This window comes from Sinohyriopsis cumingii, chromosome 6 (genome assembly GCF_028554795.1).
Source record: "Sinohyriopsis cumingii isolate HCF-2022 chromosome 6, ASM2855479v2, whole genome shotgun sequence".
Lineage (NCBI taxonomy): Eukaryota > Metazoa > Mollusca > Bivalvia > Unionida > Unionidae > Sinohyriopsis > Sinohyriopsis cumingii.
Genome location: NC_142966.1, coordinates 77,334,324 through 77,478,502, shown reverse-complemented (window position 1 = coordinate 77,478,502; position 144,179 = coordinate 77,334,324). Strand labels below are relative to the sequence as shown.

The window sequence follows — 144,179 nt, the reverse complement described above, 5'->3', positions numbered from 1 at the left end:
CTGTTAGAAAAATTAAACATAGGCAATTATGCTTCGTGGGGTTCGTGGAGAATAAAAATGGAATATATGCTCGATTATTCCAAATCCGCTGATGTTGCGGTTAAAGATATTTACTGTAAAAAATATCAAACGTTGACAACTTCGTTGTTACCATCGATATACGATTCAATAACTAGACACAAAACGGTTTATCTAAATGGACCTGGCGGTTCTGGTAAAACCACTCGAGCTATCGAACTATCTCAGAATTTAGATATGATTGTGCTAACACCTACACATAGACTAGCGCGAGAAATGAAACAACGAGGAGTACAATCATGTACTTATCACAGCATTTTTCAATGGAAGGGTGATACAAGGACGTCTTTAAGAATGGGCGAGAAATACATTCCAAGGATTATAATATGAGATGAAATATGCACTGTACCGCTAGAAACACTAAAAACATTTCTTGATTGGTTATTAACAAGAAATACTGCTGTGATAATGTGCGGCGATCACGGTCAACCACCACCTGTAGCTGGACCATCTCCACATGGATGGGTGAAAAATATTGACGTTGATATACCAGGACACTTGACAGAGTCAAGGAAACAGAATCTTGTGTTGAATGATATTATCACAGTTGATGTTGTTGAAGATACTTTACGTGCTGATAAATCCCCGTGGACGCTTGGAAACGCAATAACAATTCATTCATCTCAGGGATTAACTATTACTGATACAGTTGTTTGGATCGTTGATGATCGTATCGAATGGTCGAACTTGGTTTATCTTGCAGTGTCTCGAGTTAGAAAAATATCTCAATTAAGACGAATCGTCATGGACTCGTCAGTGATTAGTGATGACCTCGATCGTCGAGGCCTTGACGAATGTCAAAGCGATATAATAAGAAAAAAATTATCTGGTTATAAACAGTATGATAAAAAAAACAAACGCGATTTTGATCTTGATGTTGATTTTATTAATGCGCTGAAAAAAAACAAAATAATCATTGTGCAAGTTGTAATTATATAATGTTATGGCGGTATCTAAAAAATGATCCAAGACAATTTACCGTAGATAGAAAAAATAACAATCTTGGTCATACACGAGAAAATATCATATTGACCTGTCTTGAATGTGATCGATGTCAGGGTGCCGGCACCCTTGGAGCTAGTTAAGTGATTTGGGTGGTAATTGTGTGTTATCGGGAATTATCTGTAATTGTTCACGTACAAATCCACGTTGAGGAGCAGTTGAATCCAGTCTGTACATTGCGGGTCTACCTGAAGATTTTGTCACGGTGGATATCTTATGTGTGGTAACACTCCTAATAGGATCAGTCGCTCTTTTTTACCGCCTTCAAGTTCACCTAACAATGATATTACCTACTAATGGTGTGCTGAAAGATCACGTTGTTGTATTGGTATATTTTTTTTTTGTAATTGCATTAATAGGTTTCATGTTGGTCGTTCGAGTAATCTCATTATTTAACGCTGCTATCACATTTGGTTATCTTGCCACCCATTCACGAGATCTTTTATCATGAATCAATTCCTTCGCGTACTGATATCCAAATAACCGCTCAGCAAGTGTTCCATTAAATCGTTCAACAATTGCCTGATCACGATGAATTGCAGTATGTCCTCGTCGTATTTTAGTATTATGTTGTTTCATCAACGATGATACTGGACCAAGAAATTCCTTGCCAGGATCAACTTGTAACAGCTGTGGCCATCGCAGACCATCTCGTTGATAAATTCGTTTAAACGCAGAAGCATCTTCAGCAGCTGTTTTAGTCGTTAACGGTTCTGCATCTTTGTATCTACTTGCAACATCAACAACAGTTAGCGCGTATTTGTACGTTTTTTTACGCACAGTATCATGTGGTAAAAACATAATATCAACTTGATGAACTTCGTTAGGAACACTGACACTGAAATGTGCAAATCGAATTTGCTTAGGACGCGGTAGATAAATTTGCCATATTGCCTGTTTGGATAACCACGCTTTAGCAGTAGAATGTTTAACCGCTGCTGCATCAGCGAGTTTACTAATTGCTGCTTTACCCTTCCAGTATCCAATTGGTGAATAATAAATCGATTCCATTATATATTACTAGCCCCTAGTGCTAATTTACCTTTCATCGCGGATCTTACTAACCAATTAGCTAATTTTTCTTTGATATTTTTTATTTTTTATAGCATTTAACGCATGAATTTAACATCTGCAATATAATTTTGTTAATTTTGCTGCAATATCACCTCCGCGTTGCTTTTTTTTTAACGCTGAATTTAAATTTTCTTGTACCACACCGCGTACACTTACCCGTAACCGCTGATCTGTTATTTTTTGTGGTAATAGTTGTTAGTGTATCCGTCGGGGTACGCATCCTGCACTTCACACAATATAAATCCATGGATATTTTATACAGCATGGATATAATTGATTTCTCAGCGACAAGAAAACGAGAACCTGTCAAGCACCATCCTGCGTTACCAAATTCAATTAGAATGATAATAATAGGACCATCTGGAAGTGGAAAGACACAGTTGTTACTCAGTCTTATAATGAGATGGTTAAAGTGGGATAAATTATATTTGGTAGCCCCGTCAGTTGATGATCAACGATGTTATAATGTACTTAAGGATTTTAATGAAAACGCGGAAAACGATGTTATCGAGTTTATAACCGATATTGATGAAGCACCATCAGTTGATTCCATAGACGGATTTATTAATAATTTAGTTGTATACGATGATGTGATGCTGGACAAACAATCAAATCCAGCTAGGATTTTTTCTCGAGATAGACATAAAAATACAGATGTTATTTATGTTACTCAACGATACACACAAATACCAAAAGTGATCAGAGATAACTGTAACATTTTAGTTGTGTTTAATGGAGTTGATACACACACGTTGCGAAATATTCATCAAACCTGGTGCAGCGGTGACATGGATATAATTAAATTCAGAAATTTCTTTTCACGAGCGCAAACTACTCCGCACGGGTTTATAACAATACATTTGCACGATCCTAGAAGAAGATATCGTATTGGACTTGATAAAATATTTGGATAAATTAATAGCAGCAGAGGGGGCGATTACCTCAAGTTGGTTCATTTTTTTTTTTTTGTAATCTCGCGAGTTTTATAATTAACCGAAGTTCTCAAGCAAATGTTCAGCTCGAAAGAAGCCTTATTTCGGATTTTGGACGCTTCCAAAGTCGGTCTGTTCGCCCCCTCTGCTGCTTATGTAGATAGAGTTAATATATCAGAACGTTGGCTATAGAATATATAGCACAGCCGCTTATAAGAGAACCGTATCAGCGCGGCTCTGTAATGGACATCTTCACTGTATGGTCAAAGATTAGGTTAGATAAGGTTTGACTTTTGGGGGTTTTCGGGGGTACAAATTATATTGCTATTATACACACGGATGAAATATCCGCAAAAAATAGTAAAATGTTTGCTTAGAATAACGGTTAATATAGCCATGTTTGTGGTTTCGCAACCCCATTTTTTTCCAGCTTAAGATACGCTATATATGGTGGCCTGTTTATTTGGAAGAACCAAGCGAAGACCTCGGGAAAAACCGCTGACCCACGCCAAGCTACTGACAAGCTTATTCATACACCCACAGTTGACCTCCACGCGGATAGAAATGATATGTGAATGACCTGTAAAGACAAGCACCGTAGACGAATAGGCCACTCGGCCACTAGTAGGGAAGTGGGCCAGTATAGGGTCTATGGGAATTAGCATTAAAAACACCCCTGGGCCACTATAGGGTCTATGTAAATTTAACATGGACAAAACCTCTGGGCCACTATAGGGTCTATGGGAATTAACATGGACAAAAATCTTGGGCTGGTATAGGGTCTATGTAAATTTAACATTAATCACCCTGGGCCTGTATAGGGTCTATGTAAATTTGACATGGACAAAAACCCCTGGGCCTGTATAGGGTCTATGTAAAAGTGAAACGGGGAAGGGTCTCTATTTTTTTTTTTAAAGAAAATAAAAAATGGGGTAGGCAATTGAAAGTCTATCTCTTTTCGAGAGATTGGAGTGGCCCTGAAAAGGACCTTTGGTTTTCCTCTTCTTCTATTTCCTCCACTTCTTCATCCATCCCCTTATCTTTCCTAATAATCCTTTCTTCTTCTTTATATCTGACTCTGGTAACCAGTCAGGATGGCCCAACTCTCTAAACTTGGTCTGTATCTTCATCCAATTCTGATTTTGCCTCTCAAACTCTGTCTGATCCTCTTTGTTTTCCTGATCTTTTCTTTCTTTGCTCCATGTCTCTTTAATCTTCTCTACTTCTTCCTCCATTACTTTTCTCATCAGATCTTCCCCTTTCTTCATCTTGTCCAAACCCCATTTTACATTTCTCCACTCTGTCCAATACAATATCTTTTCTAGGAAGCACCGGACTTGGATGACATGATCCAGTGCTTCCTTCAAACTTCCCACTCTGAAATAAGGTCGGTCAATGAAGCCTCTTGACTTATTGACTTTTTCTTCTATCATCCCTGCGATGATATCTCTGGCTGCCTTTAGTCCTTGAACTTGACTGGTTACCAAGTCTTTCATATCTCCATGCCTCCATTCCTTTTCTATTATTTCCACCACATATTCTACATCCATTATCCAAAAATAGATGTCTCTCAATAGATTAAATAAAGATGATACTTGAGTCATTTTGTCTCAGTTATTCCGTAGAATGGTGTGAACGACGAATACTGTGGGTTCTTATACGAAAAGCGCGGACGTGAAGGAAAACATCCCTTAAGACAAAAGTTATATTACCTAGATCACGACCAAACAACGCGCGGACGTGAAGGAAAACATCCCTACTTTTCTCATTTCATATGATCTACTATCCACATACATGAAGCAGCAATAAACAAACCCCAAATCTACTATCCACACACGCAAAGCATTAAAATGAAACCCAAATCTACTATCCACACAAACCAACTTAAGCGCTTACAAAACCCAATAATCTACTATTCACACAAACGTACGTGAGCGCTTACAAACACAAACACATACAATCACACCAGAAAAGAGTGAGTGTTTATATTCACACTACTCTACATACACACATTGTCAAATAGATTACTATATCTTTTCTAACGGTTTGGGTAGCCCTGAAAAGGGCTGTTTGTTTTGAACTCCAGGGCACCTGGTTAATGATGGCACCTTCCAGGCCTGCCACCACACACACATCTTCTACTCCAGTCTCTTTTTACTTTTTTTGTTGGGAGTGCAGAGGCGGGATAAGTGGCTTTAGAATCCCAATCTTCTGTCTGTGGGATTCTGAAATTTCCTCTCTCCTTTTCTTCCTCTTCTTTTTTTATTCTTTCCTCCTCCTCCTCTTTCATCCTTCCCTCTTCTACTATGGCCTCCGCGGCCAGTTCATTTAGTATGCGCCTGGCATATTCCAGGTGCATCTGGAGTTCAAGAAGTTTGCTTTTTCTGGTATTCATTGTATTGTTAACGAATGAACAGGGTAGCTAGACTGCCAAGCGAGTTTCAATTTATACTAAAAGAGCGGACGTGAAGGAAAACATCCCCTAAAACAAAATTTATCTTACCTAGATCATAACCAAACAACGCGCGGACCTAAAAGAAACACTCACTCACTTTTTTATACCACCCATCACTATTCTAAAAAAATTTATTAAACAAATAATATACTATCCACATACGCAAAGCAATCAAATCAAACCCCAAATCTACTCTCCATGCACATCAAACAGCAAAAAAACATGATCATTATCTACTATCCACACAAACACATACACTCACACCACAAAAGAGTCAGTGTTTATATTCACACTACATTACATACACACATTGGCAAATCGATTGTTATTTCTTTTCTAGAGATTTGGGGTAGCCCTGAAAAGAGCTGTTTTTTTTTTGTTTGCTATGGCAATCTTTTAGTTTCTAAGAATGCGACGTACTCTGACGATAGGTCTGCTTCTTCGGAAAGAGAAGAAGAACTCTTTGTTGTCGATACGACAATCGACAAAGCCTCTGTCAGCTTCAGGTTGCTGCTGCTGTTGCTGTTGCTGTTGCTGCTCTCTCTGCTGTTTCTAAAGTCTGTACTTCTCTGTCCATTCTTCTTTGTCCCTGTTCATTTCTTCTCTGAAGAGCTCTTTTACAGGTCTTCAGTGACTTTTAACATTCTCACATTCTCTGTCTCTTCAGGCTTCGGTATCAGACTGTGTCTGACCCTATGCAAATTCACGTAGGCTTCGTTTAGCTTAGCTAGTTTGGAGCACATCTTCGTAGGAGGATGAGTCGACAATGGATGGTTAGACTGGAGGCTACCCCGGATTTTCAAAGTCAAAGCGCGGACGTGAAAGAAAACATCCCTACACGGTTTTCGAGTCGGAACGTTCAATGAGTGTCATGAGAGAGATATTAAGAAGTCAAAGAGCATGAATAAAAAATTTTTTCTTGACACAACATCAGACATTTGTCGTGTTGAATTTGACTGGGATGATCGTTGTGACATCTATAGCACTCTTCCTTGATCAATTCTTTCATTATATCTGCCAGGACTGTAGCAAAACAGGAGACTAAATGGGCTTCTTGTTCTGGCCATCTTGACTTCATCATGACAACTTCTTCGTCCTGGGATTCTTCTTCTTCTTCCACGGTTTCCTCACATTCCATCTTCAAAGTTTCTCCACTTTGTAAAGAGGGATATCAGTCTTCCATAGCTTCTAATAATCTAGAATGACTTCTCTCAAACTGTTGATTTCTATGGTATTATCGAATTCGGCATACAGGATGACGTTCACCGTGTTATTTACGGGTAAAGGTTCTACAAACTGAAGTTCCACACGAATCTGGCCGGATTTTATAGGGTGGAAATGTCCCTCGTCGCTGCCTTGGTCTGGAGTGAAATCGAAAGCCCAAAAAGAGTAGCCTCCTGCATAATCGTCGTATGTAATGCCATGACTGGTGTTGGTTCCTAACTGTCCGGAAGCTTCGTACAGCGACAAGTAGACAAGTACGATCTCAAGTAATTCTTCTCGGGCTCAAATTTAGGTTCGAAAAGTCAGGTACACAAGGTCTTGCCGTCGCGACTCACTTCGATTTTGGACACTTTGTAATGTTGAAACTCAAAAGGATTTTCATGGTAGACTCCGTTGAAGGCAGAATTCTTGACGATACCAACTATCAAACGCTTGGGTAACTGTCCTTGGAACAGATGATCTTCAATCATCGATCGCTGTCCAGCAGGAATGGTGAACGTTTTCACTTCTACGCGTCGTATCGGATACTTGGCGGTCGTTCTGCTCAACGTCAGACTGACGTCGTTTCCCACTTTAGGTAACACTTCCACACGACGCACGTAGAGTCTGGCTTCTTGAATGATGGTTTTGTAAGTGGCATCATGAGCAGCCATCAAATGGAAAGCGGCACTGCTACGATTCAGTCTCAAGCGGATATCCACCCCGTTCAGCAAATACTTTTCTTGCAACCACATGTCTAGATGCAAGCGATCCATCAGGTCTAAACTACGACTTAGATGAATTTTCGTTCGTCGTTCTACAAATCCCGTTGGATTTGAAGCATCCCCAGCAAGTGTAATGCCGTTGAACTTAGTCGCTTTGTCAGGTTTCCATACCACGCAAGCATCCAGATGAGTGTTCTTGGCTTCTTTTCCGTACGTCAAGAGATTTTCCAGGTACGCTCGGTAAGGGTAAGTATCCATGCTGCTGCTGACCAGTTTGTTATTCAAGTACAAGTCCACTTCGCTGAACAAGGAATGCATGAAATTATTGACGGGAGCTACTACATCATCATTGTTTAGGTTAGCGTTGGGTGGTTCGATCACTTTCAAGTACAAGTAACTGTTATTCAGATCGATGTAATCTTCAGGCTGTCCTTTGATTTCAAACTCGATGGGAGCGGAATCCGTAAAAGAGGAGACGGGATGAAATTCCACCCACTGGGATTCTTGCATAGTCATCATGGTGGGGGGCATGGCAAACAGATCCAGTTCCGACTAGGAACAAACGCAAGACTCTCGGTGCATCATTTTTTTCTCTTTCTCAATAATCGAAAACGTCTAACTCTCGGACGGTTCTTCTTTTCTTTGCCTTTCTAGCTTTAGAAGTGTGAAGTCTGGTGAAAGGGTGTTTTCTTCGTCGTCTCTTTCTGCCTTGTCCCTGCTGAATGCCTGACTCAGCAGCGTGCAGGGCATTTATAGCTGTGTCTCGTCAGCCCAAAATGTCTTTGCCCGTTTGCAGCAAGACATTTTTGCCTGCCCTCATGAAGGCTTCTTTAGGGCTTTGTTTGTCGATGATGACATTTTGGAGAAATTCTTTGCCTTGCGTCAGTGCCGCATCTTTCAAGGCGTGCAATCCGCGTGTCAACATCGGTTTCAACACCGGGGCCACCGAACGAAAGGCCGATTTCAACATATCTCCTAAACCGTGCCCTCGCTGTCGAGCAACCCCTCGATACACTGGATACATGACTTACAACTCGTGAGAGAACCGTTTTCGAAACTGGAGTTTCACCGTGACTTTTACTTTGGTGAATGGAATATTTTGTCCCAGATCTCCTTTTATAGCAATGTTGACCGTGTCCAAATAAGACTTACTGACAGGTAAATAGTGGGGATGTACAAATTCGCGGTGAACGTGGTAAGTGTTTCCACCTTCCTCGTCAGCGTTCGTGGCTGAATCCACTTTGAAAGGAATGACACGCAGTAACGGCACAGAGGTGTGTCCCACCACGTTGTACTAAACCACATCGGAGTACACAAACATCAAATTCAGTCCTTGGTTCAGTTCTACCGGGGCACGAAATAACTTGCTAAAAGACTCGTTGTCATAAATGACTGGTAATTCGTTTTTCTTGATCATGGTCATTCTCATGTCCATGTCTCCGCCCAACATGTCAAACAATTCAGGACAAAATAAAATGGACACGATTTTACTCCCGTCAAATTTCATCAAGAAGCGACGAGCTGCTTTGTGGTATTCCATGGTGACACTTTTTTTGACACTTTCCAAAGCTTTCATAAACACGACATTAAACCTGGAGGCTATGGTGCTCCCCAAATGTTGACCACTAAAATAATAGCCTGGGGGAATGAACAAGTGATAGGTGGTGTACTTTTGATTTTTTATGCTAGGGGTTTTCTTGTCATATTTTCCATGGGTATCCAAGTACAGTTGCATTTGCTCGTCATGAACTTCCACATCAAAAAAGCTTTGATTGGGAAGGACATTGAGGACTTGGGTCGGGTGAATGATTTCTACTAAAGCCACTTCCCAATGGGCTTCGTGATCTAATGGGATGGCCTGAGGTAATTTGGCCGTGTAACAGCACAACGTGTTGTGGGGAAACACCTCCATGGAACTGTCACTGGGTAAGGTTAAGTAAAATTAGTTTTGGTGACTCATAATTCCAGAGTTCTGTGGCTGTCCGAGGGGTTACTGGACGTCAGAGGCGTGTCTCCGCTCAAAATGGGGTTCTGGTTGTTGCTGTTATTGGAGTGGTGACTGACACTGGCACTGGACACAAGGTTCCCGTTGTTCCCGTTCGAAGAGAATTTCAGGGAGGGATTGGGAAGCAGGTAACCGATGCAGCTGCTTAATAAAATGGTCCACAAGTGTTTGTCTCCTTGTTGCAAACTCAGATTGGCGATGGCTGCCCCGATGACACAATACACCACAAAGATTTGGCAGAAAAAGACGATTTGCGTTTTAGGCACACGTTCTCCACACCACACCCACAAGGGTTGTTTTTGCAAATCTCGCAGAGAAGAACTGGGTGAAGGAGTGGTAGCAGTAGTAGCTGTGTCTGTGTGAAAGGGCATGATGGTCACTTCTTCTTTTTATAGTCGATGACTTGCGAAGCGTCGATCCAAGAATCAAAACTGGGTGGATATCCTTTCCAACGTACTTTGACTTCTTTGACAGGTCGTTTGCCCACTTTACGGGTTCTGCGTTCGAGAATGCTTTCGATGTCGTACACGTGGTCTTCTTTTTTGGTGACACGTTGTAACTCGGGCAAATAAAACGTTCCTTTGAGCACTTCTCCGTTCATGTCTTCCAATTTATAGACGGCAGGATGACGACCATGCACTCGTCCAGTGACACGAAACAATTCGGTAGTCCAGTTAGGTAAGTAACCTTTGTCGAAAGTGCGTTTGGTTTTGCCAATGCGTACCCAATCTCCTACGGTCAACACTCCACTTTTCTTGGGGACAGCCCTCGTCGGGGACGTACCAAACAGCCCCTTAAACACCAACACTTCGTTCTCGGGAGTCACCTCTTGCGGGGCACGTCCGATGCTTCGATGGTAAGATTGGTTGTACGCTTGCACCAGGTGCGGTAAGATGTCGATGTACTTCAGAGTCTGGTGATGCGTAAAATATTTCCACATGCGTTCTTTCAAAGTGCGTTGAAAACGTTCCACGATGCTGGCTTTGGTTTCGGGATTCTCGGTGGTAAAAAAATGAATGTCACGTTTCTTTAATTCTTTTTGGAAAGCTTGGTTCAGAAATTCGGTGCCTTTGTCCGTTTGCCATCGAAGAGGGTGACGACCGCTTTGTTTCAACACTCGTTGCAGGGCTCGCACTAACTCGCTGCTCGATTTGGAAGTCAAGGGTACGACCCAGGCAAATTTGGAAAAGACGTCGATGACACAAAACAAATATTTGTAGCCACGATTGTAGCTGGCCAAATGAGAGACATCGGCTAAATCGGCTTGCCATTGATGATCGATGCCTTCCTCTCGGGTGCGATTTCTGGAAAACTTGTGTCGAATGGGTTTGTGTAAAGTGTAGGTAGCTTGTTCTTGTAACCATCGTTGCGCTTGAGGTAAACGGAGACTTTTCAGTCGCGTTTTGGCAGCACGATACAATTTTTGAACTTCTGCATAACCTGCAGGATGGGAGGGATCGTAGTAAATGCTGGCTAACACTTTTTCCATTTTGTGTTTGTGTGTTAGTAAGACACTCACTCTTGGAGGATACTACTCTCTTTCTCTTGGGGTATTTTCTTGGATTGGAATGCTTTGCGTGTGCGACCGGCAATAGGTGTCGAAGAGGAGGAGGATGTCGGAACAGGGCATATCGGTTCTTGTTTCACTTCTGTCTTCACTTCTGTCTTCACTTTCTTTTCCTCTTGTGATGAAGAAGGGGTGGTCATCATCTTTTTAATCCATCCATTTCTGGAGGTAGGTGGTGTTGTTAACTTGCGTACTTTTTCTGGTGGAGTTTGAAACCCTTCTTCTTCTTCTCCTTTTTCTGTCTTGGTCACTGGTAGTGGTGGTGGTGGTACTGGTGATGGTGATGGACTTTTCATCAAGGTCTTAAAATCTTTCAGAGTGGGAAGAGCTGTTTCCTCTGAGGCTTTCTGGTGAAAGAGTTGCAGTCGTTGCAAGAGTTGGCCGTACTTTTGCGATATTTCTGTTTCGGACAAATCTTGGCTATCCATCAAGGACTGCAATTCGTGTTGTAACTGGGACATCTCGCTCAAATTGGGATTGGGAGGTAAATGCGGGGTGCGTTGTTCTTGCCAACGATGGTATTCCATCCATCGTTTGTAAGGCACTAAAGCTAGTTTTCGTCCTTCCATGGGGTTGTCAAGGGTCGATTCTGAGATCTTGGGACTTCAGAGGGCCTTTTTATCTTCCTCCCACCAGTCCTCCCAACATGGTTCCCAAGACTCCTTTCAACAATGGGCCTAACAAGAGGAGTAAAATTCCTCCATGTTGGACCAACATCTTCTTCTTTTGATGAAGGGGTATTTTCTTTTGAACCATTTGACGAAGAACATGACGATGTTTGCCTAAGCATTGTTTCTGGTGTTTGGACAAAGGGATCGTGCCTTTCAAGACGTTCAAACAACATTCGCACACGGTATCGATGACCTCTTTGGAAGCTGATTGAATGAGTTTTTTTCGTAGGGGTGGAGAAGCTTTGGACAGGACAGATAACATGTCCCCATGTTTGACTAAACGAGGAGGCAGTCCTTTCCTTTTCTTTCTTTGGGGTTGTTTAGAAGAGGGATGTTTTCTGGAGGGTGACATCTTTGAGTCTTCAGCACCAAAAAACACTGATACCCTACTTGATCACACACCTTTTTTATGCTGGAACGCGTCGCCACTGATTGTCTTTACGTCGTATCAACTTCAGGACAGGCATGACACGTCGTGCAGGGGTGCGTAACGGACTAAATCGAGCAAGTTCTTGCTTGGACAAGTCCAGTAAACTTTGTAACATGCCCAATCTTTCTTGGACTTTGATTTTGGGAGAAGGTACTTTGTGAGCAGCAGCCACTGCACTAAATTGGAGGGTCCTGCCACTGGGGAAGTTCTTGGGGTCATCAACGGAGAAGTTCTTGGTGTGATCAACGTCTCCAAGTACTCTTCAGTTCTTGGTGTCATCAACGGGGAAGTGGATGAACTTGAGGCTGCCGGAGACGCGGTCACCGCCGTGGCAGGTCGTGGTTTGCGAGTGTAAGGTTGCGTCCTGGCCGAAGTGCCTCTCTTGCGAATAGTTTTCTGTGGACTTTTCTTTTTCTGGGGACTTTTTCTCTGCTTCGTTTTTTTCTGGGGGCTTCTTTTCTTTTTCCGGGGTGGTGTCTGGTAAGAGGAGGGTCCCGCCACTGGAGAAGTTCTTGGAGACACGGGTCTCCTTGGGAACCTGGTCTTTTTCTTCTTCTTGGAGCTTGGTTTGACTTTTTTCTTGGGGAGAACTTTGGGGGCATTAGGATCCCATCTTAAGAGAGAGCGAATGATGACCCCTCCTAGAGTACCGCTCCCTCCAGGTTTCAAAATGATTTGTGTTTTGGTTTGAGTGTCGATGTGGGGATCGGCCAGTTGGGTCAAAGCGACTTTGTTTCGATCGAAAAAGCGTTTGGTTTGATGAGGAATCTGAATGATCCCTTGTAGTAACTGACGTGCTGTCACCGTGAACCATCGTAAGACTTCTTTGAGATTAGCTTCTAAGACACGAGCCCGTATTTGTGGATTTTTTTCTCGACTGATGCCATACAAGGCACGAATCAATTTGGCGGGAAGATGCGACTGAAGGGACGTCATGTTCAAACTGTGTGTGAGACAGACGAAAAGTGTCTGAGGCTTTTATAGATTTTTTTGTGGAGTGAAGTTAAGTCGAGGACGGAGACGTGTACAGGACAGGCCCTCCGTTTTGGCCCCAGTGGTGAAACAAGTGGGTACTAAATCGCAAATCCTCGGGGGTTGTAGGTTTCAAATCGACGAGTGAATAGGCGTGTGGTGTGTGAGTGGCATCGTCGTACGCCTGAGTCAGCCAAGGCGTCCCTAACTGTTTAGATAAGACTTGCACTTGCGATTTATCTCGAGGGCTTTTAAACAAGACCACGTAATACGCATTGAGACTGATGGTGCGATGGCTTTATTTTGTTGAAACAAATTTTGGGTGATGTAAACGACACTGGCATTACGATGATGCCCTTTGCGCGTGAACCACAGTTTAATTTCTTCTTCGTCTTCTCCTAACATGTCGTCGAAAATGACCAAATGGGTTTGACGGGAGTCAGAGACGATGCCGTCGTCTTCTTTAGGAATGCCTTCCACAAACACGATGATCGCCTTGACTTTCTCGCAAGAGGCTGTACGCCGATTGCCACTCTTTGTAACACCACATGATGCGTTGAGGTGGACGATCGATCAAATGATGTTTATGTTCGATCAAGCGTTTGACGAATTCGGTTTTGCCTGAACCGCTAGGTCCAGGAATCAGCATGTTAAAGTAACTTTTTTCCTTGAACAACTCTTGTGCATACTGGGCCACTTCTTGGGTCCAAGCCTCAAAACCCCCCTTTTTCCAGTCACGAACATCTGTCCAGTGGGGGTGTAAGTCACAAGCTACACACACATCGTCATACACGTCTTGGGTAGCTAAAAGTTGACGAATCTTTTTTTCACGTAGAGGTCGAGAATTATCCAGATGAAAACGTAAGGCTTTGAGCAAAAGGAGTCTCTCGTGAACATTTAAAGGCACCACTTTCATGTTGAATGGGGTGGTAAATACTGTTCGTAAAGAGTCCACAAGGAATCGGCTGGCAAGCGAAATCCCAGAAAACAAGTCACTAAGACACACAGTATGCGTCGTTCCAAATTGAACGGATACAGTTCTTGTAATAATTGATGGTAATGATCCACGGTTTGAATATGGTCATTGAGTTCCTTCCACGGAATCTGTTCAATCACATGTGATAAAAGTCGTGGCATGGATTCCTGTTTTTATACTCTTTTTGTTTCGGAAGCAATACACGTACTTTCAAGCCAGAGATCTTCGTTCTCCAGTGGGGAATCTAAATCTTCCATACTGTAACCTAAACTTCAGAGTTTGTTTAGAAGTTTCCTCTTCCTCTAAGTAGATTCCACGTAAAATATGTTGGTAATCCTTTAACTTGTCTTCCTCAATGCGTTGCACTAGGTGAATCTCGAAGTAACCAAAATGATCAACACGTGGATGGAAGTATTGAACAGGGTCTGACCACTGCAACAATTTCTGACGAATCAGTTCTTTAATACCATTCAGGTACCAGTGGTTAAAGATCTGGTGACGTAACGGATGCAACTGTTCTTTACGTTTGACTTGTATTTTGACCAGCTCTCGGTAAAGCACGAATGTTCTCTAGGCAAGCATCCATGAATAGGTCAGTCCGTACAATTCACAATCTTCTTCTAGAGCAAAAGTAATCCACATAGTGAGTAATTTCTGACCACAGCCACTCAGGGTAACGTCCAAGAATCTCATTGAACTCTTTTAATGTAAACGGTTTAGAGTAATATAATAGGATGAATGCACCCTTGACCCAGAGAAATCTAACACACTGGTTGACTTTTTTCACTTTCCTCTGGTGAATTTCTCGGCACGAAAGTTCTACAGTCACCCCTTGAGATTTCACTCAGGCAAACCCCTGCCAAACTTCTTTGTAAATCTTTTCTTGCAGTTCTTTAGGTAATGATTCAATATCGTTTTTGAAATGAAGTTTAAATACTGGTCTCGGTGATGTCCAACATTTGACTCCTAGCCAATCTGGTTTCTTCTTCAACGACATGGTAAGTTACTTCAATGTCTCGGTCCCACTAAGGGTAAGTAATGACAATTCGGTGACCATCGAGCATGTTCTACGTGGGCCGAATCTTGCGGTTCCCAGTGGTGAAGTGACACACCGCAACTGAAGCACTTGACTTTATCCCCTTCGCCCAAGTAGAACAATCCGGCTCTGGCTAATTCTTCGGGGGTTGGTCCTCCCAGATACTTAGGCCATTTTCCTTTGAACGATTGAAGAAGATTTTCAAAGTCGCAGTATTCCGACAAACGCACAGGAAACGAATATTCGTCTTTCACAGGTTCGTTTCGATGAGGGTTGGGTGACATGGACAGGAGTTTGCTCAGGGCTGGATGACATCAGTGGGGGGGGGTAGACGTGAAGGTGAACATCCACCTTTAAAATGAAACCCAGTAAAGTGCCCAAGAGAACGAGTGGCATCGCTTTCGCATCCCTCAGGTTTGGCACACACAGCATCACTTTCCATGATAGGGATTGTGAGAACAAAGTTCCCATGATGCTTTACGGCATCGCTAAGGTCACAACGCACAGCATCGTTCCCATCGCAAGGCTCACAATCGCATTCCACTTCAGAAGCCCCACACTTGAAGTGTACCTGTCTGAACTTGTTTTGTGTTTCTCTAAAAGTATTCATCTTGTTCGCTTGGTCTTGGTAGTCACAATGAACTATCGATCTTGATCATAGCCCCTTTCTATACTAGTCGCAATGCAGTCTCAAGCTTGTACAACGTTCCTTTTTTAGTTTTGGAAGGTACCGTATCTAAGGTGCCGTCATCATTGTACCGTAGTGTCATGGGTGGAAAGACTATAGAAAGGTAAGGGCAGTGCGGAGACCATCGAATATGTTCCAGAATAGCTGAATCTTTATAGATACATAGATCCATTCGTATCTTCAGTCCACAAGCGAAACACTGTACTTCGTATCCCAATCCTGACTCAGGTCCCAAGTAGACAAATCCTGTTCTTGCTAAAACATGCGAAGTAGTTAATCCTTTCCTATCCGTAGGCCATGCTTGAAACGTGTCCAATCGACGGGCAAAATCACAATAGTCAGGCAAGAAAACCGGAAAATGGTAGGGTTTGAACTTGGAGTTCTCATCGGGTTTCTCACTCGATTCTTGCTGTGGCGAAGTCATACTTCTGGTGGGTGGCTATCCTCTTACAGCCAATGTTTTAAACCGACATGTCCATACGGCAAAGTAAAGTGGTTGGGAAGTCGCACTCGCTCCTGGTACACGATTTGATAGACTTTTTCCAAGGGTCGACTGACGATGTGGTGAGTGGGTCAACGTACAATCTTGTTGGGTTGATAGGTGGTCACTTTAAAGTGTTCATCCTCTCCAGATTGCAAGGCTTCTTTCAATACCCCACAGTTCACCACTCGACTGGTACGATAATTCAGAGTCAATCCTTTCACTTTACACGTCGTGTGCACTTCTCCCTGTTTGTCCCGGTATTCGTAGCCGTAATTTTTGGGACCACCACTGACGAAACTTAGAATCTTGTCGTTGGGGTGCTCGTCTGTCCAGGCTCCTAAACGGTCTCTTTCGATGTCAGGGTGATGTTGACTCGGGTGATGGATGTAAATGCAACTGTCCGTGTCAAAGTACAGCACACGTTCCCCTAACAGTTCTAGAGCCTCGTACAATTTTAAGCGAGCATGAGTTGTCACGTAAGCCGCAGTGATGACATTTCCAAAAGGGTCATCTTGTACAAAGTCCAGATCTTCTTCGTAATTCACTAAGATCAAATTTTCGCGAACGACGTCCACGTGTTTCATGAATTTGGTTTTGTCGTGAATCATCTGGAAGTAGCGGGAAGGTTCTCTAAAATATTCCGTCTTGGGTAAACACGGTCGTTGTGCCATTTTACCCCACAAGCAATTTAACATCACTTTGGCAAACGATCGCCTGCCTTCGTTTTTCTCGATGTGATCTAAAGTGATGCCTTCTTGTGCCCAGTATTTCTCTTTGAATGTCTTTTGGTCTTAGGGAGTGTGACACCAGGAAGGATAGCCACTGGCTTCTTGCTTCAGTTTCAAAAAGGCATCCACGTAGTCTGCGAAAATGCCTTTCTGAGTGGGGTCACCCTTGTGGTATTGTTGTATCTTGGGAAAGTGGCAAATTTCGTACACTTCTAACAGTTGGTATCCCATGTCCAGAGCTTTGAACAATTCTACGCTGACCCACGTCCCCGTCAAGGCGCGTTCTTCCTGGGTGTGATGACAAGGCTGATCTTGGTTGCACGTTTCAGCACAAGTACGGCACAAAGGAAACATCATTTTGCCTTGGCAATGGTTCGGTAACACGGGATGGTACGAGTCCGTGGGAGGCAAAACTTTGCACTTGATCAAGCCTTCTTATTGTCGAATGTTTTTCAGGTCGATGTGTTCCGTGAACAATTGTGGGTGCCCTGCAGGAAAGCGACAATATTTGCACACGTAGGGATACAGCGAACACACGTCCAAGTATTTGATTTCTTCTCCTTTCTCTTCGTCGGCTTGGTACAGCAAACAGGTGGCATTGGTCCTTCCTCCGTACAAACTATCCCTCGGGTTCAGGGGGTCCATGAACTGGTAACTTTCCACGAGGCGTTTAAACTCGGGATCGGTTTTCAAACGGTGATCGTACTCGTGTTCCCACATTTCCACCACTTGGTATCCTTCCTGTTCTAATTTTAGGCGTCGCTCACAAGTGGCCTGGTACATGTCTTCCATGGTTCGTTGTAAAAACTGATTTTTAGTGCCGCGGTCAGGGTAACAGACGGGACATCCGTGAAATAAGCAACCATTAAACTCGTACACGATCTTGGGGTTTTCTAAGTCCCATCCATCGACCGAATACGTTCCGATGGTCTTTTCGCCCCTTCCGTTGCGGGCATGCTGAATCCACTTGTCTTCCTTGTCGCACAAGTAATGTAACCAGCGTAGGGCTTTGAACGAGTATTGACGTTTGACATAGTTGGTCGTTTGAGGACTGATGACAGCTACGGTGTTTTTAGGCATGAATCGTTGGCGGTACACTAAGGAACACGCTTTGGCAATGGTGCAAGCTTCTTTCAAAGGATCGACCCCTCCGTGTTGCATGAAGAGTTCTCGAAATTTTCCACAGCAACGCCGTAAAATGTCCACGTCGGAACGACAATACTTTAGCATTTCTTCCTGAAAGTCGAAAGGGTCCGAGGCGTGAGCCTGGTCCCAAGCGTAGAAAGCTTCTCGTTGTTCGGTATGCATGTTATCGGGGTCGTAATAGTGAGCCTCAAGCAAATGGGGTAGAACGACGTGTTGGTTGGCTTCCGCATTGAAAAAGTGAGAAAAGTACCATTTAGCCATTTCTGTCATTCCAAACGTTTTAGGCATTCGACTCAAAGGCATGGCCAAGTAACTCATCGAATCTTTAAACTGCACTTGTCCCACTTGCATGAAAATGATTTTGGCTCCGTTCAAAGTGACTTTAGGACGTTCGGTGCCTTGTTCCGTATAGTACCTCAAAAGAAACTGTCCATCGTATCCGGAGAAATTGTGAGCCATCACCGTGGCATAGCGATGACAATCTCCGTAACGTTCGATGTCCTCTTGGCTCCATGTCTTGTCGATGGGGTCTAAGACCCATCGGGCGAAATCGGCTAGCGTGTTCGGTCCTCGAAAGATTTTTTCACGTCCTCCAGGAATCTTACTGCAGTGAGGGCAATAACTCAAGATTCTTGAATGCACTTTTCGCACGCTCGATGAGCCACGCAGAAATTAGGAATGTGAATACCGGTGTCTTGCATGCATTCGAAATCGAAAAAGATGAAATTGCCTTTCTTCTTGTGTCCATCCTCTTTCTCTGGTTGGAATTGGTATTTTTGCACGTAGCATTGATGTTCCAAGTCCACGATGTGGTGACAAATGTGACATTTTTTCTTTCCTGAACATATGTGTTCCTTGGCATTATTGGTACATATGCCTTGGCCACACGTAGGGCACAATCTCAGCAGTTGACAAGCACATTTCTTCTGTGAACCTTGCGTCTTCAAATGTTGTTGGTAACAGGCAGGGCTGACAAACGTGCGCTGACAAGTTGAACAATGTACTGGTTCTTGCCCTTCGCTCAGACAAGGTGGAGAGGCCAAACATCCTGAGCATTTCGATCCACAATGCTTGTGTTGCTCTCGATTGTTATAGCCATAGTCACATTTCTCACAGTAATATCTGTATCCCAGGAATCCGGTGATAGTGGCAATGGCATCGAAATGGTCATCGTGATGATAGACATGAATGTATTTTCCATCCTTAAAGTCTTTCCCTGGAAACAACAGAGGCCCACGCATTTCTTGAGGGTGCACTTTCAAGGTGTAGCGTGGAGCTAAAATATCTTGCAATGTTTGCATCTCAGGAATGCCACAGGGGGTGTCTGTGGACAGGCCGGCTTGTTGTAACAGGAGTTCTGCTTCACTTCGTTGTTTGGCTCGGTCCGATTGTCGAATGTTCTCCCAGTCTTTTTTCCATTCTACCGTGTCGTTCTTGTTGGCATAGGTTCGTCCCACCACGATAGCCCTGGCTAAACACATCTGGTCTTGAGAATTGTGAATTTGGACGAGGCTACGCTTAATGCTGCGAAGGTCGTTCACCAATAAGACCTTTTTGCGTCCGGTCCCTTGAGGAGGAGAGACGTGGGTCATAAACAGTGTGGCTTTTTCATCGGTGATGTCAAACTGGTCATTGGATTGTTGTACGTGTTGAATTTTGTCCATGACTTTAGAAGGGGTCAATTCTGCAGGGCTGCTAAACTCGATCCAAACAGGGGATTTCAAGCCGTCGTGTTGTATGGAAAGTCTCAAACGATCGTCTTCTTTGGCTTGACATTGTCGCTTGAGTGCGGTGAGCAAAGAATCCCACATCTCGGTGATGAACCCTTTTGCTTTCTCTAATGGTACGTCGGACTTGAAATTTTTAAACTTCACACTGTACGTGTAAGCCGTGGTTCTAAATTTTCTAGAGGAGCGCTTTTCTGTCTCTCGAATGTGATAGTACTTTTCAGGGTTGACTAAGGGTGGTGAACTTTGTTTAGAGGAAGACTCTCTGGGTTTGAATTCTGGTTCACTCATGTCCTCTTCAAAATCACTGGCATGAATTAGTGCCAAGACTTCAGCCCTGGTACGAGGCGATAGATCACGTTTCTGCCTCTTACTTTCTTCTTCTTTCTTCTCAAATGAATTGGATCGTTTCATCTTGAGAGTAAAACGTCAAATGACTAAAGTTTAAACACCATGGGCTACTTTATAGTCATGGCAGACCAGTGTGTATAAAGGGTATGTGTCTTGTCCTTTCATTATTCATTTCACTCTCAAACCGAGCACAACGATGGAAGAGACTACCCAAATCGAACGTTTCATCAGAGCTTTGCGAGGGATCATTAGAAAATTTTCTTCAGACCAACCTTCGGACTACTCTCCTTCGAGATAAAAGTGAAGATACTTGCTATATCTGTCAGAAGAAAGGGCATTGGTCTTCAGAGTGCCCAGACCGTCAAAAAAGAAGAACAGGGGTTAGAAAAGACAAAAGTCAAGATACCTGTTATTATTGTCAAGAAAAAGGACATTGGTCTCCAGATTGCCCAAAAAAAGAAACAAGAAGAGTCAGAAGAAGAGAGGGATTCTTCAGAGGAAGAAAGCAGCCAGGTAAAGAAACAGGAGAAGAAAAGAAGAAGGGAAGAAAGTGAGGAGGAAGAGGAGGAAAAGACTGTGACGGTGAAGAAATTGAAAAAAACAGAGAGACTAAACAATGAGACAGAAGAAGTGTATGAACTTTTTAAAGTGTTATGTTGAGAATTGTGAATTGTGAATTGGATTTTAAATATTTATAAAAGAATAAATTAGGTATAAAAATGTAGGTGTCTTTGAGTTTTGATTTTAAAATAAGAACGTACACTCACACACTCATACACATACTATAGGGTAAAATGGGTTGATTTTTTTTTTTTTTGAGTTTGAATGGATGTTGGCAATTGAAAGTCTATCTCTTTTCGAGAGACGTGAGTGGCCCTGAAAAGGGTCTTTTTTTGGTGTAGGGGTGAGTTTAAGCAATCAACTTTAACTGCCTTAAGCCTTTGCCACGGCCAAGGCCTACTTCTGGACTGCGTACTGTTGATGATGATGATGATGATTTGGTTGAAATCACTAAGGGTGGCACGGTAGGCTTAGTCACAGGGTTGGAGTGTTTAGCTCGGGAAGGTCGTATTCTCTTCGGTCGTAATAAAAAAGTCTGATACATTTGTTTCAGACTTCTTAACTCCGCTAAAATGTCTAAAATACCGTGACCGTTTGATTTTCACACTCTTGTTTCTTCGCTGCTGCTGCTTCTTCTTCTTCTTCTTGTTTTTTTCTTACCTCTTCTTCTTGCTGTTGTTGCTGTAGGAGAAAAGCTTGTTCCGCTTCCTTTTGCTGTTGTATAAATTTCTCCATTTCTTCTTTCTGTCTCTGTCTAAAATTCTCCACGTGCGGTAATGAAGAAGGTGACGAAGGTTCCTGAATAAATTCTTGCGAGGTAAGAAAATCCACAAAATCCCAATTTACCTCTTCTGAAAGTAAGTCCGGATTCCCTTGGGTGGTCTCCACTGCTGGTGCACCCCAATTGATCATTTTCTGAGTTTCCGTCATGTTGAATAACTGTTGCATGAATTGACTGCGCACAGGCGCTAGCGAATCTATACAGACCACATGACGTCACAGACTGCTCTTTTCGGATTGGATGCGGGTTGACTGAATTATGTAACGCGTGTTTGGATTGGTCAATGAACTCAATCCGTTTCAATCCTTCCTCTACCTATAAATAAGCGCAGTTCACTGCATTCATTCACCTGTTCTCGGCGCCTCAAGATGTGGACCGACGTTGAATTTTCCACTCTTGTATCTTCGATGATGTTCAGGACGGACATACCGATGTATGTCCGATCCAAATGGACAGCTAGCCATAGGACCGACACCAGCCTATGGATACGAAGAGTCTATGTGGAGAGGCAAGGATGCCTCAAAAGAGTGTTAATGTATGGTCCTACAGTGAGGCGAAGCTTAAGAAGAAGAAGATGTCACAGATGCCCTTTATGTTAAAGGTGTATTAACATAAACCAAAGGCCCTTTTCAGGGCCACTCCAATCTCTCGAAAAGAGATAGACTTTCAATTGCCTACCCCATTTTTTATTTTTTTTAAAAAAAATAGAGACCCCTCCCTGTTTCACTTTTACATAGACCCTATACAGGCCCAGGGGTTTTTGTCCATGTTAAATTTACATAGACCCTATACAGGCCCAGGGTGATTAATGTTAAATTTACATAGACCCTATACCAGCCCAAGATTTTTGTCCATGTTAATTCCCATAGACCCTATAGTGGCCCAGAGGTTTTGTCCATGTTAAATTTACATAGACCCTATAGTGGCCCAGGGGTGTTTTTAATGCTAATTCCCATAGACCCTATACTGGCCCACTTCACTAATGCCACTCGGGGCCCCCTAGACGAATAGGCCACTCGGAGCAACGACTTTTAATATAAAGCAAAATTGTATTTTTCAATAGTAAGTGAAAATTTCACGTCATGTTTATGGTCTTTGCATCATATGGTCGTTTAAATACTATTTAATCGTTTATTGATATTTGGTGCTTAATTTTCAAAAGAATTAAATTCGATATTATTATGTTTAACTACTTTTTGATTCGCTGTTTTCATCATTCGTCACATTCGTGACTCGGGAGGAACTAACATTGTCTCGTTATTTTGCAACGTAACCTTTGAAATCCCAATGCATCTTGACCAAATACCGTTTAGCTTTCATAAATCTGGTGTAATTTGATAAAATGTTTAGTAATTAAAAGCTGGATCAGTAAACATCATCAATTAATAACAAAAAGCATCCTCGTCGTCCTCGTTTCCACCACGCTTTCACCACCATCATCATCATCTCCGTCATCGTCGTCATCATCAATTGATTTCATGGCTTTACAAATCAATCTTAGATATAGCCGTTAAAAGGTTCCTATTTAGTGCTAACCGAAGATTATCACAGAACGAGAAAAAATTAGTTAACTAATTATTAATTGTAATTAATGTAAGAATGAAATATTCTGGCACAAAATAACACAAATAAATTTTTTAGTTCCTTTTTGTTGTGAAATTTAAGAAATAAAAGGTACTCCCATTTAAAAAAAATGTATGTATTCCGAATCTGGCAAACCTGGTATGGATTCTAAAGCCTGCAAAATACTTGCCATATTTGGCGTAAACAGGCGAGTAGTAAGTAACAAGCATAAATAATTCTGAATAGCGTGTGGAAAAAGGGCAGAAAATTAATAAATTCATTTTCACAATGGTACTTTATTGAGTTTCGTCGATATTTTTAATGATAAAGAAGCTCAGTTGCGTAAATTTGTATTTTCGCATATATAAAGAATGGTTTTAGGGCGCAAAATAAGTCACCAAACCTTGTCCCAGCCGACCAGTACCTGTGTGGTGATACTAAGGTCTCCAGATAAAGCGACTCTCGACCAGTCTTTTACATATTTCTTGTCTTGCCGATTGCTATTTTACACGTCTGAACGAATCTTCTCTGTCGTATCTTTCACAACTGTTTCTGCATTTCATTTATCGCTATTTTGTAGTGTACATGCTGATACATACCCGTTAAAATTTTATTGTTTGAGGCACTGTAACCAAGATATCCGTGTCAAGTGAAAAGACGGGATGGAGGAAAGAACATTTAGATGACCCTCTTTCAAACTGAATTAGGTTTTAAAATTTCCTTTATCATTAACCTGTACATTGATTTGAATGTTTTTTTGCATATCTGTTTAGTTCGATAAGTAGATTATATCTAGCATTTGTTAGTAAGCAATGCAGTTAAGACCCTTTCATAAGTTTCGATATAAAATCAATACAAATCAGCTACCTATCACGTTCCAAAATATATCGAGCTTGGCATGTACACACGCGAAATTGCGTCATTTGTTAGTATGTGGATATATTTACGTACCAAAAACCATAGAAAAACCACAAACACTTTTGCCAACTCAGATAAAACCTCAGCTATTGCAGGAAAATAGCATTGTTTGAATCTTTGTGATGATCAGTTTTTAACTTTTTATATGAAAGCACTCAAAAATACATTTTAATTTCTATATTCGGACTGTTCTTTTTCGTTCAATACCTTTATTTCCTACAGTTTAAATTTTTTAATAGACTTTGACATCGAATCATTATGAACGTATCTGAAAAATGTTCTTCATTGTCATAATGTATGAACATGGTATAGCTTTCAAAAGAACGATAAGTATTACTGTTTTGTTAGAGATCTTCAGTGAAAATGAATAAGATGTGGTTAATAAATAAAAGTAAGATATATAATGCCGTGATAAAAGGGATTCCCCACAAAAAGTAGTTTTGCATCCACGCGTGTCCGAGCGCACACGTAAAAACACACGCAGCACGGTTTGTCGATTAACCCAGTCCCATACAGTAATCTTGTAAACAGAAATATGTCATTCGACTTCTTATTTAAGATGGCTTTGTAAATGACGTTTTATTAATCTGACTCTGTAATAGACTACTGTTATTCCGACTCTGTAATGGACAACCTATTACTCAGACTCTCTAACAGGCAACTTGGTATTCCGACTCTGTAAAATACATATATTGTTACTCCGACTATGCAATAGACATGTTATTATTCGATTTTGTAATAGACATCTCATTAATCCGACTCTGTATTAGACATTTTTTCATACTCCAACTCCATAATATACACTTTATTAATCACACTCTGTAAAAGATATCATGTTCCTCTGACTCTGTAAAAGAAATATTGATACTCCGACTCTACAAAAGACATCCGATTCTGTAGTAGATATCTTAATAACCCGAGTCTGTAACAGACATCATACTGCTCAGACTATGTCATGAAATGCTTTGAGTCGTCCAGCACGAGGAGGTGTATATCTTTATCCAGAATAACACGCGATCAAATAGTCATTGTCAAACATACGCTTTTTTGAAAAGTCAACAGGTGTCCAAAATAAATATATTAAGAAATAAATTTTTGGTACTGTGTTATTAAAATAAATTCGAGATAACCCCATAAAAGCAGTGAAGACTTTAGCTCACACTTGCTTACAATTGAAACCGTATTGTCACAATAATTTCATATCTAAGGTTGACAGAACAGATGTCTGTGCACAATGGTCGAATTTATTAGGTTGGGAATATTTCGCACTTATTATATCAAACAGATGAATGGAAAACATATTTCATTAAAGTGGCATGTATTCTTCTTCTTCTTCTCTCTCTCTCTCTCTCTCTCTCTCTCTCTCTCTCTCTCTCTGATTTGGATTTTTAATGTAGCTTTAACAATTTTTAGTCTTATCGGTACGACGTCTGCAGTGAAACGGTTTACAGTGACGTATTTCACTGTGGCATCATGCCGCAGACATGAAGCATCATGTTCCACCCAGCCATATTATCCTGACGCAAGACCAACCACTAACCTCTTAATTCAGATCGCCAAGCGAGTCAGCTGCTAGTACGATTTTTATGTCTTTGGTATGACTCGGCCGGGCATTGGACCCTTAACACCCGCACCCGAGGCAGAGACTCTAACCGCTTAGGCCATCGGAACGGTCTCTTCTTCTTTTTCTCAACAAGAAGAAAACACAATTAGTGTTCAGGTTTACTAAGTGTATGAAAATTAGTTTTAAACGAAATCCCAGGACATCTCTTTCTGTGAATTCATTTTCCCTGTTTCATCCAAAATTGGCAGCCATTGTATTATCAGGGAATATACCACATCTCACTGTTTGCCTGTTTCTTTTATATTTGTTCCTCAAAAAGTAGAATGGTTTGATGTATATCATACGTGACTGTAGAAGAAGCTAAAGTGTCTAAAAAGTTTAACGAAGTTTGTAACTTGTATGCTTATTTTATGGTATGATATGAAAGGGCTTCCGTACATTTTCTACAAAGGATTATTATAAATACGCTATTTACCGATACTGCATAACTAATTTAAATCATGGGTTTTGGTTTTCCATATGTACACATTAAATATTGCTTAGACTGAAGTTATTAGATATGTCTTAAATTTCATGACAAGTGAGGTTCAATGGTGTTTTGGTCAAATTAAAATTTGACGAGTTCTGACTTCAGATTTCTGATTTATATTTCTCGCTGTTAAAAGTTAACCCTGTAACAAACAGATACAGTTACTGGCAAGTAATTTCAACTTGCGAAGGCAAAAAGTGTTGTTTCGTCAGCGCTACTGGAAAACTTGGCAGCAAGAAAAAGAAAATAGAATGCATTGTGAGGCTCAGTAGGGGACAAAAGCTGGTCCAATAAGAAAGTTGCAGTTGAAATTTCATCTGTTGAATTACACAGCGCTGGTTGAAAATTCGATGCCCAATGATGAGTTTTTAGATTGTATCTTCTGAATTACACGGTGGTTGTTGAAATTTTAATGTCATATGTCGAGAGTTTCAATTTAACATGTCGAATCACATTCATTGTGCTGAAAGTTCCATTTCGTATGTTGAGTTTTTAGATTGTATCTGTTGGATTACACAGCTGTGTTTGGACATTTTATTGTGCTTGTCAGAATCATTATTTTTAGATGGTGAAATGATGTCTTGGTGTTAAAAGTAACATTACACAATGTCCACTTCAACAATTCAAAATAATATCGAGTATTACGATAAGTCATTCGTTTATTCAATTATGAAGTGCCATTACATTCCACGCATTTACAGTTTGAAACTTAATATTCACAGGTCGAGAATTACTACGAATTTCTTCGCTAGAGGTCGCTCTCGTGAACTGACCGCGTTATTTTTAAACAAGGAGCTGCTTCTCGTTGCTGTGAAATTCAACAGATGAAATCAAATACTCGTCATATAAAATGGAACTTTCATCACAAACAGTTATAAACAACGTGTGAATTCAAGATTCTCGAAATGTGACACTGAAATTTCATCCACCGCTGTGTAATTCAAAATATACACTATAAAACGTCGACATATGAAATAGAACTTTAAACCACCACTGTATAAAAACATCTAAATTCTCGATCTAGAAAATGGAACTTTAAGGACATGTAATTGGATCTAACACGTGATATTGGATTTCTCGGCGTTTCATAATAATGTAGTGCAAACTTCACAAGTTCCGGTGTTTTTCAAAACTGATCACTTCTCTTTGGGCATCATGGGAATGCGGACTGCAAGCAAGAAGTGCTCAAATGAGATTGTTCAATTTCATGTTTTGCAAAGCACTTGTTAAAAACATTTTATGACGAGTTTGACTTAGTTAAGTTAAGATCAAGGCATACGTTCGACTGACCTTATCAAGTCATGGAAACAAAGCCAAGGAACCAAGTGTTTTGGAACTATTTTGTTACTATTAACATAAACATGTGTGTGCTGAGCTGGTCAGCGTAGGGATAATATCCAAACTTGTATAGAGGATGGACACAAAGCAGAAACCCTTACTTAGCGGCGATAGTACATGTGTAACGTAATATACTATTAGTCCTGCTTCATTACAGGCGAAAGAGTAGCAAAGTCTGAACGCCCTCGTGGGGGAAATACAATATTTCCATTCATCTAACTAAAGATGTTCTATTTATTTCATTATCCAAGGACCCCGGATGGCCGAGTGATCTAAGGTGATCGCCGTTACGGATCAATTACACATCTCACATCTGTCCACGTGAGTTCGATTCTCAGCTCGACTAGCATTACTATCTGAGGAAGCTTGTCAGCAGCTATCCGTCGGTCGGTGGTTCTTCCCTGAGTGTCCCTGTTTCTATTTATTTTACTTATACCAAATATATTTGTATTAGCCGTAATGCATAGCATATCATGTGCTAAAAAATGGCGTTCAACCCAATAAAACCAAACCAAACCATTCATTCTCCAAACTGACAATACAAACAGAAAAGTTTCACTATGATATATTATAACAATTAAGAAAATCTCCAAAATTAAAAAATAGAAATCAGCTGTTTCCAAAAGTAAGCAAAACAATTTCAAATAGTTGTTATGCTCTTTCGAGCGTATCGCGATACAGGAGAATCGATATGATAGTTCGTACTGCCATAAGCATACATATATTACTATTAGGACATAATTTTTTAGTAAAAGTAATAAGATTGAAATTTTCACTAAATGTTATTAAAAGTAATTTTTATTAAATGATATTGGAAGTAACTTTCTACTAATATATTGAGATTAATTTCATTTACTTCTGTATTACAACTATACACTATTTTAAAAAGATTGCGCCCATATGAGCAAGTGCAAAACTCCCTTGCATTATACATTTCTCTTGTATCGAAAAGTCAGCAAAAATTACACTCGGTAAGTTGTGTAAGTTGCTGAACTAACGGATTCCTAACAAATTTTCATTTGGACTGAGTAATCTATAAACTTTACGCGTTTCCTGAAATGAACAAGCTAATGCGGCAGAATTCTTTTCCTGGTGACGTATTCCGACACGGTTGATTCAGTAGAGTAGAGATGGGAGCCTCGTTCTGATTCGAAATGAACGAACACTAGCAGCTTGACGAATGGCCATATTTGGCCGAGGGATACGTTCAAAACTGCGTATAAATCAAGAACAAGCTTGCGCAGAATTAGTTTGTACGTTCGGAATCAGAAAGGGTTTGTCTCTCCTTGCAGGCAAGAATCGTCTGTGTTCGTAAACTTCTTTAAAGAATATGCACTTTTTAATATTTGAGATTGCACCGGTAAAGTTCATAATTTTGCAAAACATTTCTGAGTTCCTTCTATTTTATATTATAATAATAACAATAATAATAATAATAATAATGAGGACTTTGTATAGCGCCTAATCTTTAGAACCTCTAAGCGCTTTACAACATTAGACAACACCTATAAGATAAGAAACATAATAATATTATTACAAACACAAACGATACGAAATTAGAAAAACATTAAAAAACAAAAAAACATGCTGAGAATATTTAAGAAAGGAATCATTATTAGGTCTTTAAGTTTGTTCTTGCTGTCGAAATAATTGAGTTTTGCGCAGAGGTATTTCTTGGATAGTTGACACAAAGGTTGACGAATTAATTGGGATTTGAATTAGGTTATCCAAATTAAAGGTCGAAAAAATTTTAAATTGTTGTGCCGAAATAAGGGAGATAACTGGAAGATAACTGGAATATTATAAATTTCCAGAAAATAATTTGACCTTGAATGTTCATTTGTAAACACTTAAAGCTGACCTAGTTCCCGACCTTAATTCAAAATTCGTAACAGCCACCTGAACAAGTTCTTTTTTATTATTTATTTTTATTGTGGGAATAATAAGGGTGAGATCGAAGCTGTATTGAATACTTAACCCGTAAACTTGTAAATAGTGTAAGTGAAGTAAACAACTTTTTGTAATTTTTATTCTTTGAGTAAAATTATTGGGGTTTTTCAGGGCCATGCTGAGAGTATGTGATGCAAACATGATCACGTGACCCTCATACGGGTACCTATTCTGCGTATCAAAATTACTGTATAACCATTGATTTAGCGAAATAATCTCAGTTGGGTTTCTAAACACTGGGACGTAAAGGAGTTTCTTTTGTTGTGTCATTTTGGGAATTACATTTTAATGTTTATTCGAATTATTTGAATTCAAATGGATTAAATCTTTTTCCTGGAAATATATGTGTGCTTGTACAGAATTCTTAGACAAAGACATTTATTTAAATTTTGTTGGGAAATTCAAACACCGGACTATTGCTTGAGAATAACACAGAACTGTAGATATTCCAAAACCACAACGGTTACAGTATACGTCATCGCTTTCCATCTTGGATTCTTCGTCGGGACTCAAACTTGAATTCCTTAGAACATTTCAGTACTAGAACTTCTAAAATTTAATTAATGGATTATTCTCTTTTTTTGGGGGGGGGGATTTGATTCTTAAAACCGCAAGTTTTTACTTTTTCATTTTTATAGTATTTTTCCAGGAAAATAAATGATTTGTTAAATATTACAAAGCTTGTTGTTTCACTCTTCCTTGTGTTACTGTTTATTCGAGCCTAAACACGTAACATAAGATTATATTCATTCGTATATATGGTAATTATTATTGGAAAAGACGAATTCGCTACCAACTTCATGCTTAGACTTAATGTGGAAACAAAAGATTCTTTCAGTACCCTATTTCAAATTTAGCAAAATACCTTTCTTCAAAATGATTGTTTCAGTAATCGCAACTATTGATTTTATACTCTTTGGCTATCATGAGATTTAACTATATGTATTACATTCTAAACATGCAGAAATTATACGAATGTATGAAGTTGGTAAGCGCGAAGGAAAAGTGTAATCTTATATGTATTTCGTGTATTTTAAATATAAAAGCTTTATAGATGTATCTCTAGAATGTAGATTACATATACATATATATATATATATATATATATATATATATATATATATATATATATATATAAGTTAAATAAAGTTAGTTCGTTCGGAATCAGAAAGAGGCTGTATGTCCTTGCAGTATCCCGTACCTCCGCTTGCCATATTCCCCAACATGTAGCTGTATCTGCACCGTTATATGTTGCACCCTTTATTAAGAGAGCCTGGACTCTTCTCTCTCTCTCTCTCTCTCTCTCTCTCTCTCTCTCCATGGGCAAAGACATTTCTTAACTTATGAGTAATTCCTTCTCATAGCAAGACATGAGAAGAAGGCTATGATACGAACATTGTATCATACATTATCGATAAGCATAACCGCTAAGGTGGCTTAGGAGATTAAAGCGTCCGCCTCTTATGATTGAACTCGCCGGTTTGAACCCCGGCCTTGTCATACCAAATATTTATAAATATGGTATTAGCAGCTGACTCGCTTGGCGCTCAGCATTAAGAGGTTAGTTTTAGGACTGGTCGGTTTGGTGTTAGGACAATGTGACCAGATGGGACATCATGCTACATGTCTGCGGCATGATGCCCCAGTGTTAGACATCACTATAAACTGCCACACTGCAGACATTGTAGCAATATGACTGAAGACTTTTCAAAGCTACATTAAAAATCTAAATCACACAATTACTCGATAAGCATCATTATATCTTTTCGAGCACATCAGTAAGGGAGATAAAGATGGAGAGGTAGTCTCATTTTCTATCACTTTGGTGGAGAAGGGGTATATACAAAATATACATTGAAGCGGTTTATAAAACTATTTCAGTTAAATTGCGCGTGAAATCTTTCGGTCTGATGCTGCTTGAAAAATACCAAATCAGAAAATCTATGTCAGGACTTTTCATCATGATTCATGCATGTATATATATATATATATATATATATATATATATATATATATATATATATATATATATATATATATATATATATATATATATATATATATATATATATATATATATATATATATTAGTTTCCAAGTGGATAAATCCTATCATTAGAAATCATTCAGATGTTTGTCTGAAAACTGTGATATGAGATAAAAGTCACGGACTGTTGTCCTGGTACCTGGTAAGGTGAATATTCCAAAATGATATCGAGTTTACTTGTAAATGTTCGGTACAATCTTTTGCACAGAACGTATAACAAATGTATGGAAAAAACAAAAGTGCGGACACAACTGCAGACAGAAAATTTCACGCAGTGGTTTTTGGTGACAATGCTAAACTATTTAGAATAATAAGAGAATTCAAATGAAGAAAGATTTAGGCAAATATTAAGACTTGATGTGTATCTCATTGCTCCTTCCAAAATTTGAATACAGTGTTCCAGATATTCAAAGTAATTTTTATTTTCAGCCTTAAGTAGCATCTGTAAACTTGCATTTATCTTATATTATTATGTCAATAAGATTGTAGGGTCATGTCCTTATGACGGATGAACCCTTAACGCGTTCAAATTTGTTTAGGCGATTACTTGTATATAACAACCACCTGTGTACATAAGGTCATATTGATTCATAAATCAATACATACTAATATATGACCTAAGTAAAAATACTTGTTCCTAGCGACAACTTTTTTAATTGGTGCCCTGACTTTCTTATTAACTGGTTTGACCGTGCTTGCTTTTAGAGGTGGGTGTTTGAGGAACGTTATTTCTTACTTCTCCTTTAACATGTTATTACTTTGGTGTGTTTTTTTTTTCTCTTCTTCATTCGATATCATTAAAAAAAAATGATACAATTCAAAGTTCGTTTTAGAAGCATTTACGACAAACAGATCAGGAAATATCGAGATTATTGAAAACTGTTCACCAGTTCATCAAATACTGGTAAATTGACATCACCACATCTTTCAGTCATATTTTATGTGTAGCGGTAGACCAGTTGTTTCCTTTAATGGTCTCAGAACCAATTCCTTCCATGGCCATAACATAGACCCTTTTCCACGACCACCGTCACCGACCCTGACTTGTGCTGGTTGATCTTACTCTCCCCTTCATATACGCGTCCAATTTAAATATCGTCTTTCACTACTAGAAAGTGCGCGGTTTGTCCGGTTAAACTGATAACAGTGACGGAGAAGAGGTAAAGACCGCGATGGGGTGCTGTGAATTTGCCAGTGTGCGGGTTGTAGGTTGACTTTGACATTGTCAAACTGTACGACTTGCCTTTCACCGTGCGTGTCATCGTTTGATAATGAACAGTAATATACATAACGATCCCATAATGAATCAAGGAAGATTAGAAAATACATGCATATAATTATGGCGGTGATCCCCCTCCATACTATACAAACTGTCTGACAGGGTTCTGACAAGATTACAAAACTCGCTTTAATTGCAATAGACGAGTCTAAATTATACATTTAAGCATAATTTCTTTTCTCAAGAGTGGATCTGACACGTGTCAACCAAGTAAGAGAAGTCAGTGGCAATTCAGAAATATCTTTTGGTGATCATGGGGCGGGGCCACTTGTTAACAATAGTTTGAATAGGTCAGAGTAGACCCCACCCATTTTTCCTTTTTTCTTCTTTCTCTCAGGAATGATCAAGTGGTTAGAAAAAAACTCTTCACGTGCTGTGAAAGGTCACTTATCTTATGAACATACAAAACAAATGCAGCAGTAGTACATGGTGCAAATATGGGCACATATGGTCGTCAATATGGATAAGGAGAATATCGATTTGTCCTGGTGTTGAAATTTAATGTTAAAAATCTCCCATATTTATTTCAATGTGGGTCACTCTAAGCACGATAGGATGTTCACATTGTCAGAAGGTGTGGGAAAATGGGAATTTATAATGGAGGACACTTTGTGACCCTATGGGAATTCAACTTTGAGGTCACTCATGACATCTATAGATATTTAACATTATGGGTCACTGTGGGATCTAAAATACTTAATAGTAATCCAGCTGAAAATATCACAGTTGTGGTCATGATGAAACCGAAGTTCAGGCATTGTCATGTAGCCATTAGTAAATCCAGAGACTTGGCATAAACTATATTTTATCAAGAGGGCACTTCCTTTACAGATTCAATACTGCATTGAGACAACATGTATGCATCATATATTTATGCGCACACCATTCACTGTAACTCAAATTATGTTTGCGATGTAAATAAATTTGCATTTAATGTAAACATGTTAAAAATTGCTGTAATCGAAGGAACCACCTTATAATAACACTAAATTTAATTTGGAGAAAAAAAAACCGCAACGAAATTTTGCAGAAGCTGAAAGAAGGACCGGAATATTTGTATTCAAGAGGTCGAAACTAAAAGTTATAAAATAAAATACGAAATTAAAAAAATTGCGGTTACTAAGTCACCCCCACCCCACCCCATTATTTATAATAATAATGGCCGTGTCTGAAAGAAAAAGAAAATGAAATTTCTAAACAGAAACGGAATTTATCGGAGATTCAAAGAACAAACAAAAGAAATATTACATATTCAGATTTGGAATGAACTAAAAGTAATATTAAATTTACGAAACTGGCAGAATAATAAGTGGAATGTTTTTTTTTTTTAAATTGTCAACTACTGAAAAGTTACAATTCTTAAAATGAAACGGAATTTAATGAAGACAAAAACAAACCGAAAGATTATATTAAAAGTATCGCCTAGACAAAGAGTAATGCTAAAATTACGAAACTGACGCGAATTTAGCAGAGATAAAATGAAACTGGAATATTTATTAAAATGTCAGTGACCAAAAATTATAATAATATTCTAAAACTGAAGCGAAATTTAGCGGACACTTTAAAAAAAGATCAGTAATAAAATAAAACTTTTTAAAAGCGATTTTAAAATGAAAAATATCCCAAATTGCAAAATTAAAATTTTGTAAACTGAAAACAAATTCTCACGAAAATAGCATAAAATAAAAAATACTTCCAAATTTGAAACAAAAAATACCACCCAAACATCACCCCAGAAAATTACTATATAAGAAAACCAAATGTAAAAAATAAAATACACAAAAGGAAAATGATATATTTAAAAATAATAAACTTAAAATACAAATATTGAAGCAAATTACAAGACAGAAGTTGAAACATAATTATAAAATAAAAAATAAATAAAAAAAAGAAAATATTACAATATTAAAATTTTTTTAAAACATTTATTTAATTTAGGAAAACAAGTATACAAACCGTTACGGACCAGCACTGACTAAAAGTCGTATTGACTAACATATATCTATACTATCCGATGCATATTCTTACTGCACAATATTCAGTCTTATTGACCAACGTGCACACACACACACACACACACACACACACACACACAAACATACACATACATACACTCACACGCACAATAAGTCATTTGCAAGGGGATCTATGGTATATTTAGAGTTAGAATGTCTGACATATATTCACAGTCTCAACGAATTGTTTAAATAAATAAAAATATATACACAAATAAGCGGACGAGGAGAAGAGGGTTATGCTATGGTCAATTAAACACACAATTACAATCCAGCACCCACCTTCAGCATCCAGTAACATCTTACAAACAAAACAGAAAAGGGAAAGCGGAGTTGTATGATGGTTACTAGCACACACAATATCAATTAAAAACTCATTTTCAGAAATAAAGCACCTAATTTTAATTTAACACCAACACATACAAATAAAACAGACTAGGGAAAGGGAGTTATGTGAAGGTTACTAATACACGTAATAACAATCCAACACCTAGCCTTGAAACGAAAATAGAGAAGAGAAAGAGTTTCACTGATACCTACTATGGACTAACACGGACGTAAAATAAAAATAAAAAAAAATAGAAAAATGGAAAATTATTACAAAACACTTTAAATAATTCGAAAATTTAAAAAAATAAAAACTGTTAAAATTGCATGAAAATTTAAACTTAGCAAAAAAGTAAAAATTAAAATATGCAAAAAGTTAATTTTTTTTAGCATATTTAAACAATTATGAGAAAAACCCATAAACTTAACACTTATACTTAAATTGGTGGCCAGTCTTTATTATGTATTGCATTCATTCAGTCTTGTCGTTCGTTGTCGATCCGGTAAAAGAAAAGAAAAAAATATATACATGTGGAAGACTTATCAAAGCTATGTTCTGACTATAGAGGGTGAAACACTTCCTGGTCACAATAGAAGATGTGGAGCTCTGTCACATGTCAAAAAGGCGATAGGTCATATACTGAAAGAGAAAAGATTAAATGGGCAGAGGAAATGACGGCAAAACGGCAAATGGAAGACCAAATACTAAAGTGACAGGATAACACAGGATCCGGAAGCGGAGGGAAATGAGCGTAATTTTAGACTTTCTTCAAAGCGTGCTGGAACACACAAAAATGCTCGAAGACGTGACCATGTTATCGAGCCTGGCGTAGGAGGTGTAGTTGTCATGGAAAGTCAATAATTTCCAAGATTCACGACAACAAACTAACAGCCCAATTCAGAGCAACTCGTATCTCTAGAAACAGAGTCTACTCAGTGACTGCTAAATCTACATGATATATGTTTATCAATGTTTATCTTCAACAATAAAAATTAACCCCACCCAACCTTAATCAGACTGATGCATTCTTCCGTCTTTGGATGTATGATTGTACAGATGTGAGTGATGGTATGTGCAAGTACGGGCACATAATATTCCTCTTGGGTATGCATGGTTGTGAGATGGTATAGTTGTATGAGTGAGGGAACGTACCCTTGATATGATAGGACTGTAAACTGGTCCGTGTGATAATAATCCATAGGCATCTGTCAATAACTATTACATATTCCGTATCTTCGCTTTATTTTTTCGGGTTGTGAAAGGATGAACTTTGCCAAGTGATACTAAATGGTTATCTGTCTGAAAATTCGATGTTAGTCCTCGTTATTTGACCTCTTTATTTTACATCCTACAGTTACACACATGTCAGTTGATGCGATAGTTTTTCAGTAGGTGTGAGTCTGGTCTCTAAGAAGATGTTAGTCAGTACATGGGCGTTGATCAGTAATTGTGGGTTACTGCACTTTGACAGAGCCAAATGTTAACTTCCATAACTGGCACGCCATTCCAACATGTTAACCATTTGGACATTTTTAGTGTTACCATTCCATTGGTCCCAGAGTGCCAACCTTAAAATAATCTTTTGGACCTTTATAACATTACATTTCCGATTGTACTCATAGTGCCACGCAATGTTAATCCTATGGATATTTTTAACATTAAATTCCCCTTCTGAGCAGGACGTCCCAAAATTGCTAATCCCATAGATGCTTTTAACATTACATCTACCCTTGTACCCACTAATGTTAATCCCATGGATTTTACCAACAGTAAATTCCCCATGTATTTTAAAATGGAGGCACTATGTTAAATTCCCCTTGGTCCCAGAGTGCCATACTAATTTTAATCCTTTTGGACATTTGTAACATTACATTTCCTTTTGTACCCATGTTACCCGGAATGTTAATCCCATGGACATTTTCAGCCTTAAATTCCCCTTGTGTTCCGAATGTCTTAGAATTGTTAAACCTATAGATGTTTTTAACATTACATTTACCCTTGTACCCACTAACCTTAATCCCATAGATGTTTTAACATTATATTACTCATGTATCCAGAGGGCCATGTTTTAAAATGGGGTTGTAATATTAAATTTCCCTTATACTAAGCGTGCCCTTTACTGAACCCAGAGCGGCCTCCATAACTACTTATGAATAACCCCAAAACAATTATTTATTAGTAGTTTTATCCGGACCATTACAATGTGATGAAATCTTGCTCTGACAAATCCATTTTCTACAAAAACAATATTATCTATGTTCATGAAGATTGTACCATTTTTGTGAAGAATTTGCATCAACATGTAAGAGTACTATTTATCTTCATTAAACCTTGATTAGAAACTTTTCTACATAAAGTTTAATCAAAACTAATGTAATTTTTGCGTGGAAAAGTGACATTCTTCCTGGTTACACATTTTAGAAATAAATATGAACTTTTGTCATGAAAGAAGTGCACTTTTCGTAAAGAATTATACTTTTATCATCGAAAATGTGCCTTTATATGTCCGTGTATGGCTTTCATGAAAAAAGGAACTATATTAACTTTTATTCATTAAACAATCGGATTTTCATGAAAATTGATAATCTTTACAAATGATTTAACTTTCTTCCTGAAAATATATACCATTAAAAGTCAATGCAAGCCGTTCACAACAATTAAAAGTTGTATTTTCTTAATGAAGAATGTGACTTTCGCCATCAGTGAATCGCTCTGGTGGCCAAAGTTATTTTGGCGCTCAGCATTAAGAGGTTAGTGCTAGGACTGGTCGGCCAGGTGTCAGGATAATGTGACTCGGTGAGACATGATGCCCTCCCCCTTCAGTGCAACACACACACACACACACACACAATTTCGAACAGCTGCGTGCAAGCTGACGCTATAACCACTAGACCACCGCGAAGGTCGATTCGAAACAGTATCATTTACTGGGGAGCAAGATGTAGAGCAAAAACAACCTCAGTTGCGTCTCACATATCAGAATTACGGACCGGTTACGTGGGCCATTATCTCATACCCTACCCCAAAATAAAAAAACTGCACAAAGTCATGCCAGTCATGTTCCTTCATGACGGGACTCGGCAATATAACTGAGACTGATCGCAAATGACTACAATCACAACTGATCATAAAGCATCAGCCACCAAAATAAAAAACAAAAAAAACGAACTTGTCCAGCTTCATGACTTGGCTTTGTGCCACTAGTGACTTCATGCAAATGATGTCCAGCTTTGTGCCTCGGTACCCAAGAACCCGTTCATACAACAGTCTAAGCCGCATAGTCCTACTAGGCACTTCCTACAGATAACGTCCAGTCTGTACAGCATTCTCATGGATCAGTGTAACCCGCACAGTACCTCTAGACACTTCCAGCATACAATGTCCACCTTGGTTCCTCGGTTTCTAAGAAATGTCTCTTCACTTGTCTTCAAGTCTTTGCCACCCAGAGAGAACCTCTACTTAGGAACACCATGGAAGTAACGGATCTAACTCATAACGTGTTGTAGGTGTAGTGAGTCGCTAACCTCAACATTCTTCAACCAGCTACTTTGCAGGTAGCACAAGGGACATCAGCTTCATTACCTTAATCCAAACATGACGAACAGTGATTCTTAAGTTCCCTTGTCATTATTAGATTTTACTATGATGAGTGGAACTCAGCCTTTCAAGGTTGGACCGAAGAAGTTTTCTACCCACTCCCATCAAAATGCTCTCATCATTCCTCTAGATTGTCTGCCTGGTCTACAATGCCGATATCAGGTGACCATTGACTAGGGAATAAATAAATACTTTCAACTGTTTCCAAAATCTGACAAAGTTACTGACGTTTTGGGCTGGTTACATCGTCTCCTAAGGTATTATGATTGGGTAACGTGTTTGAAGAAGAAAGGCATGTTCTGAACCTTTACCTGAAGACTTAATGATATGCAAATATGCCCCACCCCAACCACAAATAAAACCTTGCTCCATCACTGCTTGAGAATTTGAGATCATTTAAGGTGCAGAAAAGGAACAGAAAGGTAACTATTCCCTGAGGCTATTTACTTAATTTTCTATTACCCATAGAAGCAGTTTCAAAAGATGAAATTGAGTATTTTGACAAACGGGATATTTTCCCAATCTTATTTTAATAAAAAATAAATTAAGTGAAAAAGTAGAAAGTTAAATCCCTGCTGTAGATATTGCCTTATTTTTTTTTAACAACTTGTGCTTGAAAATAAATCTGCAACACGAAATCAAATGTTCTTAAAATGATCCCCAAATCTGAGTTGCTTCTTTTTAAAATGAAAAAAATTAATAAAGTGAACAACTATTCAAATAAAAGCTACATCATTTGATTTTTACTGCCTGTGTAATATACCAGTCTAAGTTTCATTCTTTTATTACAGATACAACAGAAGCCAACCAAATGCAAGATCATCTCATTAATATTAGTGTATTTCATTCATCATCTAAACTGTACGAGATCTTGATGTCTGCAAACCCTTATTTCACATTTGATCAAAAATAGATCAGAAAGGTGGTTTCCAGATTTGTAACAAGCTCAGCTATATCATACTGAAAATCATTCCATCATATATGCATGTTTCTCAATCACTATCAAACTTATTTAAGATTTTGATGGCATAAGCCCATATTCAAAATTAGATAAGACAGATAACCTCCTTAATGGTTACAAGCAATTGTACATCCATGTTGGATGACACTTGACCAGTGATGCATGAAGAGTGTAGGTCCATACCATAAGCTTCACTTGGTTTTCAGGCTTGGTGGGGAACAAAAAAAAAAACCACTGAACAAAAAGGTGTTTTACATAAACTTTGTGACCACATGCCCCTTAAAACAAGAACCCAGGATCAGGATTAGTACTGAGAACTGTATCATGTGACAATGTTATATTCCAAATATAAACTGTATTGGATAAAGAGATGTGGAAAAATAAGTCTTCAGTATCTGTCTTGATCTCATGGCCCTAAACAGGAACAGAACATATATGTAGGAGTGGTCAAGTACTTAGAGTAGGGCAGTATGTGAAGATTCTAAAGTAATTTGTCTACTTTTGGAATACTGAAATATAATGCTGAAAAAAGATTTAACAAAAGCTGTCCACAGATACATCAATGGAAATAAACTTACACATGAACTACAGAAAAAAGCCAGTCATTGTGCAAGAGTGAAAATATTGGCCCTTGGGGGAATTCAGTTTTATGTTCAACACAATATAATGAAGGATTTTTTCAATCTCACATTTATTTGCCAAGCAAACTTGACAAATTTCAAGATTAGATGGTGCTTGTACTTTGCTGCTGAATTTGCATGCCAACAGATATACTGAAATAATAATGATAATATAATAATAACTAAAATGATCGTAATATAAAGTTCTACTTCATGATGCTACAGCCTAAGGGACATAACCCTGGGGCAACAGTGGTATAGGGAGAATGGGAAGTATAGGATCATATTTTATCCCAACTATTCATTGAATGGAGTGAGGGGTGATTTGAGTATTAGATGAGAAAATTTATCCCAACTATTCAGTGAATAGAGTGAGGGGTGATTTGAGTATTAGATGAGAAAATAAACCAGAAGGTATCTTACATCACAACTCTGTTAACATAACCCAGGGAACAACTGACACACACACACACACACACACACATGCACGCACGCATGCGCACACACACACACACACACACACACACATTGTACACCTCTGTGGACAAAATTTAGTGAATGTATGAAAAGGAAAGTAGTTATTGGTTATAATAATAGTCTTCATTTTTCATTACGCCTTCCAAGATGGAACAGTCCCTCTACAATTTGTGTAAACTAAAATTTATTCAGTTTTGAAGAAATACTGAGAAAGTATATGTTCTCAATGATGACAAGAATATCTAATAGTAAGAACTGTATATTGAAATCTGTGGAACAATGACACTGGCCTAAATGTCTTACATAATTTCATTCTTAACAGTGCCAGACACAGTTCATTACTGTAGATGTGTCTGTATATTTGTACATACAATATCTATGATCTTTTATGTTTAAAATACTTTTATTATATATATATATATATATATATATATATATATATATATATATATATATATATATATATATATATATATATATATATATATAATAATTTAGATGTATAGAGTATGCAGTCTGAAATAAATAATTCTTTTCTTCTTATCTTATAGCATAAAAAAGGAACTTAGGATCGTACAATATTCCAAATATATAAAGAATTAGATCAAAAGTTCATTAAAACACAATGGTATTAAAACTGTAACAAAATGGAGTCCTAAATATTGACCTCATGGCCCCACCCAGGGACTTGACCCAAGGGTAGGGCTAGTAAAATCCATATAGTTAGTGTTTGATTATAACAACAATAATAATAATAATAATAATAATGAAAAACTAGAGCATTTATATAATAGTTCAGATATTAAAGGAGACCAGAAACCAATGGAAATATAGAATAATAATAAAAGTACTATAGCAGAAAACCTTATTCTGAAGTATCATTTGCGACCGTAATGCCAATATTTAAATATTGGCCTATCTTCTAGGAGCTGAATTTCCGTGACCTCGTATGCAAAATTTCCGCGCCTATTCGGTTACTTTCGGGATGTGACGTCATAGTAGCGACTCCAGCAGCCCAAGTGGGAGTTGCCAGAGTAAAAGACAATACCGTTTTGCATTGCTTACGGGTGTAATGGAACATTAAGAAAAACCTGTGGACATATTTTTTTTTTCTTTTCCGAAAGATAAAGGCATCATGAAAGAATAGGTGCATTATTACAAACGAGTCGATTTCAAAGCAACACCATACAGCACTATGTGCTCGTTACATTTCTCAAAGGAATGTTACGAGAGGGATCATGAAAAAATAGCAGCTCAAAGATACGTAAATGCTAGGCCTAGACTAAAAGTTGGTGCTGTTCCAGACATACCTTTGGACATTTTAAATCCTGGGAAAAGAGTTAAACGTGTGAGTTATGAAAATAGGCAGAAGGACGAGTAAGTGACCACAAAATGCAACAATCAATCCACATATCTTTTATCTAAAACAGCGGTGCTAAAAACAAATCTGATAGCCCGACACCCTGGGCCCCTTCTGGTTTTAGTTCTGGCCCATCCTGTATTCAAAGTGAGGTGCCCGTCAGGCTTGTCAAAACAAAAATTGTTTGCCTGAGGAAACTTTGATCGCGCTGGTGAAATGAGTAAATGTATTTTCAAGATGTTGACATACATGCCTTAACACGGCACAATCTAATTCAAATCACCACTGTCCTAGGTGATATTTAGATTTGATTTTAATCAAATGGAAGCTTTGCTAAAAATAAGATTCTAAACCTGTCGTGTTTCGAGAAAACACAATTTTCAGTAATCTTATAAAAAATAATTTTAAAAAAAAATGCATTGTATACATGTAGTTTGCATAAATGGTAATCTGTATTAATTGGAACTGATACAAAACTATTCCTTGGGCAGTTTAAAAAGCAGCGATTAAAAAAAAGGTCAAAGTTTCACATTAACTGTCTGACAATAGAACGGGGGGGGGGGAGCTATTGACCCCCCCCCGCCCCAATGTGTGACCGCCCATTTGACGTGCCTTTTCTCGCTGTGATATGCCTTATTATTCCCCCATGACAAGCCCCTTTTGCATATTCTGGTCAGTTCTGGCTAAATTGCAAAATAGCTAAAGTTTTGATTTAAGTACGCAAACAATACAGCCGGTGTGACTAATGAACATACTCCTTATCCTTGCATTGATCTTGTGATCGGACATACTTCAAAGAAACCATGTTCGACAGTGTGTGTATGTGTAAGCATCAGCAATCAGCAATACCAAATAAACGATGCCTATTTTGTTGTTACTTACAATGCCATGGACTTCATTTTAACAGTTCAAATTTGCAGTCACAAGTTACCGTACATGTGGCAACTGTTTTTCTCAGTTTTATGCCCCACCTTTTTTCCTTAGGTTTAAGTCTTAATGCATGTAACACTGTTTGCTGAATAAAATATTTAATCAGAATTAGTTCTTTAGGGCCACATATACTGCATGGTATATTTTGTTTTATTCCTTGTAATTTAATCATGGTAATTAAACTTTTCATATACGGTAGAGGAATGTCAGGTGTTAACTGGCCGAGTTTCTTTGGCGGAAATGGAGATGCGATTTTGTTTGCAGAGAAAATTTCAACGTGATCATTCATTTAAGCTAAATGGTGACAATTTTATTCTTTTAATTATTTTTTTTACTATAGTACTGTTGTAGTTGTTTAAAAAATCTGAAATTTACTTGAATAATGTTTAATCTTCACGTTCTATTTACTGAAGAAGAAAAAAAGAAGAAAAAACTGTTGTATGATATAAATTATTTCGTCCAGTGCCGGGTTTAGACGTGTGTGCATGTGATTTGAATTTTTAATGTAGCTTTAACAATTTTTCAGTCATATCGCTACGATGTCAGCAGTGTGGCAGTTTAGACTGTGGATTGCATACGTTATATTTAAAAATGGTTTGGGGTTGGGTTTTTTTCTTCTGACAAATGAAAATTGACAGACATAATGTAATAATCGGGACTTCGTTGCGCAAAATTGAGAGATATTACGAGATCGGGATGTAAATGAGGAAATACCCCCAAAATCGGGAGGTTTTTCTCCTGGCTTGAGAGTTGACAGGTATGAACTGTCCGGGCTTGTGGAATTTCATTCAGGACTTTAGTTTATTTAAATCACCAGCCCAGGCCTGTGCCTAACAAATTTCTTTTAGCACTTACCAGTACAGTACATAAACTATTATATCAGACTGCAGATTCAACTTTTGAATGTGCAACCCAAATGTGGTCTCCTGTCTGCCTCACTCACCAATGTTTATGTTTGTATTCGAGGACTGGCTAGTATAGCATCACGGTACCACGTGATCTGTCGTTTCATCAAAACTCGGAAAAACTCGGCAATTTACGGAATCGTGGTATCTTCCACGCAATATAATCACTACCCGCTTACGATATTTAATTTATAAACATTGCAGTCGAATTAAAATCTGTAGAGAATTACATACGTAAAAGGAAAATTTTGATTTCTAGTCTCCTTTAAGTTTATGAAATGAAGAATCAGGTCAAGGATTACTGAGATAAAAGTGCTGGGGAAAAAATTTCAATAAAGATACTCACTGACTCCCCCCCACCCACTCATAACATAGAGGCATACAAAATTAGATTAAAATGAAACTGTGTTAAAATCATATACATGTAAATATATACAACATATTGTCTTTAAAAAAATTTTTTAATATAGAATGTAGAACTGGCTGAAGCTGCATGGCCATTTTATTTACAAGCAATACAGTTTACAAGCTAACAGAATGGAATCAACCGGCCATCTTGTAGAATGCTAGGATCAGCTTTAAAAACAAAATTAAAGAAATTATTTGAAAGCAGCATTAATTTAGCTGAAATCTTGTAGCATGTATGGGATCTTAATCAAGCCTGAAGAAAAGTTACAGAGTGCATTGTAATTAGTCAATTAAAATTTTTTATTTAATTAGAATAAGATCTTACAAAAATTGTCTCTGTATGCTGTGCTGCAAATATGTAAATGAAGCAAGTTCAATTATCTGATTTTATCAGCTAGAAATGTTTGGTATAGCCTAGAATAAAAGTTACTAGTTTGGTATACCCTGGAACAAAAGTTAATAGTTTGGTATACCCTGGAACAAAAGTTACTAGTTTGGTATACCCTGGAACAAAAGTTAATAGTTTGGTATACCCTGGAACAAAAGTTACTAGTTTGGTATACCATGGAACAAAAGTTACTAATTTGGTATACCCTGGAACAAAAGTTACTAGCTTGGTATAGCCTAGAACAAAGTTACTAAGTAAAGTTGCTTTTATACTTTTATTTATTCTTGTTTACAATCAAAGAATTTTTATTTTTAAATTTGTCAATTGCTTCGTTTTATTTTAGCACCTTGTGTTCTTCCTTTGTTTAACCTGATAGGTATGTAATCCTTCAAGTTGAGAACCTGGTGTGGCCTTTATGGCAGAATTAAAAAATATGATTTTGGGCTGAATTATTGAACTAATAGGAAAGATAATGTACATTTTTATTAGATTATAACTACTGTATTCTATGTAATACACACACTGTGAACTATAACTACTGTATTCTATGTAATACACACACTGTGAACTATAGCTACTGTATTCTATGTAATACACATACTGTGAACTGTAGCTACTGTATTCCATGTAATACACACACTGTTAACAATAACTACTGTATTCCATGCAATATACACAGTGAACTATAACAAATATATTCCATGTAATACACACACTGTGAACTATAACTACTGTATTCCATGCAATATACACAGTGAACTATAACAAATATATTCCATGTAATACACACACTGTAAACTATAACTAATGTATCCCATGAATACATACATTGTGAACAATAACTACTGTATTTCATTTATTACACACACTGTGAACTATAACTACTGTAGTCCATGTAATACATACATTGGGAACAATAACTACTGTATTTCATGTATTACACCCACTGTGAACTATAACTACTGTATTCCATGTATTACACATGCTGTGAACTATAACTACTGTATTTCATGTATTACACCCACTGTGAACTATAACTACTGTATTCCATGCAATACACACAGTGAACTATAACAAATATATTCCATGTAATACACACACTGTGAACTATAACTACTGTATTCCATGTAATACATACATTGTGAACAATAACTACTGTATTTCATGTATTACACTCACTGAACTATAACTACTGTATTCCATGTACTACACACACTGTGAACAATAACTACTGTATTTCATGTATTACACTCACTGAACTATAACTACTGTATTCCATGTATTACACCCACTGTGAACTATAACTACTGTATTCCATGTACTACACACACTGTGAACTATAACTACTGTATTCCATGTAATACACACACTCTGAACTATAACCTCTGTAGTCCATGTAATACACACACTGTGAACTATAACTACACTATTCTATGTAATACACACACTGTAAACTTTACTGTATTCTATGTAATACACACACTGTGAACTATAACTACTGTATTCTATGTAATACACACACTCTGAACTATAACCTCTGTATATGCATGTAATACACACAGTGAACTAAAAACATATTGTAGGAAAATTAAATGAAATTAAAGATCATAATATGTACACATAGATGATGTCATAAACAGTGTCCCACCTAGTGTATGTAAATAAAATAGAAGTTAACTCCCTTTCTTTATGTGAGGAACTCTCCACCTTAGACAGTCATGTATAATATTTTCACAGCCAATAAAACACAGGTAAGATCAATTTTTAGACTGATTTAACAAAGCTAAATCATACAATACATTAGGCATGCAAGGCTGTATGCTCTGCAGAAATCAAGTTGTTTTAGGCTGATTTTAGTTGCCGCCACTTTCCTTCAATGAAACATGATAGGATTGAACAAACTTAACCCAGAAATGACTAAATGTATATGGAGTTTGACCAAAACCATTAAGGCATGTGCAAGTATTAAGTTGAATACAGAACTTGCAACCTGATATCTGAAATATAATACAATAATTATATATATATATATATAAATTGATACATAAATTGTTCATGTTGATAAGGGTTAATATTTGAGTTTAATGTAGACTTCATTTTATTCATAAATACATAAGTGAATTGAGAGATTCATGTAAAGCATGCTTAATGCAATGGGAATATCAATTTTAAAGATTCAGTTTTTTTACCCTAGCAAATCTGCATTGTCAAGAAAATCAGTTTTGACCTTCCAGATTGTTATGTTTAACTATGATGTAACGTTCAGTATGAGGTCATCTGTTTATATTAGATCTGAAGCATATGATCACAACCAAACACGATCCATGGTCAAAATTGATCTAACCTAAAACTCAATCTTCAAAGCATTATAAGAGCTTGCTATGCTTGTAGGGGATAATTTATTATTTTGTATCTCGCTCTTCATTTAAGGGATAATTCATTATTTGAGGAATTGAGGAAGATAATCATTCTTTTCCCAGTGAGGATTGCATTAATGGTGGTTTTACTCAACTCACTGAGTTAATAATGGCTTTACTCATAAAAATTGAGTCTGTGGTGGTTTTACTCAACAGAGGTAATAGTGACTTTGCTCATCGAAACTGAGTCTATGGTGGTTTTACTAATGCAAATAGAGTTAATAGTGGTTTTACTCACAGAAATTGAGCCAGTGTGGTCATACTAAAGCAAATTGAGGATCTTAGCAGTGAATCAGCAGAGCCAGTGAAAGAAATAATCTGGGGAGGGATGAAGTCACATTTAAATCCTCAAATACAAGACTGATATCACAATTTAACATATTTAGAAAATTGTGTGCAGATTTAAAGTAAATATTCATTACATGTAGTTTCATATCAACAAGGTGCCAGAGTTTCTGGTAGTATAATATAGATTTGGTTGCTGCAAATTCTGAAGTTCAGTCAATCAGATAAAACCTGAATGTACAGGATATTACAAGAATGCTCATTTAACAAAAAACAACAGGATGCCTGAGAATCAATATGCCTTTGCCTTAAATGATGGCATGTTGTATAGAGAAAAAAAGGCAAAGGAATCCTGGACAGAAGACAGTGCTGCAAAATCGAAGACAGCCTGAGTAGAAATGACAGCTAAATGGCATATCAACTGGTGAAAGATCTCACAACCCATAAACAAGGGAAATCTGTGAACACCATCTAAGACAAATCAGGAAAATGCCTCACAGAAGATCAAGAAATCCTCAAACAATGGACAGAATATTGCTCAGAATTGTACAATCATAAGAAGTAGAAATGGCAGTTAGGTCACGAAAGAAAGGAAAGTCATCTGGCATTGACAACATACCAACAGAGCTCATTCAAGCAGGAGTAGAAGAGATAGTCACAGTCCTGACAACAATCTGTAACAAGATATGGCAGACAGAAGAATGGCCCACCACATGGATTCAGTCCATGGTCATCATGCTCCCCAAGAAAGGAAACCTACAGCTATGCCAAAACTACAGAAACATCAGTCTGATCAGCCACCCGAGCAAAGTCTCGCTGAAGATAATTCTCAACATACTAAAGCCTCAAGTAGAAACAATTATTGCTGAATAGCAGACAGGCTTCCAAGCAGGAAGGAGCACCACAGAAAAAATCTTCAATCTCAGACTCCTTTTTGAAAAATACCTTCAGCATCAGCGGAATCTTTACCATGTTTTTATTGATTTCATAAAGGACTTTGATAGGGTATGGCATGTGACCTTATGGGTATCTATGAGGAAGTACAACGTCAGATCAAACCTGGTGCACCAAAAAAAAAACTGATGACAAACAACACCAATGGCATCAGTGCAGAAAAAAGGTCAGTGGACAGAAGCTAGAAAGAGTCACAAGCTTCAAGTACATGGGATTAGTTATCACAGATGAGGGCTCCAAACCAGAACTACTTTGCAGGATTGCCCAGACAACAGCAGCAATAACAAGGTTGAGACCAATTTTGAAAGATACCAACATTGCTTTTGGTTCCAAAATAAGGCAGATGAACTCGATTCTGATATCCATCTTTCTGTATGAAACATGGATGCTCACATCAGATCTACAAAGAAGGATTCAAACCTTCAAAATGAGATGCTACCGCAAGATCTTGGGAATCTTTTACATTTACCATGTAACCAACAAAGAAATCACAACATTATTCAGTGAGATATTGGATCCTATGAAGACCTCTTTACCACTGTAAAAAAGTGTAAACTGAAGTGGTATGGTCATGTCTCAAGATCATCTGGACTGGCAAAAACAATCTTGCTAGGCACAGTGCGAGGGTGTAGAAGAGGAGGCAGACAGAAAAAGAGGTGGGAAGACAACATTAAGGAGTGGACAGGCGTGGGATTTGGAGATTCCCAAAGGGAAGTAGAGAACAGGGAAAGATGGACAGAATTGGTTGTAAAGTCAACTGTGGTGCCCCAACGACCTCTTGAATAAGGGCTTGATGATGATGACGATGATGATGATGATAATATAAAAAAAATTATGACATGGGTAATTTTAATCTAATAACACAGCAATCATATGATAAATATAAGCTCATGATTCATTTGTATCAAACAAAATCATAAACCTTTAATATTTGCTTGTAAATTAAATAATTTAGTAGAAAGAATCCATCAAAAAAAACTAAAGCTCTACTGGCCAAAAAGAATTTCCAGGATAAGACCTTTTATTCCTTTTAACTGCAGAGTGCTGAAAATATTTCTGATATTCTTGAGCCATAAAAATAATTTCAAGATAGCTGCCCTAGTGACCTCACTGGATGCAAGATTTAAACCATTTTCATTCCGGATAAACTAGAGATCATAAGAAGTCTTTTAATGAAAACCCCATGTTGATATGACTATCAATTTAGCAGGAATAGTGATAACAAGATTTTCAAGATGGCCACATTGGTGGTCATATTAGCTGTCAGTTTAGCGTCATTTAAATCTATGAACCACCAGACAGCATAAGAAGTCTCCTGGTGAAAATGTCCCATGTAACTTTCCATTTAGGAGGAGTAGTGATAAGATTTTCAAGCTGGCTGCAAAGGTGGTCATACTTGACATCATATCGGCACCCTTTGCATTTAGGACCAACTAGACATCATAAGAAGTCTTCTAGTGAAAACCTCATATCAATATGACCATTCATCCAAGAGGAGTTGCAATATTTTCAACATGACAACCGTAGTGGCCATATTGGAGTTCAGATTAGCACCATACTCATTAAAGACAACTTCAAGTCTTCTTGTAAAAAACCCAGGATAATATTGTTTTGCATTCAGGAGAAGTAGCAGAATGAAATTTTCAAAATGGCTGCCTAGTGACTATATTGCTTGTCAGATTCGCATCATTGTTGTTTAGTTCCAACATACGATGTCTTTTAGTGAAACACCAAATTGGTGGGTTTTCTGTTCAAGAGCAGTAGCAATAAGATTTTCAAGGGTGTCGTGTATTCTTGAGTGCCACCATTTCCATTTAGGACCAAACAGACTCTGGGATGAAAGTACATATAAAGTTTCATGGCAATCCTCAAAGGAGGAACAAAAACACTAAAGCTACAAGAAAAAGATCAGTAGATATTCCAATAATAGACTAGTGCTGTATCACTTTAGTGATTCTCTTACAGATACTAACTTATAATTTCAGAATTTCCCCCCAAAAGTTTGAAAATTGCAAGAAGGAAGGGATCAATCTGGAAGTGAAAATATTAACTCAAAATCTGGCTAAGTATTATTCTTTATTATTATGACAGCATCCTGTATTATACAAACTTGCTTCCTGACTTGTCTCTGTAAGAAGCTTAGCAAATTTCTTGACTTAACAATTTGTGAACCAAAGAAGGAACAGCTAAAACAGTTGCTCTGTAAAGACATATCTCATTGCACTGGCCTTCTAGAAATATTTAATGAGGGTCAAAATGAAATTAGTATTTGTGCAGACTTAAGCAAGGGAAGTGGGTTCCACTTGCAAGAAAATAAACTTATAAGTAAACAAATACTGCATGTTTCCTAATATTTTAATCAACAATGCCAGGAGCAGAAACCAATTTTTTTAGCCTCTCAATTAACCGGTAACATGTTAAAAGTGATGGAAAAGCAGATATGCTGAAACCACAATACCTTTCCTGAGGGTTACATGAAAATATTGTTTACAAATATCTGTTAATCAATAATAAAAAAATTGCACTGAGCTGCCATTCTCCTTCATTTAATTGAGGAGTAAATGCATTTAGTACCATAGAAGCTGAACAAGTCAACTTCATAAAAATAATAATCATAAAAATGGCTAGTCATGATACAGATTAGGTTACAAAAATGATACATCTGGAACATCCTCAATGTTTGGAACAGACATTGTTTTCTTCCTTAATGGGTCTATTCTCATCCTCTGTCATTTGATCCAAATCTTGTGGTTCCTTCTCTACTAGGTTGAGTTCTATTTGGTAGTCCTGTACATGATCCATTGCAGCTAGTTCAAATCGTGACATGTGGGCAATTACACCTGCTCCATAGCTGTCTCCTAGCACATTCACAGATGTACGAATCCTGTCTCTGGAAAGAAAAAAGAACATTACTTTATTCTGGAATGGATGAACACATCCTTCCAAAGCACACAAATAAACATGGGACTTGTAAAGCATTATGTCTAACCCATGAACTGTACCACTGTACCATGATGAGTGTCATAATACCATGATGAGTGTCGTAAGACCATAGTCACTGTGAGTGTCAAAAGACCATGGTGAGAGTCATAAGACCATGATCAGTGTCAAAAGACCATGATGAGTATCATAAGATCATGATGAGTGTCAAAAAAACATGAGTGTCAAAAGACCATAAGTATCATAAGACCATGATGAATGCCAGAAGATAATGATGAGTGTCAAAAGACCATGATGAGTGTCATAAAACCATGATGAGTGTCATAAGACTAAAATGAGTGCCATAAAACCATGATGAGTTTCAAAAGACCATGATGGGTGTCATAAGACCATGATGAGTGTCATAAGACTAAAATGAGTGCCATAAAACCATGATGAGTTTCAAAAGACCATGATGGGTGTCATAAGACCATGGTGAGTTTCAAATGACCATGATGAGTGTCCTAAGACCATGATGGGTGTCATAAGACCAAGATGGATGTCCTAAGACTATGATGGATGTCATAAGACCATGGTGAGTATCATAAGACCATGATGAGTGTCAAAAGGCATTCAAAACAGTAAGTACTAAATCTTAACATTAAGGCTGTTTTCAAATGGAAATGAAAAATGATAACTGTTGTTACATTTAATAAGCATATTAACACAATGAACCTGCCAAATTGCATCAGAATATGTTGAATGGTTCCTGAACTATGCAGGTTACAAGGATCGGCTGTAGAGGATATTTAATAATGATTTGATAAATGGGCAATTACTCTGCAAAAATTGGACCTAAAAAGTCAAAACCATAAAAGGGTACATCTGCATGTAATATGCAGTGCACCTACCTAATGGCATCCAATAGTAGTTAAGGGTTGCAGATCTATGGTGGTTGCATGCAACTTTCTTCATGAAGATATAAATTGAGTTGTTGTTGTGGGGTTTAATGCCATTTTTCAGTACAAGATAGGCTATACATGGTGGCCAGTATAACTGGTGGAGGAAGAACCCCGGAAAACCCTGGGAAGAACCACAGACCCACGAGAAGCTACTGGCAGGTTTTCTCACGTACCCACATTAGCTGAGCCTGAGACTTGAACCCACAAAGACAGAGGTGAGATGGCAGTGACCTGGAACGCTGATCACTTTAGAACACTCAGCTACTCGGGGCCCCATAAAGTGAGTTAAGAAGAGCCATAACTCAATTCAAAAAGGAACTGATGAGAAAAACATCCATAATGCACATCAATGGCCATGAGAGTGTACAAGCCAAATTACATCAGACTATACTGAATGATTTCTGAACTATGCTGGTTACACTGATCTGCTGTAGTGGAGTTGCGATAGTGATGGAAAAAGGGCAATAACTCCATCAAAGTTGGGTCTGAAAAGATGAAAACTTTAAAAGGCACTTCATTTATTAACTGGTAGTCAATTGCATGTAAGGGTTGCAGAGAGGTACTGATAACAAGAAGTATCAGTCAACAGACAGACTAAACTCTGGTTCTTTGACATGGTAAATGCTAACCCCTAAGGTCATTCCTTATCTCCTACAATAACCTTTCCATATTCTGCTTTTATCTGCAGGTTCTTTTTCTGCTTCATTAATCCATAAAGGTTAAAATGAAGTCATCATTTCAATTTCATTTTAAATTTGTGTACCACATCTAGGGGAAGAACTTGATCAATATTCCTGTTATTATTCTTCTTTCTTTCTTTCATTTTTTACGTACAATAATTGTCTAAATTTTTCTATATCCTTTTTCCAGCTTTTGAAGGATTTGTGACAATGTTATAGCTTGTAATATGCTTGGAGTCAAATTTAAAATGAACAGTACTCACACAGCCCTTTATGATACTTCCTTGTTTGACACATCACAAGTTAATAAACAACAACTCCGTTTTCCCTATTTTTCATCACAAGTTGTGACTATCTATATGTTGCACAAAAAACCCATGTTCTTTTATCTGAAATGACTGTTCAATCAATACACTGTAATTGTAATATAATGACATCAGACACAGCAGCAAACCAAGCCTAAATCAAGGGAGATAATGCATTCTTTAATTTTAGAGAATCTAACACATCACATTTAAGTGGAAAATTTCAGGAAACAGGTATATAACTTTACCAGAGAAGTGTATTTTTAATTTACACATATTGTTAAAAAAACAAGAGCAGGGCAAATTTACTTACTTACTCCAAAGTTAACCTTGAAGCCTTTGAACATAGATGAAACTTTGGATATATGTTGATGAAACAATTTTCAGCAAAATCCTAAATGTGTTTAATTCTCTCTTTTTACTGAGTGATGTTATTCAAAATAAAAATTATACATGTTGCAGACTTGAGCAAGGAAAAGGTTTGCACTAACAGAGTCAAATTTCATGCTCAACACAGTTCATGACTGTGAAGGCATATGTTATAGAACCATTAAGTTCTGACTGGTTTTCTCTTGACTGTTTGAAACGAGTCTCTAAGTCGACATTTGTCATTGAACCAGTCTATTCATGGAAATCTTCTTTTGAAACTAACAGTCTGTCTTCAAATATGATCTCACTAACTGGTTTCAAATAAGTATCAATCACAACTGTAAATAATGGTTGCTTATCATAATTTTTCATTGTGGGAGTAATTATGAAACTGCAATGACACTGTAAAATAATAATGGCAGAATTTTAGAAGAGATGAACTTACAAGAACCAGTCCACAGCCAGAATGATGCTGATATCTTCCACAGGAAGTCCCACTGATGTCAGGACCATCAGCATTGTAACCAGTCCAGCACTAGGAATGGCCGCTGCACCAATAGATGCACATGTGGCTGTTAGGCTGAAATGTATGCAACTTTTATTTTAATTTTTATTTTGTACTTATTAACCTGGCCCCTCCTATATTCATGGTAGTTAATATTCATCTGTTATTATACAAGAAGAACATGTACTTTTATCAGCATTATCAAAATATATATTTTATTAACTTCTGAAGAACACATGAAGAGCTTTCATTTTTGAGCTAAAAAGTTCTGTCTCCATAGAAAACATGACCTGATATCTCCATCTTGTTTAAAACAGGTGATGCAATCCAATATTTGCAATATTAAGTAAATTTAACTCATCATTAACCAGCTGTTGATATTTTTAATAGGTTTAGTGATGGAAAAACCAGAATAATGATAAAATATGCAAAATGCTACCGTATTTCATTAAGAAAAAACTAAATTAGGTAACTGAACAAAAAATATATTTAAACTCTAAATGGATTGAAGCACTGTTTAAAATTATTACCATAAATATGTAATTTGTTTCTCAATCTTTCTAAAGTCTCTTTTCTTGCTATATCTTCAAGCTTAAAGTTATATTTTCTATTTATTATTATTGCTTTAATTTATACAAGGCAAATGTGCAAAGAGGTGTTCATGTCATATTTTGCTATAATTTCAATGTGATCACTCTCCACCTTTGCTAATTCCTGGTGGACTTTGGTGCATTTACTTAGTTTTTAGTTAATTTATACCACTGATATATTTCTCATAAATAAGATTGATTTGATTATACATGCAAGCACAAAATGGAAAGACATATATGCAGATAGATATATACATAATTTTGTATATATATAATGGTACTCATGCATCATCATCATCATCATCATCATCATCAATATCATCATCTATTAAAATGCTGAAAATAGAGTCCTTTAACTATATATTTAACAAATTAATGTCTGACCATTAATATCTCCCGTATGTTTATATATGTAGTGATCTCACTGTATGTGAATCATGTGATCAGTGCATAGTCAATGCAAGCAATGTAAGCAGACGATCAGAAGATGAGACATTTACACATGGAGGATTCTTATTATCAATATTTTGTACAGGGTTTATTGATGGGGGAAAAAATACTTCAAGCGGTACATGTATACAGTCTGCATTTAATTTTTCTTAACAAATTTCTCTTGAGAAAGACAATTCTTCTGTTATCAAGCAATGCTACAACAAGTACACATGTTTAGAATCATGTGACTACTACAGCAACAGAAACAGCTGGATACAAAATCTTTGATGCTTCTGGCTACTGCAAATTTAGGCATGATGAAAAATTAGGAAGTATACAAAACAATTATCAAATTTGTGCTAATGGTTGTTTATGGTGAAAGTGAAACCATGCAATGCTGCCCCACCCACCCACCCTTTGATTTTACTGACATTTCTCCATATGAGGATACTCTCTGTCAGATTTTTATTGTTAATAATAGTGTTCTTATCTGATGGCATAGAAGGTTTATTTCTACATGCCATGATGTTTTTGGTCTAATTCAATGAAGAGGTCACGTAAAGTTTTCATTATATATAGTAATGGTTGCCATATTTGATGGCAGGTCAGCTTTATATGCCTAGTGGCACACACATACAGCTTTATTTGTACACAGCTTTATTTGTACATATTTATACTGCTGTAATGCCAAGATGCCTTCAGTCAAATTCGGATGAGCACTTGAGTGAAGATTTTTTTTATAGGATTTTTCTATTAATAGTAATTGTAGCCACATTTGATGGCAAGATTAGCATCATTTGCATAAAACTGAAAGGGCTTCATGCCAGGACATTGTCAAATGGTCAGATGATCTGTTGAGTGGCTTTTGAGCTGAAGATGTTTGAAGGTTTTTCTATCTTTAGTAACAACAGTCATATTTAATTACAAATCATCATCCATTGTACCATTTAGTGTGGTCTTCATGACAGGTTTGAAATTTACAAATTTGGTTGAAATTAGTCCAGTGGGTTTTGAGAAAATACTGAAAATAGCAAATGTTGGCAGGCTTGTGATGCAAAGGCGAAAGGGCTATATGGCTTAACCAGGCAAAATATTAATATTCAAGAATAAATTTATTGATCAAGAAGAAGTGACTGTCCCTCACGTAGTTATATAAAAAAGAAAATTGGAACATTTTGACTCTAAATCTTTCAATGACTAACAAAAATGCTTCCTGGACAGAAATTGCTATTGACTCCCACAAATGCTGAATATTGATCACACTTGATTCCTGTATGGGCAAGCCTGCCTCGTACAGCTTGTTGAACTGATGACTTGAGATGACTTGATAAAGTGACAGACTCATAAGGATGAAGAATAGGAGAAAATGAAATACAGCTAAAGACACAATAGGATGTGAAATTCCATTTACTGGACTACTGCTTTAATATAAAACTTAAAACCTTTTATTTTTCTGGTTTTTTTAAATTCAGTCTGGACAGTGATGGTATTTATAGCATATGCACATGACCTTTTTCATCTCATGATGACTTGTGCACTAAATTCAGTGAAATTTTATGTTGGCTAATTTTTTGTATCTGTCTCATGATAAGTCCATGCAGACAGACTTATAACTACCTCATGATAAGACTATGTGGATAGACTTGTATCTCATGATAAGTCCATGTGGATACACTTATATGTATCTCATGGTAAGTCCATGTGGATAGACTTGTATGTATCTCATGACAAGTCCTTGTGGAATGACTTGTATCTATCTCATAATAAGCCCCTGAGACCAAACTTGTACCTATCTCATTATAAATCTATGGGGCCTTAAACTTGTATCTATTTTATAAATCCTTGTGATCAAACCTGTATCTGTCTAATGACAAGACATTGGAATTAAACTTGTATCTGTCTCATGAGAAGACCTTAGGGACAGACTTTTATCTGTCTTATAATAATCTCATGGGGCCAGACATGTATTTATCTCATGAAAAGCCCTTGTGGCCAAGCTAGCATCCATCTCATGATAAGGCCATGGGCTTAAACTTGTATCTATCTCATGATAAGACTATGGGCTTCAACATGTATCTGTATTATGAGAAGACCATGGGGCCAGACTTGTATCTATCTCATGAAAAGCAACAAGACCATATGGTCACACTTATATCTATCCCATGATCAGACCATGAAGCAAATTTGTATCTATCTCATGATAAGACTATAAGGTCAAACTTGTATCTATCTCATGATCAGACCATGAAGCCATACTTGTACCTATCTCATGATAAGACTCTAAGATCAAACTTGTTTCTACACACACCAGACAGAAAAGACAGGTCAAGTGATTTGCAAAATTTGGTAAGGAACTTTGATTAAAAAATTGGAGGAATTTTGTCAACTCATTTTTTAGTGTGCAAATAGTCAAAAATGAAATGTTCTGAATATTTTGTTAATATTACAACATGTACATCATTCTGACATCAGTCTTTTCACTGTAACTTGTTGCTATTCATGCTGTCCTTATTGGCACCACATGCTTGTTAAGCTTTCTTTGTAGGTCACTGCATGGATTATATTTATTGTGGTCCTCATCATTGTTCATCTCAACACCTAGAAGATGATATGTCATTGGATCTAGGTTTCCTCTTGAGTCAGCATGAATTTTCCTCAGAACAGAATCTCCTGTTTCAGTGTCTGCATAGGAATGTGTGGTATTAATAGAAGGGAACTTAGTCCAACAATAAGTTTAATTTTTTCCTGCCTGTGAGTAAGATTCAAGTTGCCAACTGCCTGCCAAAACTGCTCCAGATTTGTGTTATCTGGGTCAAATTTGGGAAGATCTTCTTTGAATCAACTTACAGGAATGGTAGAATGCATATTCATGTCCATTTAAACTTGATTCCAACTGCTTAAATTCCCGTTTCCATCTATTATTGAATTTCATGTCAGATTTCAGTTTGTTTAGATTTGTAGTTTTAGCACTGAGAGATAACTCATGCTTAGATATCAACAAAACCTTAAATGCCAATACCTGACCCACTTGTTGTCTGCCACCTGCAATCCAAGTAATGCTAATGGTCTTTAAATCTTTCTAAATGACTACTAATCACACACAGTATAATCCAGTCATTAATTGTAGGTTATTTTCTGCTGACTTAGCAATTAAAGTGTCATCCTTGAAGGTTAGCCAGCTCACAGACAGGAAGTCTACTGGAAATATTCTACATTGGAAGTAAGGTTTAAAAAAAAACATTTTGTTCAGGAATTTGTTTTGGTAATAATTTTAGGTATGCTGGAAATTTCAATGAGTGATGGTAGGTGAGGGACACACCTCATCTTAGAATCAAAACCCTACTGTTTTGGAAGATGTATCTAATGATAAACCCATGGGGCCAAACTTGCATCAATCTCATGATGAGACCATGGAACCAAACTTGCATCTATCTCATGATCAGGCCATGGAACGAAACTTACATCTATCTCATGAGACCATGAAACCAAACTTGCACATTATCTCATCATGAGACCATGGAACCAAACTTGCACATTATCTCATGATGAGACCATGGAACCAAACTTGCACATTATCTCATGATGAGACCATATGTAAAATGGTGAATAATATTATTGTGCTACAGCAGTTATTGTACTACAGCAATTTCCTAACATTTTGTGGAAGACAGGAATTATTAATGAGCATAGTTGTATCATGGAATAATTGTGTTAATTTAATCTACCTGATCGTGACAATTTGCCCAAATGACAAGTCTATCCCATTCATTTGAGCAATGAAGATTGGAGCCACAGCTTCATACAGAGCTGTACCATCCATATTGATTGTGGCACCCACTGGAAGCGCAAATCTGGTCACACGCTTATCTATGCCCAAATTCTCCTCAAGACATCGGAATGTCACAGGTAATGTGGCTGAGCTGAAATAGATAAGAAAGTTTTCAAACATTAAGAATCATGCATGAACCATCATCCTGCCCCACCTTTTAATGTCAAGCAGCTGATACACAGATAACCATGATAGCATTATACAATAACCACAAATCAAAGTTTGCATCACATTAAATCTAACTCATCTAAACATTACTGAATTTGTGTAACAGTGCCTATAATTTGTCTATATAGCCTTACATATAAAATTTCATCAAAATTTGCACCACTTTAAATCTAACTCATCTAAACATTACAAGATTTGCGTAAAAATGCCTATATGTTGTCTATATAGGCTTACATATAAAGTTTCATCAAAGTTTGCATCACATTAAATCTAACTCATGTAAACATTATAGGATTTGCATAACAGTGCCTATACATTGCCTATATAGGCCTACACATCAAGTTTCATCAAAGTTATTCAGAAATAAAGCTTCTGAGGTGGTATAAAGCTCCATCAAGAAAATGTAATATCACTTCATTTATCTGAGTAGATGTAATATTTTTCCCAAATCTCAAATCTTGCTGACAGATGCTCACATACCATGTTTCATCAAAATCAGTTCAGAAATATGAAGTCTTGAAGGTGGTAATAAGATAATCTGAAGGATCCATAATGCATGACATACTATATAAAATCAACCTGGACCATGCCATTAGCTACTTCATCAATATTTGGCCAGGTGAGCTACAAATTTGTTTCAGAATTGAAATCACTAAGTAAAATTTCTGACCATTTTAGGAGATTCGCTTTAGATATCATGCATGCATTTATACAAGAGTTTGCATTACAGAAAAACCATTTTAAATTGGTAAGAAATATACAAATTTGTCAAGCAAAAATACACCCTATAACATCACAATATATTATTGAGTGTGTCCAACATTTTTCAAAGGCTCAATGAAACCTAATTCATACATCACTGGCATTGTCAATCAGTGTCTTTTCCAACTTTCATGTAATCATCTTCTATTCCAAATAATTTTGTACTGTACTTGTTTCTGAATGGTGTTCTTTGCTGTTTGATTGGTCAAATCACAGCCAAGGTGGAACAATAGATATCAAATTGAGCCACAAAGCCTTGTGGTGTGTGGTTGTCAATTAAGGCAGCAATGTTTACCGAAATTTCTAAAAATATACATGATATACAATAACCAAAATGATACTGTTTAATAAAACTGATTTGAAATTCGATTCTTCTCTTTATCTGCTCATTACACTTACAGTTGACAACTATTTATATGAAAGCAATTGGCAATGTACATGCCTGTTTCATGTGCTGTACTTCCTTTGCCTTATATATATATATACACACACACACAGATATATATATATATATATATATATATATATATATATATATATATATATATATATATATATATATATATATATATATATATATATATATATATACACACACACACACACACATATATATATATACACACACACACAGGGGCCCCGAGTGGCCGAGTGGTCTAAAGCGCTCTTCGTTACGGATCACTGCCATCTCACCTCTGTCTGCGGCGGTTCGAGTCTAAGATTCAGCCAATGTGGGCATGTGAGAAAGCTTGCCAGTAGCTTCTCGTGGGTCGGTGGTTCTTTCCGGGGTTTTCCGGGTTCTTCCTCCACCATTAATACTGGCCGCCATGTATAGCCTATTGTGCTGAAAAATGGCGTTAAACCCCACAACAACAACAACAACAACAACAACACACACACACATATATATATCTATACACACACACATATGTACATATATATATATATATATATATATATATATATATATATATATATATATATATATATATATATATATATATATAGTTCCTTTGTAACTCACAGCCATGTGTTTGTCTGTTTACATGGTTCCCAATTCTGTAAACATTTACAGGCAGCAAGCTAAATAAAGCTGTTGATATGTGAAAACACTGCTGCCTTATTGATTATTAACTATTGTATAATGGACATTCAAAGTCCAGATCTTGTAAGAAAGCTAGGTATAAATGTTGACCTAGCTACATCAGACTCGTGCATGTTTGGGTGAGTCATAAAGAAGCCCAGTTAGTTGCCTGTCAGGCTTTTCCTAAATAACATGTATAAATTAAAATCAATAAAACTTCTACACCATCTCTCCACCAGATTGTCTGTATTATATAAAATCACAATGAATTTCTTTCAAACAAAGAATGTCAATGTCAAAGCAATGATTACATTAATTTGTTAAGAGAACCTTTTTTCCCTTTGTTTTAAGTCATATGTCTGAGCATTTTTGGTGGCTTTACTAACTTGTGTCGCTGAGAAAGACATGTAACTAACCTTGATGCTGTTGCCAGAGCTGTAAGCCAGGCCTGGAAAACCCCCTGGAAAAGCCTTAGTGGATTTTTACGGCAGATGACAAAGTAGATAAGAGGAAGAGTAACACCAGCATGAATGACCAGACCTGTGATGACTGTGATGATGTAAAGACCAAGGCGTCGTCCCACTTCTGATGGATCCTCAAGTTCCAGGACTTTACCAGCAATTAAAAACATGATACCAACAGGTGAATACCTGTAAAAAAAAGGTTTATTGATTGATCAATGTGGATGCCATTCATCAAAATTTGTACATTCAATGCATTAAGTACAAATGCAGCATAAAAGTTGAGCAAGAAATGAAGCTGTCAAAAGACAGCAAAGTTTTCTGGCTCATATGTATTCAGATATCCAAATAATTTTTTGTTTGGTGATACATTTCAATGTATAAACAAATATCCACTTTGATGGTTGTAAAAGCAGCATGGTACACAAATTCACATAAATATCGAAGGTGCACACAATCGTTGAGGTGTAAACTTACAGCAATAGTGATCTACTTTTGATGTTGCTGTGCAGTACTCCCCAGGATGCATAAACATATTAAATTTCATCGCTGTACAAGCAACAATGTGATAGAAGCTAACAAAATATAAGAAGAGCATATTGTTAACTGAATCCTAAAAAGTAGGTCACAGTCACCTATTTTTGATACAGTGGGTTTGTATGACTTAAGAATAAATCATGAAGGAAGTTTCATGACTGTACAAGCAACAATGTTGGAGAAACTGAATTCAGTGCATGTACATATTTATTTATATAAAAGTGCATTAAAACCCAATTTGACTGACTATGCTATGAGTGACAGCCTGTCATTTATGACTAAAGATGTCAAGATGTCAAGCACAGGTTCATTTTACAGTATATACACTAAACATGAGCAGGGGCCATGATTTGTGGCAAATATATGTTTCAACATTGCTACAAATCACTCTGTAGCAAACCCAGATACAAAGATTGAACTGAAAAGTTAGCTGGGAAATTTAACCAGGTAAATTAGGCAGGGATTGCAAATATGATACATACATTTAGTTCCTTTTCAGGTTTTATTTTTGACAAATTAGTGTGATTCTTGCAACTATGCATCCCAGAATAGACTCTAACTTATATACTTTTTAATCTCAACCAATAGCATGAAAAAGTCCACTATAGCATAGATCTAAACCAATAGCATGAAAAAGTCCACTATAGCATAGATCTCAACCAATAGCATGAAAAAGTCCTCTATAGCTTAGATCTAAACCAACAGCATGAAAAAGTCTACTATAGCATAGATCTAAACCAATAGCATGAAAAAGTCCACTATAGCATAGATCTAAACCAATAGCATGAAAATGTCCACTATAGCATAGATCTCAACCAATAGCATGAAAAAGTCCTCTATAGCTTAGATCTAAACCAACAGCATGAAAAAGTCTACTATAGCATAGATCTCAACCAATGGCATCTAAAAGTCCACTATAGCATAGATCTAAACCAACAGCATGAAAAAGTCCACTAAAGCACAGATCTCAACCAATAGCATGAAAAAAGTCCACTATAGCATAGATCTCAACCAATAGCATGAAAAAGTCCACTATAGCATAGATCTCAACCAATAGCATAAAAAGTCCATTATAGCATAGATCTCAACCAATAGCATGAAAAAGTCCACTAAGCATAGATCTCAACAGTTTTACTGTAGATACATATTTAGTAATTTTGCAGGTCTCTCCAAAGCAATAAGACCACAGCTATGTAACATAAATCTTTTGAACACTGGTAATGCTAAGCAAGTATTTTTTTAAACTAAAGAAACATACTTACTTGTGTATACCCGATAAGTTATATTCAACAGCAAACTGCACAGACCTAGATATTCCATCAAATGCAACCGCATATTTTGGTCCATGCAGTTTGATCAGATATATCTGTTGAACTAAGAACATAGGGACTAATCTACCAGCATGATATTGGCAGATCAGGATATTTATATTTGTTTGCAGTTGGAAATTACCTACAAACGTATATAGATAGTAACAAATGCAATCCAAGTGATCAGAAATTATCAGCATACATGAAAGAGCATGTGGCATTCAATTCCAGTTTGTGTTTCCCGCTAGAATGTGTGGTGGGGACATACATGAACAGTAACCAGGCTCTCTGTCCAGTTGTGTTTATTGAGTTGTTTGTGGAGACATGCATGCACAGGAACTAAGCTCTCTGTCCAGTTGTGTTGATTCACATTGGGTTGTTTGTGGAGACATGCATGCACAGTAACTAAGCTCTCTGTCCAGTTGTGTTGATTCACATTGAGTTGCTTGTGGAGACATACATACACAGGAACTAAGCTCTCTGTCCGGTTGTGTTGATTCACATTGAGTTGTTTGTGGAGATATACATACATAGTAACCAAGCTCTCTGTCTGGTCAAGTTGATTCGCATTGAGTTGTTTGTGGAGACATACATACACAGTAACCAAGCCCTCTGTCCAGTTGTGTTGATTCACACTGAGTTGTTTGTGGAGACATACATACACAGGAACTAAGCTCTCTGTCTGGTTGTGTTGATTCACATTGAGTTGTTTGTGGAGACATACATACACAGTAACCAAGCTCTCTGTCCAGTTGTGTTGATTCACACTGAGTTGTTTGTGGAAACATGCATGCACGGTAACAAAGCTCTCTGTCCAGTTGTGTTGATTCACATTGAGTTGTTTGTGGAAACATGCACGCACAGTAACTAAGCTCTCTGTCCGGTTGTGTTGATTCACATTGAGTTGTTTGTGGAGACATAAATACACAGTAACCAAGTTCTCTGTCCGGTCAAGTTGATTCTCATTAAGCTCTCTGTCCATCTGTGTTGATTCATATTAGGGTGTGTATGACATACATGCACAGTAGCCAAACTCTCTGTCCAGCCATGTTGATTCACACTGAAGTTGATGTTGGAGACATAACCAAGCTTTTTGTCCAGTCAAGCTGATTCACAGTGAGGTGCTATATGGGAGTCATGTTGGTTCATACTGAGGTGTCTGTGTGATTCATTTTGATTGACACAGAGGTGTCTGTGAGAGATACACAAGCACAGTAGCCAAACTCTGTCTAGCCATGTTGATTGACACTGATATGTCTGGGGGATTCATGTCGATTCACACAGAGGTGTCTGTGAGAGACATATATACACAGAAGCCAAACTCTCTGTCCAGCCATGTTTATTGACACTGATGATGTATGTGGGATTCATGTTGATTCACACAAAGGTGTCTGTGAGAGACATACACAGTAGCCAAACTCTGTCCAGCCATGTTGATTGACACTGATGTGTCTGTGGGATTCATGCCGATTCACAAAGAGGTGTCTGTGAGAGACATGCATACACCATTCCATAGCTTTCTTACACACATTTTGCTGCTCATTTACTAATTCATCAAAAATAAACAGAAACAAATATAAAATTTGTCAAATCTTCCTGCATGTAAATAACACAATACAGGTACTTTTCCTTCTACTTCAAACCTTATTGTCTAAATCCAACAATTGTTTACAGTGCAGTGTTTGAAAAGAAAAAAGTGAACTGAGCAGAAAAAAAAGCATAAAATGTGGTTATGGTTAAAAAAAATAATAATTATAATGATATGTAATAATGATGATGATGATAATAATAATAATAGTAATAATAAATAGTTTAATTTAGAAAGTAAGTTTACATAATTCCTGCTTGAAAGATGACAAATCAGGCGCTTCAGCTAAGCTGACTGCAAGAGAATTCCAAGGAATGACATATATGGGGAAGAAACTATATATTATTATTCTGCTCTTAAAATTGCTCAAAATTCTATACTTGAAACAGTTTTCTTGTCTTTTTCAGTATTAACAATACTTTTGGCAAATAATTTCATTCTCTTTACCACATGACAAGGACCATAGACCTCATCAACAATTGAGATATTGTCTCCTTATCGCATGACAAGTACCACAAGCTTCATGACAATATCATTTAAGTACATCTGTAAACTATTGAGATACTGTCTCCTTACCACATGACAAATACCACAAACTTCATGACAATATCATTTAAGTACATCAATAAACTATTGAGATATTGTCTCCTTACCACATGACAAGTACCACAAGCTTCATGACAATATCATTTAAGTACATCTATAAACTATTGAGATATTGTCTCCTTACCACATGATAAGTACCACAAGCTTCATGACAATATCTTTCAAGTACATCTATAAACTATTGATATATTGTCTCCTTACCACATGACAAGTACCACAAGCTTCATGACAATATCATTCAAGATGTTGAAGAACTTGACCATGACCTGACCCTCAGGTCCCATCTGCCCAAGAATGATAGCAAATCCCACACAGAAAGTGATCAGTCCTGAAATATAAATGCCATTAGATCAGTGTCTATTTCAAATCATGAAAGTGTTTAGAAATTTTCATATTTTTTCCTTTATTATAAGCAACATATTTATGACAATATAGTTTTTCAACTCACACCTATGTATATTGTTTGACAATGTTGCTGTTTACATGAATAATATTTTCATAAATTCAAATAAAAATGGCAAAATTTGAAAACCTGAATGCTCATGAAAATTTTGAGATCTACAGTATAACCTGGAGGAACATGCTGACATGAAGGAACCTTATGTTAACCTAGTATAGAATTATCAAAATCTTCTATTTAACTAGTAGAACATGATGTTAGTCTTATGCTAACCTAGTATAACATGATGGAAGTATTATATTAATCTAGTAGAGCATGATCAAAGTCTTATGCTAACCTAGTAGAACATGATGGAAGTCTTATGCTAACCTAGTAGAACATGATGGAAGTCTTATGCTAACCTAGTAGAACATGATGGAAGTCTTATATTAATCTAGTAGAACATGATGGAAGTCTTATATTAATCTAGTAGAGCATGATGGAAGTCTTATGCTAACCTAGTAGAACATGATGGAAGTCTTATGCTAACCTAGTATAACATGATGGAAGTATTATGCTAACCTAGTAGAACATGATTGAAGTATTATGCTAACCTAGTAGAACATGATGGAAGTCTTATATTAATCTAGTAGAACATGATGGAAGTATTATATTAATCTAGTAGAGCATGATGGAAGTCTTATGCTAACCTAGTAGAACATGATGGAAGTCTTATGCTAACCTAGTATAACATGATGGAAGTATTATGCTAACCTAGTAGAACATGATTGAAGTATTATGCTAACCTAGTAGAACATGATGGAAGTCTTATGCTAACCTAGTAGAACATGATGGAAATCTTATGCTAACCTAGTAGAACATGATGGAAGTATTATGCTAACCTAGTAGAACATGATGGAAGTATTATGCTAACCTAGTAGAACATGATGGAAGTTTTATGCTAACCTAGTAGAACATGATGTTAGTCTTATGCTAACCTAGTATAACATGATGGAAGTATTATATTAATCTAGTAGATCATGATCAAAGTCTTATGCTAACCTAGTAGAACATGATGGAAGTCTTATGCTAACCTAGTAGAACATTATGGAAGTCTTATGCTGACCTAGTAGAACATGATGGAAGTTTTATGCTAACCTAGTAGAACATGATGGAAGTCTTATGTTTACCAAGCGATGGAAGTTATATGCTAATCTAGTAGAACATGATGGAAATATATCTTTAGAGTGTAATCAACAATTGCATAGCACGTCTCTATCTTTTACATCTCAAGTAGCCATTGCTCACACCATCATTCACAAAATAAAAAATTCAAACTAAATTGATTTTAACCCCTTTCTAATTAAAGATGTTTTGCTTTCTGTTATCTTTATATTTGAACTTTTAATCTCATTATAATTTATAACTGTAACTTTTAAATGACACTATAGCCAGCATTGTGCCAGCACATTTTGAAACTGCCTACTTATCTACCAACTCACCCACCTACCTACCTACCCACCCACCTGCCCACCTAGCTAACTAATGTGACAGGGCATAACAGGTATAAAAATACAAGAAACATTATTTAATCTGATATCAATGTAATGAGTTAATAAGAATCAGAAATTTAAATTTTTGTATTATTTTTGTACTCACTGTTCTAAACATTTGCTTGATAAGCTATTATCATTGTCCAACCCTAGAAAACAGATATTATCATGTGAAAGTCACAGGCTTTGAGTAACCTTGGAGTAGTAGCAATCTACCAGTAAATTATCTGGATAGCCATACAGGTGGAGCCTCAAAATGAAATGCATACAACATGCAGTTCACTCATCTAATTCCTATGTGCATTCATATTTACAATACGATTAACCTGCTGGGGATAACATATCACAATATACAGTGGACAGCCATTAACATGGAAGGTTTACCACTGAATAAACATATCTATTCCTACTTCAAACTGCATTGGTCAAAAAAGTCTTCTGAATAGGCTAGGATATATAAGGATTTATCATGGATGAATCCATTGGATCATGTACACAAATATTTAACTCGTGTAGGTAAAGCATAAAATATCAGTGACCATCTCTGATTTTAAGGTTGTAGTAGTAACAAAGATGCACCCAATCATCAAGTTTCATGATTGGAATATAAATAACACAAAATTGTTACAAAAGTCACTGAAGTATAACGTATAAGGTCACAAAGACCTCTTTTTGCACTAAGGATATAGAAGTTATCAAGATGCATCCACTCACCAAGTTTCATCATTCTATGTGGAGTAGTATACATATAAAACTATTGTAATTATGAACACAATGTAAGGAAAGCAAGGAAAAAATGAAATATAGGTCATAATAGGACAGTCTTGTTGTACAGGTGTAGTATTAACAGAGATGTATATTATAATCAAGTTCATGATTCTAGCATGAACAGTGCCTGAGAAATGAACATCAAACACAAAATTTAAACAAGGTCGATTAAACATAAAATATGGGCCATAATGACTGACAATTGAAATGAGAACATAGTGCAAAATGTATCCCCAAGTTTCATGTTTTTAGGTAAGATAGTATGTATGCTGCATGCCAATTTAGTCATGAACTAAATGCAAAAAACACATCCTAATCATGTAAAATGTGAAATATAGTTCACAATGATCTGTTCTAGTATAGGTGTAGTACTAAGTACTAAATCACCTAGATTTAATGAATAAAACATGAACAGTAAAAACATGAAACTCAACAACCATCAGTGAAGTGTGACCTACTTTTAAGATTAAAGTGTAGTACTCATCAAGATGCCTCCTGTCAACAAGTTTCATGGTTCCTATATTTGGTCATGAATTAAATGCAAACATTTGACATAAACCTGTAAAATGTAGGTTACAATGACCTTTTGTTGTAAGGGTGAGGCACTAATACATATGCATACAATCATTTGTTTGATCATTCTGGCATGAATAATGGTTTAATTTGAGCCAAGGTAAATGTAGCAAGGGTGTAGCATTCAAGATGCATCCTCTCACCAAGTTTCATGAACTTGGAATGTTATGGTATATGTATACAGGTGATTAAAACCTATTTGGTTACAAGACAATTAGTGTAAAAACTTTACCAAAGTCAATAAAATGCGATAAGCTGGCCAACATAACCTTTTGTTATAAGGCTATAGCATTAATAATGATCCATATAATCATCTAGTTTGGTAATTCTACCATAAACAGAGTTTGAGAAAAAAAGCATAAATCATAAAATTTAACAAAAGTCAATAATGCATGAAATGTAGGTCACAGTAATATGTTTGTGATGAGGGTGTATTAGTCATCCAGCTGCATCCTGTCAGCAAGTTTCAAGAATTTTGGTATAACAGTAAATACAGTATACAAGGTACAAATAATCTGGTCATCAGCAAAATGCAAAAACTTAATCAAAACCAGCAAAATGGGAAATGTAGGTCACAGTGACATTCTTTGAGGCAAGGTGGGGTACCAGTTGAGGTGCATACAATCATATAAAGTGTGACCCCACTATAACATGGTAGTTGGGAGCCATAGAAGCCAGCCATGTTATAGATCGAACCATGTTATAAGCCTCTAGGTCAGTTAGCTGAAGAAAATGATGCATGCACCCCCAAAAATTTGCAGAGGAGGTAGGTAATAAATGCTGGCAGTAAAATACGTGCTTCATCGGCACAGTTACCATCTTAAATTGATGCATACTAAATGAGAAATACATCTGTAGTGAAAACAGAAGGCATATATAATAATTTACTTTATTTAGAGAACCACAAATTGGTACATATATGTGAATACTGTTTAGATATACATGTCTAATGTAATGCATGAATAGAGTATCAACACCATGTACTCCTGCAAATCTCATCACATTCATTGAATCCACAATACAAGTGATTCCATCGAAAATATGCACACAGATTTAAAATTTTCAATAATTTTGTCACAGGTCATATTAGTCTGAATTCAGTGGAAAAACGAAGCACAATCAATGACGAAGCACATTTACTTTTCAGTACATCCCAAGTTGGTAAAAGTTAGCTTGCATTTTAAGCCGCCGTTGGTTGCGTTCATAAGCTTAAACTTTTTTCCTGCAAAAAGAAAACTTTCACTTCACAGTTAACATGTTCCAGTCACATTGGAAAATGCACAACTCCATCAGATTCCATTACTTTTATTTAAGTTTGGTACTGAATTCCTTTGAAGAAAAGTTCTTTGTTTTTATTGAAGATTGTAGTCAACTTTCTTTGATGAAGGATGCATCCGTTATTGCAGTCACCGCTAAAAGACAGCTTTTGAGAACCAAACAAATGCCCATTTCTTATTGTGGCAGCAACATCAAATAATTGTATTGCATGATTGAGACTGTTTTCCATTTGCTGAGTATGTTTTCATAACAATTGGTGCTTCAAAGGTAATCTGTTTCCTTTGAAATTTAAGCAAACTATTTTATCTGGGTACATTTAAAAAAAAAAAGAATTGGCTGTCGTTTGGTCTATTCTAGTTACTGTTCCTCCCTGCCTAATGAATAAACCAATAAGTAAGATTTTTTTTTTTTTTTTGACATTTGTGGTAGCAGTGTGATGCTGCCTTCCACACATGCATCAGAATTTTAACAAAGGGTCAATGGACAATTGAGACGCAGGTGTTCTGGTCTGATGACAGGGATTATTACAGAAAATGTGAGTTTTCTGAAGGATTTAATTCTGAGTGAAAAGAAGAGGAATTTTACTTACCATCCACATACAAATGTCATTCTTTGTAAATATATTAATTGCTAGTCAGTAGCCGAAAATCCAGTGAAAGAAAGATTACAAGATAATGCCTTGTCTGGTTGATTTCCGTTACCAGTAATGTCAACAACAAAAAAGCGGATATTTCACAACATACAGAACTCATGCTAGATGTCAAGATAAGTGGTTTATGATATAACAATGGACTGTTTAGATGGTTTGTCAATATGGACAAAGAACTTGTTTATTTACCGATAGATAAATTTCAGTGTATTTTATATCCAGTTTGCAGCTTCCTTTAATGGGGCCTCTGAATTTCTCCACTCCAAACCAATGGTCGTACATACAAGTTTAAACAGCCAACAATGTAGCCAATAAAAAAAATCACCAGATGATATATTTTACCACCAATAAAGAAAAATCCAAGTTTGCAACATTGGCAAAGCCCTACGCAATCCCAGAATAAACTTTGTACACGTTATTTTTCATACTTTTAAGAAGAAAAACTACTTTTTCATGTATGCGAAAAATACATATAAAATTTCAGGAGCCATGTCACGATCATCTTGTATTATTCATACATGATCTCTTCCCCAAAATGATAAACTTTTAAACATTTTTGTACTTTTAAGAAAGATTTTTTTTTTCTGTACAAGAAAAATACATATATATGAAATTTGGGAGTCATACCACAACCATGTCATATACGAATTTGTGTGATAATGGAGCGTGCTATAGCGGGTCATACTGTAGTTTGATAATTCAAACCATAAACAGAGCTTGAGAAAAAGGCTTATGACACAAAATTTAACCAGAGTCAATGAAGTGTGAACTATGGGTAACTGTGACCTACTTTTGCAATGTGAGTGAAGTAATCATCCCCTCACCAAGTTTCATGATTCCAGGTATAACAGTACTTTTGCGGTGTGCAAAAAGAGTCTGATGTGAACACAAAAATTTAAAGCTAGAATGTAAAAAAAAAATGTACATGTATTTACAAAGCTAGTCCCCTCAGCCTCCTCCCCAGTCATAGGTGCCTTGCAACCCATTTTAAACCACTGCCTATAACCTAGGAAGATACTACAACTAACACACAGTGAGGCAGTACATTATATGCAGATGTGGATGTTGATAAATGTACAGGTGAGCTAATCGATGTTTCATTTATTGCTGAATAATGCATTTCCACATATTCTTTTCCCAGGGTATTTTGTCCCTTACATTAATTATATAATCTCAGAATGGACATGACTGACTTCAAGACAAAAATCTGCAAACAACATAAGCACCTAAATCTGAATTGCCAAACATGCTGTTGTATAAAACCATCTAAGTATTGTTCACCACTGGCTATCGCTAAAATGCCAGCAAAACTCAATTATATAAATTACTCCCATTCATCCAGTTTTTTCTGTGATACCTTGAAGTACTAAATAATGTATAGAATGCAGTTTTGGTAGATTTTCACAGGTTGCAGAAGAAGGAAAAATTATCATCATTTAATTAATAAGTAATACATTTCAACACTGGCATGAAAAAATTACATCTTGTTTGTCAAGGAGTAACATAGATGCTTCTAAATAATTTATTTGGCATTATCATCAAAACTTTGTCATCTGACTGTAAAAAAAAAAGCAAAATGCTTTTAAACATGGTGAAACAATGCCTAATTATAATAGTACAATGGCATAAGAATATTTGAATTGGCGTTCTTCTTGCAGGATATAAGACTATAATTTGACCATAACATCAAGCTCTCAGTATAGAAAAAAATCCACTTCCCTTTGCCACTCATCAAAATAAAGAGAATGAATAAATTTTTTTTTAGCCCTGTGACATATTTGAGTTTATAAAAAAAAAACATGATCAGATTATTGAGAATACTGATGGCTTGTTGGATTGAGATATGACATTAAAGAGGATTAAAGGAATGTACAAAAATTGCAAGATATTGATAATAATTTCTTTTGTATCAGCTAAAGAAATACCAATGTTCCTTTAAATGTATGCAGTCTAGATTATAGATGTTTAAGTCCTTCCATCTCTAACTTTCTTAACAGAAAATTTATTTTTAGTACACTTTGAGAGAAATAATTTAAGAAATTACCATTTATCAGCATTTTTCTCTTGAAATTATTAATAAGTTCTTCAAAGAAGTAGTCAAACTGTATCAAAAAAGATAACAACTCCGAGTCTAATGATTTCCTTCTAGGATAAGAATTTGAGTTATGTTCCTTTACATAGCTTGATTAACTTTTCAAGATCAAAAGTCCAAAATAACCAAATACAGAAACTGCCTTATTATTAGAAACACAGATTTTATGATTCTTAGTAACAGAAGAATAGACAGCATGCCATTAGCTTGGGAGAGATCTGAAGCCCTCTAAGCCAAAGTCTTCTTAAATGAGAACTAACTTTATATTTCCTTAACCCTGTCAATTGTAATAAAATATTAGTGTAACAAGTAACTCACACCACAATATAAAAAGCAGGAAAACAATTAATACAGAAGAAAAATCTGCTCTGGTTAATGATCTGAATACCTTTGAGTATCATCAGTGATCTGAGGGATTATGGATGCTCAGACCCATAACCAGCCACATTAACAGATCCTAAGATGAAACAGCACCCTGTTTGCCTCCGCTGCTAAAATGGATACATTTCATCAGTGATGTATGAAGTTTAATGTCTGTAAAAGGGTTTTGAATAAAGATAGCCACTGATATTTGTGTTACAAATTCCATTATATCTCTATCTTTTTCATACTGCACCTTGAGCCAACAAAAAATTACATTACTGGAGAGAGAAATGTTTATAAACTGACGTCTTTTTAGAATGTAACAGATTCACCCAGTAAATTCCTTAAATTAGGTAGAACTCAGTGCAACATTTCTTTACCAGTATTGTTACACAAACATAATCATAATGGATAAAAATTTCCTTCAATTAAATCTGTATCAGTACAAACTCTCCCAAAGAATTTGGAGGAAATTACCATGCCAACATAAAAACACATCACTCACAGTTTCGGGTCTGATAAATATTTATATTAATTCTTGTCCATACTTGTAATTTTCTTGCCATTTCTACTGAGAATAATTGTTAATTATTACCCATGCTAAAATAGACTGCTCCAGTGGCCTAGTGGTTAGAGTGTCTGCCTCGTTGTGGGTTCAATCCTAGGCCGAGTCATACCAAAGACTTATACAAATTACACTAACAGCTGCCTCACTTGGTGCTCAGCAATAAGAGGTTAGTGTTAGGACTGGTCAGCTTTGTGTCAGGATAATGTGACTGGGTGGGACATTATGCTACATGTCTGTGGAATGATGCCCCAGTGACAGACATCACTATAAACTGCCACACTGCAGACATTGTAGTGATATGACTGATTTTTTTTAAAGCTACATCAAAAATCCAAATTACGCACACGCACACCCATGCTAAAAACATCATTATGAAGGAATGACTGGATTGGATTTTGTTAGCCTACCTTTAGAAAACATTCAGCCAGTCTTGATTTGAAAGAGTTTTTTCCAATGAGAGGATTTGCCCACGTTCACAAAATTCATTAGCTGCTCACCCTGTTCCCCAAGATAATTTTTATCTTATTAGAAATAATTTTGAAATCATTATTTATTTAGGTATCAGCTTCTGTGATATTTTTAAACATTTTTCCAGGTATCTGAATCTGTGGATGTGTCTGGAAAACAAGTATTCTTTAAAGGACAGAAAACCTTTGTTGGAATTTTAAATTTGTGTATGTGTCTGGAAAGATTATACTCTATAAATGACACAATATCTTTGTTTGAATTTTTTAAAATTTGTGTTACAGTCAAACCCAGACCTGCTAACCCTGACAAGCCTGTCTCAGTAAGGCAGTTGATTTTTTTCCATAAGATTGACCAGTTTTCAGTATGGTGTAACAAAATATCAGTAACTGCTATTGTAAAGCTAGAAAACGTAATTAAAATTTTGATGCATCGACGATATACATTATGTTCAACTGAAAAGTTTGTAAAGTACACGTAGACTTTATTTACCACTAGTACAGTTGCACATTAAACTCTAGTTCCAAACACTATGCAGCTCAATGGCTTGGTGCTATCTCTCAACTTGACATACTTCTTGGAAATTCCTAGTCCTACCATGTAAGACATAGCACATGTTGTTTTTGTTTTAGTGCAATCACCCCCAGAACAAAACTATTAGGTGATGTGTCATACATTGTAGGACTAGGAAATTCCTTTCCATTTCACATGATGATGGCAATCATATCTCCCGCCATGAGTCATACTCACATTTGCATGTGATGTCCAATAAACATAATTGTGTCCTTTCCAGCTTTTATTCACAAGAATATAAATACTCCTTTTTATTCTTCTGTGTCGATTATTACCACTTTTCTAGAAGCATATTTTCCCTTTCATCTTAAACATGCATCGCTTTCTGGACACCTTTTTAAAAACTTTATAATCAACAGTTTGATCATGCAGACACTTAGCATGAACAAATAGGTACAATTTAAAGCATCTGGAGTGCTGATGTAAAGTTAGTCTGGTTCCCTGACTAATTTCACTAATTCTAAGTTGAAACCCGGATCCAAATAAGATACAGATGAACCAATTATCGGGATTTGGCAGCAATGATCATTTTTCTGTAGTTTTTGCTAGTATGCCATAAATCCATATTTTAAGGGTAATTTTTGTAAGACTTACAGCAAAATCATAGAGTTGGCAGGTCTGCAAACCTGGTTATCTTGATTATATCGGAGATGTAAAAAAATTGTTTACCTAACCGGGTCCTGAGATATCAGGCTTGAACAAATGTACTGCAGAACAATGATTATGCATCTGAAGTACAAAAAATGAGGAGTTTTGTTTCTAAAAATAAATGGCATTTCTAATGCACAGTAAAAATAATAATTTAGTCATGCCAAGGTTGCAGAAAGAAAGATTGGAGGTCTTTTAAATGAGCTTAAGTAACAAGTCACACATTATTACAACACTTAAGTTACTGTAACAATGTCAGTGGTTTAAAGTTGATTTTATTTCCCTGTGGATAGCCTCACCCCTTTGGTAGCCTCAGCAAGGCAATAGTTTTCTCACACTGACCAAAATCTAGGCCAATTTTATTTTGTTAGTGTTGACCTTAACTAGCAGCAAAATGTAACTGACCAAAGTTGTACGTGAAAATTGATCTTAGGTTCCTTTATATCATTATATGCCAGATTTTACCGATATAATTTGCCTCTGTACTGGAAGAAAGATGAGGCTCTCAGTGTTCATGTACTGAAAAACTGTAAAATGTGTTTAAAATCATTAAAGTTATCTGTCTCGACATCAAAATTCTATAAGAACCCAACTTATTCTATTCATGCAGTTATAACTGATATCACTCCTGGCTTTGATCAGTGACTGTTGGCAACAACAGAGTACCAGAAGGAGAGTCAGCGTATCACTTTGATGGACTGCAAGACTTTGACATTCGAATCAAGATAAAACAATACAAATGAAAGCGCTCCTCTTTCTGTTTCATACTTCTATCAGTCACTTTCTGATTCATTGCAATTACGTTGAAGAATCTGTAATCATGGCACAGCATTTTAAAAAAATAATGGGTGCTATAGATTTTTTTACAATACCAATGGTGCTTTTATTTATTCTTGTTCAAAACAAATTTATAACCATGTGTTGGGGGGATGCCAGTTTGGTCTGGAAATTTGACAGTTTCTATTTATAGACAATTGTAAGATTGCAAGTCACATGACCTAGCCATTCTGAAGTTGAAGGCTACACTTACACCAAGCATGAAAACATTTTAGCTATTTACTTTATGAGTGAACTCTGAACCAAAGTTGTTACTAGTGTATGGATTAAGTTGGTAACTGACTGTAATGATATTGGAATGGGATTATACTAAAGTTTGTTCCACAAAGCATCGTGAATTTTATCCTATCTGTAAAGTCTGTAAATTTTCAGGGTAACATTATTAAATGTAGCTTAAAGTACCTAATTCATTTCAAATAAATAGTAAAAAATTAATTAGGTAGTTTTAGTTACATTTTATTATGTTTACCTGATAATTACTGAGTTACAGATAAGATAAAATTTGTGATGCGGTGGAACGAACTGTAGAGTCATGGTGTTGACATGTGATGGTGTCCGTTCTGAATGCAGCTCCTGTAAAGGTCAGAAATGCATTTATTTGATTTTGTTGCTCTAAATTATTGTTTACAACATAATTTTCTACACTCTATGAAAGTGATAAACCATGCATTGATGAGATTTGTTGATTGGCATTTGTATGGGTAAAATTTGGTCTTGTACCAACTTTTTGCTGTAAAATTTCTCTGAGATGGACATTAAAAGTTGCATTCATCAAATTAAGTGGGTCCACATGTTACTTAGGACTGAAACTTATAAATGACATAACGGGGTTATCGACTTAACAAGGGTCAAGATAAGTGGGGGAAAACTAGCATAGCATAGAAGGATTTTTTGGGGACCAGACCAAAATGCTTCACAAACGGGTTTTCAAGCTAACCAAGGTCGAGATAAGTGCAATTTAATATATATAAGAGATATTTGAAAATTGCTTAATATTTTTTTAGATTTTTTTCTTTGAACCTGTCAATAAATTTAATGTTGATCAATAGACAGATTAATATTCTACAACACCTATAGATATAGACATCTACAGATATAGACACATACAGATATAGACACCTACAGATATAGATACCTACAGATATAGACACCTACAGATATAGGCATTTGATTTAACATAGGAAAATGACAGTGATGTAAAATGTCAGAAGGAAAACAGTTCTACTACTAAACGAAAAGGATTCTGTAAAATACGAGTGCTTTTATGATATTCTCTGATGTCAAGGCTGACTTGAATGAAGTTTACAGATGTACTTTTTTGTCACAGCTTAAAATTTTGAGGTGGTTTCATCTATTCAAGATGGTTTTGAATCCATGGATGATGATCCATATTTCTGGAAGACTCAACAGTTGTCTGTGATTAGTGAGAAGGAAGTGGCTGCTGTGAAGAGGGCAACTGATGCGAATGCTTGACATGGAGTGGAAGATACTTTTATTATCTTGGGCATTTGTCAGCTGGTTTTAATATATTAAAGAATCATTTGAAATTCAGAATGTTATTGCAAGATGGGTCCGGCATCTGTTGATGGCTGATCAAAAACTGACTCGGACTGAAATTGCCTACAGCTACTCGCCAAACATGAAAAAGAGTGATCTGATACATTTATATGAGATTATCACAGGTAATAAAACATTTGAATGAGATTATCACAGGTAATAAAACATTTGAATGAGATTATCACAGGTAATAAAACATTTGAATGAGATTATCACAGGTAATAAAACATTTGAATGAGATTTTCACAGGTAATAAAACATTTGAATGAGATTATCACAGGTAATAAAACATTTGAATGAGATTATCACTGGTAATAAAACATTTGAATGAGATTATCACAGGTAATAAAACATGGATTTACATTCTTTGAACCTGACTCAAGTGAGAATAGTAAAATTGTGATTGGAGTAGATGAACTGAGACAACAAATTACTCGATGTAGTTGGGCTGTGAAGACAATTTTATATGCACTGGTTTTTTTAATGTGAAAGGCCCAAACCTGCACCTGGGTCTGCAAGAGTCGATGGGCATTTTTATGCCTCCAAAGTGTTGCCCAGAGTTAGGGAACACTACTGAAGCACTCATCTGCACCAGTACCTGATATATCTGCTTACACCATCACAACACATTTGCCTATAAATCCGCTGTTGTGACATCCTCCATAGTAATCTTTGGCTAAACCCCATTATAAAAGATTCATTGAGGGGCAGATAACCTGAAGCCACCATGTACTTGAAAGTGCAGTTTTCCAGTGTATGAACAACATGCCAGAAAGTGATTATGAAATGTCGTTTAGTAATTTGATAAACAGGCTGAGAAAGTGCATAGAGATGCATGGGGAATACTCTGAGGGGCAATACTGTGAGGGAGGTGCAATGGCAGACTGTTCACTAATAATGAATATTGTTGTATATCTCACTAAAATTCAGAACCTTTCAGATACCTCTCTTTTTCACCTTTTAAAGAATTTTAACATATTTACCTTTATCTGTTTCCTTATAGGTATCATTTAGCTGCCTATATTGTGCTGACATGCCGTTACATTCCTTAAACAATTACATTAAAGAACTTTATCATATGTACCTCGTATCTTTTATCTTGTAGAACTATAAATTTATGTTTATTTGGAAGGGTTTATGTTCCTAATGTATTTGGCAGTTTTGACAATAAATTTTTTAGAACTTAACTTTAATCAGCACTGTATAACTAACATTGCGCTGATGTGCCATTTAACTCTATATATACATACAACAATTTGTGTAAAAAAAAAAAAATCTATCTCACCTAATACATTGATCCCATCACCATAAGGAAAATAGCGTATCTCAACAGTTTCCATTGTTTCAACGATAATCCTGGTCATGTTCTCAGGCAATGCTGTTGTAGTAAAGGTTTGATTGGACACAGTGATGCTTGCCAGGCTCCCAAGGGTATTGTTCAGAATATCGTAGGTCCTGTTACCATCTTCAAGTGGAACGTATATTATCTGCTTCTTGGGTATTGTTACATTCTTGTATGCCGTCTTCTCATGCTGGAAGCACGCCTGGACTATGTTGCTTGGGAAAATGTTCCTGTGATGAATAATCAAAGTATTAGGAATACTGATGGTATGGTGGATTCTGGGAATATGGTGCATTAAACAGAATCAAAAGAATTAAAATACATTGTGAAAGAAATTAATAATTGTCATTCTTTTAGACAATCGTAGGCAAATAACAATTTCCCTCTAAATACACATAATCTTAATTATAAATGTTTTAAATGATTTCTACTCATTTTTTAATAGAGAACTGATTTAAAATTCATAATACAGTGTGAGCCTGCTATAACACAGTAGTTGATAGCCATAAAACCCAACAGTGTTATAGACCTAACCATGTTACAAGCAACCAGGTCAGTTAGCTGAAGAGAATGATGCATATACCCCAAACAAATTGTGTGTGTGTGTGTGTGTGTGTGTGTATGTAATAAATGCAAGCAGTAAAATACATGCTTCATCGGCACAGTTGCCATCTTAAATCAATGCATATTAAATGGGAAATACACCTGTAGTGAAAACAGAGAGGGCATATTTTACTTTATTTAGAGAACCACAGATTGGTACATATATGTGTATATTTTTTATATATACATGTCTAATGTATAGCATGAATAGAGTATCAACACTGTGTACTCACCCATGAATCTCTTGGCATGCATTGAATACACAATACAAGTAATTCCATCAAAAATATGCACACACACACAGATTCAATAATTTTGTCACAGTTCATATAGGTCTTAATTCAGTGGATCAACATAGCACAATCACATAAAGAATGATGAAACATTTACTTTTCAGTATGTCCCAAGTCGGTAAAAGTTAATTTGCATTTTAATCCACCATTGGTAAAATTCGTAAGCATAAGCTTTTTCCCTGCAAAAAGGAAACTTTCACTGCACAGTTAATGTGTTCCACTCATGTTGGAAAATGAAAAAATTCATAAATTCCATTGCTTTTAAGTTTGGTACTGACTTCCTTTGAAGACAATTTCTTTGTTTTTATTAAAGATTGTAGTCGGCTTTCTTTGATGAAAGGTGTATGCATTATTGAAGTCACAGCTAAAGGACAGCTTTGGAGAACCAAACAAATGCCCATTTCTTATTGTGGTGGCAATATCAAATAACTGTATTGCATGATTGAGACTGATTTTTTTCCCATTTGCTTAGTGCATTTTCATAACAGTTGGTGCTTCAAAGGTAATCTGTTTCCTTTGAAATTTCATTAAACTATTTTATCTGGGTACATTTTTAAAAAAGGAATTGGATTATACCATGATCAGAGCACACCTCCCTGCTGCTCTGTACCCTACACTGGCTATCCATTCAATCCAGAATCAAATACAAAATTTGTTCTCTGTGCTATGTTTCACTGTCGGACTCTACCCATGTGTACACACCAGCAAGATACTTACGCTCCTCTTCTGACAATCGTATACTCATTATTCCCACTATGAAAACAAAGTCATATGGACAGCGTTCTTTTGCATACCGAGGCCCAGCAATGTGGAATGAATTGCCCACTGAACTTAGACACAAAGACACAATGATTACATTCAAGAGGGCTCTCAAAACTCACTTATTTCGACTGCAAGAACAAACTTAAAGACCTAATAATGTTTCCTACCTTAAATATTCTCAGCATGTTTTTTATTTTTTAATGTTTTTCTAATTTCATGGTGTTTGTTTTTGTAATAATATTATTATATGTTTTTTACCTTATACGTGTTGTCTAATGTTGTAAAGCACTTAGAGCTTCTAAAGATTAGGCGCTATACAAAGTCCTCATTATTATTATTATTATTATTATTATCATTTGGTTGATTGTAGATACTGTTCCTCCCTGCCTTTTCAATAGACCAAAAAGTAAGATGTTTTTTATTTTTTTTACATTTGTGGTAGCGGAGTGATGCTGCCTTCTACACATGCATCAGAAATTTAACAAAGGGTCAATGGACGATAGAGATGCAGGTGTTCTGGTCTGATGACAAGGATTAGTATAGAAAATGTGAGTGTTCTAAAGGATTTAATTCTGAGTGAAAAGAATAGGAATTTTACTTACCATCCACATACAAATGTCAGTCTATATAAATATATTAGTTACTAGCGTGTGGCTGAAAATCCAATGAAAGATAAATTACAAGATAATGCCTCGTCCGGTTGATTTCCTCTACCAGAAATGTCAACAACAAAAAAGCAGATATTTCACAACAAACAATACTCATGCTCGATGTCAACATAAGTGGATCATGATATAGCAATGCACTGTTAAAATGGTTTTTCAATATGGACAAAGAAATTGTTTATGTAACAATAAATAAATTTCAGTGCATTTTAGATCAAGTTTGCAGCTTCCTTTCATGGGGCCTCTGAATTTCTCCACTCCAAACCAATAGTTGTATATACAAGTTCAAACAGCCAACAATGTCACCAATAAAAATAATTGCCAGATGGTATATTTTGCTGTCATTAAGGAAATAAAATCACAGTTTTTGACATTGGCAAAGCCTTATGTGATCCTAGAATAAACATTTTACATGTTATCTTTCATACTTTTAAGAAGAAAAAACTATTTTTTCGTGTACTAGAAAAATACATTTAAAATTTCAGAAGTCATGCCACAATCATCTTATTATTTAAGTGTGTACTCTTCCAAAAAATGATAAACCTTTTACATTTTTTTGTACTTTTAAGAAAGTGGGTTTTTTTTGTACAAGAAAAATACATGTTTATAAAATTTTGGGATCCACACCACGCCCATGTTATATTTGAATTTGTGTTATAATGGAGCATGCTTAAGCGGGGTCACACTATATATTGGGTAAAATATATAAGCAAAATAACCTTTTATGAACATATACAAGTGGAAAAATTCTTGTTATATCTGATATAGAAACAGTCAAAATATATCAAGAGAAGTAATCACAGTCTAATCATTTCTTCTTAGGATTAGAATTTGAGTTATTTCCCTTTACAGAGATTTGGACTGACATTAAGTGAATTAAATATAGAAAGTTGCTGTCTTGTTGTTAGAAATATCAGCTATTGTCAGCAACAGCAGATAAAAACTTATCTAAACATTAAAAGAAATTTTAATCAAATCTTTTTTGCTCAATATGTAATTTGATAATCCAAATAATGTCTTTACGTATCTCTTATTAAACTTCTTGCAATTTTCATAATTTTTTTCTTCAAATTTCTATACTAAAGGTTCCAATGTTAATGTACAAAATGTACATTGTTCAGTTTAATATAAATCTATACACCAAATTTTATTGAGACATGACAAATCCTTCGTAAATTCAAAACGTGGAAGCAAGAGTAAATAGTACATTACATACTTGTCATGTGATGCATAGTACATGTATTACACCTTTCATTCATCAAATACTTGGCCTTTTGAATCCAGAAGTTGACAGGTGTCTTCCATAATTAAAATGCAAACCATCCACAAATTCTATGATGGTAAAAGACAAAAAATTCCTTATTTATTCAATGAAACTATTTTCCTTCTTTCAGCTTCTGTGACCTTAACCTTTGTCATACTGATTACACAATTAATAAGTAATTTTCTTGTCTTAAAACCATGCCAACCATAAAGTTTAGTCATAGTTGATGACACATGATTTGAATTATTTTGTGGAAACTATTTCTTCTTGGAGTCTCTCTGACCTTGACATTTGATTTTTAACCCTCTAGGTCAATAGCTGTTTTTCTTGTCCCAGATGCAAGTCATCTACAAAGTATGCACAATGAAACATAAGTAGTTATTGTTGAAATCATTTTTTTCTTTATTTCAGTTCTTGTGACCTTAATTACTGACCTAGTGACCCAAAAAGAAAGAGGTGTCTTTCTTGTCTCAAATACATGCATTCCACAAGGTTTATTTAAAATATTTAATAAAGAATTCACTGTATCATGCAAAAACCATTTTTCTTATATATATTGTGACCTTGACCTTTGGCCTTTTTTGGTATCATTCAAATTGAGCAAATTTGCCATTATTGCATCCTGCTTCCCACTGATGTCCCAAAGAAAATCATTAATATTTTTTCTGATTTTCCCCAAGATTTCTTAACCAGTCAAAATTTATACTTATATTCTATCAAAAGCAACATTAGTCTAAACAGAATAAAAAATGTTTATCGAGTTCAGATTTTTGTCTTTATGTATTGGATGGCAAAGTAAACAGGTGAAATCTGGATGTTTCTGGAAAGGTCACTTGTACTAAAATTCCAAGCAGTTTATTCAAATGCAACTACTGTATATTTAGAAAATGCAGCATAATCCATCTTTGTATCATATGTCTTAGTTAGTGCCAGACATAAAGAGAGTTTTAATGCATCTGAACATAAAACTAATGCACTGTATTTTATATATCAGGAACTAAGCAATACCTTTGACCTCAGAATCAGAAGGTTTCTTTTATATTTCAAATGCAAGATCTTTATACAATAAAAAAAATTGCTCATTGCATCTGGCGATAAGTTGCAGTGAAATATTTGTGTTTTAATATTTAGTCTTTCTTTTTCCATACTGTTTTACAAATCTGGATCTAGTACGGCGGGATAGTGTGAGTGCCACATAGACATTGTATTAATTAATTTAGACAATATGGGGTTGTACATTGTCATTTGCCATGTGAAATCAACAAAGTATCTCAGGCATGTATTTACAAACACTATCTTAAAGAATAATCCATTGCAGATGTATTAATGGATACAGTGTCAGCAATTGATGTATGTATTTAGAATTTATATGGAAGGGAGGCAACTCCTACATTAATGTTGCATGCAGTTTTGTAAGTACCATATGTCAGCATGATTTTATTTTAAATGTACATTGCTAGTTTACTAACTTAGAATGACTTCTTAAGATCTAATACCAATGAATGTTAACTCCAGCAAAATATTTCTTTTGGGCAACAGATTAAAAGAATATGCATCAGTGTAGGAAAAGAAAATTCTACCTGATAATAAAGGATTCTTTTTCTCATATTCCTAAACAAAACAAATGAGGACAGAAGTCAAAATGGCATAATGTAAATACTGAAAAACTTTCAAACTAAAAAAAAAACTGAAAGAACGTTTACTGAAGATAGTTGGTAAAAAGTTAGATTTAAACTGAAAACTTCAGCATAAAGCTCAGATGACATTTAAACACATTTGAGCTTTCAAAGAACAGCTACTGTGACAGCTACGGTAATGTCAATACAAAACTTCTAAATTGTGCACAGCAGACAGCTTGTGCAATGATACAAATGTGAACATGTAAAACGAATAAAGACCAATCATCCATAAGATTAAAACAAGATGGACAAAAAATAATACATCTAGTTCTCAATTCAACATTGATCTAGAATTGATTTAGCCTTCAGAAATAATAATGAGAACATATATTGAAACAAAATAACCATTATAACAACTCAAAACTGGACTAACAAATCCATACAGGTAGATGGGCTGATCAGAGCAAAATGTCCTGTTTGTGATGCAATTAATATTTATCTTAACGGTTTATTGTGAAAGACGTTTCATGTGTCGATGGAAGTCAGAAAGTTCTTGCGAAGTTTATGTGCACTTTGCTTGCAAGTAGAAGGTCAAAATAAGTCTTGATAAAGGTCAAGTGGAGGCTGGCTAGAGGTATCCTATACTGGAAATATGATCATACACATACAGAAATATAAGAAATTATAATTCTCATGTATCAACAACAATATCTACCCACCCCTTTCCCTTTGATTATACACTAAATTATAGTCTTACTTATACTACTGCATATGTTTATGGAGCCCCATCTCCTGCAACTTATTGATGGGTTGTATGTATATAATAAATTTCAAGCTTGACTGGAAACAGAAGAATTTGGTAGGGAGTTACAGTTAATAGAAAGGTTGGGATATGATAGCCCAATAATAAAATTTCTTGCTTTGCACTGCTGTTGTAACTGGTTCAATAACTGGAACTGGCATGTGCATGATTTAGTGTTTTCACATCGAAAGGTAATTGGTTATTTCTCAGTTATCTGCTTCAAAAACCACCACTTACCCATGCTTAAAATTAACTTCCTGAACCTGCTGGGCTCAATTCTAGCACAAAATTACTGAAACAAAGAGGAAAGTCCCTTAAAAATGTGCTGCTCCACCCTAAAAACTGTAAATTTTAGGCTACTGTATAGGTGGCAACTTGAAACACTATTTTTATTCTTTTGATTAAGTTGGCAGAACTTGTTGGACATTCAGTGTGATAGAAAAAGAGGTTTGATTTTTAAAGGACCTTATCAAATCGAGGAGCGCATCAAGGGAAGTAAGTTTACTGGACTTGCTTCCAGCAATGGTGTCGTCCTTCAGTACAGGGTCACCAGGATGAATACAGAGAACCAGGATGATTCCAACAATAATGGCTGCAAAAGTCGTGGCAAAATAGTAGACAAGTGTCCTTATTCCCATACGACCACTGGACTTAGCATCCAGTGCGGAAAGACCTGAAAAAAAGCAAATATAATGAAACATTAGATAAACAAGAAATGTTAGATAAACAAGAAATGTGTCTATGAAACACAATTGATATTTACCATTCTGACCTAGCTTTGGAGGGATGGTCTTGTACTTTTCAATACTTGTCCACACAAAGTTAAATAAATCTGAAATAATCTCCCCCCCCAAAAAAAAAAAAATGTGCAAAACTTAAAGTTAGTGAGGCATGCCCTATACATTGGAGTGATATAATTTTGGTTCATAGTGCAGCGAACATGCAATCACATAAATAGAAATCTACATGGTGCTACAGCCAGTTTTGTCTATGAAACTTACATTCCAAACTAAACCAAGATATAATGAACGTACATACTAATACAAATAACTTTATATGTTTCTTCCACATTTGAGGCAGGAAAGAAAGAGAATATAGCATCTGTATTCTTGTATTCTGTATCCTTGTATTCTGTATCCTTGTATTCTGTATCCTTGTATTCTGTATTCTTGTATTCTGTATCCTTGTATTCTGTATCCTTGTATTCTGTATCCTTGTATTCTGTATCCTTGTATTCTGTATCCTTGTATTCTGTATCCTTGTATTCTGTATCCTTGTATTCTGTATCCTTGTATTCTGTATCCTTGTATTCTAAGAGAAGACATGAATGGCCATCAAAGACAAGAAACTACAGAGATCAGCTTCTTCATGAGTTGCAAGACTGGATCTCTGCTAGCATTCAGTGGCTTTCAAACAAGGTGGTTGCTAAACAGACCAGTCAACCTCTTTAGAAGATTTAAACATGCTCTAAATACAGCAGTCCTCCTCTTGAACGGCCCCCTGACCTGTGGCAACCCACTTCTTACAGCCAGAATCCTTTGGCACCGATGAATTTGTATTAAAAAATACCCCTCAATAATGGCCGCCCCTCTAACATGACCAGCGGCCAGCAAATTAGTACAAAATTGGAAACTGTTCCCCTCACGAACATCCACTTTTTCTTCCAAATGTATCCAGAATGAATAATTAACTCATATTGTGTTGTAAGGTAAGTAATCAGATTATCTCTATCATCGATACATGTCTCCCAATGTCAAGGTTCTGTTACAGAAAAAAGTGTTGACTAAAGGACATGTAACACTAAGATTGTCTATCAAAGCCGACATTGACAAGAAATGGGCTCAACAATGTTATGATAGAGTCTTGGGCTTCATACATCTGTCAAGTTCTTCTCTTTGATGATTAAAACTGGACATAATTGTCAAGATCAGAACAGGGTCAGCATAGGCTAAAATAGATTTGTGCATTAACACACACATACAGAAATCAACCTTGAACAAATCAAGATACCAGACAAAATGAAAAAATCATGTGACAACACATTTATCGCTTCCTTTATGAAGAAGGCATTTCGTCCACTTGACAAAAGTTTTGTCTGCATCATTAAATTGCACACAGCAACATCCAAATAAATCATTACCAAACATTAACATGTCATCACGTAAATGGAGATGCATTATTTTAGAAGAAAATCGGTTATTCTACTCGACGACATTGGGTGAGGTGGTGAATGGGGACTTGCCAAACAATTTTATGTGGAAACGACTTGAATAAACAACTGCATAACCAATAAGGAGGTTATTCAGCAGCAGTGGGAAAATGGAGCAAATGAAAAGAGAATTATGTATGTACCAAGATTTAAATGACGTTTTTGAATGGTTTTGCAATGTGCATGACAATAATACCTGCTCACATATCACACTTACACCAAGAATAAAAACCATTAATGTAAATCAGTTGAAATAAGTCAATTATTATAGCAAAAAGAACCTTTTAATAATTAATGTTACTTTTAAACAAATATATTAAATGAAGATATTAAATGCTTTGAAGTATGTAGCTTTCTTACTATGTACATCACATAAACTTCTCACAAAATATTTAGTCCCCCTATGGAAAGGCCACCAGTCTTATAAGGCCACTTTCCCAGTGCAGAAGGGGTGGCCATATAAGAGGGGGACCACTGTATTAAATAAGATTCCCTTGAAGGGACTGATGCTCAATTGGCCGAACATTACTTCCAGGAATTCAAGAAAAGATGATTTCTTCCTTTCAGCTGCTGAGTCAGAAAACCATCTCTAATATTCTTCAGTAATAACAAGACTTTTGACTTAGCTGATGTGGTATCAGATTGGCGCCATTTTCATTTTTGGACCAAGAAGACATCATTTAGGATCAGCAAGACATCATAAGAAGGACCAACAAGACATCAAAAGAAGGACCAAAAGGACATCATTTAGAATCAGCAAAGACATCATTTAGGACCAACAAGACATCATTCAGGATCAGCAAGACATCATTTAAGATCAGCAAAGATATCATTTAACATCAGCAAAGACATCATTTATGACCAACAAGACATCATTTAGGACCAACAAGACATCATTTAAGATCAGCAAAGACATCATTTAGGACCAACAAGACATCATTTAGGATCAGCAAAGACATCATTTAAGATCAAGAAAGACATCATTTAGGACCAACAAGACATCACTTTTAGGACCAACAAGACATCATTTAAGATCAGCAAGACATCATTTAAGATCAGCAAAGACATCATTTAAGATCAGCAAAGACATCATTTAGGACCAACAAGGCATCATTTAAGATCAGCAAGACATCATTTAAGATCAGCAAAGAAATCATTTAGGACCAACAAGACATCAGTTAAGATCAGCAAAGACATCATTTAAGATCAGCATAGACATCATTTAGGACCAACAAGACATCATTAAGATCAGCAAGACATCATTTAAGATCAGCAAAGACATCATTTAGGACCAACAAGACATCATTTAGAACCAACAATACATCATTTTAAGAACCACCAAGACATCATTTAAGATCAGGAAAGACATCATTTAGGACCAACAAGACATCATTCAAGATCAGCAAGACATCATTTAAGATCAGCAAAGACATCATTTAAGATCAGCAAAGACATCATTTAGGACCAACAAGACATCATTTAGGACCAACAAGATATCATAAGAAGTCTTCTTGTGGAAAACTGATGTTGATATAACCTGTTGTTTTGGAGAAGTAACAATAACAAGATTCATAAGCTGGCTGCCATGGTGGCCATTTTGGATATCACATTGATGCCATTTCAGTTGTGGACCATCTTGACACTACAACAAGTCTTTTGGTTCAAGCACAATATTGATATGACCAGCTGTCTTGGGCATATGGCAGTCGCATATGGCAGTCATACTGGAAGTCAGATTGACACCATTTTCATTGATGACTAACTAGACATCATAAGAAGTCTTTCAGTGAAAACCCCATCTTATATAACAATTCATTCCAGAGTAGTGACATGAAATGGGGGCCCCGAGTGGCTGAGTGGTCTAAGGTGCTCACCATTACGGATCACTGCCATCTCACCTGTCTGCATGGGTTCAAGTCTCGGGCTCAGCCAATGTGGGTATGTGAGAAAGTTTGCCAGTAGCTTCTCATGGGTCGGTGGTTCTTTCTGGTTTTCTTCTTTGTTCTTCCTTCACCATTTATACTGGCCACCATGTACAGCCTATATTGTACTGAAAAATTGCAATAAACCCTACAACAACAACAATTTTTAAAATGGCTACTGTGGTAGTGATCTGATGTCCAATATGGCCACTACTGCAGTCATCTTGAAAATCATTTTCATTTAGGATCAACTAGACATTATAAGAAGCCATTTAGTGAAAACCTCATTTTCAGGAGGAGTAGTGATAAAATTTGGAACAAAGGAACTGTGTTGTCCATATCTAGACATCATAATTAGACTTCTGGTGAAAACCCCAAGTCAATATGATTTTGAATTCAATAGGCTTTTTCTGACCCTAAGAGCATGCCATCCACAAAGTTTGATAACTATAGATGGTGGAGAACTCGAGTTATTATGCAGAAAGCATTTTCTTCTTTAAGTCATAGTGGATTTGACCTTTGATCCTGAAATCAATAGATTTGTTTTCTTAAACTAAGTGTAAGCCATCCACAAAGTTTGGTTACTGTAGACCATGCAGTACTAAAATTATGGTGCAGAAACTATATTTCTTCTTTTAGTCACAGTGACCTCAATCTTTGATATTTTGATCCTAAAATCAGTAGATGTTTCCCTTACCCTAAGAGCATGCCATCCACAAAGTTTGATAACTATGGATGGTGGAGAACTTGAGTTATTTTGCAGAAAGCATTTTCTTCTTTGAGTCACAGTGACCTCAATCTTTGATATTTTGATCCTAAAATCAGTAGATTTTTCCCTTACCCTAAGTGCAAGCCATCCACAATATTTGGTAACTGTACATAGTGGACAATTCAAGTTATTGTATTGAAACAATCATTTTTCATCCAGTCACATTGACCATGACCTCTGATCTTTCGACTCCAAAATCTGTACGGTTCTTCCATACTGCAAGTGCAAGGCATCCATAAGGTATGGTAACTGTAAATGGTTCACAACTTGAATTACGAAGCAGAAATAAAATTGTGCAACAGACAGTTCAGTGAATGAATAGATACATACCATAATACACTCAGCCTTATGGCAGGCATATAAAAATATATTCTTATACTCATAGTACAGTAAAAGCTAAAAAGCTGCATTGGGGACATATAGGACTATAACATCACAACCAATAACAACTATAGCAGTGATACAAACTTTTGATGACATTCCCATCTTAATTCCATTTTCATAAAATCTAAATTCCTGTTTGATTAAAGAATTTTTAGCATTTTCCAGTTCTGGAGATTTTTAAAATATGAAAATCTAGTTTAAATAAATTATAGGATAAATCTGGAAAAAAAAGAAGTTACATCAAAATATTTCACTCCAAAGAACTGAGAGGCATATGTTTTTAACATATTTATGTAAAGTGAATGTTAAAAATTGTGGTCATATCGGTGCATGTGCTAAAATTAAATTAAATATAAATTGTTGTTATAAGGGTTAATACTAAATACAGTTTAACCAAAGTCTATTCAGTTCTTTTTGTTGAATGCTCTGCACTTTAAATATCATAACAAATTTCCAGATGAAAATGATTGTGTAATTAAATTCTAAACAATGACACCTATTACTGAAATAGCAATCTGATTTAAATCAGATCTCCACTGTCCTTGGTGAAGATGTGACAGCAGCCACTTAGGGATCATGTTCTGGTGACCTTTGCTTTAGCCAATGGAAATGCAGCTTTCAGAAATTTGAAAGTGAATCAAATTGATAGGCACACATTTATGCTCTTCAGCTATACTGCTCAGTCTCCTAAACATGAAGATTTAAAACTTCATCTGATTGGCTGATAAAATTAGCAATGGTAATAACACAGTAACCAGAACATGACCCTTAAATGGTCACTGTCAGATCTTCATGGAAGACAGTGGAGATCTGATTTTAAACAGACTGACTGAAATAGTCACCAGTGAATGCCTATGTGATCTGTATGACTTGTACCACAGTAAACAATATTTGGGATACAAACTTTTTTCTTTCAAGAAAACCAAGAAAACTTTAAATTTTGTCATACCAACAATCAAGCTGGAAACAATGAGTGGCAGTATCAGCATTTTGAGTGCCCTCATTAAAATTTCTCCAGGGAAGGATATCAGCATGATGGCATCTTTTGATGGTGCTGCCAGCCGCAAAATAAATCCAAGGAAAACTCCAAGACAAACACCGGCTATTGTCATTACTAGCAGCAAATTCTTCCTGCACCATCTTAAGATCTGCAACAGTTTAAAATGCATCAATTAGCAAATTCTTCCAGCACCATCTTAAGATCTGTAATAGTTTTGGATGCATCAATTAGCAAAATTAATTTTGCTCTACTTTTGGATCTGAAATTAATTTAGAATGTATTTAAAAGGGACAAAAGAAAACAGTAATACATAATGCAATAAAAGTGCTTAAAAATCTTATTTGCTTGGACTGTTTTGCCACTTTAACTTTATTGTCTGCATTGAACTATCACATTTTCCTGGATGGACACTTAAAAGAAGTTACATTATTATAATAAACATTTATCACAAATTCATGTAACTAATGAAGACATCAGAATGGCTAAATACCTGGTTAACATGAAATAAGATGCACCATGGATACTTAATTTTTTCTGAATCACTTTTCATATCAATAATTCACCATTGAGTTAATGACAAGTTGTGCATTTACATAAATTTATTTAGCCTCTTATGTCATTAATAAATAATATTTTTGTCACCATGACATTTTGACCTCAGAATTATGTTACACTAGCGGTCGTCAGGTTTTTACATTTACTCATTGAAATATCTTGAATATTTTCATTACCATGTATATTCTTCAAAAAGGGTTATTACTTGCAGTCTTGCAGTTTTTATTACCAACATTACTGACTTTGGCCATTAATTTGCAAACACCAACACATATGTGGATTGATGTCCATTAAAGAAAAGTTTTAGACATTATTGTTAATTTTTCCTGATGAGAAAGAATTCCTGGTGGGTACCTGGAATCTAAAACAAGGGGACATTGGACATAAAACTATGGGAAAGCTATGCTTCCATGCTCAAGGTGCTACACTGGGATCTTAAATGTGTGACTAGTACACCCATCATCTTGGTAATGGCTCTGGGAATGGAAGCGAGGCCAAAGGAAAGAGCCCAAAACTGAAAGGTCACCTGCCCCCCTTCAATACATGAATTTCCAGTGGGAAAAGAAGATGGGTATCTAAAGTTAGGCATCTTGAACTTCTATGTTGACTATTGAGTCATTTGACCTTATGATATTTCTGGACCCCTACTTCTGAAAGCAGAAAAATCTGTGGAAAAAAATAAAAAAATTCAAGTGTTTATCTCCCCCTTCTACTGCACGCTTTCCTAGAAGGGTGTACACCTCTTCCTTTAGGGATTCCAGTTTGCTCTGATAAAACCAAACTGAGGTCCTTGAGGATCTCAGAAGTGATGTCATTAACAATCTTCTTCTGTGGTATGACCCATGTATCATTCATTAGTTCTGACCCAGCTTTTGAAAACAGAAGATCCCTTCTGGAACTACTGGGATGCCAGAAAGAGGGGACACCCCAGGGCTGTCTGCTTCCCTCCTTAATAGAGACCCTTCTGGCCATTAGGTGTTAAAAGCGACAAACATGCTAAGTCCACTGACTTGCTGTGTTGTGACCTTCATCTTGATGTAGGGGGCATGACAGTGAATATGCTAGACACTATCAAGTAAAGATATAAAAGAGCCTAGGGTTTGATTAAATTAGCTTTATTGGTTCGATATTGTACATGAATTGAGATGAATATGCCATGACCTTGACACTTAGGTGGATGTAGCTTAAGTAACACAGTCTAGTTTATTATTTAACTGATAAAAGTTTTATTAAAATATCTTGATTGATTCAAAAGTTATCCTCTGGACTAGGATACAGGTCAGAGTTACATTTTCTGAGGCTGTGACCTTGACCTTGTGGCAGATTATGTAGTAAAAGTAGGCTAAAACCCTACTACATACGATGTATACTTAGCTGAGGTTTCCTTAAAATACTTCACTGGTTCAAAGGTTATGCACCAGAAAAAATTTTAAGTCACATTATTACATTACTTTTTGATATAACCTTGACTTTGGGGCAAAGGACATGGCTATGGTGTGCAAGACAGTCTAGTCTGGATATATAACTGGCTAAAGTTTCAGTCAATTATCTTCAGTGTTTCAAAAGGTATAATCTGAACAAGGATACAATTTACAGAATTACTATTTCCCTTGCCTTGACCTAGAGGAGTAGAGGGAGGCTATTGTACATACCACACCATCTAGTCATGATCAGATCTGAGCAAAGTTTTGTGAAAATCTCTCCAACCTTTACAATCTTATGGGCCAGGCAAGCAAATGTTAACAGACGGAATGAATGATGGACAGTGCCATAACTAATTATTCCTGATGTAAAACAATCACATAAATATGTGTGAAAAAAATAAAACATTGTAATAACTTCAAAGTTTAATCAGTTCATCTACTTAAACCCTAATCAAGGGTGTAAAATTTCATCACTGAGTTTTATGATACTGTCCTAAAATGGTTTTGGGATGTATAGACAAACAGCAACAGTCCTCTATCCAGGTACCAGTGAGGCATGGTTGACTGGAGAGTATTAACCAAGTCTTAAGGACCAGGACCATTGATAGGGATACATAACTAAATTTATTGCAGAGAAATCATTTTTTTCTTATTAGACTTACCCATGTATGTGGCCTTGCACTGTTAGCCCCAGAATCTATATGTTTCTTTATTACGCTAAGTACAAGTCATCCACAAAGTTTGGTTAAAGAACCTAATTTAGAGCAAAAGTTATTACACAATACCTTTATTCTTCAAGCCACTAAGGCCATGACTTAAGGACAAATCCTACAAACTTTGGTCAATACACATGGTCTGTATTTGATATAATTGATATTTCTAGATTTTTGGAAACCTTTGAAGCTCGCACAGTACAAATTGGAGAAATTTTAATGAACACACGCACATTCATTAATGTAGATCAAATCATTTGATGCTGACTGGAAAATATAGTTCTTGTTTATATCATAGGAATGGAAACACCTTGGATGTCCAAGTTTTGTCTGCAAAAAAACTGAATGCTGAATATACTTCTCTAGATTATAAATTTGGGCGTGCTGACTCCATACATTATGGATAACAGTGCCCCCTGTGTATGTTTGGATTTATGCTAGATGATTTTACCTTACAATTTAGATGTTTCCAATCAGATCGTTTACTTTCACCACATTTTATTTAATAACACATCCTTTGGAATCTGAATGCAATATTCCATTCGGTTCTTCAGACCATTCTATTCAATACCAAATCATTTGGAATCTAAATTCATCATTTCATTTGTTGGATTAAATTATTTCATTTTAGACTACATCATTTTATTTAATACCACATCATTTGGAAACAGATTTCATCATTCCATTTTCTTATTTAAATCATTTTATTTAATATCACGTCTTTTGGAATCAGAATTCATCATTTCATTTATTGGTTTAAATCATTTGATTTTATGCTTTATAAATTCAATTAATAAAAATGTCATTTGGAATCAGAATTCTTCATTCTGTTTTGTTGTTTAAATCAAATTTCATTTAATGCCAGATCATTTGGAATTTAAATTCATAATTTCATTTGTCGAGTTAAATTTTGGCAGAGGCGGCTGCCCATACATTATCTCCCCAGTTTTCAAATCTAACTGGGTCACAATCAAGTGTACACTTTATCTTTTACTTAACATTGTTACTAGAACAGATGCTGCTGTAACTCTCAAACCACTTTCAACACATTCTTCCTCACACATGCTGGTTTCTAGTTTCTGTATATACTTGATTATAAGTTGAGTTCAACTGTAAACTGCACCTGACCCAGATCTGCCACCCATAATCTGCTTGCAGATCTGGGTCTATGCAATAAGCTATGAGTGATAAGTAGAACAAACAGTGTAGACCCTAATCTGATGGTACATTATATGATAGCAGATCAAAGTTTATGTTGTTTGCAGTTGGACTGGACTTACAAGTGAGTATATACAGTCCTCATGACATGATGGTATATACTTACAACAGGAATATGTACCAGTGTTGATGTATGTTTTGTCAATTTATAAGAGTAACAACAGATGCTGGAATCACAACTGGCTTACCATATATACACTAGCTTACAAGTCTGGTCCAAAATGAAATAACATAGACCTTGATTTGCCATTGCATAATATGCTGGCTGATCTCCAGGTATTAAGTATGATATCTTATGTTTCTCCACTTTGTGATTGGTACCCTGCTCAATTCATAATTATTGGCATGAATCCTGTATATAGGATCACTTCTTTTTTGGCATAAAAAGGACAAGTCATTCATACAATTACCAGCATTATTCCTGGATCTTTGCCCCCCCCCCATCCCCCCCCCCACCGACTAGGCCCAAGTTTATAATTTATAAACTGTTCAAAGTTCCACCTTTAACATATAGTCACCATGGATTACTTGAAATGCCATTATCTTCTGGAGAACACATGGTACAAATTGTGTGAAAAAATGGGAACCAGTCTGGAAATGGGTGATATTAGTAACAGTGCAAGGGACAGTTTTTAAGCACAAACTTAATGTTGCATACACCTGCCTAATATAAAAATTCTCACAAAATAAAACACATGAGTGAGGTTAAAAAAGTCCATATTTTTGGATTGGTATAATAAAGCAAAACATAAGAATATAATTCACTTGATCTGACAAGTCCATGGAAATTCATAGAATAACAAGTTGATGCACCCTACTCCCAAATTTATACATGCATTTTTCATGTCCAAAGGCCATTTTTGAGAGCATGTGATGCTCACAGAACAAACACAAGCCCTTTCCCTGGATGATAATTTTGAAAAACATTGTGTACTCAATAGCTTGATGCAATTCAAAATAGTTGTCATCCAGTCAGTTTTTGAGACATTTTACTTGCTTTGTGCCAGCATCTCCACTGCTTCCTAACCAAATATTGGTATTTCACTCGCTACATACTGTCCAGTGACTACAAGAGGTGTACATGCCTCATATCAATTTCATGAACAAAACAAGGTGGAAATACCAAATTCACAAACTTATTCATATCTTTAATTATTAAACAATAATAGTCCAATTTATGAAGCTGACCCCTGCCACTTAAACAATATGGCATCTCCTAGTTGTGTTTTGAAACATTATAAGATGTGATCACTTTGATCTCTACAACCATGTTTACTAGTGATGACCTCTGATGACTTTGAATCCCACCAATTTCATTTATTGAATGTTTTAAAACTTCATATTTTGTATTTTCATGGACTTATGCCTACCTTACTTTAGTTTTAAACAATATGTGTTCTGGGGGACGTTTAGGTAATTTCTGTCATTTAAATCTCCTTTTCTGTGATACTTTTATACGTCCACATATAGATGGTAACCTTGACCTTTTACTCATTAATTACATAATATGACAAAGCTGGACATATATTTGTCTTAAATTGAACAGCAATAAATGATGATGGTAAAAAAAACGTGATTGCTTGTGATTAGACAGCTTTATTCAAAATATTTTTTCTGATTTTCTTTTTTTTAAAAACTCAAATACTTCAGTGTTGCCTGAAATGTACCATTGCTATATTGGTGAACATGAAATTGCAATATAATTTAATATTTACTAATGTAATCTTTGATGAGCAGGACTATGCACATTGTTTACTTGGACTATATTACTACTAATCCTAGGTCTGTCAAGTAAATCAAGGATGGATATAGGACACACGGTACTTATTGTATGGAAAAATGGGAACAAGTCTGAAACTGGGTGATGATACAAATTTTCAAACTGATTTTATAAGGTAAAATAATACAAACATGGCAGTTAAAATCTTCATCTAAAAAATTTAAATTAGAAACTGTTCTTCACAAATTATATTCTTAAAACACAAATTGTTATTTACGTATTGATGTTTAACTTGTAGAAAAGAGTTAATGGTAAGAAGCTATTAAAACACATGTCTTCAATTGTGCAAGAGTTTGTTTGTCTGCTCACTTGGTATTAGCATTGCATACAATACATTTCAACTTGGGTTATAGAACTCATTGTACTAATTCAGTTCCCATATTAAACCTGTGCAAACATGATCTTAAAAATTCAATAACTTTTAATTTGTGAGTGCTCATGATCAAACCTATAATTATCAGTATGACAGCTTCTGTGCAGACAAAAACATGAGCCATGTCATTTTCTGGATATATGTGTGTTTGAAACATGTGCTTTTAATTCTACACCAAAGAGTCATGTGCAAATTTCTGTAATGAGTGTTACAAACTGAAGTCTGTTAAAGGACTGAAATTCCATCAATAAAATAATGTTTCTAAAAAACATTAAGTTACAGCTATGATAAGCTCTCTAAAGATTATATATTTTACTAAAATTTTACTTTCATTATCAACCAATCCCAGCCAGACAAACCAATATATATTCTGTTTTATCTTCACCCATTTCTAGACTGGTTCCCATTTTTCCATACAATTAGTACCATGTGTCCTATAACACTACACTATCAGAACTTCATGGCTACAGCAAGGTGGCATCTCAGAGGTCATAAACTACTGTAACTCATTATACATAAAAAATAAATAAATCACAGGACAAAATCATTTTTGCTTTCATAGCAGGAAAAGGTGAAGTTGACATCTTTTAGGCAATTTAGTCACTCATCTCTCATAGCAGCACATAACCAATTTTGTCCATCTTGCTGATATATATATATACTCCAAGTTGACCAAAATCAGATTGTAATATAATGTGACATAATGCTGTATATTCCATGTCTGTTTATAACTGGATCAGACCCATAATCTGTGAATAGCAGCAAACAAATGTTCACAGACTGGTGGACAATATCGAGATATCGGGCTATATCACAAGCTGACTGCATGCAAGTGAATCGTAATCATTCAACAGATTTATCATGGAGAAACAAGCCGAGCAGCAAATATCAAGCAGAACATGGCAAGATAACGAATAACATTAAAAGATAGAATCCTCCATATTTTACCTTTATGAGACAGAAAAATGCACATCTAGATGGTTAGATGACATCAAAGAACTCCTTCTCCTTTGTGAAGTGCAAGAAAATTACTTGTTAAATATGTAGGACTTGTTTTGTCTGGTTTGAAATGACACTAGTGACCAGCTTCAAAAAGGGAGGATAATGGATGTCTGAATTCTATCTCATCTGTTATACTAAAGGATGGCATTGATGTAGCAAATCTGCCAAGACTACTAAATTTGCTACTAATGTAATTACTGTGTTTACACTTTTAGTGACCTTATATTACTGTGTGTACACTTTTAGTGAATATAGTATTTATTCCTATTAAATGACATGATGCCTAGTGGTTAGAATGTTTGCCTTGGATGCGGGCAGTAGTGGGTTCTAACCCTGGACAAGTCATACAAAAAGACTTATAAAAATGGTACTAACAGCTGTCTTAGGCACTCAGCATTATGAGATTAGTGTTAGGAGCGTCTAAACCAGTTTCTTCCTAAATCCTAGGCAGACTGTTTGGAATGGATTTCAAAGTAACAATCAGTTGAAAATATGTTTTATCTAACTGTAATTGTATTTTTAACTTTAATCACTTTTAATTTTAGCAGTAATGGTATTTTTAGATTTTCTTGTATTAATTACAAATAATAATGGTGATATTACGATTTCACATTAAGAAGTGTGTTTATCTTGAAAGAGGTCTTGTACAAGATGGAAAGCACTGGAATAGCAGTTACGATGAACTTTAGGTCTGTAATGTGAGTCAGTTTTTATATGTCCTCTTGAGGCTTTTCTGAGCACTCCAGTGGCCTCAGTGGTTAAAGCATTCACTGCAGATGGGGGAGGTCATGGTTTTGAACCCTGGCCAAGTCATGCCAAAGACTTATAAAAATGGTACTAGCAGCTGTCTCGCCTGGTGCGCAGTATCAAGAGGTTAGTGTTGGAAATGGTCATCCTGGTGTCAGGATAATGTGACTGGGTAGGACATCATGCTATATGTCTGTGGTATGATGCCCCAATGTTAGACATCATTGTAAACTGCCACGCTGCAGACATTGTAGCTATATGACTGAAATTTTTTCAAAGCAACATTTAAATTCGAAATCACACACACACACAAAACTACATGATAAAAAGATTATTCATATATATGCAATTAATAATGAGCTATATCAACAGGCGGTCCTAAATATTTGTAAGCATCATTAAAAGATGGTATAATGTGAGTCAGCAAATGGACCTGTGGATTTTGTAATTAGAAATCAATCTTTAAGTTTTAATGCTATTTAAAATCTCTCACTCTCAGTAGCAATTTAATCATTTTATTTGCCATTTCAAAATTTATATCAGAGTTGAGCAACCTGATTTAAGTATGTGTGTGTGTGTGAGATTTGGATTTTTAACATAGTTTTAACAATAAATCAGTCATATCACTACGATATCTGCAGTGTGGCAGTTTATAGACACTGATGTCTAGCACTGCGGCATCATGCCACGGACATGTAGCATGATGTCTCACCCAGTCACATTATTCTGACACCAGGCCGACCAGTCCTAACACTAACCTCTTAATGCTGAGTGTCTAACAAGGCAGCTGTAAGTACCATTTTTATTAGTCTATGGTATGACATGGCTGTGGTTCAAACCCATGACCTCCCACATCCAAGGCAGATGCTCTAACCACAAGGTCACCAAAGCAGTCCTTAATTTTGTTACATACAGAATACAAGCATCCATTAGTTTTGGCAGATAGTGTAAAACGTTTGCCTATTTAATACAATTTTGGACCATCACTAACTGGCTTCAATACTTTATATGACTAATTTGCTAAAGTAGAAGACTTACTGCAATTTAATGGTACTAAAATACTGAGAATTACAGGATCATCAAAGTAATTTTGATCTGACTGCTGAAATCTGGTTTACAATTTTATTTATAACCATGGATTGATGATAATGCTCCATTAAAGTAACCTGGTAGCTGCACCTATCATCAGAAGCTGCACCTTTCATCAAAAACTGTTCATGACCTTGCTCACTATGTGGTATACATACATACATTGCCCATGCTTGATATTTACACCAATATGTTGTCTAACCCATGCACAGGATAACTGCTGTGTGCTGAAAATATCTGTCTCTTTTAGGAGTGGATTAAACCCAAGCATTTTTCCTTCTTAGCATTGACACCACTAGGTTAATATGATTAATTAAACTGCACCGAGTAAAGAAAACAGTAGTTTTATCCCAAGTTTCTTTATGTGGACAAAGAAAGCAAAACTTACAATAACCACATAATCTGTACTCTTAAAACATACAATCTACTGGATAAAAATTCTGGTACTTTCTTTTTACACTGACCTTTCTTACAAAGGATATTGGTACAGTCTTTTCTTCCATCTGATGATTATTTTCCATCATGGGGGAACAAACTTCTCCATCAATCATCTTGAAATGATGTTTATCCTGTGGTTAATTCAACCTGGAAAAAAATAATATTACAAAAAGGGCTATATTAACATTCCACCTAAGAATGGACTTCAGCTGTAAATTAGAGCTAGTAGCCAATAGTGCATACAATATGCTTGGCAGGGATTTAAACACAAGAACTTCTCTTGGGGTAACCGAGGTTGGGAGATGAACATTCAAGGACCATAACTCTTCCAAATGATGACTTGGAATAGTGAGAAATTCAGCTGTTCAAGGTATCATCAATATAAAGATGCATGCTAACTTTAACTGAAATATGATATTCTTCAGAAAATGTATGATGTGGAAAGCAAATTTAGGAGGATAGGGATTCAGAGGCCATCACCCTCAGAAATCATATTGTGGAATACTTAAAATTAAACTTATTAATGGTCTCATCAATATGAATATGTAAACAAAATTTGTTTTGAAATCCAGCAAAGATTGGTAGAATAACCAAAGTCAGGAGGATAGGCAATCAAAGGGCATAATTCATGTAAATGATACTGTAGAATGCAGACTTTTAAAATTCAAAGTCTGACAAAACAGCATGACAATTTTGGTTTAAATACAAAAAAGCCTAGTAAGGTTATCCTGTTGAAAGAAAGTAAAGATGATGAGCAATTAGGGGCCATAACTCCTGTAAATAAGGTAATGGAAAGTAGAAACTCAAACTTACTCGATATTTAATCAATCTGAAGTCACAAACCAAATTTGAATTAAATCAAACAAATTTTGATTGTCACATTGCAAAGAAGAAGGATGAGCAATCAGAGGGCCATAACTCTTCTAAATGAAATAAAAGAGCCACCTAGGAATGGTTTTATCATTATAAAAGTTATAGGCAACAGACCATGTGAAAGATATGAAGTTAACTGTCAAGGTGCATAACTCTTTTGAAAAGGCAGATATGAAACAAAACACACAAAAGGCAATTCTATGACAATAAAACTATATATACACAAAATTTAATCAGAATATGTTGCATGGTTTGTGAGCTCTTCTGGTTACAAATATATGCTGTAACAGAGATTTAATACTGATGAAAAAAAAGAAGTTGTTGATGATCTGACAGATTTCATGGACAGGAAAGGCAAGTATTACTAATACAACAGACTTCTTGCATCTCATTGCAGAAACCTCAAATAAAATTTTATTCCCTAAAATAGGTCCATAGAAAAGATTTCCCACCAATAAGGCACAACCTTCATACAATATGAAAGGAAATGTTCTAGGTCAAACAATGGCCTAAACTCTAAAATTATGACAGAGAAAATGGGAAAGCTTGACCTAGATTTTCCTGATACAAAGCCGCATACTAAATATGGTTTCAGTCCACAAAGACCTTTAAATGTTATTCAGGTGAAACAAAATGTTTGATGCACATGTAGAAGTGAATTGTATGGACACAAAGACAGATATGGGTAACACAATATCTCTTCCACAGAATATACCTGGGGCACAAACTAAATCATGTTTATAAAATAGACACATTATTTTTGCAGCATATAAATATGCAGTGAAATCTACCTCATATGACTCTTCCACATAAAGAACATCTGTCCATAAAGGACATTTTCAGGAATCGCCAATGAGAATCCCTATATTACTAGTTTGTATTTATTCTTAATTTAATTAATATAAATGATACCTATTCATGTACATTTATTTGTGCAATCACTAAATATAAAGGATATTGTGCCATGCAACACAAAACTGATTAAATATTACCACTATCAATATTCTGGCAAACAAACGTGATGTTTTAAATTTTAGTTATATCATTCTAAATATCAGAATACAAATCTATGTCCACCGATTAAAATGGTGCTGTTGACAAAAGTCATTTAAAATAAATGCATTACAATTCATACAAAACATAAAATGCACAAAAAACTCAGTTTACAAATAAATTGTGATTTATTTTTCAAAATGGTACTGAAAGGAAATAAAAAGTGTGTGTATATTTTTTTCTTTTTTGAATACTTTTGACAAACAAATCCAGTGAAATTTTGTCCCCTCCCTCCTGTGATGGGATACATAAAATGTAAACAATCATCAAATCTGGTTGTGAACCTTATCACAGAACTGGAGTTACAAAGCAGACATGAAAGGAAAAGAATGTTTCATGACTCTATCTCAAAGAGTATTAGAATAAAAGGGCAGAAAGTGAAATAAAATGTATAATGACCTTGACCTTGAACACAAAACCTTGTGATACAAGAAATAGAAGACTTACACAGTTCATCCTTGAACCTCAAACAAGTTTAAAGATATTGAACAGATGCAAAAGCAGCCAAGAAATATATGCCTATGATCTTGGCCTTGAAGACAGTACCCCAAATGTTGAATGCAATACATCTTTGAGAGATAATAAACTATTATTCATTTATCTTAAACAGCTTGTATGTTAAAGAACAAAACAAGAATAGTACTGAAATGTGCAATATTGACCTGTGACCTTCACCTTGAAGATAGGACCTTACAATGTGGGACATGACAAAAAGAGAAAGTTCATGCATTCATGTTTAAACAGCTCTGAAGCTATAAAGTGGAATGGAAAGTGAGGAAAAGTTAAAATGCTGACCCATGACCTTTACTTTGAAGATACATGTAAGACCTCAAATTTGGTTTGTGACACACCCACTAATGATCATGTATATACCAACTTTCACTTCCTAATCTAAAAGGTCTTCAAAACTATAATGTATCAAGGAGAAAAAACTAAAAATACTGAACTGTGACCTTGAACTTGAATATGGGATTCCCAATGTAGTATGCTATACAAAATTGTATTACTTTACCTCCAGTGGCCTGGAAACAGAAAGGAAACTGTCATGGAAACAGAAAGGAAACTGTCATGGGAACAGAAAGGAAACTGTCATGGAAACAGAAAGGAAACTGTCATGGGAAACTTAAGAGTGAGCTTTAAGATAGAAACCAGAATGAGATTTGTGGATGCATGAATATTCCAAGTCTCAGCTGGGGACAAAAAAAATGTCAGAAATGTAGGTTTAGACAGCAGTTGATGAACAAACAGTTTAATGAAACTAAATATATAGATCTACTCTATCAACTTTCTTTTCCAAGACTAGCAGAGATAACACTGGTGTAACTGGATGTAAAAAAAAACAAGCATAAAATATAAAGATTCTTACTGAATAATACTTCATAAGAAATGTAATTCGTTGACACATGCTTAGAGTAAATAATGAGGTAGCATTTTTGCAAAATGAACATGGTCTCCCACTTACTCCATTTAAAATTTTGAACAGAGTTTTCAATTACAATGATATTACAACCCACTATGAAAATTAGCAATCTAGAATAAATGGTTTGTGCAAAAGATATTTTTTTCATGACAAATATAATTTAATGCTTGTTACCCAGGATGAAAGAGACCAAGAAATGTCAGGAAAATAGTTCTGTTGACTGTCATAGACAAACATACATATCCAAGAAATGTCAGGAAAATAGTTCTGTTGACTGTCATTGACAAATATACATATCCAAGAAATGTCAGGAAAATAGTTCTGTTGACTGTCATAGACAAATCTACATATTCAAGTAGGAAATCATTAACATGTATGAACAAAGTTTGTGATTTTTGGAGTTTAACACCATTTTTAGCACATTATAGGACATACATGGTGGCCAGTATATTTGATGGATGAAGAGCATGAACCCATGTTGACAGAGGTGAGATATGAGTGATCATTGATAGTGAGTGAATCATACCAAAAAAGCTTGTATAAATATAAAGCTATATGCATATAATGTTTACAAAGTACACTTGGTACAAATCATACAAGAGTTACAAAAACTAAAGAAAGCAGACAAATCTGCTCAACAAATTAAAGAACATGTCTCCATATTAGAATCTAGCGTCTTTTTTTACTAATGAATGTTCTGGTGGTCAAGAAAATGTCACTCTTGTAGAAGATACAAAAATGCAAACAATCCAAGGGGAAAATGTGAAATGTTCAATAACTTTATTTAAATTTGGCATTAGCTATCAAGTAGGATGCTTAGCTCATCAAAGAATTAATGCAATTAAAGACAGTTGTAATATAGATGCAGTATTTTAATTTAATTATGTTAACAGTGACAAAGTATATAAAATGACAAATCTGAATTAGAAAAAAGATACTAGGGTTAAAATTCTTGTTAAACTCATAAAGGTAGGGCACCAATCCTTGTTGGTATGCCTTAGATCTACCGGTAATTAACGAGAAACTAACCTAATATTTTTTCTGATCATATGAAGGAAGGACAGGTAGTTCCAATCATTAAAATGAACAATCCTGTTGATAAAAGTAATTACAGACAAGTTAGCATTTTACCCATCAAGAAATTAATTGTGGCACAGTTGTCAACGTTTTTAGAAGAATTTTTAACAAATATATGGGACATGTTTGAAAAGGTTATAAACACCAGACCACTCTTCTACATTTACTAGAAGACTGGAAAAAGTCACTGGACAAATAGTCTGATGGATTTATCCAAGATTTTTGCCTGTCTTCCTCAAGATATTCTCATCTGCAAGTCTCGCTTGCAATGTGTCAGATGGCTCAGAAAGTTTCTCACTGAGCTATCTATTTAATTGTAACAGGCAAATTAAGATGCAGGGTGTTTTGAGCAAAAATGGTTTCACAGGAGTCAATCCTTGTACCTTGACTTTTCAATTATCAGAAAAAAAATTACTGTATTAAATATGGTTTTATAGCAATCTGTACTAATGGCAACACACTGTGCATTTCCTAACCAGAATTTGTCACTTACTGACATACTTTAACAATGGTTCAACATTCCTACTGAGTGGTTCACTCTAAACTGAATGCAAACCAACCTAGAAAAGTTTCAAGCACTGGCTGTGGGTTAAACAACAATTGGTATGAGACTTGTACTCATCATGAAACTTGTATTCATCATGAAACTTGTATTCAACATGAAACTTGTACTCATCATGAAACTTGTACTCATCATGAAATTTGTACTCAACATGAAACTTGTGCTCATCATGAAACTTGTACTCAACATGAAACTTGTACTCATCATGAAACTTGTACTCAACATAAGCAAAATACCACAATAAACTGAATTTTTTATATCAAAATGCAAGGAGCTGATATTGTCTACCAAGTGCAATTTGATATGCATGCAAAAATCTTTGTAAAATAACTTCAAGACCTTTGTCTTAAAACAAAATGGTCAAAAAAGATAATCAAACTTGCCATTTTACATACCTTTATCCTTTCCAGATTCATGCTTCTGTCATTTTTTGTGTGTCTTATCAAATATCCTACTTTTACCTCCCTTCTTTTTACTTTTTTTCCAAGTAAGACTTAGTTTGCATCTTTGCATGTTTTCAATCCTGAGCGGGTACATCCTTTTAATTTAAGATACTTAGACATTTAATTTAATGTATGGCTCTTGATTTTTAGTCCTTGACCAACAGCTCAGAATCATTCAGATCCAAACCTTTGCTTTGCTTTAATTACTACACAATAAATTCATACTTAAATAATACCTTGTTTAAACTTCACTGCTTGCTTATATTTTAAGGTATGTGATTTTTTTCCATTGCATTTATGTATTATCCCATATCTGTACATCTTGTAAATCATATTCATTTAAAGTCTTTGTTGTTTTGATGCAATGTGGGTAGAAAGCTTATTATAGCTTAAGTTTAATTGTTGTAATAGTCATACTGACTTTAAATGGGTCTTCTCTTTTCCAGTTCAAATAATACTTAAAAAATCTGACCATCTGTAACCTGAAGTTTGTTGTTTTGATACAATGTGGGTAGAAAGCTTATTATAACTTAAGTTAAATTGTTGTAATAATCATGCTCACTTTAAATAGATCTTCCTTTTCCAGTTCAAATAATACTTAAAGAATCTGACCATCTTTAACCTGAAGTTTCTGTAAAATCTGATCAATAACTAAGGTCCTTACACTATGAAAATCAGTGATTCCATGTTATTTAGTAGGTGCATATAGCAGGGACTAATTCCTGTCCAAGATAACATGTAATGACAGTCAATAATACTCATTCACTAGTTTTAGAATGGCAGGTCTCCCATGCACTCATATAATAAGTAAGAATGCATGTATAAGAGCAAGAATAGCTAAAACAAGGCCTATTTGAAAAGAAAGAAAGAAAGAAACAAACAAACAAAGAAAGAAAGAAACAATGAAAGAAATAAAGATTGATACAGACCTCAATTGCTGTTATAATACTATAACACCTAGCAGACAGCTAGCTAACTTTTGTTTTCCTGGCTCAGTTTGAATGTTAGTCAAATTTACATCTATGTTACTCAATGTTCTATTTTGGGCATGATCTATGCATGGTTATATGATAAGGGGGAGAAAGGGGGGGGTGAAGGCTTAGTGAGAATGGTACATGTTTTAACAATTTTTTGGTCCCTTCTTTCTGCTTTGTTGGAAAATGGTTATCAGTCCATCTGATGTCAATGCCCTAGACCATGGGGGTGCTAAAGTAAACAGGCTGAGTAAATGGGTAAACTTGTCACCTACAGTATGTGGGCATAAGTAAGTTCCCCTTTCTAAAATGGATGCCTGAACGTAACTGACATTTTCTGATAAAGATGAAAGGAACTTAAAGAGATGTTAGATTTTACTGATTTGTGTTAATAAAATTTTCTATACATTTTTACTCTTGATAAAACTTTAAAACTGGATTGCCAACAAGTGATTTATTTATGGGTATTTTGTAAAATTAATGGTAAATGGTAATTTAATTTTTTAATAATCCCACAAACAAGCAGATATCTACCTTTCATATTTCTACATTGCTTTAAATTCTCCTTTTCATAAATAATGTTGCATTATTCACCAGAATAAATGCAAATTTAATAATTTCAAAATTTAGCATGTACAACAAAAGTCTCTGGTATTTGGGGATTGTACATGAGTGCTCATTTTAAATGAAACTATTGAGGGGTACAAGGTCTGAAACTGATGTCCCACTTGCCAAAGGAGAGTGAAGCATCTCTCACAGCCTCTCCTTTCCAGGTGTAGTGATAGCTGTGGGACCACTGGTTACTTGCATATGTCCTCTCCTACACTATTGTGTCCACAGCAACACTTTCATGTGGGGCCCCCTGTTTTCACAGAGCCTGCTGTGTGGCACGGCCAAGTGTCCAGTGGTTTAACTGGGTGGGAGGACTGGGCTCATTAACCATGGCAGGCATCCAGTCTTAGAGAAGGAATACTCTGGCTCCAAGCTCGGGCAGATGGAGCTCATTAACCTTGTCAGGCAGTTCTTCTAGGAGGAGGAAGCTCTGTGGATATCTTCAGGAGAAGGAAAGGCTACAGGAGACAGAAAATCTAGAGTTGAGCCCCTACGGTGGCTAGGTGTCAACTACGACTTCCTTCCAGCAGCTTCTGCATCCAAACTGGTGCCAAATGTCATGCTCAGCATTCCTTTTGACCCCACCAGCAAGGAAGAGAGGGGGATCCTGATGTATGGGCAGCCCAGGATCTCCATACTCCATGCCCAGGCTTGTGTCCTGGAGAGGCCACTCCAGCCTCACTCCTGAGTGAGGAAGCAACATGGAAGCTGGTAGTCTATGGGTTATAAGTCCCACTCGATTGGCATATGGAAGGGACACCATGGGTCAGCTTTGATGGTGGGAGGGATCATCATGTCCCACTGGCCAACTACCACCTGCCTCATGCAAGCAGGCCCCAGTCAGTAAGGTGAAGATCTGCCAATGTCTGCCTGCTCCAGTGGGTGTCAGTATGTTGCTTAGCATGACAAGCAGATGGAAATTCCACACCAGACAAAAGAAACAAGAAACCAAGAAAGAAGACTCCAGCTCTTCAATTTGCAAGCTGGAACATGCACACCATGTGCACAGGCATCTCTGATGACCTCAGGAAGGTGGATGAAACCAGGAAGATGGCCATCATCAACAAAGAGCTCACCAACTAAATGTCAGCATAGCTGCCCTCCAGGAAAACAGGCTTGCCTCCAGTGGCTCCCTCAGAAAGGAAAACTACACCTTCTTCTGGAAGGGTCAACAACCTGAGGAGCCCTGCCCACATGGAGTGGGCTTCTCCATCAAAAACACCCTCCTGGCCTCAGTTGAGCCTCTCTCAGGGGGCACTGAGCATATCTCATCCATCTGCCTTGCCACTGCTGCAAGGTCCTGTCAACATCCTCAGTGTCTATGCCCCCCACCCTCACATCTTCAGAAGATGCAAAGAATCAGTTCCATGGGCAGCAGGATGAACAGATCAAAGACTTCCCCAGAGACAAGCCACTATTCCTCCTTGGTGACTTTAATGCCAGAGTAGGTGCAGACCAAGAGTCATGTCGTAGCTGCCTTGGACATCATGGCACTGGAAAGACCAACAAAAATGGTCAGAGACTGCTGGAGCTGTGCACCAACCATGACCTGTGCATTACAAACACTTTCTTCAAGTGTAAGCCATAACACAAAGTGTTGTGGAAATATCCCAGGTCTCGTCTCTGGCACAAGCTTGACTTGGTCATTACCAGGCACTCTGCCCTGAACAGTGTCCTCTCCACCAGAAGCTACCACAGTGCAGTCTGCAACTCCAACCATGCCCTCGTGAGCAGCAGGGTGCGCCTTCAGCTACACACACTACACCACTCAAAACCAAAAGGTTGCCCTCGCATCAACACTGTACAGATGTCAATCCCCTCCAAGGTAGAGGAGTATGCGTCCGGCCTGGACCAGGCTCTCCAGGACCTGCCAGAGCACAGTGCCACAACCAAGTGGAATGCCATGAAGGATGCCATGTACAGCACAGCCATGTCCACATTTGGCAAGAAGGAGCGGCCCAGTCAGGACTGGTTCAATGCAACCTTTCAATGATGGAACCAATAATCAAAGACAAATGAAAAGCCTTCATAGCTTACAAAAAATGCCCTAATGAACAGAAGCTTGTTGCCCTCAGAAGTGCCCGAAGCATCACCCAATGCATCGCTAGTCAGTGTGTGAATGATACTGACAGCAACTGTGTGAAGGAATCCAGCACAGTGTCAAGTCTGGAAACATCCAAGGTATGTACAGTGGCATTAAGAAGACTCTAGACCCTTCAGTGAAAGGGGTCACACCCCTGAAATCTCGGATGGGAGAGAAGATCACAGACCATGAGAAACAGATGGCCAGATGGGTGGAGCAATACTCATAGCTATACTCCTGAGAAACACCAGTCACTGATGTGGCCCTTAGCAGCATACATAAACTGTCCACCATGGAGTAACTTGACAAAGTCCCAACCTTAGAGGAGCTCAGCAAAGCAATTGACTCCCTTGACTCCCTCCCAAACAACAAAGCACCAGGTAGCAACAGCATCCCGCCTGAAGTTATCAAATGCCAAAAACCAGTGGTGCTACAGCTGCTGTATCATCTACTCTGCCTCTGCTGGGAGGAATGAGCAATCCCCCAAGACATGCACAATACCACCATTGTGACCCTTTACAAAAACAAGGGTGACTGCAATGACTGTAACAATTACAGAAGGATCTCACTCCTGAGCATCGCTGGCAAAGTGTACTCCTGCATCATCCTCAACATGCTGCAGCTGCTGGCAGACCATGTGTACCTAAAGTCCCAGTGCAGCTTCAGAGCAGGCAGATTGACAACAGACATGATCTTCTTCCTCCGACAACTCCAAGAGAAGAGCAGAGCAGAGAGCAAGGTCAGCCACTCTACATGATGTTCATTGACCTCACCAAGGCCTTCGACCTGGTCAGCAGGAAGGGCCTTTATGAACTTCTCAGTAAGATCGGTTGCCCCTAAAACTCTGCAGCATGATAATCTCTTTCCATGCTGATATGAAGGGAACAGTCCTATATGATGGATCGTCCTCAGACTCCTTCCCCATCAACAGTGGCATGAAGCAGGGCTGCATGTTGGGGACAGACCTTTTCAGGATCTTTTCTCTCTGCTCCTGTCCTACACCTTTGACTCATCCATTGGTGGTGTATATCTGAACGCCAAGATCCAAGTCTACCAAGCCTGTGTTCTCAGCACCCTCCTATATGGAAGTGAGACCTGGAGCACCTACATGAGGGAAGAGAGACAGCTCAACTCCTTCCACATACAGTGCCTAAAACACATACTGAAAATCAGCTGGCAAGATCGCGTCCCACACAGTGAGATCCTAAAGTGTGCAAGTATCCCCAGCAAGTACTCCCTGCTGAGCAAATGCCCCCTTTGATGGCTGGGACACATCTGATGCATTGAGGATGGGAGGCTGCCAAAGGACATCCTATATGGACAGCTGGCCACTGGCACTAGAAGAGTCGGCCACCCCTCACTCCATTTCAAGGATGTGTGCAAGAGGGACATGAAGGCATGCGACATTTCACCCGATGGCCGGGAAGTGCAGGCCAAGGACTGAGGCACCTGGAGATTGATGGTCTGCAAGGGCATAGCACTTGCTGATGTGAGGGGAGGCCAGCTGGTGGCAGAGAAACGTGGGATAAAGAGGTGTACGGAAGCAACCACAGCAATTCAGACTTCCCAGTACATCTGTACCAACTGCAATAGGGACTGTCACTTGTGCATAGGCCTGCACAGACACAGCAGATGATGCCAAAACCCCTAAGACAGATGACTCCCCAAGGGCACTATTTGCATGATCTCTTGAGACTGAGCTGCCAATGATGATGATGATTTAATTCAGAAATGAGTTTAATAATTTTTATCTTTTGAAAAGACTTGGTGAGTAAAAGATTAAAAATATTCAACAAGTTTCATTTGAAATGAGGACAAATGTAAGATTTTATATACTGTATGATGAAAAATAATTATTTTATTCGACCAAACCTGCAAAACAGTGTACTGAAATGAATCTGATAAACATTCAGTTGCCTAAGTTATTATGCCTTTCCTTTGCATGATGTTGTGACATCATTCAATAAGTTGTTGTTGTTGTAGGGTTTAACACCATTTTTCAGCACAAGATAGGCAATACATGGCAGCCAATATAAATGGTGGAGGAAGAACCTGAGAAGACCCCAGAAAGAACCACCGATCCATGAGAAGCTATTGGCAAACTTTCTCACGTACCCACATTGGCTGAATCCGAGACTAGGACCCATGCAGACAGAGGTGAGATGGCAATGATCCGTAATGGTGAGTGCTTTGTACCACTCTGCCACTCAGGGCCCCTCATTCAATATGTCATAAGGTGTTATTATATGTGTTACAAATATAAAAATTATGTTATGGGTATATTAACATAAATAACACAGCAGTCATAAAATAAAGTGGGGATTTATTTATGACTAAGTATTGCTCAAGGTATTCAAAACTGAGATCATATTATTAAGTTCACTGACCATCTTGAAAATAATCTGCTCTCTCGTCAACATAAATATTCCTTTGAAGAAAAAAGAAGAAAAAATTCCAGGAGAAGCACATTTATATAGTTCTCTATGTACACTAGTTTTCTTCTTTCAGTAAGTGACCTTGACCACTGGATCCCAAACACAAAGGACTTCTTCCTTACTGAAAGTGTAAACCATCCACAAAGTTTAGTCAAAGACTGTGATGTAGAATTAATGTCAATTAGTGGGAACCAGTATTCTTCTTTCAGTCACAATGAATGTAGCTTTTGACCTTTTGACCCTAAACTTGACAGCCTTCTTCCTTACACCAAGTGCAAGTCATCCACAAATTTTGGCCCTAGTTTGAAATGTAGCACTAATGTTAATGTGCCAAACAAACTGTATTCTTTCAGTCACAGTGACCTTGATTCCTAACCTTTTGCTGACCCTGAAATGGACAAGTGCAAGTATCCAAAAAGTTTGGGTAACCACAGATGGTGGAGAAATTAAGCAATTATGTGGAAACTATTTTTCCTTTTTCAGTCACAATGACCTTTGACCTTCTGACACCCAAATTGATAAGGTTCTTACATGCCACAAGTGCAATTCATCTATAAAATTTGGTCCAGGTATATGATGGTGAACCAATGGTATTGTGTGGATAACTTTTTTATGCTTTCAATCACAGAAACTTTGACATTTTCTATTTTGACCCCCAAACTGATAGGATTCTTTCTGCCCCCAAATGCAGCCATCTGAAAAAGTTTGGTAACCCTAGATGATGGAGAACTCAAACTATTGTTTCATATTTTAGTCACAGTGACCTTGACCTCTGAGATTTTGCCCCTGGAAATGATAGGGTTCTTCCTTACCCTGAGTGCATGCCATCCATAAAGTTTGTTTACTGTAGATGGTGAACAACTCATGTTATTCTATCACCAAACCACTACTGAGTCTAAATGCAATTACTCAGTGATTCACAGCTTGCTGACAATCGAATTGGTCAGCAGTTCTTAGGTATTTCTGTCAAGTAAAAGTTGATGGATGCAAATGACAACCTGTCAAGCAGAATTTCATCCAAAGAAACACCAGTCAGCCGCAAATGTGTAAATTAATCATGGTTATTGCACAAACAACAAGATGTACATGTAATACCACTTGCAAGAACCCCAACTGAACTGCTGTTTAAACACAAGATCCAACTCCAAACTGCACCAAGATCTGCCATCACATAATGCACCAGCAGATCAAGGTCTATGCAGTTAGTTAGGAATAATCAGTACAACAGACAACATAGACCCTGATCTGCTGGTGCTTTATGTGATGGAAAATCAGGATCTATGTTGTTTGCAGTTGGACTTGACTTGTATGTGAGTATATACAGTACTTCGTAAACTCAAGGTGAGGGACTCCACATGCAGCTTAATATTCACTGGGTTTTAAATTTCAAATTTTCTAAACAAAATGCCCACCTATTTTTTAGAGCTGCGGTCAATGTCTACATCTGTTATATTCATGTCAACTCATTCATATGCAAAACCTCACTTACTGACCACTCCAGTGGCCTAAGTGGTCAAAGTGTCCACCTCAGATGTGGGAGGTTGCAGGTTTGAACCCTGCCTGGGTCATAGCAGAGACTTATAAAAATGGTACTAGCAGCTGCCTTGCTTGGAGTTCAGCATTAAAAGATTAGTGTTAGGACTGGTCAGCCTGGTGTCAGGATAGTGTGACTGAGTGGGACATTATGCTACATGTCTGCAGTATGATGCCCCAGTGCTAGACATCACTATAAACTGACCCACTGCAGACATTGTAGCAATATGACTGAAATTTTTTTAAAGCTACATTAAAAATCCAAATCACACACATACACACCTCACTTATTAAGTCTCTGTTCAGATATATTTTCCCTAACCATTGTTGTCCCAGATCTTTTTTATTTTGAAGATGACAGTTGTGTTTGTAAAAATTGTCTACCAGAGACTATATGTGAGACAACAAGTAATACTTACCTGACACAAAGATTAATAATTAAGCTAACTAGTTTGGTTATCATTCAAAATATAAGTTGGTAAGCAATGCCCCCATGTTTGGAGCAGCAAAATTTGGACTTTTTAAAAGTCAACAGGCTATCTAAAGTCACCAGGCAGTGATCAGAGATTCAGGCTAAATGCACTGATGGATCTGGGTTTATGCTGTCCATTCTGGTTCATATTTTTTCATGCAAATTGCCTACTCTGATTAGGCTGGTACATTATGGGATAGCATATCCTGGTTCTAGTACCATTTTGCACTTTTAGGCAGTTCACATATGTGTAATATGATACACAAATAAACAACCTTATCATTCTGTACCTAATGTGCAGTTCACACAAGTTGCACTATCATGTTTGAATTAATGCCAAATTCACATGTAGGCTGTGAAGGAAAAATAACATTTCTAGGTCATTTGATAATCTCACTTAGTGGGTCCCAGCAGTGAAACTCAATCCACTTCATCTAATCTTCCAAGAGGATGATAAGAATTATTTAAACAAAGAATTGTTCTCACCCATCAAATATTTTTTTTTTCCTTTTCCCTCAAATTCAAATTATGGCTACATGCTATGGATAAGGTAAACAGGATAATCCGGGCTGTTACAACTCTATGGTTACAAACTAAGTAACAGAAAAGAAGCAAAACCAACAAGTTTTGTAAAACTTAAAAAAGAATTTAATTATCAAAGTCAAAAATGAAAATGTGAGAGAAACTTACAGCATTAAGAATTGACTCCAGAATAATCCTGACAAAGTTCTACAAAAGTTCTTAATGAATGAAAAGGGTAATTATGGTAGAGAAAGTAAATAGGGTAATTAGGGTAGATATGGTAAATAGGGTAAATAAGGTAGAATGGGTAAATAGGGTAATTAGGGTAGACAGGGTAAATAGGGTAATTAAGGTAGACAGGGCAAAAAGGGTAATTAGGGTAAACAGTGTAGTTAGAGTAAATAACCTTTATAAGCTGAAAGAGTTGTTGCAGAAAATGAGGCCACATCAATGTGCAATATTAGTTTCATTTTGAGGGTGGCAATTTCATTTAAATATCACAGCTCTTAAAAACAATCTATTCCAATTTTTTAAATTCATTTTCAAAGAGAAAAGAGGTAATTTAATCAATGAGGAGAAGAAAAATATGATAAAATGTTTGAAGCATGTATGCACCAAATGAGGACAAAACAAGTATGCTTCCAAATGAGAGGACAAGTGCTTTTCCTGACCCCTGAATCAAATAAAAAATGAAGTTAGAAAGAAAGAAAGAAAGAAAGAAAGAAAGAAAGAAAGAAACAAACAAACAAACAAACAAACAAAGGAAGGAATTACTTACTTGTACATAAGCTATACATTAAGCAAATGAAACAATTGCTACAAAGGCACCCATTATGTTCTTTTATTGCTTTTTAATTTGGAATAAAAAAGAATGCAGTTAACCTATATCAAAATCCATGCACTTATGGCATAATATAAAATCAATAAATAAGTCAATATTTAATGAGTTCAAGTCTGAATAAAAGATATAATGTCCAAAGAAATTTAATAATAACTAAAATATAGCATTGGTAAAGATATAAAAACCTAAAGACATGAAATTCTTTTTCTTTATGTTGTGGGCAGGCTTTTCTGGTGGAACCAGCTATTAAAATTCAAGGGAAGCAACTTAGCTGCCTCACCACCACCACCACCACCACCACAATCCCATTCACCAAGAGAGAGCTGATGGTTTTTATTATTAGAATCTGTAATCCCAATCTTTGGCTGTTTTTTCTAATAAACAGCCATGTTAAAAAAAGGGCAATAAACAAAGAACAATTTTTAAGCTTAAAAGTAACAAAAATTGTAAGATCCACATACCTCAGTTTGTACTCAACATCAGAAGTTCCTGAGTCTTTCACACCTTTTTGAAGGTCATTAGCAGCCAAGGTGTAGCCTAGACACATGTGATTTTCATGTACTGAATGTGTATGCCACTGTATACCATGATCTGCATTATCATAATGCACAACCATATTAGTCCATAATGCAATTTTCTTGAAATCACAGATAGTCAATGAAAAGTGACTCTGACCTTTGGGTGCATTATGTAATGGTAGGTGTTAGTCTATGCTGTGAACAGCATCAAATATGCTACAGAAATATTAAGACCCATGAATATAAGCTATTATGTATGTATATATCAGCATAACTAAATCACATGATATTGTTAAGTCACATGTCATGGTTTACAACCAATATATGTTATTTTATGCATGCAGGTATTTCATGAGACATTGTACCTTGTGATTTCTCACCTTATCTGACTTACAACCAAGGAGGTTGTATGCCTGCAGGTAATTGACATTGTTAGATCACAAGATGGTGCAGAGTAATTTATACCTTATGATTTCTTGTGTTTTATGGTTCACTGGATCACTTAAATAATGTAGTTTATGACTGACCATGTAATTCAGCTCTGTTTGAACTTAATCACATACATCCAAATCTAACAGTCAGGAGAGCAAAAGACCTTTAATCTACAAGTTTGATCAAATCAGATCAAAATGATGGTCTCCAGAATGATAACAAGCAAATGTTACAGACAGATTGATGACAACACAGCACCATGCCATACACTCCTTCTGCCTTCTGTATTTCAGTTTTTCCCCAGAGGTAAATAAGATCCTTTAAACAGCATAAGAAAAGCACTGACATCATTTGGAATAGGTGACTAAAATTCAGGAACAAACATATGATGGTGCAGTTGGAAACCCATCTAAATAGTAACAGCATAGAGAAGTATATGAGATTAAAAAAACAAACAAACACATAAGCAATGGAATAATCATAACAGTGGTTCAACCAGCAGCTTCAAACAGCATTTCATTTGTCATCAGTCTCTGTAGAATCACTGTAACCACATGTCATATTAGTTATTTTCACAACAAAAATGTACTTTTAAGACTTTCTGATATCTCTTAAAAGGCACAATATGATGAATAAAACCATGCCTAATCTATTCTACATGAAATTTAAGAAACTTTTGTGGAAAAGAGTGCCCTGGCTCCAGACCTCCTCAACCAACACCCCCCCCCAATGAATGACTAGATAGTTCAATGACCGTATCATTTTTATTTACAGTACTCACTTCAAAGTCAAATCCAACTTCAAAAATCATAGACTCAGATCCCACATTGCATAAGTGTTCACAGATCTGGGTCTACTGGTATACAGTTGCTTTTTTTAATCAGCAGATAAAATAACATAGACCCTTATCTGCATTAAGTGACAACAGACTAGAGTCTGTGTTGTTTGTAGTCGCTAAATCCAAGTTATGTGCAAGTATATATTGTACCAGTTGAGGCATGTTGTGGAACAGTATAAAAATATGGCCTCTCAATTTTGGGCAAAATCATGTTACCATGATATCGAACTAACTGATATAATTGGTAATATTTTCAATCTTTCCGAACACAATCATACATCTTTCATCCAAAATTGTTGTGAATCTAACCTTGAAAGAACTGTTTCTCATATATTGTTTAGAAAATGGAAAAATGTTGCAGTGATGAATTTTAAGATGTAAGATCCCTTTGAAATGTTTGGTTTTATTTTTAGTTTAACTGGTTTGACCGGATTCACTATCTTTTTGTAACAATGAAACTACAAAGATGTGACCTGTTAAGTGAACTAAAGTAGATTTCTATGACTGGTATCTGAAACACACAGGCAAACACCAACCCAATCTTGTCCAAGTACTCAAGCTGGACAGAAAGATGGACAAAGTATGGCCAGATATGTAAAGTAGTTTTTCTTCCAAAATCATATCATGAGGCAGCAAGTATTTTTATTTTCTGATGTGGTTGATACGTTCAAAAGCATTTGTCATACTAACTGTAATTGCTTCCACAAAAACAGAATTTCATTCTGGTGACAAACTGAATATGTGTGCATTGTCACAGAAATAAAATTTAAAAGATAATATCAACTCATCATCCTATTTCATCCCACGTTAAAGAAATAAATGAACACTGAATTTGAAATAGAATTTTCTGCCTCCATCTAAGTATATATCCTCCAGACCAGGCCACTCACTTAGCACATGTACATAACCTCTGGACCAGGCCACTCACTTAGTTCACAATCTCCAGACCTCACCATTCACTTCGTTCATAACCTCCAGACCTCACCACTCACTTAGTTCATAATCTCCAGGTCAGGCAACTAATTATTTCAGAACTTCCAGTTGTTGTTTGGGGTTTGACACAATTTCTTAGCACAAGATAAACTATACATGGTGGCCAGTGTAAATGGTGGAGGAAGAACCCAGGAAAACCCCGGTAAGAACCACTGACCCATGGGAAGTTACTGACAAGCTTTCTCACATATATATCCACATTGGCCAAACCTGAGACTCGAATTCATGCAGGCAAAGGTGAGATGGCAAAGCTGAATGTTTTGGACCACTCAGCCACCCAAGGCCTAGGTCACTCATTTAGTTAAAAATCTCCAGACCTGGCCACTAACTTAGTTCATAGCATCCAGACCAGGTAACTTAGTTCATAACCTCCAGACCAGGTCACTTAGTTCATAACCTCCAGGCCAGGCCACTTAGTTCATAACCTCCAGGCCAGGTCACTTAGTTCATAACCTCCAGGCCTGGTCTCTTAGTTTATCACCTCCAGTCTAAGCTACTTAGTTCATAACCTCCCATCCAGGTCACTTAGTTCATAACCTCTAGACCAGGTCACTTAGTTCATAACCTCTAATCTAAGCAACTTAGTTCATAACCTCTAGACTAGGTCTCTTAGTTCATAACCTCATGGAAATGCCACTAATTTAGTTCATAACCTGAAGGTCAGACCACTAACATAGTCAATAAAGTACCAGTAATTAAGGTAATAGAGTGCACCTTTCTCATTTCTGTGCCCTAGGGAGAATTTACTACAATAGAGAAAATGATAAATATATTTATTTGCCACAGAGGAAGTTAGGATACATGGCAAGACAACAACAGTACAGGCGATGATAAAATAATTATATTGAAAAACAAACCTCCTATTTTTGTCAAAAATAGTATCTTGTACTGAATCTGTATGATCTCAAGCACCAAAGTTTGAAAACAAAATTAGGGATGGAATAAGTAAATAAATAAATAACTCAAACAAATTAAAGTGGAGACTAAAGTTTGCATCAAAACTCATTTACAAAAGGGGAAAGTTTAATTAGTATCTACTTTACCATGATGAAGGCCATAAAATTCCAATAACCTTGGTCAAAAGAGTAAGACTGATATCAATAATTTTTAAGATGACTGAAATTGCAACCATACTGGATATATGACACACACATTTTGTAGACTTTGAGAATGACCTCATATAGTACATGGTGAAATATATACATAGTGACCCTACATCAGCTTGTCATGGTAAAGCTTAATCTAAACAAATAAACATATGCTGACAAAAATATCTCTGGATTAAATGACAATATGATACAGTATGTCATGCTCACATGATGGTATGCATTGTGAAGACCAATTTGATACAGAATGTCATGCTCACATGATGGTATGCATTGGGAAGACCAATATGATGTAGCATGTCATACTCACATGATGGTATTCATTACAAAGGTCAATATGATACAGTATGTCATACTCATATGATGGTATTCATTATGAAGAACAATATGATATAGTATGTCAAACTCACATTATGGTATGCATTGTTAAGACCAGTATGATACAGTATGTCATACTCATATGATGGTATTTATTGTGAAGACCAACATGAAACAGTATGTCATATGCACATGATGATATCGATTGTGAAGACCAACATGATACAGTATGTCATACTCACATGATTGTATTCATTATAATGGCCATTATGATACAGTATGCCATACTCACTTTATGATATGCATTGTGAAGACCAATATGATATAGTATGTCATACTCACATGATGGTATTAATTATGAAGACCAACATGATACAGTATGTTATACTCATATGATAGCATGTTTGGTAAACTGTACTTATGTTACCTTGAAGGACAATGAATTGGATCAGTGTAATCTTTAATTTTGGGGTCAAATTAACTTTGTTACATTAACATTTCAAGAGTTCAAACAGAGTCATTGAATAGCAGTACCAGGATTACCAGTAATTAAATTACTTGCTTAGCCCCAGTGTCATGCATTTAGTTTTCATAGCCCTATAGTGTATAGCATCATATTCTCCAGGTTGTCTGCTAGCATTATATTGCTGTAATTTCAGTAGTTTATCCATTTCAAGGTTTATGCAAAATGTTTTTGCATAAACCAAACATGAAATATTCTCTCTAAATATGGAAATATTTTTAATGTAGATTTTGCCCCATTTGTGTTTATCTGTATAGGCTGGTGTGTTTTTTAAATAACTTTGTGGACGGCAATGTGAGAAATATAATCCTTCTCTATGCATTAGTATTGGATAGGAAAATTCCACCCGTGGGATCAGAATTGTTTATTACATACCAGCAAAGCCTTGAGTCTGACACAAAATTCTGACTTAACTGAAAGGAATCTATTAATCTGTGACCTTGGAAAACTTGGAACAACTGAAAATCTGAGCTTTTGGAGTGCAGAATATTTTTTACTACCATATATACTTGCTAATAAGTCAAGTCAAAATGCAAACAACAAAAGATCCTGACCCGCCGTAGCATAATGCACCTGAAGACCAGGGTATACGTTACTTGTTCTACTGATTACTCCTAACAAATTGTACAGACCCAGATCTGCTGGCCCATTATGCAATGACAGATCTGGATCTGTGCAGTCAGACTTCACTAATAAGCAAGTATAGATGGTATGCTGCAGTTGTAGGGTTATTAAGGCTTTCCACCTGTTTGGAATTTCAAGCTTTAAATATGCAGGACTCAAATTTTGATTTTCAAAATGATGTACAGGCTGGCTTCTAAACTTGTCAATAAACCATCATTGATGATACATACATTCAGTGATAAAAAGATAAGGATGAATTCAAGAGAAAAATATACCCTTGCAATGTTAATACCTTACCATGAGTGCTGAAAAAAACTAACCTAAATGCAAAATGTAACTGCAATAAGGACTTGTGACCTATATGCAGAACTTAATTTCTATAAGGACTGATGACCTACATGCAAAAATTAACTGCAATAAGGACTCATGACCGAAATGCAAAGCTTAGTTTCTATAAGGAATGATGACCTACATGCAAAACTTAACAGTTGTAAGGACTAATGACCTAAATGCAAAACTGAATTGCTATAAGGACTGATGACCGAAATGCAAAACTTAACTGTTATAAGGACTAATGAACTGAGGAATGGAATTATTTACAGATGAACAAGGTGTTGATTCCAACAATGATCAATATCAAATCAAATCTCAAGTTAAAATATGATCAATGCCCTCACTGCCCCCACCCTTCTTCAAGTTGTACATTATAAGATTCTCAGGTTTATGAGTACAATTAATACATTGTACCCTGTCAGAACATCTTTGTTTCATATGTTTAATGTACTTCTGCACTCCAATCTGTAAACTTGTAATGTTATACATTTGATCTTATTCTGTTATATAATCTTTCTTTCATACAATAAAATGTGTAATTTTGAAAGTCAAAAGTTACATGCAAAAACTGTAGGGAAAAAAATTAAAATTTACCTGTAGAAATATGAAGTCATGCATGTCCCACACAACAACAGACTACTCTGTGACAGCTGGGCAAGCTCAACAACAACCCTTATTACCAGTCAGGAGAAAGGTCATTCACATTTGTTGTGATTTATAGAGTAATTTTCACACATATATATTACTTACCTTGATCCACAAGCTAGCAACAGGAATGTGCAGGAAAATGAAACAAATTAATGAAGAAATAGTATTTCAAGTCACACTGACATGGAATCAGGCATTGTGTGATTTATAATATAGTACATGCAACCTGAAGACTGTTATTGTAGATCACAATAACAAATAAGTTATGTCACTTAGTTCATGTTATCACACCTGCAAAATTTTCCATTACTAATGCATACACTCACTCATAAGTCAGGTTCAACTGTAAACTGCATAGACCAATATCTGCCATTGCAGGTACTGGTAGATCTGGGTCTATACAGATTAACAAACATCATAGACCCGAAACTTTTTGGCACATTATGCCATGGCAGATCAGGGTCTATAGTGTTTGGTTCTGGACCTGGCTTATAAGTGAGTAAATATGGTATGTAATTAGAGCTGTGTTTATTCAAGTGAGAAGGTTGGTGTGACATTTTTATCAATTGATAGGACAACAGTCAGAAGAGTTGGTTAGTGCATTTTCTATTTCACCTGTTTTGTATTTAAATATTTTGTGAAGGATATACTTATGTAAATATTTACACACACTATAATTATGGTTTATACCATCTCAGAAATAAATATCTGATAGTTTTTCATTATTGTACATGAACTTAGACCCCCCCCAAAAAAAAAAATATGTGTGTTACTTATTGCACTGGTTTTTCTAATTAGGAAAGGTAGGAAAATTATATATATATTTATGTCATAATATACTAAGCACTGCAAGTACTGGCTAAACTGGCTCAATTAAATGCATAGATCAATTTCAGAATTTTTAAAAGTTTTTAAATTTTTCTTTAACCCAGGGGAAAAAAAAGTTTATTTTGAAAGGGGAAATAGCTCCACTGACGTATCCACATATCTACTTATCCAAGTATATATGCATCTAATAACTTACGTATCCACCTACCCACACAAAGTTTGAGGGCCAAAAGAGGTGAGACAATAGAGTTTGGAAAGAAAAAAGCGAAAGGGCCAAGAAGAAAAGCTACAGTGAAGTTGGAGTGAACTGGAAATAAGTAAGTTATGAAGTTATACAAGGCAATGACTTTGATTGTTCACTCAGTTCTATGATGAACCAGTTCTATTTTTTAAAACAGATCGGTTATTTATATAAATATATTTGTGTTTGAAATTCAGTGAGTGATTTATTTCAAAAGAGAGGTGTATCTTTCTAATGTAACGTATTATCACAGTTGTTTATATAATTGATTAAATTGTTGTATTTCATGTACGGGGGCTCATGTCAATCTGTTCTATATATCTGCTCAGATCTCTATTTATTCCATCTATAAGTTTCACACTTTATATTAATATTTACTCGATTTGGGCAACAACACTGAAGGTGATCACCCTCTAGATAACGATAACCAAATAAAGTGGACACCTTGTAAGAAGGTAAATTCCGACAATCAACCACACCAACACCTTCAACCCCCACATGTACCACATCTTCCATTCAGAATAGTTTGTCTGAATGAGAGGAAACAATCAGTCACTTTTACAGGATGGCACGCCACTGTTTACATTAGTGAGCTTTTTCAATATTGGCTGGAAATTCTTTGTGGATTTAAAAAAGCAGTACACATATGACAGCCCTAATCATGAAACTTTTACAAAATCTGAAAAGAGACTTCAATTCAAATCAGAGGGATTTTTTCATTGAACCAATTTTAGAGTGTAAAGGGGACAAAACCAGCTGCAATAGAATGAATTTAAATTTATTTATAATTAAATCAAATGTTTCATATACAACCAAACCAGCATGCCATTTATAATTCCTTATAGGTCCAGCCCTAATGCCAAAAACATAAACCCTGATCTACCACTGCATAATGCACTAGCAGATCAGGGTCATTGTTGTTTGTTCTACCAATGACTCCAAGCAAAGATCGTACACCCAGATCTACCAGAACATTGTACACAACAGCATATTTAGGGCTATGTAATTTGTGCAGTTTGCAGAAATTACATTCGACTTATATGGAATGATATATGGTAATTGCATATAACACTTATTAGGATTGTCTGTGAAAGGCAAGTGACCTCATTTCTCAATCATTACAATTGTCTGTGACAAGCAATTGACCTCATTTCTCAATCATTACAACTGCCTGTGAAAAACTATTGTAATTTTGGCCCCAGTACCTATTTAAATATCATGGCATCACATCTTATTCACAAAAAGCATATGATCGCATCTCTGCTATCATAAAGTACATACAGTGAAACCTATCTACAGCATGATGCACTGAGTGCCACTGAGCTATATGCTATTGTAAAATATGGTGCATTTATGATACAATACATTTTTCAATGATTAGTAGCCTGAAATTAAAAACCTGAGTGCAACAATGTGAAACAAAATAATCCAGAGAATATAACAAGTTTAAGAAAACTGACTATCTCACTGTCACAGGCAAGTTTCTCTCATTAACAATTAAGTAACAGGCAAATTTAAAACCCTTTGTAGCAGAAAATTAATTACTGCAGTAATATTAAAAGACAGTCTTCCCCACGTCTTGAGCTTATTGCATTTGTTGAACACATGACTTAATCCAGTCCTAGACTCTGAGCCTGTCTTCAACAGTAAAAGCTTCACCTTTGCAGGTCCTTTTATTTATTCCTAACTCTAAAATACATTACTACTTTGATGCCTAATTGTTTCAATAACTACATTATGGATAATTATTAATGAACAATAGGGTATTTTTTTTATTAATGGATGATATTATTCACTGGTTGGTTGATTCCCTCTGACAACATGGCCAAGCCACATATGCATGATTAGAAATTACTCAATTAGGTAGGTAAATTTATTTATAAATTCATTTGATAATCTTTTTTACAGCCACATCATTATTTAGTGTGTGGTTTTGAATGACAGTAGACTGAGTAGGTATCCACTGCCTTTTCTTTACCATGGATTGTGCAACTATTATACACTAGAGTTTGTACAAGTATTGTACATGTGATACATAGAAGGCAAACAAATAAATAATTATGGTTTCATTATTCATGGTTTCATAATAATTAGATTAACAGCAATCGGCCTTTCTTAAAGAGCTGATGGCTTTCAAGGAAGATCAAAATGCAGGGGCTGAATACTGAAACAATTAAAATGCACATTCACAAAAAGATGCTTTTAACATTGTTATTCATCTAAAGAAGGATAGTGATAAAACATTTTTTATTCAAGAATACAACTCATTTTGTAGAATTATTAACCAACTATTGTTTGCTTTGTCATTAAAACTATGTACCAATTTGAAAAATTGGTGGTATTACTGTAACATATTTGTATGTCTGTATGTATGTCTATATGTCTATCTGTCTGTCTCTGTGTGTGTATGCATGTATGTATGTATGTATGTATGTATGTATGTATGTATGTATGCATGATGTATGTATGTATGTATGTATGTATGTATGTATATATGTATGTATATATGTATGTAGGTAGGTAGGTATGTAGGTAGGTAGGTAGGTAGGTAGAAAGTAGCAGTAGAAAACATAGCACTGTGACATATTTTACAACAGTAGAAGATGTATAAATAAAACTGACATGTCTTACAGCAGTAAAACATATCAATAACAGTGACATGTCTTATAGCAGTAGAACACATGTCGATAACAGTGACATGTCTTACAGCAGTAGAAACATATCTATAAGAGTGACATGTCTTACAGTAAGTAGTACATATATCAACAACAGTGACATGTCTTGCAGCAGCAGAACACATAATAGCAGTGACATGTCTTACAGCAGCAGAACACTGGCACACACCACAGTACTTATGGCCACACAAAAAACCCCAACCTCCAATTGTTTTAAATAAGTATCCCTGGCTTAGTGTCTAAACTGAAAGCATAGGTCTACAATGCAAGCATCCCTTACAGAATGGTCTAACTTCAAATCATATTTTTAAAGAGCTTAATAAGTGAATCTGGCAGCTTTGGTTTTGAGCCCATGCATATGTGTAGTTCTTATTCCAGCCTTATTGAAAAATAGAGTCCCATGAAGATGCAAAACAACAACAACAACAACAGTACTTTGTTTTATGGATCTGCATGGCTGCAGGGTAAAATATTTACAACATTTCTGGTATTTACTCAATAATAATCAGCAATGACAGTGACAAAAGTGTCTGGTTAACACGGTACAGGAAGATTTACATTTGAAAGAAGGAAAAAACATTTGTTTACTACTCTATACAAAGGAATGCTTTTAAATTAAGGTCATAAATACAATGTAAATAGACATATGATTTTAGTTGTAACCATTTATTGCTCTTAAAAAACTGGAATAAATACCAGTGGAAGAATACAAATGCGTCAAAATTAGTGTTCTCTCAAGACAGGCAGTCTTATGAAAGGTCATAACACTAAAATCAATGATCACTCAAGACAGACAGTCTTATGAAAGATTATAACACTCAATATAATCAATAAATCAGAATATGTACTGAAAATCTGGTCTAGATAAGTGGTGTCTCTAGCAGTGGTCTTTTATGATAGGTTCATACTGTTTTTAATTTTTAATTAATTTAGTTTATCAATGTGCCTTTGTACAAGAATTCCCTATTTTGGTGCATTCCATTGTTGCAATGAGCTGTCATTATATGTCTCACTTGTTGAATAAGGTACCTTTGTTGCTAACCATAGATAGGTCCCTAATGAGATTTTTCTTTCAAAAATTATTAGCAGGTCTTACCTGCATGAAGCCCAGTATTATCCTGTTATCTGTTGGAGTTGCTGCAATCTGTGGAGTAACTCTTTAATTGCACAGGTTATTGACATTACCTTGACCCAAAAAGAAGAAGAAAAAAAAGTAAGGGAAGGGAAGTAATATCAACAAATAGATTTAGGGTACTGACCATTTCAAGTTTGGAGGGGGAGGATGGGATTTTCTTTTGAACCAAGATATTTTTTTATTTTAATGAAAGATCTTTTTTTGTACAAATAATATAGTCATATAATTAAGTTTATTTCTTCAACAAATCAGAGCAAGAACATCTTTTTAAACTATCTAAAGGCTGAAAATTTTATTTTTTAAAAAATAGGCTTCCAGCCTCCTTCCTTTAAAAATGGTTGATCCTTTAAAAAGACCAGCTAAACTGTGATAGTTCAGAGAGTGGGCCTGAGACTTGGTAATTTAAGTCTGAATGAATTCCAGAGGCTTATGGGAAAAGACTGGAATACCATACTATTCCTGATAAACTTCCAGCAAATATGTGTGTTTAAATACATCTAAATAGTCTTCTTATAAATTTGAATTATTAAGATTCAAAAGGTTAATAATATCGTTGCTACTATAAAGGAAGATTTTCACTCTCATGACCTTGGGAAGGAAAATTCTCATTGACACCATACTGTCATTCTACGCCTGCATGGCTAGTAGCAGTTGTAGGTGCAACTTGAGATTACCACTAAAGAATGTTAGAAATGGGTGAACAAAGGCCAAGGGGTGAGAAGACCACTTCTAATGCAGCATTAAGAAATAAAACTGGTTTGCTTCATTCACTGTTTAATTAAAACAGGCCAGCTGTAAAATAAATTACATATGCAATTTGAATAGGAAATTCAATGATGTAGGAACTGTATTCTAAAACTAATTATAGGCAGGGATCATTTTACTTTTCTAAAATAAAGAAAATCTCTTTAAATCTGAATTCTAGAGATATATGGGGGAAAGAAAATTGTAAGAACTCCCCTTTTACTTGAATACTGTAACTATCTCAATCTGAGATATGTCCTGGTTTTAAAAAGATGCAACATGACTAACACTGGAAATGTGATAGGAGACAGCTGGACTGCACGTATAAATGAGGATATACAGTACTATATTTAGCAGATTTAATTGTAGTTCTTAGATTTGTTTGACAACTGAATGCCTTGACTGGTGCAAATTGAAATGAGTGATTAACACTAGTTAAGAATGCAAGCCTGACAGGTATGTATCAACATAAAAAAGAACACTTAAAATGGATTTAAAAATATGCATATGAACATAAACATGGCAAATATCAAACTGTGACAACAGAACATGCAGCCTATGTCAATATATAACTGCAAAGTTTCTAAGGATTTCATCCAAAGTACATTGATGACACGGAAATTATCATATACATATGTTTAACTGATGCCATAAAGAGGCAATATAACAAATGCATCAGAGCATGCTGGCGTCATGTCTATAATGTCTGCCAATTTGGGGGTGGGGGAAATTCATGTTACAAGTGGTACACATACAAGAATTATCATTTTCACAAGATCAAACCTTTAATAACAAAAAGATGGACATAACTCTGAAAAAACAGAAAAAGAGTGGCATAACTGGAGAAATGCATGATACGTGCACATTAACCTCCATGTCAGTAATATCTGCCAAGTTTCAAGATCGACAGGTCTAATATTACATGTCATCTACTATATTAATATTCATAGCAAGGACATACATTAACAAAACAATTTTTGTCAAATGGGTGAAATCATATAGAGGAATGATTAAGACTGGACCTAAAACCACTATCTATCAATTTTTGTCAAATGGGTGAAATCATATAGAGGAATGATTAAGACTGGACCTAAAACCACTATCTATCAATTTTTGTCAAATGGGTGAAATCATATAGAGGAATGATAAGGACTGGACCTAAAACCACTATCTATCAATTTTTGTCAAATGGGTGAAATCATATAGAGGAATGATTAAGACTGGACCTAAAACCACTATCTATCAATTTTTGTCAAATGGGTGAAATCATATAGAGGAATGATTAAGACTGGACCTAAAACCACTATCTATCAAATTTTGTCAAATGGGTGAAATCATATAGAGGGATGATTAAGACTGGACCTAAAACCACTATCTTTAAAAATTAATTTTCATTTCACAGTATTTATATTTTTTTTATTCCACTTTTTCTTTTCTAGCCAATCTGCCCTTTAAAGTTGAAGCATTTCATTTGAAATGTTCTGCATGGAAATGTTATTAGCGTATAATAATAATATTATCCAGGTAATATTTAACACATAATTAATTGAAAATCATTAATGAAGCTAGTATGTTTTAAATGTCTATTTGATAACAGTTCCAAACAGATTGTGGGACTTGGAATAATCAGAAATATGCATCAATGCATTATATGATCTTGTATTTCTATTCTTCATTTTACTGGATAATGAATTGATCAGTTCAGTTGGAAAATCAATCCTTGTGATCATTTAAATTATCTATTTTAAACACTGTACTATTTTGTACCTTCTAATTTATTTTGAAGAAAATTTGATATTCTTACTAAAGTTTTGCTAATATTTGTGCACAAAAATCACAGAATAATATAATTAACAGATTAACATGAATTAGTTTGCATATACTCAATTATAAGTCAAGTCTGGCTGCAAACAACATTGACCCAGATCTGCTGGCACATAATGCACTGGTAGATCAAGCTCTATATTGTTTGTTCTACCTAATACTCCTAGCAACTTGTATAGATCCATATCTGCCAGCTCATTATTTGGCAGCAGATCTTGGTCTTTCCATTTTGCCAATGGACTCAACTTGTAAATGAGTACTGGTACAGATCCAAATATTATAATATACTAAATAACAAACAATATTGTAATGGCTTTATGTGCTTCTATATTGATATAGCTTTCAGCATAAGAAATAATAGAGAGCAACCTGAATAATCAAATTTGTCAAACATTCCTTATTTAGAAAAGTTTGTTTCTCTGGGATTGCCATGATTATGTAAAAGAAGGCACCCATAAAATCAAAAGCCAACTCAGATTCAGCTTTCACTCATGCTTTTGCTATTATATCTGCCAAAAATAATATGACATCAAACTCCACTTTAATTCAAGAATTACTTAGTATTGCAAGCAGACAAAGTTTAGAATCACCCAAAACCTATTTCTTGAAGAAGAAATGTTTGAGATTATGACAGCAGTGACTGGTACTGATTAGTTATCGAAGTTTATTTATTCAAATATTCTGTGTCAGATTTTCAGTGACATATATTTTAAGAAATTTTTTGACATTTTGATCTGATCTCCATAACATTCACAACAGATCTAAATAAAACAACCATGCTCTAAGCAGGAACAGGTAAGCCAATGCCTAAACAAGTTCATGTTAAATTGTTCTCCGCCCCCCACTGAACCACCCCCAAAAAGTAGTGGAATGGCATGCAATTTGTTCATGTTTATATATCCCTGTCTCATGTTCATATATCCCTGTCTCATGTTCATATACCCCTGTCTCATGTTCATATATCCCTGTCTCTCCTGTATCACACCTCTATCCAATGCTTGAGATGAGCCTAAAGTGAAAAAAAAAAAACAAACAAAAAGTTTTCACAAAATAGCGTGATTACAATGACTGGCCAACATGCCTATCTTCTGATGATGAACATAAAATGCACCAAATTTCAAAGCAATCCACTAAAAACTGCATAATTATTTCCATTACCAAAATTTGTTTGTATACTGCATCTATCTGTCATGTCAGAAAGGGCAGTAACTCCTACAAAAATCAAGGGAACAAAACTTTGTCAATATGTGTATCTTTAGATGATGACCCATTTGGAATACCTCGGCTATTTCTGCCAGACAAAATTATGTATTGTATGTATATTGGTGCAGTAATTTACAGAAAACTCATACATTCTGTTGACTGGAAAATTCTCTGCACAAAAAAGAAAAAAAAACAAACCCAATCTTTTCAAACCGTCTTGGCTATTTCTATGATTGGACTGACTGTTAGACTGACAGAGAGGTTTACAAATAAAAAAGGAAGTAGTCTGATTATTTGTAACCTCTCTGTCTATCCCTCTTTCACAATTAATAGCCAAAGTGACCCAAATACCAGCAATCAACATGCATTCGAGGTACGATCCATATAATTGACATCAAAGTTGCCAAAGATGATGACTGTAATACATATCAATTTTCACAGCAAGAAAACAGCACCTGAAGAATCTGTTTTACACTGAATTTGTTGCAGGTCAGAAAGCCTTTCCCGGCAATAACTCCAACAGAACTGAGAGAGCACAGTGATTTGATCATGTGCATCTTCAGACATTGCCTATGATATGTACAAATTTCATGGCAATCCACTGAAAACTGTAAGGATAGTTGCATTCATGATATTCTGTTGTACACTAAATCAAGGTAAAAAATTTGAAAAAGCAACAAGTCTCTAACATAAATCACAGGAGTACTGTAATTTGTTTATATGTGCATCTTCAAGATGATGTCCACAATAAGCACTGGAACAAGTTTTAGTGACTTGTTAAAAAAAACCTGCAGGATAAGTTGTATTCAAAAAGGATACTTTCATATATTTTATTCAGCTGCATAAGACAAAAGAACAATAATTCTAACACAAATTGTGGGACTCGACAGTAATTTGCTGAAATATGCTTTCTTAAATCGCATCTATTGAAAATTGTGAACTTGGCTGTGCTCTCATGCTTTTGTCATATACTGCATCAGGCAGGAAGTCAAAAAGGGCAATAACTCTAGCAAAAATTGCATAACCACAGTGATTTGTCAGTAAACGCATGTTCAGATGATAGTCATAATATTTACCAAGTTACATGGCAATCCTTCAAAAACTGCAGGATTAACTGATGTTGTAGGTTTTAATGCCATTTTTCAGCACAGATAGGCTATACATGGTGGCCAGTATAGATGGTGGAGAAAGAACCTGGGAAAATGTTTTGGAAAGAACCACCAACCCATGAGAACCTACTGGCAAGCTTTTCACATACCCACATTGGCCGAATCTGTGACTCGAGCCCACGCAGACAGAGGTGAGATGGTAATGATCCATAAGGGTGAGAGCTTTAGACCACTTGGCCACTTGGAGCCCCGCTGGATTAATTGAACTAATGAATTGTACACTGCATGAAGCAAGAAGACAAAAAGGGTAAAAATTCTGACAAAACATCCGGGAGAAAAGGGTTTCTTAAAATGTGCATCTTCATACAATGACATTTACCAAGTTTTCATGGTGATCCATTAAACAATGTAAGACAAGATACTGATCTACATCACTGTAAGTATAAACAGCAAATAACTCTTTAAAAAAATTTCAGGTGTGGCGATTTTTGAATATACAAAGTTTCAGGTAATGACCATGATATTTACCAGGTATCATGGCAGTTGATCATAAACTACATGACTAACTGCAATAACAAGAATGTGCCAGATAGGAGAAGAGATGGATACAAGCATTACTACACAGAAGCAAGGAGCAAAACAACAAAAACAAAACAAAAAAAACAACAAACAATTGGAATTGATTTATTCATCTCTTGTAAGTACAAAACTATTAACTAAAATCTCAAATATGAAAATTAAAACTTTTGGTAACTTTACCAAGAACTGAGAGAATCATTTTTTAAATATCCTAGTGCTGAAAGTTGTGCTATTTTATCTTGCACTCTTTGCACTGGAGTTTGTCTTCTGTTAAAATATTTTGCAACTTTTATTTATGGTCTTAAACACTAGTATTCTACCAATTTTCTAAAAACTGCTGAAAGGTTGTACAAATTCCAAATGAATGACAACTGCATGTACACAAGCTCCCATATTGTTGCTTCACACACTGTTAAAAATATCATCCAGGTAAAAAAATGCTAAAAGAATGGTTTTTCATTTGGGAGTCAAGAATAATGCATTCAATTGTTACACTGACAGATTCCTGACAAGAAATCCATTTCCCCAGTTGCAGACAGAGAGGTTTGAGTAACTTTCTGTGAGATCATTTGTCTTCTGTGTGCAGTTATTGGAAATACAAACTATTATTGGAATTCACTTCTGCAGACATGAGAAGGTTAAAGGAGAAACCTGAGTGGAGCTGGGATTGCTCACCTGACATCTGTCTAATAACCATAGCAAAAGTAAGATCAATTGTTCAACAGATCTAGGTCATAGGGATGCTTTTTATTGTAGAAATTTCTTTCTATCCTGCTGAATGTGCGCATGATAAGAAAAGAATTGTTTCAAGGCTTCTCCATAGTTTGCATCTTCATTCTTACTTACTGACACAGCTGCATCATTTGTCAGGACCAAATGACCTTTATGCCAGGTTGATTTCTGTCAAACATCAAATACTGTTGAAAGATTTTTGAGAAAAAGTTATTTAAAGGATTTTATATTTTTAGCACTTGTAGCCATATTTGATAGTGGACAAGCATAAAATTGTATAAAATTGAATGCCCTTCATGTCAGGATAGGTATTATCAAATTTTATCTAAATCTGCTGAGTGCGTGGTTTTTGAGAAGTTAAAGTTTTTCTACCTTGAGTAATGGTAGCCATATTTGATGGCAGATTGGCATCATTTGTAGAAATGTAAGAGAAATTCATATTGCAATGTCATCAGTGAAATTTGGTTGCATTCTCTTGAGGAATTTTAAAGAAGAAAATGAAAGTGCTGAAGTACTCTACCAATAAGCTCACCTGGCCTTATGGTCTACAAAGGACTATACCATAAGCTCACCTGGCCTTAAGGTCTACAAAGGACTATACCATAAGCTCACCTGGCCTTATAGTCTACAAAGGACTATACCCTAAGCTCACCTGGCCTTACGGTCTACAAAGGACTATACCAAAAGGTCACCTCACCTTCAGGTGAGCAAATATTATCTGTGTTGTTACATACAATATTTACCTTATTTAACATTAGGTTACTCAACATAATTAATTAGTGTAAAAAAAGAGCAAATTATGGTCACTAGGTTTATACTCATATTTACATAATTTACTACAAGAGGGAGCTGACAATGGGTACATATACCCATGCAGGCTTGTGTGTGTGTGTGTGTGTGTGTAAGATTTGAATTTTTAATGTAACTTTTAAAAAAAATCAGTCATATTGCTAAGATGTCTGCACTGTGGCAGTTTATAGTGATGTCTAGCACTGAGGCATCATGCCATAGACATGTAAGTATCAAGTCCCAAATCAGTCACATATGATGATTCATCCTGATACCAGGCCGACAAGTCCTAACACTAACCTCCTAATGCTGAGCACCAAGCGAGGCAGCTGCTAGTAATTTTTTAAAAGTCTTTGGCATGACTCAGCTGGGGCTTGAACCCACAAACTTCTGTATCCAAGGTGGATGCTCTAAGAACTGAAGCCACCAGAGCAGTCCCTGCCCAAGCTTGAGGTAAATTAGTGTTGTTCACATTGAGATATGTTGACATACCAAGTAACATGACTCACTGGCAAGCTGTACACTAGAAACTAATGAATTAAATACTTTCTCACTGATGTTAATCTAGGGCGTGGACATAGTGATGGAATAACATGTTTGTGTGGATGGTTGTGCACACAGGTGCCAATGTGATCACTTTGTCAAGCTTCCACCCAGGCAAACTTGACAAATACCCTTAAAAATGAGCAGGAAAAATTTGATCAAATAAGTTTCCTTTTGTAAAGAAATTACTTTTGCCACACCGTGAGATTGAGATTTAAATAATATTGTACATGCAAGAATGTAAGTCATTATGTGAGATATCTTCAGTGTGCCTTAATTGTGATATGTAAGTCATTATGTGAGATATCTTCAGCACTGTGCCTTAACTGTGATACATGTACTGCATATATGTCTTCTAAGACCCCAAAACTGAATTCAGGCTACCAAGTAACTCTGGAGTCAGGCTACCTAATTTCTAAACTCAGGCTACCAAATTTCCAAATTCAGGCTACCAAATTTCCAATATACTAAGAAAGTGAAGGATTCATTAGTAACCTGTCACTACTGCAGTCATCAGTCCTTTCTATATGGTGGTTAACAGTAAAAGATGGTAACAATAATCATTCAGGATGACACCTATGAAGAAATATTTCCATGTTGGTGTTTGTTCATCTTAGCCCCATCATGATGAATAATACTAATACTGAATAGTACATATGTTATTTGCTTATGTCACCTGTTCCATTTTTGCTTTCATTACCATTCAGTGAAAACCACAATCAAAAATAGTTGCCTCTGGGTGTACCAAATCTTGTATACAGTCTGCAGGATAATGGAGTTACCTCCCTTCATAAAAGCAAAAACTTGCTATGGTGGTGTATCAGATGTGCATAGAATATCATGCAAGTTCTGTGAATCACTTTAAATTTGTAAGGGGTACCAATTTTCATAATTTTTATGGGTATGTTTGACCAGGAATTTTAGGTCAGATCTCAAATAGAATCCAAGGTGACATTCAGAGCTTGCCACCCAACTGTATGCCATCGTAAAGTATCATTCATTTGTTTGTCTTTATTGTACTGATACCTGTAAATAAAAAAATATGTAATTAATTAAATAAATAAAAAAATAAAAAATATTTAAATAAATATATAAATAAACAAATAGATAAATAATTAAATATGTAATTAACTAAATAAAAATAAAATAAATAAATATCTAAATAAATACATAAATAAACAAATAAATAAATAAATAATCAATTTTTGCTAGTCATGATCACCTGAAGTGCTGAACATCAGTCAGACATTATTTTAATCCTTTAATGAATCCTTTAATGAATAGCCATTGATTTATTTTATGAAGTTCATGTAAACATAACACTTTAATATGCAACAAAGAATAAAGACCCCACTTTACCCTATGTTACTTGCTCTGCAGTGATACTTACACTTAAATGAGTGCACATGGTGGCTGTTAACCCTAACACAATAGGATAAACTTTCTTTAAAAAAATATCTGGAAGAGTTTTCCTGGCTCCACTATGGTGGTAAACTTTATGCCAAAAGCATTAATCAAAGAACAGTGATGTAACTCCAGAATTAGTCAATTTCGGACATTCAGCATGAGTAATGAATGCCACAAGCATGGATGATATGCATGTTATGAAGGTCAACTAGACTTCAGATGGAAAACATTCAGGTACTGAAGATAATAGATTTGTAGTCTATTAGACTTCTCTGTGTGTGTGTGTAGTTTCCAAACATGACATGGCTTATGCAGATCAGATATGTATTGCCAATTTCAAGTGTTGAGTGTGAGCAGAAACTGACCGATGAAACCAAAACTAAGATTTCCCATTACATGTTGGCAAGGAGGATCATATATGAGGATTTCCCTAAATGAGGATTTCCCTAAACGGGCCTTCTGTAAATGAGCTTGACCTGAAGATGCTAATGGATGTACAGAAAGGAAGATGACAGCAATGAGCTCTTTAACAGTTCATCAACTAATCCATCATAAAGCTGATGAGCATTAATGGAAAATAAGGTGTCAATGGCTATCTCATATAATTTTTATTTGGATGGTTCATCCATTAAGCAACATAATTTGTTTGTGCACCATAATGGAAGCATCTGCAATCTGATGTAACAGGAATACGTTCTTTGACAAACTAAGATTTCTTTTTGCAATGATGAATCATATTGGTTTACTCATATCACGCAGTTAGTTCTTTGTCAGATAGCTTATAAATCAATATGGAATACTTATGGACTATAGTCATTTAAATAAATGTTCAATAAACTTTATGCACAATCCTCTGTCAAAGTTGAAATAATTTAATTAAATTGACATTTATCTTTTAAAGAAAAAATGTCATGAGCCAGCAAATGCATAATAAGTAAAGGCACATTTTGTATGTGATGAGTTGGATATTATATCTTTCTCTAAACTTTGTTTTTTTTTTCTTTTCTAGAATAAACCTATCTCTACCCACCTCTCTCTGATACCAACATCAGCAGTTGGACAAGTAAAATATAGCTGATTACCTCTCTGTGACCATATATCAGGAATTATGAAATTCTAATGGCTTTTGCCAGACACTGTTTCTCTAAATTTAATTTGACAGACATATATTTTGGGAAATTTAATATAAAATTATTTCAAGGAGATCTAACAATTTTAAGTTATATCCCCCCAAAATAACTGATGTACCTAATTATTAAGTTTACCAGAAAATGTGTCATTTCCAGTTATAAATGCCAAATTACAGTTTGTATCCATGGTTACTTTACAAAGTGCTTATTATATCCATTTATAATAACAAATACTTAATTAAAACTTAGTGCACTCCAATCAAATTTGCAATTATATGAGAAACATCAAAACAGTATTATTCAAGAAAATTAAAATGTTAATCATAGTTTGCACCACACGTATCCCTGAATAATATAAGTACCACAGCTGTAAAATGAAAATATCCAACAGGGATCACAGGTTAGACAAGTCCGAAGTAATTAGTTTAAATTGGGACAGAAATTATTGGTACTGTGTCTGATTAAAATATTAGTAATTAATTATTAGTTACTTCATGAATCAAAAACATTTTTAAAACATTTTTTAATCTATTGATCACAAGTATTATTCATTATTCCATTTAGCAAAAAGGAACACAAGAGCACATTGTTAATGCTAATTACATTTTGTGCATGTAACGAATCGCTGAATAAACAATCAGTAAATTAGTCCTGTTATCTAAAAACACATTTGATCACATCTGTCCAAATTGATACTTTGTCAGGTGTTGGACTTGATCCACTTTGTGTTAACTGGATTAAAGTTAGATGATTTTAAAATCTGATAAAATTGTCCTCCCATTCATTCAACTTATCATCTGAGATGAATACCACTCATTAAAGTGTGATTTTTAATTCCACCTTAGAGAATTTGTTGACAGGTAAATCTTGGGGTTTGGTGCATGTGGCTGGCACAGTGGAATGATGCCATTTCCATGAAGTGAGTTGCCATCTCTCCTTTTGACGAGTTTTTGAAAACCTCAGAGCACTAATGCCTTCTGTTCACACTAATTACAGTCTTGGTATTCAGCTTATTTGATTTTAAAATACGTTCAAAAGGATGTTGGCATCTTCTTTGAGTCTGATCTCCACATTTATGCAAAGTGTTCACAATGAATAACTTACCAAATCAATCCAGTCACTGCAGTATACTAACTATTTAAACAAAATATGTGGAAGTTAACAAGAAATCAATAACAGTACTCACAAATATGCAATTTTTAACCACACCATGAAATTTGATCCCTTTGAATTTAAAGTTATTCACAATATTCCGAGTGAGTAATCATCATGGTGGTTTGGGGTTTCCATCTACACTGGTTTCTCTAAATCTGCCTGTATGCTCTGTGCAAATATCAAAATTAAAATTCTTGCATTTCGAGTTTGGATAGCTACAGGGCATATTCAGGTCTGCACATGACTAACAAAACAAATGTCTGAACTTAAATATACATTATGATTTGGTTGTATTTATAAGTTGAACTTTCCGATGCAAATTACTAAATGCATGACTGCATGGATATGCAGTGAAGCTCTGCAAAAAACATGCTTGTTTTAACATAAATTTGGATACAACATTACTGTGGCATGGCTCCCAATATTTTACACTAATTTCACCAATTTCTTTAAATGTTACAAAGTTTTAGTGCGAAAATAAGAATTGGATTTAACAATGTGTTGCATTCTTCAAGAAAAATTTATATTTAAATAAATAAAAATATTAAAAGTTTGTGAATGTTAATTTCAGTAGTGTCAATAGTCAGCTGCTACACTTCAATCTTAGTTTTAGTCAGCTCTTGAAAATGCTGAAAATTGTGAATGTAATTATCATAGAAACATCAACAATAAGGGCAGTACCATCTGTACTTGCTTATAAGTCAAGTCAAACTGCAAACAAAAATCCTGATCTGCCATTGCATAATGCACCTGCATATCAGGGTCTATCTTGTTTGTTCTCTTGATTACTCCAAACAATTTGTTCATACCCAGATCTGCTGGCACATTATGCAGCAACAGCACTCAATCTGTGCAGTTTGCAGTTGGATACATCTTATAAGCGAGTAGAAATGGTAATTCTGCTTTGTGTTTATCTTAATGCATTCTGTGCACCATTGTAGCTTAGTCCAGGATAAAGAGCATCCAAATAATGTTTGCTTAGCACTAAAGAAAGCAGTGGTCACTGAAAAGATTTCTCACTGGAATTAATAAATCATTTAATTTCAGTTCATAACTAAATAGTTCCTAATCATCAATATCAGTTTCACAGCTTCAGATTGTTGAAGTTATCAGAACTGTTTTGTGAAAACATTAATAAAACCAAAACTGGTCATCATGCTGCTTAGCATTGATGTCAGACAACTATCAGGTTGTCAAACAATCATCAAGTTGTTGGTCAATCATGTTGTCAGACAATCATCATGTTGCCAGACAATCATCAAGTTGTCAAGCAATAATCATGTTGTTGGTCAGTCATGTTGTCTGACAATCATCATGTTGTCAGACAATCATCAAGTTGTCAGGCAATCATCATGTTGTCAAGCAATCATCATGTTATCCAAACATCATGTTGTCAGTGAGTCATTATGTCAGTAAATCATCATGTTGTCATTCATGTCAGTCAATCATATTTTCAAACAGCCATATGCAATAAAATGACCAATCATAATGTCAGACAATCATTATGTTGTCAGACATCATCTATCCCCCTCCAAATATGATCCTGTTTGTCCATTAGCATTTATTCATGCTGTAGTAGAAAGAAGCACCTACAGAATTCACAGCTGTATGGAACATAGCTGAGAAAATTCTAATGAGTTGAAATATATACAGTCACCATATTCTAAGTGATCTCTCAGAGAAAAAAAGCAAACATATAAAAAGGTGCTATCTAATTTGCCTGACAACATGTTTAGAGTGTTGACAAGATATGGCATTGATAAATACATGCATAGCATGATGTTGCTATATATGTACCAATGTGTAGTTCTCTGCTTAAAATCAAATATTAAATATGCAATCATTATTTCATTATTTCTGATTTAATATTCAACTTAAGATTGTAACTGTTCCATTGAAGAATGGCCTTTCTACCTATTCCTCTATCCTACCCATTTTTGGGGCATAACTTTATAATTTTCTTCAGTTAACCGACTTGATGCACTACTGCATGATATGTTACAAAGCATAGTAGCATTGTTGACATTGAGCACTTTATTATTGCAGGGTTATTGAGCATTGTATTATTGCAGGGTTATTGAGCATTGTATTATTGCAGGGTTATTGAGCATTGTATTATTGCAGGGTTATTGAGCATTGTATTATTGCAGGGTTATTGAGCATTGTATTATTGCACGGTTATTGAGAATTGTATTATTGCAGGGTTATTGAGCATTGTATTATTGCAGGGTTATTGAGCATTGTATTATTGCAGGGTTATTGAGCATTGTATTATTGCAGGGTTATTGAGCACTGTATTATTGCAGGGTTTCACCATATCATATTCTTGTCCATGATGTGTATACATCATTTACAAGGTCCACTCAAGCACTGAGACAACTTTTAGTGAGTTCTTGAGCTAACTTTTACTTAAAATATATTTGCAGGGCATTATTTACTCTTTATTTACTTTTATTTGTTGGGTACCAGTTTTCATTAGTTGTACAATTGTATGGTAGGTCAAACTACAATCTAACAATTGACCTTAAATGTTTTTGCCTTAAAAACATAGGAATATGCACAATCTGAGTGCAAAACCCACCCACCCCTCCTCAACTTTGAAGAATGGTGAGCAACTTACTCATGCAAATATAGTCCAACCTCTTCCATATTCCAGTGCCAACCCCACCAATGGAAATAATCTACAGTCCCAGAAAAGCACATAATTCATATGAAAATAGTGAGAGTTTGTCAATGTGCGCATCTTCTGCTGATGACCATAATATATATTTAGTTTCACACCAATCCACTAATCCACTGCTCTAAGTCAAAATGGGCAACAACTCTTACAAAAATCAAGAGAGAACAAAGATTTGTTAATATGGGCATCGTTAGATTTACTAATTTTCACAGCAAGTGATAGGAAACCACAAGACACACTGTGAGACTATTTGAACTGATGTGATTGTTTCACACGTGATCCATTAAGCTATGAGACACAATGGGCAGTAACTCTAATGAATTCTGCAGGAGTAAAATGATCTGTCAATATGCACATCTTCATGTAGTAACCATAATATTTACCTGGTTTCATTTCAATCCATCAAAATCTGTGGCACAAGTTGCACTAACAAGACTGTGTCATGCACTGCACTAAACTACAAGGCAAAAATGGCAATAAGAACATTGAATGTAATTGTGTGTGTGATTTAGATTTAAAAATGTAGCTTTAACAATTTTTCAGTCTGGCAGTTTATAGTGATGTCTAGCACTGGGGCATCATGCAAGGCAGCTGTTAGAACTATTTTTATAAGTCTTTGGTATAAGTTAGTTTGGGTTTGAACCTGCAACCTCCCACATCTGAGTCGGATGCTCTAACCACTAGGCCACCATAGTGATTTGTCAGTATGAACAATGTTTAGGTGGTGACCATATCAGTTACTGTTTCATGGAAATTCATAAAAAAAACAATGGGATAAGTTGCACTACCAAGATTGTGTCATACGTTGCATTATGTTACAGGGCAAAAACTCTAACAAGTGTCCCTTAATGGGGTTGATGCTCTAATGACCAAATTTTTCTCCAGGAATCCAAGATATGACCATTTCTTCTTTTAACTGCTTTGTGTTGAAAATGAAAACATCAATTATATTCTGGATATTTTAAATATGACCATCATGGCAGCCATATTGGATGCAAGATCAGCACTGTTTTCAATCATTACCAATTAGACACCATAAAAAGTCTTTTGGTGAAAACCTTATGTTGATATGACCAACCAATCAGAAGGAATAGAGATAAGATTTTCAAGATGTCCATTGTAGTAGCCAAATTGGATGTAAGACTGGCACCACTTTCATTTAGGACCTACTACTGATATCATAAGAAGTTATTTGATGAAAACCCTATGTTGATATGGCCATCAATTCAGGAGGTAATGATAACAAGACTTCCAAGATATCTATTGTGGTGGTCAAATTGGATATTAGATTAGTATTAGTTTTATTTAGGACATACATGACACCATTTGTTATCTGGTAAAAACTGTTTTCATCTTATTTTTCCATTCAAGAGTAATGATGAGAATTTCAAGATGGCTGCCATGGTAGCCATGTTGGATATCAGATTGGTGCCATTTTCATTTAGAACCAACTAGACATCATAAGGAGACTTTAACTGAAAGCCTCATCTTGATATGACCATCTTTCTTGGAGGAATTGTTGTTGTTGTTGTTGTTGTGGGGTTTAAAGCCATTTTTCAGCACAAGATAGGCTATACATGGCAGCCACTATTAATGGTGGAGGAAGAACCCGGGAAAACCCGGAAAAGAACCACCAACCCACGAAAAGCTACTGGCAAGCTATTCTCACATACCCACTTTGGCTGAACCCGAGACTCGAACCCATGCAGACAGAGGTGAGATGGTAGTGATCTGTAACGGTCAGCACTTTAGACCACATGGCCACTCAGGGCCCCTCTTGGAGGAGTAGCACTGACGATCCACTGAGGAGTGGTAATAGCAAAATTTGTAAGATGGCCATACAACAATTACCTTATTCATTGAGGACCAACTAGATGTCACAAGAAGTCATTTAGTTGATAAGCAGAGTAGTGAACACAATATTTTCAAGACAGCCACTGTGATCACTGTATTGGATGTGTGAAAAGCATTATGTTCATTTAGGACATCATAAGGAGGAGTATGTTATAACAAGATTTTCAACATGACAACTGTGTCTGTCATAACGCAAATCTGAGCAGCACAATTTCCATTTAGGATCAACTAGGTCATAGGATGAAAATGTGTATGCATGCATGCATGCATGTGTGTGTGTGTGTGTTTGTAAAGATTCAAGGCAACCTTCAGGGCAGTTGAGGAGTGGCAATAACAATCTTTCACTATTGGATAGATGGATGATGGGGCCATCCCATAAAATCTTCTCGAATAGCTAAAAACTGCAGAGCTGTTTGAGTTAATGAGATTATGCCATATGCTGCTACAAGATTAAGTCCACAAAAAAAATTTGACAGAACATATTTGTTGATATGAACATCTTTAGGTTATCAACATAATTTTAACCAAGACAGAAGAATGGATGGACTGGTTGCACTAATGAGACAACAATATTTACCAAGACAAAAGGAAGAATGGATGGACTCGTTGCACATAGATGATCATGATATTTAGCAAGACAGAAGGAAGAATGGACATACATGATGATTATTATGACAGAGTTGGTACATGTTACATACAGTGTTTGCAGTTTATTATGACAGAGTTGGTACATGTTACATACAGTGTTTGCAGTTTATTATGACAGAGTTGGTACATGTTACATACAGTGTTTGCAGTTTATTACGACAGAGTTGGTACATGTTACATACAGTGTTTGCAGTTTAATATTCTTGATGTGTTAACATGTTATCATATGAGTTTCTATGTCAAAATAAACTGATGATATTCTTGTGCAGTATTTTCTTTAATGATTGGCTGAAACTGGAAATTTTCCTCATCTTGCCTTTTGGAACTTTTATTGACCATTCATTTTTTTAACAGATTGCCCAAAGTCCATTGGGAAAAAAGTCTACATCTGTTAAAATATGGCCCAAAGTCCATTGGGAAAAAAGTCTACATCTGTTAAAATATGGCCCAAAGTCCATTGGGAAAAAAGTCTACATCTGTTAAAATATGGCCCCAAGTCCATTGGGAAAAAAGTCTACATCTGTTAAAATATGGCCCAAAGTCCATTGGGAAAAAAGTCTACATCTGTTAAAATATGGCCCAAAGTCCATTGGGAAAAAAGTCGACATCTTTTAAAATATGGCCCAAAGTCCATTGGGAAAAAAGTCTACATCTGTTAAAATATGGCCCAAAGTCCATTGGGAAAAAAGTCTACATCTGTTAAAATATGGCCCAAAGTCCATTGGGAAAAAAGTCTACATCTGTTAAAATATGGCCCAAAGTCCATTGGGAAAAAGTCTACATCTGTTAAAATATGGCCCAAGGTCCAGTGAGAAAAAAGTTTACATCTGTCAGAATTTGGCCAATTTACCCACAGGAACTT

The 144,179-nt window shown here is 36.0% G+C and overlaps 1 protein-coding gene across 6 annotated transcripts; it reads right to left on the bottom strand.

The window, feature by feature from the left end:
• Window positions 1-45,237: 45,237 nt before the first annotated feature.
• On the bottom strand, window positions 45,238-126,904 carry LOC149797265 (excitatory amino acid transporter-like). 6 transcript variants are annotated; one of them, XM_089961972.1, is made up of 10 exons: window positions 126,882-126,904; window positions 100,835-100,955; window positions 91,419-91,617; window positions 85,651-85,858; window positions 79,121-79,407; window positions 65,734-65,860; window positions 61,447-61,680; window positions 58,913-59,107; window positions 54,106-54,240; window positions 45,238-51,315 (listed from the first exon to the last, which is right to left on the bottom strand). In XM_089961972.1, the coding sequence occupies exons 2-10, from the start codon at window positions 100,919-100,921 to the stop codon at window positions 51,099-51,101; spliced, it is 1,689 nt and encodes a 562-aa protein (XP_089818098.1). In that variant the 5' UTR covers window positions 100,922-100,955; window positions 126,882-126,904; the 3' UTR covers window positions 45,238-51,098. The 6 variants fall into 6 exon arrangements, with proteins under 6 accessions (XP_089818098.1, XP_089818096.1, XP_089818095.1 ...); XM_089961970.1 differs by lacking the exon at window positions 126,882-126,904 and adding an exon at window positions 122,144-122,282; XM_089961969.1 differs by lacking the exon at window positions 126,882-126,904 and adding an exon at window positions 121,988-122,126.
• Between the last annotated feature and the right edge of the window lie 17,275 nt (window positions 126,905-144,179).

What these genes read in the sequence shown, in the direction of transcription:
- LOC149797265 (XM_089961972.1), bottom strand. Translation starts at nt 100,921, where the DNA reads ATGATTGATGGAGAAGTTTGTTCCCCCATGATGGAAAATAATCATCAG. An exon ending in GCGCTCCTCGATTTGATAAG is followed by an intron (nt 79,408 to 85,650) that starts GTCCTTTAAAAA and finishes TATTCATCACAG; the next exon opens with GAACATTTTCCCAAGCAACA. An exon ending in CTTGTGGTACTTGTCATGTG is followed by an intron (nt 61,681 to 65,733) that starts GTAAGGAGACAA and finishes TTTTTTTTACAG; the next exon opens with GTATTCACCTGTTGGTATCA.